The 144,179-nt window shown below is 33.6% G+C and overlaps 2 protein-coding genes, 1 long non-coding RNA gene and 3 pseudogenes across 4 annotated transcripts; 2 read left to right on the top strand and 4 right to left on the bottom strand.

Moving 5' to 3' along the window:
- Window positions 1-9,261: 9,261 nt before the first annotated feature.
- On the bottom strand, window positions 9,262-14,923 carry LOC120216333. Its single transcript, XR_005525039.1, has 3 exons — window positions 14,641-14,923; window positions 10,139-10,274; window positions 9,262-9,416 (listed from the first exon to the last, which is right to left on the bottom strand). It is a non-coding gene; the product is annotated as an uncharacterized LOC120216333 (long non-coding RNA).
- Window positions 14,924-49,914: 34,991 nt separating this feature from the next.
- On the top strand, window positions 49,915-54,167 carry LOC120216418 (ubiquitin carboxyl-terminal hydrolase 3-like). Of its 2 annotated transcripts, XM_039213850.1 has the most exons (6): window positions 49,915-50,238; window positions 51,342-51,458; window positions 52,222-52,320; window positions 52,502-52,690; window positions 53,261-53,442; window positions 53,517-54,167. In XM_039213850.1, exons 1-6 carry the CDS (start codon window positions 50,122-50,124, stop codon window positions 53,920-53,922), a joined length of 1,110 nt encoding a protein of 369 aa, XP_039069781.1. In that variant the 5' UTR covers window positions 49,915-50,121; the 3' UTR covers window positions 53,923-54,167. The 2 variants fall into 2 exon arrangements, with proteins under 2 accessions (XP_039069781.1, XP_039069780.1); XM_039213849.1 differs by lacking the exon at window positions 52,502-52,690 and having other exon boundaries at window positions 49,929-50,238.
- Window positions 54,168-54,441: 274 nt separating this feature from the next.
- LOC120216284 lies at window positions 54,442-86,174 on the bottom strand (annotated as a pseudogene).
- A 7,442-nt stretch (window positions 86,175-93,616) lies between these two features.
- LOC120216351 lies at window positions 93,617-102,362 on the bottom strand (annotated as a pseudogene).
- Window positions 102,363-104,523: 2,161 nt separating this feature from the next.
- LOC120216283 lies at window positions 104,524-122,395 on the top strand (annotated as a pseudogene).
- A 13,850-nt stretch (window positions 122,396-136,245) lies between these two features.
- Window positions 136,246-137,733, bottom strand: LOC120216417. Its single transcript, XM_039213848.1, has one exon. It carries the CDS (start codon window positions 137,697-137,699, stop codon window positions 136,335-136,337), a length of 1,365 nt encoding a protein of 454 aa, XP_039069779.1. The 5' UTR covers window positions 137,700-137,733; the 3' UTR covers window positions 136,246-136,334.
- Between the last annotated feature and the right edge of the window lie 6,446 nt (window positions 137,734-144,179).

Here is a 144,179-nt window from a genome sequence, read left to right as displayed (position 1 = left end):
TTCTTCGCAGCAATTAACATATAATCAACATACAGTAACAGAAAAATAAAAGAACCATCATCAAGGCTCTTAACATAGACACAACAATCATACTCACATCGATTGCAGCCAATTTTGATCATATAGGAGTCAAACCATTTGTACCATTTTCTCAGAGATTGTTTCAACCCGTACAAAGATTTCTTCAATCTGCAAACTAAATGCTCATTTCCAGGTTGAGTGAAACCTTCAGGATGTTGCACGTAGATCTGCTCCTCTAAATCACCATACAAAAAAGTAGTTTTAACATCCATCTGCTCTAAATACAAGTACTGCTCGGATTAAAGTGTGTCTGACCACAGGAGAAAAAATTTCATCATAATCAACTCTTTTCTACTGTGAAAAACCCTTTGCTACCAAAAGAGCCTTGAACTTCTCCCCCTCTTTTTTTGTTACTATTGGTTTCTTCTTATACACCCATTTGCAACCAATAGGCTTCTTACCCTTAGGAAGGCGAACTAACTCTCATGTACGATTTTGATTCAAAGACTTCATCTCCTCAACCATGATAATCATCCACTTGTCGTTTTCCTGACTAGTAACAGTATCATGAAAAGTAACTGGATCATCACTGCTAACAGTAAGTGCAAAATATACCAAGTCTTCAAAAGCTAATATGTTCGGAGGCTTTATATTCGTCTGTCTCACCTTGTCTCTAGCGAGACTATAATCATACAAATCATCCATAGTGGAACCACCAGAAGTTGGTTGAGAAGTTTCTATTTTCTCAACTGGAAACTGCTCAAAATTCACCACTGGCATGTCTTTCTTTTGATGCAATATGGGTTGTTCATCAAAAACAACATCTCTAATGATCATAATTTTCTTCACAACTGGATCCCAGAACTTGAATACTTTGAAACCTTTCTTATAACCCATAAAAATGCACTCCTTCGATTTTGCATCAAGTTTGGATCTCTCATCAGCAGGTACATGTACATAAGCATGATAACCAAAAATCTGTAAGTGCTCAAAAGTAACATCATGACCAGCTGTAACTTTCCCATCCAATGATGCCCTTGGCGATCTATTGATAAGATAACACGCTATGTTAACAGCCTCAGCCAAGAAGTGTTTGGGAAGCCCCGCATTCAACCGCAAACATCTGGCTCTTTCATTCAACGACCTGTTCATTCGTTTCGCAACACCATTCTGTTGTGGTTTCTTGCTATTGAAGTAAATGTTCTAGAATGCTGAAGCAATCTGTTGTGTGTGTGTGTGTGTGTAGAGTATAGTGCAATTAGTTTGTTAGTATTTTATTACACCAGCTTACCAGCTTAGGGAGTTGGTTATTATGTGTATATAAACCATCCTTTTATTAATGAAGAATTGAGAAGCTTTCTTTAAGATTTCAGTCTTCTTTACATATTCTAATATGGTATCTTCCGCCTCTTGATCCTGGAGATTGATGTTTTCATGGGTGATTGTAGCAACATTGCTTTCGAATTCGGGGAAGCTGCTCGCAGTAGCAAGATCTTCACACATAAGAAGATCAACATCCTATTGGATGAAGCGAACTTCTTGCTGTGGAAACAGCAAGTACTGCTCACGGTTCGCAGCCACAGGTTAGAGAGGCTGCTCAATGAAGAATTACTACCACCACCGGCTCGAATTGCTGATCAATCAGGTTCTAGTATTGTGCATGAAGACTATGAAAGCTTTGTTGCACATGACAGTGCTCTTGCGTTCTGGTTGTTGTCTACGATCAGCGATCCCTTGTTGTCCTAATTTGTAGGAGCCGAAACAGCAGCTGATGTATGGCGAACGGTTCAGAAGTTCTTTACTAATCGGTCTACTATGAGTGTGATGAGTCTGTATTGCAAACTCATATCCATCAAGAAATATGATGATAACATGAGATTTTATCTTACAAAGATTAAAGAAGCATGTGGAAGTGCGATCTCGGACCTTGAACAAATTGCTACCATTCTCGATGGTTTCTCGGTTGAATATCAACCATTTTTTGCTGTGATTACTGCAAGCAAAGATATGTTTTCAGTTGACACTGTAAAAATAGTCTTGATGGATGTTGAGTCACAATTAGTGGTTTTTAAGTACAATAATCTCTTCCTATGAGTACGAATGTGGCTACTGTACGAACAAGCACTCGTAAAAATGGCAGGCCTACAGCTCAGGTCTACAATGGAAATGGAGCTGGCAATTATAATAGGAGTAGGAAACCTGCAGGGCATGGTCGTGGACGTCATCGGTTACAGTGTCAGTTACGTGGAAAGAATGGACACTCATTTGATCACTGTTAGCATCGCTTCGAACAGACGTTTTTAGGCATGTTGGCTGATAAAATGAAATTACTGAAGCACATCATATTGTTCTAGATGAATACAAGTCATGCAGCAGTGGTGTGCATGCTCAAGCACATACTACATCTACAAATTATGGTCGATGGATTGTGGAATCAGGGGCTACCCACCACATCACTTTTGATGTCTCGAATCTTACTACTAGCTCAGATTATATTGGACCAGGTAAGGTAGTTATTGGTAATGGGCATAGCCTGAGTATAGCTCGAGCTGGTTCTTCAGGTATGGCTACTAACTCTCGTGTGCCAGTTCTTAATGATTTATTGCATATGCCCTCAGTAACCAAAAACCTTCTTTGCGTGTCAAAGTTTGCTAAAGATAACAAGGTATTCTTTGAGTTTCATACGGAGTCGTGCTTGGTTAAGTATGAGATGACTAAAGCGGTGTTACTTAAGGGATAAGAGCATGCAAGCCTCTATCAGTTCATAACAAATGCAGAATGCTTGGAAGCTTGTCAAGCCACAATGATAGAAGATTACAATAGTAGTAATAAAAATTATGATCTATGGAACAAGAGGCTTAGGAACCCTGCTCATCATGTTCTTGTGCAAGCATGTAAACAAGTTGGTGTAATATTTCCTTCTAGAAATAATATGGTTGGCAATTCATTTTGTGTTACATGTAAATTGGGTAAGAGCCATAAACTGCCATTTAATCGATCTAAAAAACTATATAATACGTCGTTTTACCTAGTTTTCAGTGATGTATGGGGTCCAGCACACATAGCCTCCAATGGATATAGGTATTATGTCTCCTTTGTTGATGCATGCATAAGGCATAGTTGGGTCTACCTGCTCAAAACCAAGGATCAAGTTCTTCCAACTTTCCAGTTGTTATTCAGTATCATACAAACTCAATTTAACACCACAGTAAAAGAAGTTCAAAGCGATTAGGGAGGTGAGTATCGATCAGTCTCGATTTGGCTTAAGTCATTAGACGTAGTGCATCATCTAATATGTCCACTTATGTCTGAGCAAAATGGTGTGGTTGAACAAAACCATAGACACATAATTGAATCAGCCTTGGTTCTCATGGCTCAAGCTTCAATTCCATTTAGGTTCTGGTCTTATGCAGTATGCACTGCTGTACATCTCATCAATCGTTTGCCTACAAGCGTTCTTCAAGATAAATTCCCATACGAGGTGATGTATTCCAAGAAACCAGATTATAGCTATCTTAGAATCTTTGGGTTCCGTTGCTTTCCCCATTTACGGTCGTACAATGTTCACAAACTTAGCTATCGATCCTCTCAGTACGTGTTCTTAGGATATAACACTCAGCACAAAGGTTACCAATGCATGGAATCGGATGGTCGAGTGTTTATTTTACGTCATATTATTTTTTATGAAGAGTTCTTTCCTTTTGCAGTTTCAAGCAGCAAGACTAGATGCAAGTGTGCATTGCGTAGGAATTATATAAAAATTCATATAGTAGGTGGTGCTCAACGTGTCTTCATGGGAAGAGAACCACGCGTTATTAACCCTATGACCAGTGCTGATGAATCAGGGTCCAATTCCTTTAATAATATGAGCCTACCTGGAGATGCTGATCATGAATCGAATATACAGCCAGTGGTGTCAGAAAACAATATAGTAGATGAGGTCGAGCAGCAAGATGAGAATATGGTTTTACAACAAAATTTAAGGGAGTCAGGTATTTTCTCATCGACTCGGGCTGATGAAGGATCGAGCAACAATAACCAAAGCAATCATGGTCAGCACTATACATCATTACCAGTGACAGGTCACCACATGATAACACACAGTAAAAATGGAGTGTTCAAACCCAAGTTGTACTCCTCAACTCTCAATGGTGGATCTGTTTGTCAGAATAACAACAATCTAGATGAGGTAGAACCTCAAAATGTTCATGAAGCCTTCAAGGATCCGTTGTGGAAGGTTGTTGTTCTTGCTGAATATGAAGCACTTTAAAAGAATAATATGTGGTCGCTTGTCCCTCTTCTAGAAGAAAGATATATTATAGGTTGTAGGTGGCTGTTTCGGGTCAAACGTAATGCTGATGGTTCTGTACAAAAATATAAATCCAGACTTGTAGCCAAAGGATTCTCACAGGTGCCTGGCTAGGATTTTCAAGAAACGTTTAGTCCTATTGTAAAAATGTCAACAGTAAATGTTGTGTTGACAATTGTTGCTCGCAATGGTTGGAGTCTAAGGCAAGTAGACGTTAATAATGCATTTTTAAATGGTGAATTACATGAAGAGGTGTTCATGGAACAACCTCAAGGCTTTGAATAACAGGCTGTATATTGAACAAGGTTGGTGTGCATATTACAAAAAGCCTTGTATGGGTTAAGGTAAGCACTAAGAAATTGGTACTCCAAGTTGAAAAACTTTCTAGTGGACTTGGGGTTTCAAAGCTCTCGTACAGATAACTCCTTGTTCATCAAACATAGAAAATATACTAGCAAGTATGTCTTAGCCTATTTTGATGATATCATTTTTACAGGAGGCAAAAATGAGGATGTTGAGTAAGTTGTGAAGTTGCAAGGAGAGAGGTTCTTACTCAAAGATTTGGGCACGCTTAATTTTTTTCTTGGAATTGAAGTTAAGTGTGTTGATGGTGCAGTGTTTCTCATCCAGAAGAAGTACATAATGGAGCTACTAGATAAGTCATGAATGAGTAAGGCCACATCAACTCCAACTCCTATGGTTACATCGATTAAACTATCAAGTAATGATGCAGACAGTCTAATAGAAAATGCAAGGGAATATCGCAGTTTGGTCGAGTCCTTGCTGTATGCTTGTCATACAAGGCCAAACATAGCCTATTGTGTGAATAAGCTAGCACATTTCATGCATGCACCATGCGAACAACACTTAGTCTCTGTCAAACATGTGCTAAGATACCTTAGGGGGACACTCGATTATGGCTTGTTGTTTTTGCCAAGGACAGAACCACTTCAGCTTGTAGCCTTTGCTGATGTCGATTGGGGAAGTAATGTTGACGATAAAATGTCCATATCAGGCACTTGTGTCTTCCTTGGTGGTAGTATGGTTCAGTGGAGTTCAAAGAAACAGAAGATAGTTTCGAGGTCCACCACAGAGGCTGAGTACAAGAGCCTAGTTGATACCACCTCTGATACTATTTGGCTTGAAGCATTGCTGAGTGATATGAAGGTTCGAGTTCAAGCTGTTTCAGTGGTGTGGAATGACAACACCAGTGCAATTGCAATGAGTGTTAATCCAGTTTACCACTCTATGACAAAGCACGTAGAGTTAGACAAACACTTCGTGAAGGAACGAGTTACTGCAGGAAAACTTCGAGTGAACTTTGTACCCTCTGAACATCAAGTGGCAGACGTGCTTACTAAGGCACTAACAAAATATAGCTTTGCTCAGTTTAAGCAAAGGCTTGGTGTGCTTTCATTTCCTGAAGTCAAGAAGAGAAAAAGTAGGGGGAATATTGAAGTAAATGTTCTAGAATACTGAAGCAATCTGCTGTGTGTGTGTGTAGAGTGTAGTGCAGTTAGTTTGTTAGTATTATGTTACACCAGCTTACCAGCTTAGGGAGTTGGTTATTATGTGTATATAAACCATGCTTTCATTAATGAAGAATTGAGAAGCTTTCTTTAAGATTTCAGTCTTCTTTACATATTATAATACTTGCACACTGTAAAATGTCTCTTAATTCCATGCTCTTTACAGAAGTTTAGAAACTGTGAATCTGTGTACTCTGTACCATTGTCAGACCGTAAACACTTGATTTTTCGTCCTGTTTGGTTTTATACCTCAGTTTTCCACTGCTTGAACTTCTAAAAAATGTCAGACTTTTGTTTCAAAAAATACACCCAAACCTTCCGTGAAAAATCGTCAATAAAAGTAACATAATACCTAGATCCACCTAAAGACGATGTCGTGGAAGGCCCCCATACATCATAATGCACATAATCAAGAATCCCTTCAGTTGTGTGCTTCCCAGTCTTGAAACTAACTTTAGTCTGTTTACCAAGAACACAATACTTGCAAAAATGGAGCTTACAGCTTTTAACACCATGCAACAAATTTCTTTTATGTAATTCAGCCATACCACGTTCACTAAGATGAGCAAGACGCATATGCCACAGTTTGGTAGTATCATCACAGGACTCAACAATCATGATGGATTCATGTTATATTAAGATAGATATCCACCTTAAAATCTATATTTATGCTATTTATTTATTGATTATATTCGTATTAAGATTTTATTTATGTTCACTTATATATAAAATTCTTCGTGTTATTATTTATATGTTTACTTATTTTTTTTAAAAATTCTGAAATCTAACTCCAACTTAATCTATCAGGAAATGGCATGTAATTTTTTTTATGATCAATAGTATATGATTTACTAATCAATAATATATGATTTACTAATCAACTAATTTGAATTAATCATTGCAAAAGTTTTTTTTATGAGTTTGATTCTCATAACTCAATTTACTTAAGTTATAATATTAAGATATGAACGTAGAAGTTATTTAATGATCTAATTTATAAGTATATTTCATTTGTGATTATTCATTTTTTTCAATAAACATAATTTTTTAAATAAAATATAATAGCTTACGAATGCATTTAATTAGTAATGTAAATTATTAATTTACCCACTAAACAATATAATAATATGTGGTGGTAAGAATTCCGAAAATGCCATTAACTTGATTGAAGGGGTAGCTAGTAGGAATGGAAACGGGGTGGGTTCGGGGCGGGTTTTGCTCGCCCCGTCCCCGAACCCGAAATAAATCCCCATCTCCGACCCGATCCCCGTTGGGTTTTTTATCGGGGCGCCCCGTCGGAAATTTTTTTATCCCGAACCCGACCCGAAATATTATACTCAAACCCGAACCCGAACCCAAACCCGAAAATATTATATATATAATTAATATAAAAAATATAAAATATTATATATATAATTAATATAAAAAATATAAAATATTATATATATAATTAATATGAAAAATATAAAATATTATATATATATATATATAATCGGGGCAGGGATACCTTGCCCCGTCCCCGAACCCGACTCGAAAAAATTCTCGATACCCGACCTAATATCATTCAAACCCGACCCGAACTTGACCGGGTTTCGAGTTTCCCCGTCGGGTTCAGGTCATTCTGCCATCCTAGTAGCTAGGTTAAGATTCAACATGGTGATGTAAGTAAAGCGGTTAGGGCATCCGAATATCATTGTCGTAATTGTTCATTTGTATTGCATTATGATGTTGATCTCTCTTAAGGCTCACTTTCCACGTTGCACTATCAATATATATTTTACCCGAATTACCAAAATTGATTTAGAATTAGCCATGAAAAACCTCTGGTGGTTTAACTTTAAGAAGAAGAAAATTAAAACAGAAGCGATGGTGACCTGTTTGACCCAACAGATTGATGCTTAGAGCTGGGGGTTGCACCGTTGCAACAAACTCTTTTAAATTTCGCTCTAAACCAACATGGTGATGTAAGTAAAGCGGTTAGGGCATCCGAATATCATGTCGTAATTGTTCATTTGTATTGCATTATGATGTTGATCTCTCTTAAGGCTCACTTTCCACGTTGCACTATCAATATATATTTTACCCGAATTACCAAAATTGATTTAGAATTAGCCATGAAAAACCTCTGGTGGTTTAACTTTAAGAAGAAGAAAATTAAAACAGAAGCGATGGTGACCTGTTTGACCCAACAGATTGATGCTTAGAGCTGGGGGTTGCACCGTTGCAACAAACTCTTTTAAATTTCGCTCTAAACCCTTAAAACTTTCTCCTAAATAGATAAATAAATCTATATATTTTAAACTCTATTTTTTATTAAGCTAAGATGATTACAAAGTAATATTGATTTTAAATACTCTCAATCATTTGATAATAAAAGCTCAATCACCCTGCTATAGTTATTGGTGCTCAAACCCCTTGACGTCTAAGAATAATAACAATTCTTTTAACTACTGATATAAGTTGGTTCGTGCTTTAAAGTCTAATTCTTTTATATAAAAATTATCTCATACTCAAGCCACAATATATATTATAACCTACAATATTTTTTAATAAAAATATCAACTAGAAAAAATATTCCCTCAGTCCCACTAAATGTGTTTCTTTTTATTTTTAAAATTATCCTACTCAAAGTGTTCTATTAGATAAATCAACAAACAACGACACTTATATTTTCTTTTTTACCCTTACATCCCACTATTTTATACCTATCAAAACAAATCTGTCAAATCTATCAATCACCTTTTAGAGATAATTTTATCATTTATCTTGATCGAATATATCTCCTAAAACTATGTGCATAGTCAATATCAAACACAAAAAATAGGACCGAGGGAGTACATCATATAATTAAAGCAATTGTAATTTGGGTGTATAATTTTATTTTCAGTAAAGTAAATGATAATGTATCGTGTCAGAAATTTAAAATTAAATTAATCTTTGATGATATATTATTATCTAATTTATTAGCGATGAATAAAATTATTGTGTATTAAAGATTCACCTATAGATTAATAACATCGTAGGTTTCTAGGCTACTAATCAAATTCTAATTTAATTTTTAAAAATTTTAAAATATATTAATTGAATTTAAAACTGAATTATCACTTGAATCATGCCAATAATAAAAAATGGAAGGTCAAAGTAACCTAAGTCAGGATCAGAGGGGGAGGGAAAGGAGAATGTGAATGTATTTTCGAGCTTATTTATACGTTTCAGCTTGACACTATAGTATGTATACGTATTTATAATGTACTTAGTTGCATGCAATTTTGATCAGTACATTATAATAATAAGAGGAAAGAAAGAAAGAAAGCTCAGTAAATTACTTAATTATATATATGAATATATACAGACACACAGATATACACAACCAAAACTGTTGAATTATAGATACTCTTGCAGATGCTATTAACATCAATGCCTGCTCCGCATATACAGACAATAATTCAGGGGGTGTTGTTTGTCAAAAATCTCTACTTTCTTACCTGATAAGTTACCATTTTTTTCTAACCTAAGCTCGTTATACAGCATCACATCAATGGCCCCCAAGTCAAACCCTAACAACAAAGAGAATTAAGCACACCCTATGTGTCCTCTTTATCTCACTCTTTTTCTTTCTTCTTCACTTACCTCATTCTTCTGTCAGCAAAAACTTTTACCAATTAACTAGACAAACAAAGATTTTGTTCATGGAAACGGGAAAACATATAATTAACAGATTCATCAAGAAAGATTGCAGAAGATTTTTTATTTTTTTAAGAGGAAAAAACACAGAGATTACTTCTTCAACTAGGGTTCCTTGTCCGGTGGACTATCTACTCAAATAAAATAGAACAAGGGTTTAAAATAAATAATTTGGAGAGTTAACTGATGTCACCTAGACAGCTTTTTAATTCTTTTATCATTGTTAAAAAAAACTATGGTTGAAGTGCCAACTAAACAACTGATTTGCTAACCCAGTTAAGTTTCTACCTATTACATCTAAACTCAAGACTTTCTAGTTTCGACACTTCATCTGCCACATTTACAGCTCTCTGGGTCCTAATTTCCATCTCCAATGAAGAAATGAAACAATCCCTTAAAATACATTAAACAGTTATCAGTAAGGTTTATGTGTAAAGGTAAACGTTTAACTTCTAAAAAGGAGTCTCTAATCTTAGATATGGTATTGTTGGAAGGGAAAGTCACTTTAGTTTAATTTATCTTAATTTACATTCAAATGAAATGATGTTATTGAGTGTGAAGTATGAACACATGAAGATTGACTTAGAAAACGCACCCCAAGCTTTCAAAAAGCTTCCATCGACCTAATTCATGAAACCTTCCATGGATATCCGTCCAGCAGCTTCCATCAGCAGCGCATTTTCTCTTCAACTTCCCAGCACGAACGGATCTATTGGTCAAAGCTTTCGTATCTTCAGTAAAGGCTAAAAGCATCATATTGTTTACTCCACATTGTTAATTCTGAGGTGTATTAAACAATTAAAAGAATAGCAGTATAGAGTGGTCACCATAAAGAGTTAATAAGAATACAGTACAGTGAATTGCATTTGCGAGCGTTCATGACTCACCAACTGCACCCTTTTCAACCATTCATAACCCAACACACCTAATAGAAATCAGAAAAAAATTAGGTAGTGGGGTCTGAAAATCTATGCTAATTCCATCATATCTTTCCAATTTGAATGATAATTACTTGTTTGGGGATAGGGTTCACTTTCCCTAAGACATTTATGCATTCTATCCTATCATGGCCTTGTATCCAAGTGTACTCACAGTTATTGCTAATATATAAGGATTTTGTGTTGATCTATGACAAAGACCATTTTAGGCTTTGATCTCTTCTGGAATGACACTAACTAAGGATCATATTTCAACCAAAGTTTTTAAAGGTTCTTGATTACATGCTCCTTGCTGCCATTGTTACTGTTGGATATAGTTTTCTCAACTTTTATGCTCAATGATGGGAAAATTAAAGTAATTGTAAAATGGTGAAGTGAAATATATCACTGTTAGCTCAAATATTTATGATAATGTATTATTGATAGATTTTTGTAACATTAGGGATCGTAATCTCAGTGTTAGCTGTCAACTACTATGTAGTGTTTGTTGGCTCAACTCTCATCGGAAATGACATCAGATTAACAGCTAAGGACGGCGAAAGAAAGTGGGACTGAAAATGGCATATTATAAAAACACAATAAAACATACCAACTTTGTAAGAATAATCTAAATTTTTTGCTTATTCAAATTAATCAACTTCTACTTGGCATTTAGGGTTTAGGGAACGCGTTAGCTAGCATGATGCTGTAAAAGGAAGCATGCAAGCTTAATTAATCTACCTTGCAGTGCTAGGGTTACAAAAACAAGGACAAAGAACTCTATATTCAAGCATCTAAAATTGAGGTTATATTATTTACTTACATACATATGATACGCAATGAAAATTACTGCAAAATAAGGTTAATTAGCATAATATAGCAAAACAAGCAACATGATTTCATTTTGTTTGTTCTATCTAAATCCTGATTATTTGTGCCTGTATGTAACTTGAGAAATATGGTTTAAGTTCTAAAAAGTTAGTGGAAAATATAGGGCTTAGATTGTTAATTAAAGAATTGAAAGAATGTATCAGAAATTTTACAATTCCTTTTTGTGAGGCAAAGACTTCATTGAAATATCAGTATTCTGCAAGATGGTGTTGGGAAGTGTTTGCTCGTTTCTCTATCCCGCTAAAACTATCTGATCCTGTTCTTGATGAGTTGCTGGCTGTAAAAGAAGCAACCACTTTTTTCTGAATTCCAAGTGGATCGGATTGCCATATTGGTTCAAGCCTGATGCCTCTGTGTCATGGAGATTTTGGGTGTGTTTGCTCTATTTCTGCATGTTTTCAGTATCTTATCCTAGGGAGGGTAATGAGTGTTCAGGCAAGTTACCTCTGCTGCTTCTAGGAAGAATAGCTTAACTGTCAACAATGGCTAGCTTTCTGTTATGGACAGTAGTCTAACACAAAGATTTTAAGTTTTAGGAAGTTAATTGAAAAAGAAGGATTTAGGGTTTGAGGTAACGCTAATCCACATTCAAATTTAAATAACATATAAACACCGAGTATAAAGCAAAACGATCGTCTTTAAGAAGTTAAGTTTTAAGAATACTAAAAAGTAGTAGTAAGTGACTAAGTGTAATGGTTGGACATTTTTTGAAGTTTACATAACTGCATACATATTCAGCCAAAGGATAACTGTTGCCATCTTCCTCGACTGTGCTGCACTTATTAACAAAAGTCCATCCCGGAACGGCTATTTTAGAAACCATTATGTGGGGAATCACGTAGGTTTGATTACCAAAAATGGGTACATATAAGAATTAAAAGGTGTTGTAGGGAGCAAAAACCACAACTCACACAACATTAGACACCTTAAGACCAAAACCAAATAGTACGATGGCAACAACAACACAAAAAACACCTTGACTCAAAACCAAACCAGAAGAGAATGGGGGAAAAACACTTTAAACATGCTTATTGTGCAATATCAAGTTATCAACTCCTGAGAGTTTACATTGCTTTTAGGGTGTCTGTTTACATAAGCTCCTAGTCTTAGTTTTTTGGTGTTTATATGTGAGGAGCTTATTTAAGACTGGTGTTTAGGTGTGTTAAGCTTTTCTCATTGCCTCACCAGCTTTATGCTAGTACTGTAGTCTTTTGGTTTTTAGTTAAAAAAAAACGTTATTAGCAAAAAAGTTTCTCTTGCATTTTTAGTACTCTTTCAACAAATTCTGAAAGAAGGCCAAGTAAAACGGGTGAAACAATCTATTGTAGCATCTAAAGAGGCAGTTGCAAGTCGCAATGGTAGTCAGGCAATAAATGTATTTCAATGTATTATGAATTATAAGATGGCACCCAGCGAAAACTAAGCTTTGGAATATCTAGGAGAATGAAATTTCTTTTCCTATAAATATGAAAAGACCGAGTACACCTGCTTTTTAAAAAGAAGTAACAAAAAAATCCACTTTAAAAGATATGATCTTGGAGGTAATTCCAAAGCCTTTATTTCCTTAATTTTTGTTTCTAGTAATTTCCCCTCTTTATTTCTGTAATTTAGTATAACTGATGCTTAAGGAAGAAATCTGAGTTTAACTATCAACTCATTTCATTTTGGGCCCATAGCTCTTATAAATAAATAGAAGAAGCTTGATATGATTAAACCATTTAAACTTCATTATCCCCACATTGAGCCCTTTCAATGAAATAGCAAGGTTGGTTCATGGCCCGCACCCAAATTTATATCGGATTAACACTAGCCCATGCCCTAAGTGTGTCCCATTCACAAATTTATATCATAGAAGTACCAATAAAAATAACATTTAAAATAAGATCAATATATTTATCTATTTGTTTGAAATGTTAATCTATTTATTTTTAATCAAATAAAAATTGGAAAAAATTAAAAAATGATTTTTTAAATCAAGTAACAAATTAATGAAAAAATTAGAAACATAACTTTAATTTTTAAGTAATTAGAATTCCCTTTCTGTGAGTGTTCAATGTCAAATGGTTGAGGGTTATCTTTGAACATATATTACTTTATACTTACACCATGTTAATAAAAAAAATAGAATCCCTTTTTGAGTTTCTTTATGAAGTTTGATTGATCAATCGTTTCTATTGATTTTTCTCTCCAATTCAACAGATAATCGTTGAGATTGTTTTTATAGATTATCTATCATAATAACGTAAGATTATAGATTTGTTTTTTTTATAAAGCTTTGAAAGCAAAAGAAAAAAAAATTTGTTATTAGTCTTTATATCATATATAAATGATAGATTTGATAATCGTACTTTTATATGATAATTTTTATTCCATAATCTCCTTGAATTCTGAAATTTCAACCATGGCTCATATGATAATTATTGAATTCATTTAAGGTAAATTATGCTATCTCCAAAATCTTATATAGTAAACATATTATCACATGTAATGCTAACTTCAAATTTTCACATAATACATCCAAAAATAACATTAATTTAGTTGACTTATTTGACAAGTCAGAATTTGAATTTCAAAATTAAAAAAATATAAGGACTAAAAATATTACAATTGGAGAACATGGACTAATCTATAATTTACACATAGCATGCGACTAATAGAAGAATTTAACATAATAAAATTAACTACTATTGTTTGGTTCATAATTGATATTTTAAAACTCAAACAGTATAGGGATTAAATCCACAATTTTTATACATTAGAGGGGCTAATATCATAATTTGACAGAAAAAAATCAAATAAAGAAAGCCAGTGCGCCTAAGTGCAACCCCTTAAATTATAATTACTTCTATTAAATACTATTACCACGTAAACTAGGTAGTAATTTTCTTAAACTTGAAATGAGAAGAATAAGAAGAAAACTCCCACAGGAAACCCCTTAGGGATTCCTTTGATATATAGGTATAAATATTAAGCAATTATTGCAATACTAAAATACATATACAGTCAAAGGTCGGTGACAACATTATCCGTTAATTTATTAATATAAACCCCTATCGTTTTCATGCTAGTGATCTCAGAAGCAGAAAGTGAGCTTGGATTTTATATCTTCTTTTTTCTACTTCAATTTTATAGAATATTTAAAACACTTTGATCACAAGATGCATACATGCAACCAACAATCCATATACAGCCATTAAGCTGAAACAATATACCCTGTGCATTAAGCTTACTTTCAAAAATAATTCAATGCTTTCAACTACAAATGAAGGAAAAGTCCCAACATACATACCTCAGAGAATTGTAGTCTGCAAAACAGTCTCCAAAACACCATGAATTTGGGAAAGCATAAGACCGGCAGTGAGATGGAAGAAAATGGAACTGATTGAATGAGAAACCTGCAAATGTGGCATATAAATAACCAGATATGAAATCTGCAAGAGTCAGAGAGGTTGGTTCATGAAATCTGAGTAGCTAAGATAAAGTAAAAGAGAATCTAAGGAAAAGTTAACATAATACGTTGCATGGAAAAACAGGTCATCACATGGTTTGAGCAGGAAATGTAAATAAAGCTTTATCGAATATCCAACAGATAAGTATCGATTTACATGTCAAAGCTGCGGGGAAAAAAGGTGCATGGAGATCACATGGTGGGAGTTGGTAAGGAAGCATATGATTTTTCTATTCATTGAATATGACTCTTCAGGTTTTATTAAAGGGTCTATCCGTCTATGTATAGCACATAAATATGAAAATATGACTTTCAAAGATTCTTTAGATATATGAAAGAACTTAAAAAATTTAACCAAACTCATGCTGAATGCATACTCATCGGACATTTACATTAGAATCCGAATAATATAGGCAAAGCATAAAGCTCGAACTTTAAGTTAAAAGAAGAAATATTGGTTTCATAAAGACAGCCAAAGGAACTTTATTCCTATTAAAAATAAGAACCGATCACTAACTGCTAAGTACTAGTGCTCTGCTGACAATCATATAATATTTAACGAAAGACTTTGAAAAAGGTGTCAGATCAAAAGGGAATTCTTTTTAGAGTTTGAAACTCTAATTGCATACAATATATGCCAGTGGCCAAGTGCCAACCGAGCTTGACGATGATCAAACAAAACATAACTGTAATCTTTGACAAAAACCCAAACCTTAATATATTAGTATCTATGACTTTACTATACCTTAGAATAATCTTTGATATAGTCTTTCAGAAAAGGGAACTGTATTTCCAAATACCAAATTCTTTAATTTGAACTGACTGCAGGGGAGATGGTAAAGCACCTTTTATCTTTAATTATGTGAACCAACCCTGAAGACAAAAGTATCAACAATCTTTTGGTTGTATGAAATCACATGGTGCTTGTAGAATCAACAAGTTAGCAACAAGAAACAACTCACGTAGAAGAGAGTGCTGATACAGGGGACAGCGAAAAAGTGCCCAAATCTTTAGAATGAATCTCAAAGGGAACAATAGACAAACAGTTGATGCGCAAAATGCCAATGTCCCAGTCGAAATTTAAGTGTCGTTTCCATTTATGTACCTTAAACCAAACACACGCGATAAAAAGGTTCATTACCTGCATCTATCAATGGGCAATATCGGTACTGGAAGCAAAGATTGGATCCAAGTTTGGGATATTTTGATTCCAAACTCAATTTCTTAATAAGGGATATGTTTTGCTGTTAAAAAGACTTTCTCTGGAGCATTCAAAGATGAAACGGGCCAAATTTTAGCAACTGGCATGCCCCTTTAAGTTTAGAGTTCTTGAACATCCAAATTACTATGAACGTTTATATCATAAAAGGCAATAAAGAAAGAAGTTGCTCACATATTTATAGCTGGGAATAAACTTGTTCCATCGCTTCTAATGGTCAAATAAAAGTTCAAGCTCCTCGACGTGGACTATTCTAATGATCAAATTTCTCAGCTTCTTCAGCTACCACTTGATCCTCTCAACTTGTTGAAAGAAGTGGGTGGTTTCACAGCAATGCTTTTCTTCCACTGCCAATCAAGTTTTCTTCACAATCGCCTGCTGATGCAGTTTTCAATCTCTCTTTCCAGTACTAGTCAAGTATGCGAGTAATCTATCAAGGAGACTTCCTTCTTTAAAAAAAACAAACAAACAAACAAAAAACACTCGAATGGTCCTAATAACATGTAAAAGGAGCTGAGACATTAGCCAGAGATTGGAGAAAATAAAACTATGTAGCAGAGTCAGCTGGCAATATACAATGTCTCCTCCATTAAGACCGTAGCCTCTGCAAATTCAGTAAAATTAAGGTCCTTTTATGGTTCATCTACATAATATTTGGCCGACATCATACTCTGTTGACATTAGATAGAAAACAAATATTGAGAAAAAGTGGAATACCAACTAGAGATGAAAATGGTCGGGAATATAGATTGCTGCAAATCAAATGTTATCATTTACATGAATGATAGGAGCAACGGAAATAAATCAGGTTTAACTCTGCGGTGGCATAACCGTCTTAGCAATAAATTTGTCTTAATTTGTGTAATTATTGAAATCGATATATTTGAGGTTCACACAGTTCTTCAATATTCGTACACATTTTAAATTCACTCAATTGTTAAAGAAAAATACTCATTTTATTTTAGATACATTAATTAGTAATTCAACAGTTAATTTAGTTATTACTCTTTTCGTGTTTTACTTCATTACATCTTTTATCGTGTTTAGAAAAAAAAATTGTGCATTAGTTAAGAAGTGTGACAATATAAAGAATCCCACACTGTGTCAGAAAAAGCTTTAAATAAAGTTTAAATTTATCTTTTTATAATTTTACCCTCAATTCTGCCCTTATAAATTAATTTTTAGTAAAACTTGACTCGACTCAAAAAATAGAAAATCAATTTTGAGTTATTTGAGTCAACTCAAATTACCGATTCGGATTTTAAGTTGAAGCTTCGAAATTTCGAATAACTCAAAAAATCAAAAAAGTGGAATGAATATTTTGATAGATTTGTGATTTGGTACTTGATTTCTTATTCCTTCCATTCATCCTTAATTTTAAGTTAATTTTTTACCAAATTTGAACAATATGCTCCTAAACCATCATAGAATATCTATGGACTTTCAATTTCTATTTTTAATAACAAATTTTTTATTTTTTAATTTAATCCCCAATTTTACATGATTTCCTTATTTATTCAATTCATCCTTCATTTTAAGTACACTTTTTTTTTATCAAATTAAAACCACATTCTCCTATACCACTATCAAATATCTATGTAACTTCATTTCTTTTTTTACTAAAAATGTTGATAGGGTTGTTGAATTCCTGCAAAATAAAAACTGATTTCACTAAACAAACTTGTAGTAATAGGGAGATTAGGTTGAATCTTAAGAGATCTGAAATTAGAATCTCAATGTTTAAGCAATAAAAGTAAAATTAAGGGTTTTGGTTTATAAAACTAAAATCAAGAAATAAAGCTAAAAATAAAAATAACAAAAATCAATTCTTACCTAACTTCCGATTCAAAGGTGTATTATTCATTCAACTGTAATTTTGATCATAGGCTTAAAAGACCGGTTTTCAATATCCAAGTAATTAATCACTTGCTGGGAACTGTAACAAGCATGGTTCCCCTTTTATAATTGATTAGCCTACTCTTTTGCAACAAGCATTCAAATCAAATCTTACCATTAATGATAATCGTGGGAACGACTAAAACATAATTAATTAATTTCGTACATTTGTTTCCCCGAAGACTATCATGTGTGATGCAAAGTTCGAATAATAATCCATAACAAACATAAATCATGAGATTTACCCTTGTTACTTATGATTAGAGACAGAAAACTCAATATAGTGAAGTCGTCATTTAATCAATATCAAGAGTTCATAAAATAAAAATAATAAATAAAGATTACTTGAATTAAAGGACAAATACTAGTTTAGAACAAGCTTCACAAAATTACAGTGGGATTGTTTCACCCTTGAATTGGAAATAAAAACTTAGCTACTTATGGAGGAATAGAAATACAAGACCATTGAGCCAACTATTGAATCGGAAATAAAATATGGGTCACTTTGAAAACTAAGTATGTACCCAACAATTGAGCCAAGACCATTGTTTGATTTAAAATAGACAACATGATGTATATATTTTGTATCTTAGTGTATAAATACGTAACTTAAATTCATAATATTTTTATTGAATTTTATTTTAAAAATATATATTTTATGTTAAAATATTTTGAAAGTAAGATAAGAATAAAATATATTTAATAATTTAAAATAATAATATTATATATTTAATAAATTAAGATAAAATATATACTTTTGAAAAGCTAAAATAATAATAAAATATACTTTTAAAAGTTTTGATAAGAATAAAATGTATATTTTAAATTAAGTTAATAATAATTATATTTAATAAGTTAATATAAAAAATATTTCTTAAATTTAAAATATAAAAAATATTATAAATTTAAGTTAAGTATTTATACACTAAGATACAAAATATATATATCATGTTGTCTAGATCAAGCATTGGTCTTGGTGCATTGGTTGGGTATATGCTTGATTTCTTAAGAGACCAAAGTTAAAATCTTTTTATCTCAATTTGTTTTGCTTTGTTTTCTTTCAACAAGAGGGTGACACATGTCATCCTTTGATTGCTAAAAATAAATATATTAAATTAAAGTAAAGTTAATCATCCAATCGAATGATGTCATGTGTTACTGGTGGAAAATAATAGAGAACAAATGTGTGATTATACCAAGATACCACATAACCAAATATGTTAACTATTAATGACAGTTAACTCATAGTGACCACTTCTTAATAAAATAAAAATAAAAGTGATCATATCTTAATTAAATAAAAACACATATATCATGTTTTTTAAATCAGTGGGGAAAAATAAACAAAACATGAACATAAGTGATCAATCATGTAGTTAACCCATAAAACAAATATGTAATCAAAATGGGCTTAATACGGAAGATTGTCCTATGTGCTCAACTTCGGTTGTCGGTGCTATTGGTAGGAGTACATTATGGCAGGATCAGTCACCTAGACAAACAAACCCTCCTTAAAAAACAAGGAATTGTGTTATGCCCCTAATCCCTAAAGAGCAAAAGAGCTGCCTGGTGGACCCTAGGTTGCAGCACGTTCGGTCGTTAACTCCTTCTGTCATTGTCGTCGTTTCTAGGACCGAACGACGCCTCACATGCACAGGTACCTACGTAGTGTAGTGTTGGTCGCATATTCAACATAGCATTCAGACTCATGTGCCTTCCAGAACCAGAGGTCTGAGTTTTTAGTGCCTAAACTATACCTCAAAATACGATTTCATGCCTAAAAGAATTTTTTACTAACAATAGGTGAATAATATTTTCAACGTTAAACTTTTAGTTTTTTAATTAAAACCCACTTTTTAATTATTTATTAGAAAAATGTTCCCAATAGGAATTATTTGGAAAAAAAGACCCCCAAACTATACACGTAAAACTACCTCATGTTCTGCAAAACCCGTATAAGAACCTCGCATTATATAGGGCACGCGACTTGTCCATCGTGGAAAAAATTTTCAGATAAACCAATTTCATATTTGGATAAAAGATCTTGTGTTATGCATAACGCTAAGTCCCCGAGAAATTAAACTAGCTTAAGTTTTTATCGCAGTATTTATTTCAACATCCTCGCATTGTACTGAAAGTAGGATCTTTTTGGGACAGTTGAAATGCATTGGAACTGAACAAAATTTAAAAATATATATATAATTTAAAAAATCATAAATTAATATAAAAAATCCTTAATAATAAAATCATAATTTAAAAATATATTCTAATTAAAAAATTATAATTAAAAAACATCCTTATTTAAAAATCTATTTTTTTTATAAAAATATATTTATTAAAAAATACCTACTTTAAAAATTAGTATAAAAAGTACTACATTTTAATTTAATTTAAATAAAATCTAAAAATAAAAATTAAATTTCCCAAGACCTCACGTTCTATAAGACAACTGAGGCTTTATCAAAGACGTGTTCAATTATTGGCGGATAAATTCGTAGGTAAATTTATTTTTTATTTAGTTAATTTATATCAAACGTTTCACACCACCTCATGCGAATATTGTTTCGTATTTGCACAAAGTCAGTTTTGGCTACGTTAGTAGTATAATTGGTAGTACTAAGTTACATCCTTCACTGATAAATGCGTTGCCATAAATGTGGAGGTTTGAGACACACACGTTTCATTTTTTGTGTGGGGAGGTGACTATTACCCTTCAAGATGTTGCATTTCATCTTGAGCTACCTATTGATGGAACAAATATTATCGGTGTTACCAAAGACAACTGGTACGACTTGTGTTTAGAACTTCTTGGAATTCCTCCCGAAGAGTTGGATAGTAGTAAGGTCAAGATTAAATTTTTGGACGATAATTTTACGCAACTATCCTCTGATGCTACTATAGAAATTAAAGAGGTTAATGTAATTTTTAAAATTTACGATTATTTATTTTGGTTGTTTTATTTATAATTTTGAAACTTTATTTTATTTTATGTTATTGTAGTTTTCTTAAATAATTTTTTATTTATGATGATTTATTTATTTTATTATTTTTGTAGCAATTTACTTCTACTCATATTTTACGAGTTATCAGGGGATCTTGATGCAAGACAAATCTCGTAACAAAGTGCATTTGATGTGGTTGAATCATCTTCACATTTTTTTGGGATTCCAAAAAAATGAGTTGGGGATCGACACCTATTTCGGAAGCTTTGTAAAGCCATCGATGTAACACCCTAATCCGGTCCTACGCGAAGATCAAATGGATAAAAGGTTAAACGGACCACCGAGGTGGCTAACCCAAAATTTTCTTTCAAAATTTTTGTAAGACTTCGAATAAAACCATCCCTAATAACATGAAATAAAAACATCATGATTCATAGTTTACCAAATATGGGAATCTCCCAATGCGTGCAAAATACAATTGACAAGTTTGAAATCAAAATAGAGTTATAACTTGAATTAATACAAGCTCCACATAAATATATGCCTTCTAAAAGACTCAAGACATACTTTGAGAGATAACTGATCTGGAATGTATCCGCACGATAGGCTCCTCGTCAATCTTCTACTAACCTGCGCACGGAAACAAATTCTTAAAAATAAGCTCACAAGCTCAGTGCTACGCTAATAAATATGCAATACTACATGCATTCATTACATGAACATGTCGGTGCGTAAAGTCATGGGTATGCAAAAGTATAGCAACAATATGAGATAGGTCTAGTGGTGTGGTTAGAGGAATTTTCTGTATATCGGGACAACACAATAGCCTACCTTGAATACTCGAGGGTCTAGGGGTTAGAATTAAAATTTTACCTGCATCGAATGCTTACATCCCTATCCCATATGCGAGCTCTCGAGCATTAGACACGATCCATAATTTTATGTGCATCAAATATTACCAACTTACTCCGTTGAGTCTTGAGACGTCCACGCCTAGCTGGCAACTGAAGTACCTAACGCACTAGAAGACTATATCCAGATATTAATTACATCATGAAAGAATCAACATACTGCTAAAGGATCTCAAGTGTCCTAATTGTTTCCCAAGTGTCTTACAAGGCCAATATTATGTCATCCTAACTTGTTCAGTTTCTAGTATTGTTTATAGTTACTTTAGTTGTTCTCACTTATAATCGTGTGCACAAGGTTTCTATGAACCCAAAACCTCCAAATCCAAACACTTAAATCAATTGGGTTAATTACCCAATTCATGACAATGGTACCAATATTGTACCAACAATATCAGTACTGACCCTTGGGTATCGATACCCACATTGAGTATTGATGTCGAAAATAGATTCGATGTTTAGGAAAGATAATCGTCATCGATACTCTTATAGGAGTATCAACACTTCCATGGGAGGGTATCGATACTACCTCGGGTATCGATACTACCTCGAGTATCGACACCAAAAATGGATTTAATGTTTTGAAAAATACATCAATATTGATACCCCTACTGGGAGTATCGATACTCTACCCCCCCAGTATCGATACTCCCATGAGTACCAATACTAAAAATGTATACTGAAATCTGCTAAGTGTAACGGTATCAATATCATCCTGCGAGTATTGAAACCAGACCAAAAATATCGATATTCCATGAATAAGCATCGATACTCAATTCCTAAAACTCGCTCGTTTTACACTAGATGAATAACAATATCGGTATTGTTATTCTAGTATCGATACTCATGCCTAGAAATGTCATATTTTGGGTATGAAAATATTATCTAACCATCCTCATTTGTCTTACCAAGGTCATTAAGTGTTATTAAAGTTTTATTTGAGGTTTTAGGGGTTAAAAGGAGTCACATTTTATGCTGAGAAACGTTATACATTTCACGCACTTGTGGGAAGAATGAAGATAAAGAAGTGGAGATGATGAGACAAAAGTGGGATGAAAAAGAGAAGAAGAGTTCAAACGTGATATCATCCTAATTAATGGGATTTCAACTTTACTTTGAAAAAATGGGTTATTTACTCATTTAGTCATTCATCCTCTGGTTCATGATCAAAGATATTGTTTTTATCTTCTATTGGCTCCCACTAAGCCCAAACCAAAATTCACTTGGGTTAAGTCTCTCATGAGCTAAGGAAAGTTTGTTTTATAACCCGTTATAAAACATGAAACTCATAACCCAGAATTTGGGGTGTTACAACTCTCTCCTCCTAAGAAGAAATTTTGTCCTCAAAAGTTTTGCTTGAATAGAAAATATGTGGATATTGAAGTTGTATATCATCCTCGACCTCTCATATATCTTCTTTTGTACCATGGTTCCTCCACAGAACTTTTACCAATGGAATCCTCTTATTTCTCATTTCTTTAATGTCCCTGACTAAGATCCTGATTAGTTATTCTTCGTAAGTCATGTCCTGACTCACCTCAATCTGCTCCAAGGTTATAACTTGGGATAAATATGATCAGTATCTCCTAAGCATGGACACGTGAAACACGTTGTGGATGCATTCTAGATCTATAGGTAAGGCCAATCGACAAACCACTTGTCCAATTTTCTTTAAAACCTCGTAGGGTCCTATGAAACGTGAAGTCAATTTTCCCTTACATCCAAATCGAAACACCTTTTTTTCATGGGGAAACCTTGAGGAACACTTTTTCCCCCACTACAAATTATACACCCTTGTGCCTCAGGTCAACATACGACGTCTGTCAGTCAAAAGCCTTCTTCAACCAACTTTGAATCAACTGAACCTTTTCCTCGATTTTCCAGATCAAGTCGGGACCTATAATCTTACCCTCCTTGAGCTCTATCCAACACAATAGAGTCATATAGATGCTAACTTGATAACTATTGTTTTATGTGAATTCTACCAATGGAAAGTGATCCACCCAACTGCCTTCAAGATCTATGACGTTGCACCTAAGCATGTCTTGCAAGATTTGAATAACGCATTTGGACTGTTCATAAATCTATTGGTGAAAGGCAATGATATAGTGTAACTTAGTACCAAAAGCTTCATGCGGCGTTTTCAAGAATCGAGAGAAGAAATATGGATCTTTGTTGGATATAATCGAGGTTGAAACCCTATACAACCTCACTATCTCGTAGATGTATAACTGCGTCAATCTCTCTAATGTATAATCCATCCGAACTGGGAGAAAATGACCTGATTTGGTCAATCGATCCACTACAACCCAAATAACATTATGCCATAATCTAGTTACCGATAAATTGATCATGAAGTCCGTAGTCACTCTCTCACTTCCACTGCAGTATCTGAATCAGCTGATGTAATCCTGAGGGAACCTGGTGTTATGCCATGACTTGTTGATACATTAAGCATTTAGCAAAAAATTCAGATACTTCACTCTTCATGTCAGGCCACCAATACAACGGTCGGAGCTCTTGATACATTTTATTACTACCCGGATAGACTACAAGGGGACTACAATGCGCCTTGTGTAGAGTTTTATCACGCACTTGTTTGTTTGGAGGCACACAAAATCGACCTCTAAAATAAAACACGTTATGGTCATGCAATTCATAATCGGGAACCTGGCCTCAGAGGACTTGCTCTACTCGAGCCTTTAAATAGTCGTCCGAACTCTGGAACATTTTGACTTCACCAGCTAGCTCGGGTTCAACCTGCAACTCAGCTAACAAACTACTCGAATTAGTCAAGCTCAAGCGTACTAGTAAAGCTTGTAACTCCAACACTAATTTACTGCATAACACATCTGTAATAACGTTCGCTTTACCCGGGTGTTAGTCGATCACATAATCATAGTCCTTCAATAGTTCTACCTATCTATGTTGCCTCAAGTTTAATTATTTCTGAGTGAGTAGGTATTTAAGGCTCTTGTGCTCTGTTAATATGTGAAACTTCTTCTCCCAAAAAAATAATGCCTCCAAATATTCAACACGAATACCATCACTGTAAGTTCTAAATCACGAGCGTGATAGTTTCGTTCATGGGGTTTGAGCTGAAGAGACACATAGGCCACTACCTTCCTTTCTTGCATTAAGACACATCCTAGCTCATTTAGTGACATATCACAAAACATAGTAAACTCTTTACCTTATTCAGGTTGAGTTAAAATGGGAGATTGGGTGAGGATTTCTTTTAACCAGTTAAAACTCTTTTAGGGACTCTCATTCATTATGAAAAGAAATCTTTTCAGCAGTAACTTAGTCAACGGTGTAGCTATCATTGAAAAACCTTTGACGAAGCAACGATAGTACCTTGTGAGACCTAAGAATATGCATACCTCAGATACATTCTTAGGTGGTTCCCACTCGAATACCGTTTACAGCTACCACATGACCAAAACATAAAACTTTTGTCAACCAAAATTCACACTTCCCGAACTTGGTATATAATTGGCGTTCATGCAGAGTGTGCAGTACGATACAAAGGTATTGATCGTGTTCTTCATCTGAACAAGAGTAAACAGGTATTTCATCTATAAAAACTACAACGAATTGATCCAAGTAGGGTGGAAAACTCGGTTAATAAAATCCATGAATGCCTTCTGGGCATTGGTAAGTCCAAATGACATTATGAGAAACTCATAATAGTCGTACCTCCTCTTGAAAGTTGTATTGGTTATGTCAGCAACCTTGACCTTCAACTGGTAACACCCTAACCTTAAGTTTATCTTGAAAGATACAATGCTCCCTTAATCTGGTTAAAGAGATCATCAATTTGAGGAAGACAATAACGGTTCTTGATAGTCAACTTATTCAATTGTGATAATCAATATACAACCTCATCAACCCATTTTTCTTGACGAATAGGATCGATGCTCCCCAAGGTGAAACACTTAATCGAATTGAATTATTCTCTAGTAGCTATTGGATATGATTATTTAGTTCCTTTAGCTCTATCGTGTCACCAAATAGGAAGCAATGGACACCAGAGCTGAACCTGGCAATACCTCAAGACTAAACTTGACTTCTTAATCAGGTGGCAATCCCGGTAATTCCTCTGGGAATATATTGGAGAACTCTCACACCATACGCATATCTTTAAGTGTCATAACTAAAACTTGAGTATCCATATTGTGAGACAAGAAGGCTCTGTACCCCTGACTCAATAATCTCTGAGCTACAACCTTAGACACGACTTTGTTATTACAAATCGACCTCTCACTAGTCATCACTACCTTGGTCCCACCATCATTCTACAATTTAATTTATCTCACTTTGCACTTCAAACTAGCATCGTGCTCTGAAAGTTAATCCATACCTAAGATTTTTTTTCAAATTCTCAAAATGGTAGCTTCATTAGGTTGGCTAGAAATATTTGAACTTGAATCTCTATGGGCCATCGACGATGAACCTTATCAACCAAGATATCTAACCCTAAGGAACTAGACCCTCCTACCCCTATCTCTAAATCTTCGATTAGAATGTTCCTCTCCCTGACTAGATCATAAAATATGTAGGAATGGGTGGAACCCGAATCTATTAATGTAGTGACTGGAATGAAAAACACTGTAAATATACCTGAGATCATATCTGCAGCATCACACTCCTCTTGATCTCATATAAAATACTGGCGTAAGGCTACTCTAGGCTTTGGATCGGTCATTGATCTAGTCGTACTCCAACTGAACTTCCATGAAACAACTCTGCCACCCCTTGAGGACCCTCGACCTCGCTAAATAGATGGTGCTAACCTCTGCGTCGATGTGGGGCTGTGTCTGAACTCTGGGATAGTCCCTAACAAAGTGTCCAACGATTCAAAATTGAAGTAATCTCTGGACACCCGATATCACTCCCCGGGGTGTCTCATACTACAAGTCGAGCACGCTGGGTGAGATGGAGTCTACTCTATCCTACTGGTGTTTGATTCGAAATCGATTGTAAAGGTCTCATATGAGGGTAGACCTACCTTCGTGGTCTGAACTCTAAGTTGCTCCCATAGATAAACCTAACGATGATCTCCGTGAACCCTGAGGATCTTTGGTATGCTTTATCGATGATTGAGATGGTCTAGCTATCTTTGGATCTCTCTGACTCTGATCCATCGAATCATTTGTTGCCTAAGCCTTCTTACTTAAAACTCTTTTTATTGACTTTGCCTGACGGGTCAACTCCGCAAAGATACAGGGAGGGTCAATTGCCATATGGGTAAGGATGTCCAGGTGGAGGCCATCCCTAAACCCCCTACAACGATGAGCCTTGGTCACTACTAACTCTGGTATATATATACTCAATCTATGAAACTTTCTCTCATACTCAAGTATGATTATGTTACCCTGAGTTAGATATAGAAGCTGGTCTTTTAACTCATCCATATGGGCCTCTCTGATGTATTTCTATTGGAATTTTGATAGAAAGTACTCCCAAGTGGGACTCTCTAGCTCCATCTCCATCGTTTCCCACCAATTAATCGCATTACCCTTCAGAATAGCGGTGATGCAGTGTAGCTGGCAAGGGTATTGCAGTGTAGCTGGCACAACAAATGAAGAGTCTCCCTAAGCCATTGATTTGCTGTGATGGGGTTATCATCCCTAAAATCATAGAAATTGATGGTTTTATACCTATGAAGCCTCTCTACTAGGGACTCTTGAAGTGCTACTACAGGTCTGAACTAGAAGTAAATGCATGAGAGGTGGCATAGTTGGTGTCTCAATATGGCTCGAGCTATCTAGTGAAAGACTGAGGTCAGGTCTCGGGAAAATGTCGTTTCATCTACTCATGCGTCTGTCAGTATCTCATACTTAAAATCCAAGATAAACTCATCACCAATATCACCAACAAGGAAGGTTCAACTCTCCTCCCTGCCCTTATGATTAGAAGCGGTGCTATCTGCCATAACTAAGTCTGTAATTATACAAGAAACAGTGGTCATTATCGTTATTCCAAATACTTAAGTATTCTTGACACTCAAAGGGATGTACTCATACAGATGCTTACTGACTCTAGCATGAACTTGACGCTCTGATACCACTATATGTAATACTCTAATCTGATCTGACCCAAAGATTAAAAGGTTAAAGCTTTACACAGACCACCGATGTGGCTAACCCAACATTTTCTTTCGAATTGTTTGTAATACTTCAAATAAAACCATCCATAATAACATGGAATAAAAACATCATGGATCAGAGCTTACAAAATATGGGGAGCTCCCAATGCGTACAAAATACAATTACGAAGTTTGAAATTAAAATAGATTTATGACTTGAATTTATACAAGGTCCACATAAATGCATGCCCTCTAAAATACTTAAGACATACTCTGAGAGACAACTGATCTAAAATGTATATGCACGATAGGCTCCTTGTCGATCCTCTACTGACCAGTAAAAAAAAAATTCCGAACGTTGAGCTCATAAGCTCAGTGTCAAGCTAAAAACTATGCAATACTACATGTATTTATTACATGAACATGTCGGTGCATAAAGTCATGGGTATGCAAAAGTATAGCAACAACATGGGATATTCTAGTGGTGTGATTGGAGGAATTTTTTGTATATCAGGAGAACACACTATCCTACCTTGAATATTTGAGGGTCTCAGGGTAAGAACCAAAATTTTACATGCATTGAAAGCTTACATCCCTAGCCCACATGTCGGCTTTCAAGCGTTGGACACGATCCAAAATTTTATGCGCATCAGATACGTACCCGGCCAACTTATTATGTCAGGTCATGATGCATCCACGCTTAACTAGCAACTGTGCCTAATGAACTTACAGAATATATTCAGATATTACATCTAAAAGAATCGTCATACTACCAAGTGATCTCATGTGTCCTAACTGTTTCCCTAGTGTCACACAAGGTCAGTTTTATGTCATCCTAACTTGTTTGGTTTCCAATTGTGTTTTTAGTTACTTTAGTTGTTCTCACTTGTAGTCATGTACACAATGCTTTTATGACCTCAAAACCCCTAAATCCAAACACTTGAATCAATTGAGTTAATTACCCAATTTATGACAATGGCATAATATCAGTATTGACCCTTGGGTATCGATACCCACCTTGAGTATCGATACTAAAAAATAGGTTCAATGTTTTAGAAAGACACTCGATATCCATACTCTTATTAGAGTATCAATACTTCCATGAAAAGGTATCGATAATACCCGAGTATCGACACTAAAAATAGATTCGATGTTTTGAAAAATGCCTCAGTATCGATACCCCTACTAGGAGTATCGATACTCTACCTATAGTATCGATACTCCCATGAGTATCAATACTAAAAATATATATTAAAATCTACTAAGTGCACCCGGTATCGATACCTCCCTATGAGTATCGAAACCAAGCTAACAATATTGATACTTCGTGAATGAGTATCGATACTCCCTTCTCAAAACTCACTTGTTTTACACTAGCTGAAGAATAATATTGATATTATTCTTACAATAATGATACTCGTGCCAAGAAAGGCCATGTTTTGGGTACAAAAATATGATCTAACAACCCTTATTTGTCTTACCAAGTCCATTAATTGTTATTAAAGTCTTATTTGAGGTTTTAAGGGTTAAAAAGAGTAATATTTCATGCAAAAAAATATCATACGTGAAATCTACCATGAGCTACTCATGCATGCTTCATGAACTAGACCAACCATTTATGCACATCCAATGATCTACATGTGATATAGACAAGTTAAAAAATGTGTTACTTTGGTGCTAAGCTACTGGAAAACGTCCATAAATCACCCAAGGACTAACTTTTCCTTGCCCCTTGCCTTAGATCTTTCTCCTTTCTCTTTCATTGATCAAGACGAAGGAAAATGAGTTGTTAACTCATTTTGAAACTTAGCAAAATGCTAGAACAATTTTTTCAACTCAAATCTCTCAAAAATGAGATGGAAATTCTAAGGTTCCATAAACCCCCACTAAACCCATATTTGGCGACCACAACCAAAACTTGTAAATGAGGGCTTGAATTGAAGCTTGGAGGGAGTAGATTAATGTTCCTACATTGGAAACTTTATAGAGTTCTTGAAATTCTAAAAGTTTCCAACTTTGCCTTGCTATTGAGGGAAGAAGAAAAATGAAGAAGTGAAGAGGATGAGACAAAAGTAGGATGAAAAAGAGAAGAAGAATTCAGACGTGATACCATCCAAATTAATAGGATTTTAGCCTTGTTTTAAAAAAAAAGGTTATTTACTCGTTTCATCCTCAATCCTTTGGTCCATGATCGAAGACATCCTTTTTATCTCCTATTGGGCTCTCATTAAGACCAAACCAAAATTCACTTGGGTTAAGTCTCTCATGAGCTAAGGAAAGTTTTTTATATGGCCTGTTAGAAAACCCAATCTCCAAACCTAGAATTTGGGACATTACAATCAATCCGAAAAAAATATATCATTGAAGGGTGTCTGATGTTGTTGTAGTCGTGCGCTTGGTTACAGATACCATTTTTACGCCCGATTCTTAAAGAACCAACCTTATTCCAATTTTCACTATTTCAAATGTAATTAAAAATAAATCAATTTTATATTTATATTATTAAAAAAATTTATAATATGAAAAATAATAATATTTTTTTGTATGAATGATAGGTGGCCTGATGCATTATCTCACGCCCACCTACCCAAAACTCTGTGTGATTTTAGACTCTTGATCTCTTAGATAATAGATGTGGTAATATTTTTAATCAATTTTATTTTTTTTAATTCGAGTTTATGTAACTTAGTTTAAAAAAATTGTAGTTCCTATGGACGTTGTACAATGATCATGCTATTAGCTCATGTACTCCAAAAAAATATATCTTGGTTCGGGCATTTGGATGTCGATAACCCTGTTGATACTTTATGAGATAGTCGAGTGGCATCCTACCGGTTGCGTGTTGTGATAATTTAACCATGTCTAAGGGATTTCGCCGCCACCACTAAACTTGGACGCAATATATTGCTTAACGCGGCAAGGGAAGACAGATTTTAATTGGGCGGATCATCATTGGATGTGGTTTATCCAATGGGTGATGATATTTAGAAGGTAATCATTTTATAAACTTATCTTCAACCACAGTGTTTCATATAATTGCAAGCCTTGGTACGAAAAAAATGAGAAGACGCATATACTGACCGAAGAAAAGTGAACATGAGAAATATATGTGCCTTCTCGAAATCACTCGTCGACGTAACGTCCACTACAATATGGTGGTAGAGGCATATGAGAATCAAGTTAGAGAAGAAAACACACTCTAGCCTCATCATCTGGCACATCACAGGCACATGTACAGTCAAAGTAGAGCCTTAGGTATCGATTCCATCACTGCCATTCACCCACTCAACTCATTCATCGTTTTACCATATGGTGAGTCAATCATCATTTTAGTATATGGGCTTCCGTTAGGAGCTTTTCATTGTTTCATTTCATCCCTTTACAACACTTCCTAGCATGTTGACACTTCATATACCTATACAAGCATATTAGCCTTTATTTCCTTCTGCATTAGTTCGACAATTGGCAATGGACTTCAGATGTGGTATTGTTGAGTATACGCTATCGCAAAGCCTATTCTACATCGGTATCAATCCCAATGCTAGTGGTGGTATTCCGAATGCATATGGAGATGATGATGATGAGGAAGCGAGATTGGTTCGAAGGAATCTGTGTCAAGTTCGTCATCCACCACCATGTAATACAAGTGGACATAGGAATCATTAAATGTTTTTATGTATTAATGAAATATATGTAATGTTTAAAAATATTAATGAAAAAATATGTATAGTTAATCGAATCAACGAAAAAATATATTGAGTTAATCGAGCAAATAAAATATAAAAAAATAGTAAAAGTAAAAAAATTGTTTATGGTTTCGAAATCCTCATTAGGTGGTTTAGAAACCACAGAGGCAGTAGCAAAAAAATCACTTATAGTATCAAACAAATGAAAAAAAAATAGTAAAAGTCAAAAATTTGTTTCTAGTTTTGAAAACTTCATTAGGTGTTTTAAAACTACAAATGCAATAGCAAAAAATCACTTATGGTTTTGAAACCCCACTTAGGTGGTTTCAGAATCCATGAGGCAGTACCCAAAATAGAGATAAGATTTTGAAACTCTCTTAGGGTTTTAAAATCCCCTAGTGTTTCCACATCACATCAAAGATATCTGAAGACCTCGTGTTCTATATATATATTTACTATAATATATATATATATATATATATATATATATATATATATATATATATCTTAAAGTTGAATATAATCTTAAAAATTGAATATAGTTCAACTATATGGTAATTGTTTATTTGGTTCGATGCCATATCTCAAAATATTTATTTAACAATACATTATTAATATTTCAATAATAATTTATTATGCTTAATAAAAAAATACAGGAAGTTACATTACACTTAGCTAAAATGAATAGAAGAAGAGTTTGTTTTCGTGTCTCCGTAGTTTGTAGAAATGTTTGATGTTAAGCTCAGCTCCTCAATTATTTGCTCTTTCTCCTATCGTTTACTGGGTAACGTAGCAGAACTGTCCATTCACCATCTTCATCTTGTGACAATCAAGTTGTGTCTGTTTTGTTGATGAAGATGTTTCTTCATCAAATATTACATACAACTCGATGTTCGCGGGATCGACATGTGTCGTGTTGTAGATTTTCTAAGTTACGTTGAAATCAAATCATATAACTTGCCTTTCTTGATCTTGCTTTTAAAAGAAGTATGGAAATAAGTTCCAGAATGGAACACTATTGTAGAAAATCTTGTCATATTTTGCTATTGAAAGAAAGGTCAAAAGGTTTTTTTATGAATCTATCCAACATGATTATTGTATTTATAGACAATTTTTTTTACTAACCACATGCAATGCAAAATGCGAAGCCCGTTTCCATGTCACATCAATGGCATACACATGTGTTGTCACATCAAGAATCTTGAGGACCTCACTTTATATAGAATGAGAGGTCCATGCCACATCAGAAATCTTTGAGGACCTCATCTTATTCAGAACGCAAGGTCCCTACCACGTTTGGAATCTCTGAGGACCTTGCTTTACTCAGAATATGAGGTCCATACCTATATAAGTGGCTGATGGCACGAAACTTGAGCCTAAGGCATTCAATGGGTGAGGTTAAAATCGATCCTAATGTTTGAGTTTCTTTTGCAAATAGATCATCTTCTGGTGGCACGAAACTTGGCTCAAAACTTAGAGATCATTATACTAATATCATTGCTAGAAGTCATACCACCTGAAAAGGATGCCTTACTATTATTTTTTTTGCGCTTATTTTTGGCAGGGCTTTCCCTGCTCATGTGTTATTTTCTTTGAGTCTTTATGCCAACATCAGTGCTAGAATTTATGCTCCTTTTAAAAGGGAAAATGAAAGTTGGTCTTCTAGAACTGATATTAGCATAAGGTTTTAAAACTTGACTCCTCAACATTCATTATTATATTAATAAACTTTTTAAAATGTAAATGTATTGAACATCAGAGCATAAAATCGATATTTTAACTGTCGATTACCTTCATTAACTTTTTCAAATTTAAATGAATTGAACATTAGAGCATAAGTATTGATATTTTAACTTTCTAATAACTAAATATGTTTGTATCGATTAATTGTGCTTTTTTATTGTATTACTACTTCTCTAATTAACAAAATATATCCATTAGTTTTCAATTTCTTTTGGTTTTGAACCATTTTCAATGCGATTTTTACCCCTGTAATGCCTCGAAATACGGGTTAGGAGTTTTGGGTATTTTCAATTTGGACTTTAGGATAAATTCCCTTAACCAATGAAGCTTTTTGACCCAAGTGTCTTTTGATTTAGGCTTGAGATGAGCCCAATATGTATTAAAAAAGGGGGTTTTAAACTAAACCAAGATTTGGAGGGACTAGGTGAGCAATTATCCCATTTCTTCAAAACTAAGGCTAATTCTCGTTAATTAGGATGATATCACCGTCTGTTTTATATATTTTTCCTCACCATAACTTTGTCTTCTTACTCTCTTGCCATCTTCTTTCCCTCCTTAAAATCAAGCAAATATTAGACCTTTAAGAAATTTAGGCATCCATTGTGATTTTTAAGGTAAAAACTACATTCAACACATTCTAAGCTTTCATTCAAATCCACTTTTGTAAGATTTGCCTTAGTTAGCCAAAAACGGGTTTTAGTGGGGTTTTGTATAATCCTAAGTTCTAGTTCGTTTTATGGGATTTGGGTGGTAAGAAAAATTTGTTAGCTTCTTCCTTAGGTTTAAAATGAGCTAACAACTCATTAAACTTGTTTTGATTAGTGCAAGAGCAAGTGTAGAGCTCAAAGGCTAGAGGCAAGAAAAAGTTAGTCATTGGGTGAATTGAGAACGTTTCTCAGTCACCTAGCTTCAAGGTAACATGGTTATAACTTGTCCATATTGCATGTAGGTCATGGTATGAGCATTTTAGTATGTTTTGTTCATGTAAGCATGCTAGAGTAATTTCATGGCAAGATTCGTTTTTGTTGTGTGTAAGCATAAAAGTTAGTACCTTTTTTACCTTTAATACACTAAATAAGACTTTAAAAATATTCGTTAGTCTTAGGGGAGTGAATGGGTGAGTTTTGGGTGTGATTTTGTGCTCAAAATAGAGCACACAGGTTCGTCGGAATCGGTACTGGCAGAACAGTACCGATACTATTCTTCGTGAAAGACAAAAAACAAGTAATTTATAAGGTAATTATTGATACCTTTTTAAGGAGTATCGATACTCGGGGTCCAGTATTGATACTAATATGGTTAGTATTGATACTAGGGTATTTTTAAAATAAAGAAGTTGATTTTTGTATCGATCTCCCCATAGGGGTATCGATACCAAGGTATTTTTCAAAACATCGAAGTATCCAATATTGATATTGTTGGCACAGTATTGATACCCACAGTGATTTTGTGCAATTTTGGTGTTTTGAGTCCGTATAAGCCTCAAGTATTCAATACAAGTGAAAACAAACAAATTAACTCAATTCTCACCTAGAACTCAAACAAGATAAGATGACATAAGATTTAACTTTGTATGATGCTCGGGAAACGGCTAGGACACCCGAGTTACTCTAGCATTATGACAATTATCCCTTGTTGTGAATATCTGGATATTGTTTGTTTGGTACACATCCTATGCACGTAAATTTTGGGTCATACCGGTATGAATCTCAATGCACAAATTATGGAATCGTTCCCCCTATGATCAACTAGGTACATGATGTGAGCTTCTGATGCACATAAATTTCGAACCTCACCCCGACCTCTCGAGGATCCAAGGTAGACTAAAGGCTATAAGTTTTGATACAGGTAAATTTCGGTTCTTACCCCGAAGCTATCACGTTCTAGATAGGCTAATGTGTTGTCTAAGATGTACGTAAATTCCTCCGACCACACCCCTTGGCTTATCTCATGTTTATTATGTACTTTTGCATGTCATGACTTTGCACACCAATATGTCCATGTAATGAATGCATGTAGTATTGCATAGTTATTCCAGTGGCACTAAGCTTGTGAGCTCAACATATGGAATGTGTTTATGTGCACAAGTTAGTAGGGGATCGTTGAGGAGCCTATCGCATCCTTCTATTCCAGACTAGACATTTTACAGAGTATGTCTTGAGTATAATTAGAGGGCATATATTTTATATGGACCTTGTAATATTCGAGTCATAACTCTATTTTTTATTTAAACTCAATGATGTATTTTGTATGTATTATCCCATATGTTTGTAAACTTGAATTATGATTTCAATTATGTTATGATGAATGTTTTGATATTATGAACGTTTTGAAAAGAAATTTTTTTGGGTTGACCATTTCGTGGTCCTGTGTGGCATCGTAATCCACAGATTTTTGGGTCTGACTGAATTAGGGTGTTACAACCACTTATAATGTCTTATATGTGCTGATATTACCTTCAAATGAAATATAAGTTGCAATACTACAACTCTATACTTAAAATTACGAAAAATTTGATTAACTTCCCAGGAATACCCCTTAAACATGCATATCAAGCCATTTTAGTTTGTTCTTCATGCACAAAACCAAGCTTTGAAACCATTTTCAACGCGATTTTTATACAGCTTACAATGTCTCATTTATACTGATATTACTCTTAAATAAAAGATAAGTTGTAATACTACGCCTCTAAGCTTAAAAATTACAAAACATTTTCGATTAAATTCTCAGAAATAACCATCGAAAATGCCTATTAAGCCATTTTAGCTTGTTCTTCATGCACAAGACCAAGCTATAGAACCATTTTCAACGTGATTTTTACTCCACTTATATTATCTCGTATGTGCTGATATTACCCTCAAATGAAAGATAATTTGCAATACTACGCCTCTAAGCTTAAAAATTACAAAAAAATCGATTAAGTTTCGTAAAATACCATTCGAACATGCCTATCAAGCCATTTTAGATTGTTCTTCATGCACAAAACCAAGCTTTGAAACCATTTTCAATGTTATTTTTTCCCGCTTACAATTTATCATATGTGCTGATATTAACATCAAATGAAATATAAGTTGCAATACTACGCCTCTAGCTTAAAAATTACAAATTTTTTTTGATTGACTTCATAGAAATACCCCTCGAACAGGCCTATCAAGCCATTTTAGCTTGTTCTTCATGCATAAAACTAAGCTTTGGAACCATTTTCAACGCGAATTTTACCCCGCTTACAATGTCTTGTATGTGTTGATATTATCCTCAAATGAAAGATAAGTTGCAATACTACACCTCTAAGCTTAAAACTTACAAAAAAATTGATTGACTTCCCATAAATACCCCTCGAACATAACTATCAAGCCATTTTAGCTTGTTCTTCATGCACAAAACCAAGCTTTGGAATCATTTTCAACGAGATTTTTACCTCGCTTACAATGTCTTGTATGTGATGATATTATCCTCAAATGAAAGATTAGTTGCAATACTGCCCCTCTAATCTTATAAATTACAATAATTTTCCAATTTACACCTCGAAACAACACCTCAAACATGCAAAGAATTTAACTTATATTTATAAGGACCTCACTATATGAAGAATACGAGGTCCTAGTAATAAAACCCGTGATAAATTTTTGAACCGGTCGCAAGGTCTTTTCTCCAAATATGAAATTAGATTATCTGAAAAGTTTTTCCATGTCGAACGGGTCTAGTGCCTTAATGCTAGGTTCTTATACGCATTTTGATATTTCGATATAACAAATTAAGATAAATGAATTTTAAGATTTTCCAATAAGGTTTTCTAAGTATATTCGATACAATTATTCGAATAACAAAATATTACTCCAAATCTTTTAAAAGTCATTTTTAATCCTTACTCAAGTGTAAAATTAAGTTTTAATCTTAAAATAATTTCAAAACAATTTTACAAAGTATTTCAAACCGTTTCAAAGCCAAAAATTCCAGAATGTCCAGAGGGAACCAATTCCCCCCCAAGGGGGTACCGATTCCCCCCTGAATGGTTTGGCTCCGAGAATTCCAGTATGCTCGGAGGGAACCGATTCCCCATGAGGGGTACCGATTCCCCCCACGCTCCAAGTTGTTGTATTAATGGTTTTCACACTTAAACGGCTCCATTGACTCCACTAATCATCCCCAACGTTCAGAATCAATTAAGGGAGTATTTAAACAAGTTCTGAAGCCTTTGATCAACAAGAAATTATAGAGAAACAAGACAGAAAGCATCAAACACCAAGTTTGTGCAAATCAAGCCAATTTTCCTTTCAATATTCATTTTGCTTTCAAGAACACCATTTGTGCTCATTTGTAATTATTTTGGAGTGTTCTTTTCTTGTTCTAGAATTGTGCAAACAATCTACCTTGTGAGGATTTCCTTGTAAGTTTGCAAATTTGTAATCTTCTCTTTGGGAAAGAGTGTTCTCAAGAATTGGGGTATATTCTTGAGGGTGTTGTAAGGTTATCTCTTTGGCCTCAAAAGAAAGAACAAATTAGTGAATTTGTTGGAAAATCCTTAGTGTGGATAGCTAAGGTAGTGGACGTAGACTTTGATTGAGAAATTCGAACCACTCTAAATCGCTGTGCAATTACTTTCAATTTTCTGCAAAAGCTTCCACCAAATTTTTAATTGCCAATTCACCCCCTCTTGGCCAATTCCATCAATCGATTAACTCAATAATTGGTATCAGAGCCTAACTCATTTGAAGGTTTAATCGCCTCTTGAGTCGATCCAAGAAGATTTAAATCGATAAAGATGGCGTCTACTTCTGGTTCATTCTCCATGGAAGAATCCAGACCTATTGACATGCCCCCACACTTCAATGGAACAAATTATCATCATTGGAAGAGGTGTATGATGATATTCATCAAAGCATTTGATATGGAAGCTTGGATGATAATCAAGAAAGGATATTCCTCTCCTACTAAGAAGGCAAAGAAGTGGAGTGTTCAAGAACGGAAGGAAGCTCAACAAAACTTAAAGGCTATGCACATATTGTGTTGTGCAATTGATCCTAATGTATATAAAGGAGTTTCTTCTTGTTCAAGTGCCAAGGAAATGTGGGATAAGCTTGAGGAGATCCATAGAGACAAGGAAGAAGAAGAACCAATAAAAGTGATGTCTCTATTAGCTCTCACAGAGCCAAAGGTATCTTCTAACTCAAATATATCAAATTCAAAATCTTTTAATGAGTTACAAGATGCTTATGATAAATTATTTTCGGAGTTTGAGACCATGAACTCCAAATACAATAAATTGATTTCTAAATTTATTGCTAAAAATGATATTCTTTTGAAAGCTAAAATAGACTTGGAAAATCAAAATGAAATGTTGAGAAAGGAGTTAGAGCTTTCAAAAATAAAATCTGAAAACTTTGAAAAAGAAATTTTCAAATTAAACAAACTTCTTCTAGAAATGAAAATAGATTTTGAAAATCAAAATGAAATCTTGAAGAAGGATTTAGAACTCTCAAAAATGAAATTTGAAAGTATTGAAAAAGAAAATTTCAATTTGAAAGATAAGCTTGAATGTTTAACAAGAGAAAAAGAGATCATTCTAAATAATTCATCTAGTTCAATAATGACAATATGTTCACATTGTCATTATCATGGTCATAAGGAACATACTTGTCCTTTAAAGAAAGGAAAACGATTTAAAATTAGACAAGTATGGGTTCCAAAAGGAACAAGAGGCATTGAAACTAATTTTCAAGGATCCAAAGCAATTTGGATACCAAAATCTACTTAAATGTCTCTTGTAGGTGTGTGAGAGAAATGGTGATAAAGATGATGATATTCAAGATGCTCTAGCCACACATAAAAAGGGAATGGGTAACCTCTAAACTTAATGTTTTTATTATTTGGTTACTCATTTAGTTTATGCATGCATGAGGTTTTAAAATGTTGAATTATGTTTTATCTCATGTATGTTGAAAAATATTGTATGATGAACATGGTAATTTTTGGTAATATTTTATAAACTCTAGTTCATCATATTAATTTTTGGTCAAAATTGTTTTTAAAATGTAATTGATATATCTTTAACAATTGATATTGATATTTTTTTCAAGAACTTTGGTTTTGCAAAATTTTGACCTGAAATTTTTCTTAATGTTTATGCATAGATTTTTTTTAAAATATTATAAAGTTTTAATGCATAAAATTTTCAAAAACTTTATGCGTGTGCTCTTAATCTCTATAATCAACATTACATAATGTTTTATATGTGAATGGGTTAAAAGCATAATCTTTTGAAAATAAATAAAAGATACAATGTTTTATTTCAAATGATTGCAAAATTGATTGACATTGCATCCATTTTTGATTATGCTTGTTGGTCATAAAATAGTGATATATGCATGATGCATTTAGATTTTATTAATATGACTATTTTTTGCCTAGTTGCTAAGGATGAACATGATAGTTGGTTATGGCATAGGAGAGTAGGACATGCTAGTATGAGTGTTTTGCAACGGCTAATTCAAGGTGATTTAGTTCGAGGGTTGCCTAAGATTAAATTTGATAATGATAAAATCTGTGATGCTTGTGATAAAGGAAAACAAAAGAGAGTTTCTTTTAAATCCATTAATGACGTATCAACTAGTAGAGTATTACAATTGATCCATATAGATCTTTTTGGGCCAACTAGGACTACTAGCTTGGGTGGAAAATAATATGCATTTGTCTTGGTAGATGAATATTCTAGATATACTTGGGTTCTATTCTTAAGTACTAAAGATGAAGCATTAGAAAAATTCATCACATTTTCAAAAGTAATCCAAAACGATAAAGGTTACTCTATAACTAGTGTTAGTAGTGATCATGGCACTGAATTTGAAAATCTTGGATTTACTGAATTTTGTAATTCTAATGGTATTAGTCACAATTTTTCAGCACCTAGAACCCCTCAACAAAATGGAGTTGTTGAGAGGAAAAATCGAACTTTAGAAGAATTGGCTAGAATAATGCTTTGTGAAAATAATTTGCCAAAATATTTTTGGGCGGAAGCCACAAATACCGCTTGTTATGTTGTAAATCGAGTAATGATTAGGCCTAATTTAAAGAAAACTCCATATGAAATTTTCAAAAATAAAAAGCCTAACATTAGCTATTTTCATCCTTTTGGATGTAAATGTTTTGTTTTAAACAACGGTAAAGAAAACTTTGGCAAATTTGATGCTAAAAGTGATGAAGGAATTTTTATGGGTTATTTATTAAATTCTAAAGCTTATCGATTATTTAATAAAATAACTTTAGTTGTAGAAGAGTCTATACATGTTGTTTTCGATGATAATCCCCTTCCGAGGAAGGATTATTGTGTGAATGATGATGTAGATACAAATGAAGTTAGACATGACGTTGAAGAACCATCATCAAAGGAAGAAACAAAAAATGAGGTAACTCATGATCCTCTTGAGAATCCAACCATTGAAGAAAGGGAAATATCTTATCCAAGAGAGTACAACTATGTCAAGGATGGTGAGATTATAGGTGATCCATCCAAAGGGGTAACAACTCGATCTTCTCTTAGAAATATTTGTAATTATGTTGCATTTATTTCATGAATAGAGCCTAAGAATATTAAAGAAGCATTAAAAGATGAGAATTGAATTATGGCTATGCAAGAAGAATTAAATCAATTTGAGAGAAGTAAAATATGGACATTAGTTGAAAGGCCTAGTAATAAATCTACTTTAGGCACTAGATGGGTATTTAGGAATAAGCTTTATGAGAGTGGTAATATAGTGAGAAACAAGGCTAGACTTGTTGCTCAAGGGTATACTCAAGAAGAGGGCATAGACTATGATGAAACATACGCTCCTGTAGCTAGGATGGAAGCAATTAGAATGTTATTAGCATTTGCATGTTTTCATGAATTTAAATTATATCAAATGGATGTTAAAAGTGCATTTTTAAATGGTTTTATAAAAGAAGAAGTGTATGTGGAACAACCTCCAGGTTTTGAAGATTCAAAATTTCCAGATCATGTTCTTAAATTGACAAAAACACTTTATGGTTTAAAACAAGCTCCAAGAGCTTGGTATGAAAGATTGTCAAACTTTTTAATTGAAAAAGGTTTTTCAAAAGGGAAGGTTGACACTACATTGTTTTTAAAGCATAAATGTAAAGATTTATTAGTAGTTCAAATTTATGTTGATGATATAATATTTGGTTCTACTAATGATGTTCTTTGCAAAGAATTTTCTAAGCTAATGCAAAGTGAGTTTGAGATGAGCATGATGGGGGAGCTCTCATTTTTCTTGGGACTCCAAATCAAGCAAAGAAAATATGTCATCTTCATCAATCAAGCTAAGTACATCAAAGATATGCTCAAAAAGTTTGGACTGGAAAATGGCAAACCTCATGACACTCCAATGAGCTCTTCAACAAAGCTTGACTTAGATGAAGGAGGTAAATGTGTAGATGTTAAATTATATAGGTCAATGATTGGCTCTTTGCTTTATCTAACTGCAAGTAGACCGGACATTATGTTTAGTGTTTTCTTATGTGTTAGATTTCAATCATGTCCTAAGGAATCACATTTACTAGCTGTTAAGAGAATCTTTAGATACCTTAAGGACACTCCTAGTTTAGGACTTTAGTATCCTAGAGACTCTAGCTTTAGCTTGCATGCCTTTTCTGATGCGGATTATGGAGGATGCAAATTAGATAGGAAAAGCACCTCCGGTACTTGCCAATTCCTTAGAAATATGCTTATTTCTTGGTTTTCAAAGAAACAAAATTGTATTGCATTATCTACCACTGAAGCCGAATACATTTCAGCTGGTAGTTGTTGTGCATAGGTTTTATGGATGAAACAACAACTTTTTGATTATGGAATTGAAGTTAGTACCATTCCTATCAAGTGTGACAATACTAGTGCTATTTGTCTCACTAAAAATCCCATCCAACACTCTAGAACTAAGCACATTGAAATTAGACATCACTTCATTAGAGACCATGTCACTAAGGAAGATGTAGTTCTAGAATTTGTTGATACTTTGCATCAATTAGCGGATATCTTTACAAAATCTTTAGATAAGGAACATTTTTGGACACTTAGGAGAGAATTAGGTTTAACTGACCTATCTTCACTCAGTGTTTAAAATAATTTTAGCACTTTTAAGACTAAATGAAAAATGCTTATAATAGTAATTTCTGATTACATTCATTGCTATTAGTTAGGGGGAGTTTACGATTTTTTGATGAAAAATTAACTTTATGTTCAAATGTAGTTTAAGGATTAATTTGATTGATTGAACATAATTAATTTTTTATATATGAGTTACCAATACCACTAGAGAAGATTAATTTAGCATTTTGAGTGTTTAAAATACAAATTTTTAAATTATAGGGCAGAGGGAATCGATACCCTTGAAGGGGAACCCATTCCCCCTTTGAATGGGAATCGATTCCCTCCTTGAGGGAATCGATACCCCCAATGGGTTCTGGATACATCACGACCAGAAAACTCATTCTCTCAAAACCTCTCTTCTTTCTTAAACGTCGTTCATCCTCTCTTTAATCTCCATTTTTGCCAAAATCATCAAATACAAGTCGGAATTAGATCGTTCTTCCACTTCTAATCCTTGCAAACAACATCACATTCTCATAAAATCTATATTTTCAAGGTAATATTTCAAAATCCTCTATTTTATTGATTTTTGAACTTAGGACTAGTTTTGATTAGTTCTAAGATGAACATTACATCGGGCATTGGTTATATGATGATCTTACAACCAATTTCGTCAAAAACACTCAATTTTTTAAAATTATATTTTAATTTTGAAATAAAAAAAAATCGAGAATTGTTGTTTTAATTGATGTTTTTGATTCAATTATGTTGTTTTCATAAAAAACTATGCGTATTATGATTTTCAAATATTATTTTCCAAATAGTTTTTCAAAACATTGCCCTTTAGGATTCGGTTTAGAGAACCTTGAAATATTGAGGACTCATTTGAGTTTTGGGTTTTGATTATATTGCATACATGTGTTTAAATTTGTAGGTTACATATTCTATTTCGATTCTTAAACCATGTCAAATCCTAAACGACCTAGGACATTGTCTAGTCGCTCAACTCAAAACTGACCTCTTATTCCTCCACCCAATCCAAATAACCCAAATATGACCATTCTGAACTCTTGTTTCACGTACCTGGTCGTAGACAAAATCTATATCATAGGTACCATACTTGTTTTGAGTCATACAAAATCCGGGAAGAACGTATCCCTTCGATTCAAGCTATAGAAGATATGAACTTTCAATATCTTCCTACTCTTAAATCCTAGAAGTTTTATAAACTCTTTAAACTCAAACCTTTGGTTTATCATCAATTAGTCTGCATTTTTCTATTCCAATGTCGTATGTGTCCAAAATGAGCACCGATATGAAATTATAGGAATTCAATCCTATCTTTTAGGACAATTCATTTTTATAGACTCCAGCACAATCGCTACCCATTTTGGACTAGATAACTTAGGTTTAATGAAAAAGAGACTGTGGATTCACCCTATAAGTCTAAGGATAGTGAGAGTACCCTAAGAACTCATCATGATAGATTCCTTCATTATTTGATCTCTTGGTGGTTTAGACCATCCAGAGGTAGGTACTCCTCCCTTAGGAACATAGATATATGGTGGATATACTGTATCTAACATAAAAAGAAGATTAATCTACCACAGATCATCTTTAGTGAGTTTCCATAAACACTATTTCTTCCAAGAATATAGAAACCTTGGTTTATGGTTGTCTCCTTAGTAATTTGTTTATCAAACGTGGTCTTAGGGTCTCTTCTGATATTCCTATCCCTCTTCAAAACCAAATCAATCTTACTTCCTTGAAGAAAGCAAGATGGAAAAAGGATAAGGAAACGGGCCAATGGATTTATCATCCCGAACTCAAAACTTTGAATTGTGAAACATTTTGATGTTCATGGATTGTTTTATTTTGGATGTTTGAATTTGATGGATAATTGGATATTTGAACTTTCGTGCTTATATATTTGGTTTGGTTTTAACTTTCATTTTGAGCTTAATGTTTATTTTTTGCATCATTTACATATTAGTTGCATTATGACCAATTTTGACATGTCACATTGTTTATGAATATTGATTATGAAACTAATGGCTAATGTTTCTCTTGATTGTGATCTTAGCAGCTTAAACTATATATAATCAATTGGCTAAATGATTTGAAAACCTTGTTTAAATTCTTTTAAAATGTCTTTTTGATTTAACAAAAAGGGGGAGAAGTGTTAAATGTTTTAAAGAGGAGAATTGTTAAAGTAAGGGGGAGTAATTTTTCAAAACTTCGTTTTTTGATTTCAAAATCTTAAAATTGCTAAAATGTTTTGTTATATCAAAAAGGGGGAGATTGTTGAAAACATTTTGATATTTCGATATAACAAATTAAGATAAATGAATTTTAAGATTTTCCAATAAGGTTTTCTAAGTATATTCGATACAATTATTTGAATAACAAAATATTACTCCAAATCTTTTAAAAGTCATTTTTAATCCTTACTCAAGTGTAAAATTAAGTTTTAATCTTAAAATAATTTCAAAACAATTTTACAAAGTATTTCGAACCGTTTCAAAGCCAAAAATTCCAGAATGTCCAGAGGGAACCGATTCCCCCCAAGGGGGTACCGATTCCCTCTTAATGGTTTGGCTCCGAGAATTCCAGTATGCTCGGAGGGAACCGATTCCCCCCAGGGGGTACCGATTCCCCCCACTGTTCAACGGTCGAAATATTTAAATTTTATACTTAGGGAACCGATTCCCCATGAGGGGTACCGATTCCCCATGAGGGGTACCGATTCCCCCCACGCTCCAAGCTGTTGTATTAATGGTTTTCACACTTAAACGGCTCCATTGACTCCACTAATCATCCCCAACATTCAGAATCAATTAAGGGAGTATTTAAACAAGTTCTGAAGCCTTTGATCAACAAGAAATTATAGAGAAACAAGAGAGAAAGCATCAAACACCAAGTTTGTGCAAATCAAGCCAATTTTCCTTTCAATATTCATTTTGCTTTCAAGAACACCATTTGTTCTCATTTGTAATTATTTTGGAGTGTTCTTTTCTTGTTCTAGAATTGTGCAAACAATCTACCTTGTGAGGATTTCCTTGTAAGTTTGCAAATTTGTAATCTTCTCTTTGGGAAAGAGTGTTCTCCAGAATTGGGGTATATTCTTGAGGGTGTTGTAAGGTTATCTCTTTGGCCTCAAAAGAAATAACAAATTAGTGAATTTGTTGGAAAATCCTTAGTGTGGATAGCTAAGGTAGTGGACGTAGACTTTGATTGAGAAAGTCGAACCACTCTAAATCGCTGTGCAATTACTTTCAATTTTCTGCAAAAGCTTCCACCAAATTTTTAATTGCCAATTCACCCCCCTCTTGGCCAATTCCGTCAATTGATTAACTCAACAATTTACCTACTATTTTAAGTCCCTTAATTTTATTAATCTTTATTTACTTATTTACAAGGAAGAAGTCAAGATTTTATTTCAGGGGACAAAATATAATTAACAATAGAAAATGGGAGGAAAATCAAAATAAATCAAAATTTAAAAGTTTAAATTGATAATTATCCCTATTTTTTAATGGAAATTTTTTTTGGGCGTGTTGTGGCCCCGGGGTCTACATGGCTCTGTCACTGCTTATTTATATATTATTTTTCAATTGGACTAATACATACAATTGATCAAATATTAATTTAATTAATAAATTATTATTTTAAATGGTCATTAATGATTGAGTATATTTTTGTTTTTCTACTAAAATTTCAAAAATAATAAATTAGTCACTAACATTATAGTTTGTAACAAATTGATCACGCATTGTTATTAACTGTTATTGCAGTAACAGAATATTAATATGACACGTTAAATTAATTTATTAAACATGTTTGATGGTTTGACCACGTTTGACTATTTGATTAACTCTACTTCTTTTTCCTCCTTTATGCTCACCACTAACTATCGCATTCTCTGTCAGTTTGTCATCCATGCCTTGATCACAGGTTAGTAAACCCTTCGAAATAATCTTCTCTGTTTAATACCATGATTAAAAGGTCATTTTAGTAGTTAACAGATTGGATACTTGGTTGTGAATAAAAATCTCGAAGAAGATGCTTCACTCTCCAAGCTCTCGTTCAGCGACATCGTTTAAAATCGTGATATCCACAATCGTTGTGTTCATAATAACATATGTTATTAAAAATTCACAACCACGATACTTGTCATGACTGTAATATCATCAATTATGTCTATAAAAACGGTAAACACAACACGACCGACTATACAAATGCAAATTGTAATTTAAATTCATGATTAAGGGGCCACCTAAATTTCAGAAACATACCTGTCTTTTTTGTTGATCAATTAGTGTATTTTTCTAGGGGTGAACCTAGCGGTTGTTAGGTTCGACGAGCTGAGAAAGAAGATTATTTCCCACGAAAATGCATCAATTAATGGTGATATCATAGAGTTGATTCATGGTCATCACTTGTTCAAATACGTATTATAGTCTTCATCAAGTGGAAAGAAGAGAAGTTATGGTGAAGCTAAAAGTGATAGAGAAAGTCTGAAACTTGCTGCAAAAAAAAAAAAGTGAAATCAAGGCTCCAAAAATGAAGTAAACTATGTTAATAAGCTGAGCATTAAATTTGAAGGTCTTTTCTTTATTTTCTCTTTAAAAAGTTTATTTTTGAAGGTTTGCTCTAATTTTGATAGGAAGGGAAGAAGGATAGTAGTTACAAAGAGCATAATTGTGTTGGGGCTATTGGTGATTTTCGAGTTTTGAATGATAAGTTATCGCACACATTCCCTCTCCAAGCAAGACCTTTCTATTTTCAAGCTTGTTGATGGAAAATGCCTATCAATGTCCTAACATCGTCTTTGGTATGAATGATATATATTGTTTATAAAGAAGAAGAGGAGTCAAACATGGCCAAATGGTCAAGCATGTTAAGTTAGTTAATTTAACGTGTCACACTAACATTTCATTATTACATAAACGGTTGTTAACGATTTGACCGATTTATTATAAACTTAGTTTTAAAAAGCACATTCAGTAGCGCCTAAGGTGCCGGGCACAACTGAGCTCCCGAGAAATCATCTCCGAAGATACAGGCGTAACGCAGAACGGCAGGTACGTGCTTCTTCCGCTTTTGGAGCTTTTTGACACAGGCGTAGACACATCACCTTTTGCACCTTTGGGGGGTGGGGGAGGGATGGCGGGATGAACTGAAAAAAATAATTTAAAAATACTTTATTTGTTAAAAGACTTGCCAAAAATTTACCCCCTACTCCTCGATCCCATTCATAGAAAAAACCCTAATCGAGTGCAACCACCTTCACCAGCGTCGTATCATGTCGTCTTCTACTTCGTCAACCACCGTCGACTCTGCCAGCAGTTGTTGACTCCGCCACCGTTCAATATTTCAGTCTTCTCTAGCAAAATTATATAACCTTTAAATTATATTGTTTTGTTTTGTTTCCTTCAATTTTGTGAGTTGATGGATGCAATTAAATAGCACTAGCTGAAAGGTTAGGATGTAGGTTTTGAAAAAAAACTACTAGAGCGAGACTTTCTTTCCACTATCATACGCCTCTTGCATCCCTCTTTTGATAATTATACTGAACCAAAGGCTATATATTATATTAGACATCTAATAAAATACCTCTAACATTTAATAATATTGTCAACTCTATTCATTAAACACGTTTGAATTTGAATATTCAAATTTCAATGTTTATTTTGGAGAAAAAAATCTTTTCTATAGATGAAAATCATTAGTCAATTCACACTCAATAAGATGACGTGAAAATCTTATATGACACTATAAATGACGTGACACAAATGACATGCCATCAATTTTTAAATTAGTTTTATATATTTTTATTTAATATTTTTTGTATACACTCAATAAGATGACGTGAAAATCTTATATGACACTATAAATGACGTGACACAAATGACATGTCATCAATTTTTAAATTAGTTTTATATATTTTTATTTAATATTTTTTGTCCAATACAATTATAACACATGTCATTATCTCATTGATTTAAATTTTAAACAAGAAAAATATATTTTCGAGGATACTTGAACTTAAGACACTATACATGGAATCCCATTACCAAACCACCGAACTAACTCTTGCATTTGTGATATTTTTGTAAAAAAAAGTATTTAACATATATCTTTTTTCTCACATATTTTATCAATCACATTCTTCATCCTCCCTTCACCTGTAATTTCTTTTTCTTTGATTATAAAGAACCAAGTTCAGAAAATAACCATCGCTTGTAATAACCAATATCACCATTATTGAAATAACCAATATCATCACCAATATCACCAAAATCATCAACAAGCTTATGGAAATAACCAAACCAAAAAGAAAACTTTACAGCAAATGCAACAACTCACGACCAATGAAAACTTGATTTGGCTTAATAGCAGATTCAAGCAACCTTACAAAAAGCTTCAAACCATGAAAACTTGATCCGTTTTTCACCAACCCAGTAATCCCAGCTGTCCGCGAAACCACACTTTTAAATGGGTTCCTTTCAAAATACAACATGGATTCTTCCACTTTTCCACATTTCATTAATCCCGAAATCATCAATGTCAACGTAATCTCGTTCCTTTCAGGCATTTCGTTGAACAGGTTCCGTGCTTCACTCAAAACTCAAATTCCCCCAGCAAATATGAATGAATATTAATCAAACAGTTTTGAACAACTAAATCATTATGCCATTACATTAAAATAGATTGATTTAGATACATTATCTTTGTTAAACTATGCAATAACAGATAACATCATTTTTTCCCCAATCGACTATTCTTTTGAAACGATTTATTTTTGTTTATGTTATTAGAATTTTATTTATATTATTTTAAATTTCAGTTTGTTAAAACAGTAGATTCGATTTATGTTTCTATTGGATCATCGAACTCTTTAGATTCGATAAGAAATTATGAAAAAACAGAACAAACTAACAACAATAATTTGTGTTGTTAGTGTAATGATATTGAATATTTTGATCTTTAAATATTTATAAAATGATTATCATGTTGAATATGCTCTAGAATTGATTTATAGGTTTTTTTAGTATAAAAACGTTTCTCGTCCTCCACCTGGCGTCTAAGCTCCAGTGGTCTTTTGCGGCTCGATGCGTCCTGCGCCTTTTAAAAACTAAAGTTATAAATCGGTAATTTTAATGATTAATTTATTATTTTTGAAATTAAGTGAAAAAAACGTACATGTATTAAACAATTAATGACCATTTATGTAGTTTACTCTTTATTTTTATATATGTTTTATTTTATATACTTACCTACTTTTTTAGGTCCCTTAATTTTATTAATCTTTATTTATTTATGTATTATTGTTTAATTGAACTAATACATACAAATGGTCAAATATTAATTTAATTAATAAATTATTATTTTAAATTAACTTATAAATTAAACACGATATAAATTAACATATATAATGTCTCCTTATATAAAGCTTTATAAATATGGAGTGCCATCATTGTTTTCCCTTTATTTTCTTCCTCAATGATCTATCGTCTTTAATAAATTCTCTCGAAAGAGGAGAGGAATTGATTTTCTTTGGCTCATTTTCACTGCCTCAAACGGGAAACGAGAAAAAATCATCTTCCAGCCGCCCAAACCCTAAAACGATTCCATTGTTCTAATCAAACGCAACAGAGATTGAGCCACTCGTTAAGGGAGAGAGAATCTTTGAGTTGAATCGGTCGGAGCAAGACCAGAGTTCGAGGTTGTAAACAGACGTAATTTTATTAAATGGGTGCGGCGGGTTCAAAACTCGAGAAAGCTTTGGGAGACCAGTTTCCTGAAGGCGAAAGATATTTTGGCCTAGAAAACTTTGGCAACACTTGTTATTGCAACAGCGTGTTGCAGGTTTTTTATATATATCTTTTCATTTACAATTCAATTTTGAATCTAGTTCGATTTGTCTTTCTCTTATTCTGAAAATCATGCTGAATTCATTCGTTTATGTTAGTTCCAATAATTTGAACTTGATTGGCTTTTAATTTTGAGCTTTGAACCATTTTTTAATATTCGTACATTATGCAAATATATTGTGCTACATGTTTCTTATTATCTTCTTTGCAAGTATGAAGGTTTCCACATTTTGATTGCTGCAGCATTTATCTATTCGTGTACCTTTTTTATTTTTTTTATTGCGTTTGACTCTGTGATAGCTGTTGGAAGCAAGTAAATTTGTTAAGAAACCCTGACGTGAATTGCCTGTATCTGATTCTCTCTTTTTCACGTTTAGCTCTTAATTTATCGGGTAATTGCATATTGTATATGCATTCAGGTGGCATACAACAATGTAGATTGAAATTACAAGGTTTACGTTTTAGATATGCTTGCGATGACCTAATGTTGGTTATGACAGCCATCAACTAATACTTCAAAAGGAAAGCAGCCTGTGTTTGGAATTAGGATGTTGATGCTAAACTAAATGATTATGTTATTCATCATAACTGCTTCTGTAATTCAGATTACAGTATACATGCTCATGTTTAATATTTTTAATATTGCTTTTATCTCTCTATTCGTTTAAGCTGGTTGATTTTTGTAAAGGCAAGTGTTGTGAAATTTATTGATTAGGTTAGCTTATGTTGGTATGATAGCTATTAGATATTGAAGTTTTATGCAGGGTTGATAGGTTTACTTGGATCGCCCAACATTGAATTGTCTGAACAATTATTTCTGAATGAATGCAACTGCAACATTTCATTACCAGATTCTTTAGTCCCTGTGAACATTTCTTTTGTCATTTGTGCTATGGTAATCTGAGATCCTTGGAAACACTTCATTCTAATTAATTTTGCTCAATTAGAACATTTATGGTTATTTTGGAAGTAGTATTTGGTAATTCCGAACGTTTTATGATATCTTGTTGAGTGTTGGATGTTTGTATTTTAAATTTATGGGCAACAATGCCTGCTCAGCTTCAACCAATGTCTTATTTCATTTTATCATTTTTTCAGGCACTTTACTTTTGTGTCCCATTTCGTGAACAGCTGCTCGAATATTATTCAAATTATAAAAATGGTGCCGATACTGAAGACAATCTACTGATATGCTTGGCTGATCTGTTTACACAGGTAAAACTCTGCCAAAAATGTAATGTTATTGATGAGCAATTGTTCTTTAGGGTCAGTAGGTTGCTTTTTCCTGCCAAGGTGGTATTTTGTCTTAGCCAGTGGTGTTGCCATGTGTTTTTTCAAAAATTGAAAGCATTTTTTTAATGATGACCAGATCAAATATCAGCATTAGTTTCTTTTTTATGGAAATATTGGACATAAATTGCAATGTCAAGTTTTGATCTTGGCTTCCTAGAATGGTCCACTGTTTGATTTTTTTAATAATTATTTATTTTCTTATTAGAAACACTATGAGCCCAATGGTTAGAATTATGAAAACTCAATATATCATCTTCATGATGACTTAGGATGTGATTGGAAATGAAGATTAATATTGTTGTTAACTAGCGTATTACTGGAAGTTCCTATCAAAATTTGCATGAGTTCCTGGTTTCATACAAGGAAGAATAATGTATGACATGTGTTTGTTCCTATGCAAGATATCACTCATATCACTTTTCTATTTCTTGTCTTTCCTTTTTTAAGGGTATCGTTTGATACTCCTATAATTGCATTTAGGAAACCGCTTAGATCCCAGGAAAATGTTTTGCTTGAATATTTTTGGGGTCTAATTTTGTTGGGAAGATGATGCTTTTTCTATTTCTAGCAAATGTTGTAGTTGGACTAGTGAATCTTTCCCCTTCTCCTATAGGTACTTGTGTCACATATGTAGTCTTTGCTTGATTTCTACTGTGACTAACTATTGGTTGTTCGTTATGTTTAGATAAGTTCACAGAAGAAGAAAACAGGAGCCATTGCTCCAAAGCGCTTTGTACAGAGATTGAAGAAACAAAATGAGCTTTTCCGCAGTTATATGCACCAGGTATTAGATATTAATTACCTTATTTCTTCCTCTAAATTCACTATCTCCTTTGCTTATTCAAGGTTTCAATTACTGTAATGTAGTATCCTTTTCCTATTATGTCAACCAAATATTGATTTTATTTTCTTCAATGGAAAATGCGGAAGAGAATAATTCTCTCTCTCTCTCTCTCTCTCGGTAGGATGCTCATGAGTTCTTGAATTTTTTGCTGAATGAACTTGTCGACATATTGGAGAAAGAGGCTCAAACAGCAAAAAATGAGGCTGAAACTTCATCACCGCCTGAAAAGACTGCAAATGGTCTAAAGAATCCTCAGGCAAAAGGTGTTCAAAAAGAGCCTCTGGTTACATTGGTACACAAGAACTTTCAGGTGAGTTTGCTAGTTGTGTTCTGTATTTTAATATTCTTAACCATTCTTGTTTTTTGCTTTATTTACTTTGCTTGACATGAAATATAGATGAAATCTAGTATTTCTTTGCTTAGGTTATATTTAAGCTACAATGTAAATGGAAATCTTGGACAAGTGACATAACTAAAATTGTAAGAAAGATACTAGGTCTACAAAGCATCTGTATGTTGTAGAAAAATTAAACTTATTTGTGCAGTGATAGACAGAAAATTCAATACAAGCATCACTAATGCTATCTAGAAATGCTGCAGGAAATTGCATCATTGGTAAACCTCTTTTGCGTATCCTTTTTTCTACACTGCATCTTCTATTGATACTTTACTGCTTTTCTTTTCATTCAATTATGATCTAACATCTGTTAACTGTAAAGTGCAAACCATAAGATAACAAGGAAATGGTGGCTACCATTAGGGTTTTCACTTTAATTGTGTATTTGTTGACTATGCTTTGCAGAGCATGAATGATGTTTAATTGTCAATTTATTCACTGACAAGGAAGAACCTCATTTTCTCATGGGCCAACTTGAATCAGGGAATACTTACCAATGAGACCAGATGCTTGCGATGTGAGACAGTGACAGCTAGAGACGAAACTTTCTTTGACTTGAGCCTTGACATTGAACAAAACAGCTCAATAACTAGCTGCTTGAAAAATTTTAGTTCTACTGAGACATTGAACGCCGAGGACAAATTTTTCTGTGACAAGTGCTGCGGGTAATTTTACTTTATATCCTTTTTTTTGCATCAGTTGATGTGTTTTTCACATCAGATTTAATTTTTGCTTGCAGTTTGCAAGAAGCACAGAAGAGAATGAAGATAAAGAAGCCTCCTCACATCCTGGTCATCCATTTAAAGCGATTCAAGTACATCGAGCAGCTTGGCCGGTACAAGAAGCTCTCTTACCGTGTGGTTTTTCCGCTTGAGCTGAAGCTGAGCAATACTGCGGAAGATGCAGATTCAGAGTATTCTCTGTTTGCTGTGGTTGTTCATGTGGGAAGTGGACCTAACCACGGGCACTATGTTAGCCTGGTGAAAAGCCATAACCACTGGTTATTTTTTGACGATGAAAATGTCGAGATGATCGATGAGTCAGCAGTTCAGACATTTTTTGGGTCTGCCCAGGAGTATTCAAACAATACAGATCATGGGTATATCTTATTCTACGAAAGTCTTGGTGCAAACAAGAATAGCTGAGAAGAGGGTTTGGTTTTCTTTTTACCATGAGTTGCCGTTTAGAAACAGTTGAAAAGGAATCAAATAGACAAGCTGTGCAGATATGTTAGAATCATTAAACGTGAAATAAGAAGGCTATTTTGCAAATGAGGAGATAGATAAGTTGTGCTTTGCAGCTTTGTATGTCCTGTAATTACAATGTAAGTCTTAGGAGAGTTTTACTTTAATAGCCTTAGTTTTTTTACCTATACATTTTCGTACATTCATTGGAGACTCACATATTTTGATATGGTAGTAGAGCTGAATGCTCTTTTGGAAACCCTGTAATGTAATTTTGTGGGCTTACGTTTCCACATTCAGAATATGTATCTGAAAAAATCCTTCCTTTTGTCCTCTGAATAATGGTTTGTTCAATTATCCATTTACAATCCTTGATTAAATAAAAACATATAGCCGCAACAACACAATGTTCACCATAACCATAACAAAAGTTGATTTCATAATTAATACAAAAATGGTTAGTTTGAACAAAATCATGTTCAATTGACTTTCAGAAACAGGATCAGCTATCGTCCATCTATTGTTTCTGTAGGATGGAATAGGTAAATCTGAAGTTGCCTTAGGCATTCATTTTACCCCAAAAAAGAAAGAGAAAACATCCCCAGCCTTAATCGATAACAAAGTCGCACCCAATCCGAAAAAGGTCGAGCCGATCAAAGGTCTATGCAGGCTCCACCTTTAGAACTATCTTCATGAACTCGTAAACCAAGTAACTTATGGCAGCTGATGGTAATACCTGAAATGAATTGGTGCGATCAGGGTGACTTAATATACACACAAAATATTTGAACCAATATATATATACACACACAGTTGATTCATGAAATAGAGGCAGTAGTCCATTTACTGGTCAGAATATTTTAGTACCTGCAGTAAGCTGGGGATTAATCCGGCGTAAAGAGCGGAAACACCACCTTCTTGATGCAAGTTGCCAATGCACTTAGCTTGGTCGCACGGACTTGCATTTGAAGATGCCTCCTCACTACTTCAAATGGATATGTATCAGCTTCGGAACATGCACCAGCAATCGCCCCGTACAGTAGTGTTCTAACAGGTCCCAATTCTAATTGTTCAAATGCATTCAGTTCTTGACCACCTTGTTTCACGTTGAATTCTTTTTCTCCCTTCAGGTGAGCGAAGATAGGCCGACTTCAATAAATCATAGACACCATAGAAGACTGCACCTGAAGGTGACATGCTTATTATTGAGGGGACTAGTCCCTTATAAAGAGAAAAGAACCCTTCAGTCTGAATCATATGCCAAAAAGCACCGATCAGCCCACCCAAAGCTTCCCCACCTGGAGCTATCATTATTGTCCTTATCTGTAATTAGAACATACAGAGTCGCTTAGCAATATTTTTAACAGAACAACAGTTCCACATACCATAATCAAGAAGAAAAAAAATTCTTACAGCACAACCTAGATTGACAAATGAAAATTACTCCAGACGAGCCCCTACTTGAATAGCATCTCAATCGTAGCCAAGTCTATTGGAAAGGGAGTTACAACGGTACACGTAGAAGATTTATTTTTCCGAAACACGAGGGATAGTAGAAGAAAGAAAATCTCAATAAGGCATACAACGTTGAAGTGGAAAGAATCTAACACAACTGAAATCAGTTGAAGAAATGGGACATGATCGTAACAACTTCATCATAAGTGTTGTGCGCAGACAGTATTCACAAAACTAAACCTGCTGCCAACTTGCATCTACAATAACTTTTGTGCAGGAGTTGGCAGTAAAATTAAAATCAGCAAAGCCATACTGAATACGTGCCTAAAACAAGTGAGAGTTACTATGCAAAACAAAGTATGGACTTCTTTAAAAGTGCACCTATGCATGAAAGAAGAGATAGATGGCTTAATCATGGAGTCATATGAAATCTCAGAAAAGGATATCTCAGTAAAATGTAACGAAAATTAAGCCGTAATGAATCTGTGGGACCTATCGAGAGGAGGACTTGTTGGTAAAATAGACTACTGCAAAACGAGGCGATAGCACTGACTGGAAAATATTAAATAAAATAATCAATCAGAATGATAACCGTGTCGTGGTAATCCACTGCCTTAGAAGCAAATTCGTCCCGATGTGTGTAATCGCTACAATGAACGAACAGCCCACTGAGGTTAACACGGCTCTCCAAGATTTCGTACACCCGAAAACTGGAGTGAACTTGGTGGTATTGCTCTTCTCTCAACTCAAACAACACTCAAAAGAGAGAGTGTTTCAAAGCAAATGATTGCTTGGGATATATCAAAGTGAATGAAATTGTCCTCTATTTATAGGCTAAATAGTGAGGGCAAAATAGTCACTTCCAAATCATAATTTAATTATATTAAACATAGAATTAAAATCCTTTAAAAGACTGTTACAAATTGAGCATTACCAACATTCCCTCACTAATGCGAAAGAATTCTTTCGTAAAGATGAGAGCAATGAAGTTAAAACATGAGAAGAGCAATAGCGAGATTAGTTGCTCAAGCACTAGTGAACGTATCTGGAACTAGTACATAGTGATGATGAGCAATCATTCTCTTAGATAAGTGGAACTAGTCTGGAACTTTCTAAGATTGGGGTAAACTCATAACACACAACTAACCCCTTCATCCACCAAAGTTCTCGATGTGTCTACAAAGAATATATACAAAAGCGTATATATGTTTAGCCCTCTTTCCTCAGGATTCTAATAAGTGTACTAGAAAAACGGCCCAACGTTTTTCATAGAAGGTGGCTAATCCTTCTCACTTACGTAGGTTATTTCATCAAGTTTATATCAACATAAACCACTCAAACTGAGCTATGAAATAATTAAGAGCTTTTATAATAGCTCAACCTCACAAAGGGTATGGTGAATTTCTTCAAGTTCATTATTAATGAACCGCCCAAACTCTGGGATAAGAAGTCATTCAGCCTCATAATTCGGTGAATTCAATATGTCCTTCTCACTAGGAACTCCCATTCAATATGTCCTTCTCATTAGGAACTCCCAAACTCTTGGGTTTGAATTCATTAAGAGTTTAATAAAACTCATCCTCTCAAGCGGTAAGTTCATCTAGTCCTTCGCGATTAGAACTACTCACTCAACTCTGGGTTATGAACTTATTAAGAGCAATTAAGCTCATCCTGGGCATGCACATTATTCATCATAGGGATAGGTAGTAGGAATGTGCACTATGAGTCTTTTCATGGTTTCGTTTGACCACATGGAACTTAGATAACTAAGTTGGGTATCCACCATGAATTCCTCAACCAATGGGCTTTAGACCCATCCCCCTCGACGAATCTAGGACCAAGGATCTGCTAGGTTCCTTTCCGACTTCACATACTCTAAAGAGAGCACTCTATTCTTTATTAAATGTCTAACTGATTCATTTCTTATACGAATGTGTCTTTTCTTACCATTGTAAATTTGGTTCTTAGCTACACATATCGCAGCTTGTGAATCACACAACAATGAAACTGGAGGAGTCGGTCTTCCCCACAACGGAATATCTGCTAACAAGCTTCTGAGCCACTCGGCTTCTTGCCCAGCTAGGTCAAGAGCTATAAACTCTGACTCCATGGTAGAACGAGCAATACAAGTCTACTTTGATGATTTCTACGAGATTGATGCTCCACCCAAAGTAAAAACATACCCGCTCGTAGAGCTTACCTCATCATTATCAGAAACCCAGTTGGCATCTCAATATCCTTCCAGTACCGCAGGAAAGCCAACGAACTCAAGTTTCCAATCCAAATTACCCTTAAGATACTTCAGTAAGCGTTTAAGAGCAATCCAGTGTTCACCACTCAGATTATGAGTATATCTACTCAGTCTACTCACAGCATAAGCAATATCAGGCCGAGTATAGTTCATTAAGAACATTAAGCTTCCGATTAATTTAGCATATTAAGTTTGGGAAACGCTGCTTCCTTTATTCTTAAAGAGATATATGCTAGGGTCACAAGGGTTCGAACAGGGACGACATCAAAACTGTCAAATTTCTTTAACACTTTCTCAAGATAGTGTGCTTGACTTAAAGAAAATCCCTTTTCCATTTTGGTAATTTTGACTCCGAAGATTACATTTACTTCTCCCAAATTCGTTATCTCAAATTTAGTGGACAAGAAACTTTTGTTTTGTTAATGGACTCAATGTTAGAACTGAAAATCAACATGTCATCAACATACAAAACTTATGATGACGCAATCAGTACCAAACATCCTCGAAAACACACAAGCATCCGAACCATTCACAACAAAACCAAAACTAAGTATAGTTTTATGAAATTTCTTGTACTATTATTCCCATATAGATCTCCTCATCTAGATCTCCATTCAAAAATGCAATCTTAACATCTATTTGATGTACTTGCAACTTATGAATAGAGGCTAGTGCAAATAATGCACGGATCTTTGAGATGTTCATAACGGGGAAGTAAGAATCAAAGTAGTCTAAAACAAACTTGTGAGTGAACCCTTTGACAACTAGCCTTGCCTTGTACCACTAGATCAAACCATCTGGTCTCATTTTCTTCCGGAAGATTCATTTGCTACATATTGGTTTAAATCCTCTAGGCAAGTCAACTAATTCCCAAGTATGATTAGACATTATCGATTCTAGTTCATCATTAAAAGCATTTTTCTAGAAACTAGCATCGATAGATCTTATAGCTTTTTTAAGATCCTCATATAACATTTAAGCTATATGATCAGAAAGAGAGTCTAAATCATTTATCTCATAAATAAAGGAAGTGATAAAATTTGGTCCAAATAGCCTTTTACTTCTTCTAGGCTCGAAATCAATTTCTTGAGAAGACCTAGCAGGAATACTAGAAGAAGTAGATATAATATTTTCTATTTGAGTTTATGCATTTAATCTACATTTTAAGACACCCCACATTTCTAACATTTTAGGATATCCATAAGTGTCTTGTAAAACGTGTAAACAAATACTCAATCATACTAGAGTAAAGTTTGTTATGAGTTTTAGCCATAAACTATATTTTAACAAACTCGAGTTTTGTTTACACATAATTATATTCTCAAAGTTTTGAGAAGTTACAAATCATTAAGATTAAAATGCATAAACCAATATGAAATTCTTTATGACTTTTCCTCATTCAAAATGAATTTCGATTTTTTCCTAATATCAGGAAAAAATGATCTCAAGTTTAAAACAAGAGATTTTAGCACAACTAAAATAGATAATCTCTTTTCTTTTTTTCCTCTACTTAGGAAAATCACTTAAAGAGATTTAATAGCTACAACACACTTTTAGTAGCAATAGTGTCTATCATATTCTCATTCATGGTATTCAACATATTAGCCTTAAAGAGATCATCATATATTTTATTTACTATGACTAAATTTGGTATTCCACTAAACCAAATTAATCTCTACTCTTTTAACTTCTGCACTAAGTTTTAAGAGTTTTTATCTTGTCATAGTATTGGAATAGTGAGCATAGTAATGAACAATGCACCAGGTAGGTTTCTATGAAAGAGAGGTGGTGCACTAGGCACGCTTAAGTATCAAGTCTTCATAGAACCAATCCTAGACATGCACTTTCATACTCATCACACTACTTTCCAATAAATCTTTTGTGAATTTTCTCTTTCTTTAAATAAGATCTCTTTAAATAATTATGCTTGATACTTTTACTCACAATAGTATCTTATTAAGCATATAAATTTTGGGCTCAAACTACTGCCTTAGCCTTAGTAGTACTACCTTAGTCTTTAATAGAAGTTTTATCTCATTTTATAGTATCTACTGAGTTTTAAAGACTATCTTAAAGGCTCATGCAATCTAATTCATGTATTTAAAAGGCATGAATTAACAGGCAACAAGCCTAAACAATCTGACCTCACAGGTAGAATCACAATTCCAAATAGACTTGTTCATTCTCACCATGCATGCAACTTCATTCTTTGCATCATCATCTTCATGATTCTATAAAATTACAACCATCCTGTTGTCTTTATAAATTTCTCAAAAGAAATTATTAGTATGATAAAATTTATTTTCAACTTAATATTCAGAAATTGAATAATCTTACCCCCACATGAAAATAAATAGTTAATCTTTTCCACATTTTAACCAATCATACATGCATTATCTCACAAAAATGTTAATCAACATTATAATCATGTCACTTCTTGATTATAGCATATAAGTTTCAAAATTGAACATTTACTAAACACCAACATTTATATAGCTATTAACAAACATATATATAGCTATTTAATAAACTGTTCAACCTCCTATTGAAACTTAAAAACCATTTAAATATAATGATTATAATTAACATTCATGCTTAAGATTAAAAAATATCATGAAACTGCAACACTAAAGGTGTAAACATGAGTTTCATGTAAAAATTAATGCAAAGCTTTATTGCATTTAAATTGATTAACCTTAATGCACATTAAAGGTTTCTTTCACCATGCATATAACAAATGGGCATTTCAATAACAATTCAAAATTTATTATAAAAATAATAATAAATTAACCAATTTCAACATTCTCGTGAACCAAGACCCAAACGAGAACGAGTGAAACCACCATCGGCTAATACTTCAATATGTATATTACTTTGTAAATAAACACCATTAAAGCTATAATTTGCACAAATAATGGCCAATTAAAATTATTCAATGTTTCAATTCAAATTTATTTACAAAGTAATATAAATCTGTTGACGAAAACGGGTAAAGAAAACGAAAGAACACGAGAATTTTACGAGGTTCGGCAATGTGCTTACGTCCTCGGTGCCTAGGCGGCGCTAGAAGTTTTATTCAATGATATTTTAGGTCTAGGTTACATCTCTATTTATAATAGAAAACCCTGGTACATAATTACAAAATCAACCCTGTACCGTACCTAACAAATCTCCACCTTGGCGAATATCCTGCCTCTTGAAAATTCAATGTGAGTTGGGTTACCTTGATTCTTTAACAACTCGAAACATTCAACAAGTCCAAGCAATGCTTGAACTTGTCTGTCGTAACTGGCTTAGTGAACATATCAGCGGCATTTTCATCAGTATGTACCTTCTGAAACAAAACCTCTCCAGATGCAACCAACTCTCTGATCTTGTGGAACCTTACATCAATATGTTTAGTTCTAGCACGATACACCTGATTCTTAGCCAAGTGAATAGCACTTTGATTATCACAAAGCAACTGAACTCCACCTTGTTGAACACCCAACTCCTTCACTAAACCAGTAAGCCATAAAGCTTCTTTTGCAGCTTCAGCCGCTGCCATGTATTCAGCTTCAGTTGTAGATAGTGCCACGACAGATTAAACAGTAGACTTCCAGCAAATAGGCCCTCCACCAAGAGTAAACACATACCCTGTCGTAGATCTTCTATTATCCAAGTCACCTGCATAATCTGAATCCACATATCCTACAACCAAAGGATTATCCCGCTGACTCCCAAAAACAATTCCATGTCCCACAGTACCCTTTAAGTACCGAAAGATCCACTTGACTGCATCCCAATGTTGCTTACCAGGTTTAGACATGTACTTACAAACTTGACTAACAACATGAGCTAAATCAGGACGAGTACATACCATCGCATACATCAAGCAGCCAACAGCATTAGAATACGGAACCTTTGTCATATTTTCAGCTTCCTTATCTGTCTTAGGGCACTGTTCTGATGAGAGCTTAAAGTGATTCGCCAATGGAGTGCTAACTGGTTTCGCGCTGCTCATCGCAAACCTTTCTAGCATTTTCTCAACATAACCCCGTTGAGATAGCCGCAGTTTCCTTGAGTCTCTGTCCCTGCAAATTTCCATTCCAAGAATTTTCTTTGCAGCACCTAAATCTTTCATATCAAATTCCTGACTCAATAAAGTTTTCAAACCGATAACATCATCCATGTTCTTCGCAGCAATCAACATATCATCGACATACAGTAATAGAAAAATAAAAGAACCATCATCAAGGCTCTTAACATAGACACAACAATCATACTCACATCGGTTGTAGCCAATCTTGATCATATAGGAGTCAAACCGTTTATACCACTGTCTCGGAGACTGTTTTAACCCGTACAAAGATTTCTTCAATCTGCAAACTAAATGCTCGTTTCCAGGTTGAGTGAAACCTTCAGGTTGCCGCATGTAGATCTGCTCCTCTAAATCACCATGCAAAAAAGCAGTTTTAACATCCATCTGCTCTAAATGCAAATCCCAACTAGCCACCAATGCAAGTACTGCTCGGATTGAAGTGTGCCTGACCACAGGAGAAAAGATTTCATCATAATCAACTCCTTTCTGCTGTGAAAAACCCTTCGCTACCAAACGAGCCTTGAACTTCTCCCCCTCTTTTTCTGTTATTGCTGGTTTCTTCTTATACACCAATTTGCAACCAATCGGCTTCTTACCCTCAGGAAGGGGAACTAACTCCCATGTGCGATTGTGATTCAAAGACTCCATCTCCTCAACCATGGCTGCCATCCACTTGTCGTTTTCCTGACTAGTAACGGCATCATGAAAAGTAACTGGATCATCACTGCTAACAGTAAGTGCAAAAGATACCAAGTCTTCAAAACCCAATCTGTTCGGAGGCTTTATATTCGTCCGTCTCACCCTGTCTCTGGCGAGACTATAATCCTGCAAATCATCCGTAGTGGAACCACCAGAAGTCGGTTGAGAAGTTTCTGGTTTCTCAACTGGAAACTGCTCGAAATCTACCACTGTCGTGTCTTGCTTCTGCTGTAACATAGACTGTTCATAAAAAATGACATCTCTACTAATCACAACTTTCTTCGCAACTGGATCCCAGAACTTGAATCCTTTGACACCTTTCTTGTAACCCAGAAAAATGCACTCCTTCGATTTTGCATCAAGTTTGGATCTCTCATCAGCAGGTACATGCACATAAGCAGGACAACCAAAAATCCGTAAGTTATCAAAACTAACATCATGACCAGTCCATACCTCTTCTGCAACTTTCCCAGCCAGCGATGCCCTTGGCGATCTGTTGATAAGGTAACACGCCATGTTAACAGCCTCAGCCCAGAAGTGTTTGGGAAGCCCCGCATTCAATCGCAAACATCTGGCTCTTTCATTCAACGACCTGTTCATTCGTTCCGCAACACCATTCTGTTGTGGTGTCTTGCGCACTGTAAAATGCCTCTGAATCCCATGCTCCTTACAGAATTATAGGAACTGTGAATCTGTGTACTCCGTACCATTGTCAGACCGCAAACACTTGATTTTTCGTCCTGTTTGGTTTTCTACCTCAGCTTTCCACAGCTTGAACTTCTCAAAAACTTCAGATTTCTGTTTCAAAAAATACACCCAAACTTTCCGTGAAAAATCATCAATAAAAGTAACATAGTACCTAGATCCACCCAAAGACGATGTCGTGGAAGGCCCCATACATCAGAATGCACATAATCAAGAATCCCTTGAGTTGTGTGCTTCGCAGTCTTGAAACGGACTTTAGTCTGTTTACCAAGAACACAATACTTGCAAAAATCGAGCTTACAGCTTTTGACACCATGCAACAAGTTTCTCTTGTGTAATTCTGCCATACCACGTTCACTAAGATGAGCAAGGCGCATATGCCACAATTTTGTCGTATCATCACAGGACTCAACAGAGTGAACTCCACCTGCAACGGTACTCCCTAACAATCTGTAGATATTCCCTGCAGTCATCTTGCCTTTCATCACAGTCAATGCTCCTTTAACAATCCGAATGGTTTCCCTATCCTCGTCAGCCTTAGGGATAAAACCATTCTTGTGCAAAGTGCCCAAGGAAATCAAATTCTTCTTCAAGTCTGGGATATGTCGAACACCACTCAACGTCCGAACGGAGCCATCGTGCATCTTAATTCTGACATCACCAATACCAACAATATTGCAACATCGATCATCACCCAAATAAACCGAACCAGAATTAACCGGCCTGTATGTCGAAAACCATTCCCTATTTGGCGTGATGTGATAAGAACATCCAGAATCAAGAATCCAAGCATCCGTCAATTGTGTCGTTGAAATAGAAAGCATATCACCCTCACTGCAATCAGAAGTATCATCCTCGACCACGTTCACAGACTTGGATGAGCCATCACGCTTCTCATCAGTCTACTTTTTCAACTTCGGACAGTCTCGCTTCATATGTCCCGCCTCCTTGCACTTGTAACAGTGAATCGTATTCTTATCCCTGGATTTGGATCTGGAATTCCGCTTCCCGGACCCTGCCTTCTCTGGCTTCCGTCCACGATCTCGATTACCCTTGACATATAAGATATCGGCTTGAGAGCTTTCCCCTGCATTCTGCTTCCGCTGGTTGTGAGCCAACAAGGCTGCAGTAATCTCCTCAACGTTGATAGTCTCTTTCCCATATGTAAGAGTAGTCACCATGTGTTCGTAAGAGGAAGGCAACGAACACAACAGAATCATCGCTCTGTCTTCATCCTCAATTTTCACATCAAGCCGAGCCAGATCAGAAACGATTTGATTGAAGACATTCACGTGTTGCGCCAAATCGTGATCGTCCTGCATCTTCAGCCCATACAGCCGCTGCTTCAGATACAGTTTTATCGTTAAGGATTTGGACATAAACTGACTTTCCAACTTCCTCCAAATTTCGTCTGGAGACGATAGATGCATGACGTGATACATGACCTCGTCCACCAAGCATAATCGTATGGTTCCTGCAGCTCGCTGCTGCAATTCTTCCCAATCTTCCTCATCCATCGACGCCGGCTTTATAGGTCGCAAAGCCTTCAAGATCCCTTGCTGCGCCAATAGATCCTTCACCCTCGTTTGCCATAATCCGAAGTTACCCTGACCATCGAATTTCGCGACTTCGAATTTTGCTCCTGGCTCTGATACCAATTGTTGACGAAAACGGGTAAAGAAAATGAAAGAACACGAGAATTTTACGAGGTTCGGCAATGTGCTTACGTCCTCGGTGCCTAGGCGGCGCTAGAAGTTTTATTCAATGATATTTTAGGTCTAGGTTACATCTCTATTTATAATAGAAAACCCTGGTACATAATTACAAAATCAACATACCTTTCTACTGTCCTCTTTACTGGTATATTTATGAGCCATACCTAACAAAATCCAATATTTAAATCTATAATAAATGCATAGAATTGTTTCAACCCAAATGTATTAGTAAATAAAGATGTTACTCACCTTTAACTCATGTAACAACACCTTTCTACATGCTCCTTTTAATATAACAACATAATGAGTTACAAAAATCACATTAGTGAAACCGTTATAGCATATTAATAAATATATAGATTCTCATTATGCTAACGGTAGTTATAACTCATATAATTATAGCATCTAAAGCATCTTAGCATTGAAAGCATTTTTTCCCCAAATACTTATTTTACTATATTCTAAACTATAGCAATAAAATATAGATATATATTCAAAAACGTTTTAAACGTTTAAACAACCATGAATTCTAAAAATCATTTCTCCTTGATTATGATGTTACAAAAATTAATCAAACATCTTTAAAGGATTTTCATTTAAGAGAAATTTAAAGTCATTTATAACTTTAATCTCCAACACATTCAAAGGTAAAACGTTTGACATTTAAACGCTAATTATTACCTCTTTTTTATTACAAACCTTTCTAATCAAATGTGATAATATAAATTAAAACCATTTAATATACCACCCAATGGCTTTATCACATAGCTTTATCACAAATGCCTTTTTATTCACCTTTGAAACCAATGTTAAAATTTTTTAATAGATAACGTTCACCTGATTTTAGACCTCATGCCTAAAGGCATTTAACAAAACATTAAAAACAGTTGTTAAAATGATGTGTCTAACGTGCAGAATTTGATTTAAGCTAAAATATTCTGCTTTTAAACATTTCTAACGTATGATCATCTTATAAACAAGAACCGTTCCGAAAAATATTTTAGATTAACACACTTATTCAAAAGTGTGTTTTAATATTACCTCAATATTAGTAACAGGAACAATTTGAGTTTCTTACCGATAATTTTCCAGTTATCATAGAATCTGTAACCCCCTAGACCCGGCCTATGCGTTTCGACTAAGTCTAGTGGATCACATACATGATTCTTAAAGACATTTTCTGAAACCATTATTCAATCATTGTAAAATCACATTATAAATGACATGATATTATACTATCAAAACCCAACTTGTGAATATAATACCAATAAGTAATAAACTAATTTAAAAAAGGTCTTCAAAATCAAAATCACAATAAACCGAATAGTAATAGTAAAAGTGTCATCATCTTAAAATACGATACTTTAAAATAAGGTCCATGTCACCAAAATAATGTCAACTAGCAAGATAAAACATTACAATCAGATATACTTCAAGAGATATGTTGATCCTCCAAGTGCTCGAACCGATGTATCTAACCAACAGTATCTGAAAGGGGGAAAAACATTTTCGAAAGGTGAGCTAGGCTCAGTGTGTCCCAACATTACCATAAAATCACCATATGTACCTTAAACAAATCATAGTCCAGTAAATCTCACAAATTCGTAAAAGAGTTTAACTTTTGAAAATCATAGTTTAAACCTTTTTTCTGGTACACCATCAGTAGTTCCCAAAATTATTTTTCATATAGCTTACTTTATGCACATAGCAAAAAGAAAGCCGACTTAAGGATAGGCTATGAAGCTTGTATCCTTAAGCCCAAGTCAATAAGTCCATATAGCTTACCCTAAGCACACAACAAAGGAAAGACGACCTAATGAAACATCTTGGGGCCCTCAAGAGTCACATTAGGCCCGTTTATTAGCTTGATCAGAGCTATACAATTGTAGTTCAATCCATCCCAAAATCAATATCCATATACCAGTCATCAAAGTCCATAAATCATCAACAATAAATCGGTGTATCTACAATAATAAACCATAGATTTCAATGTACCATATTTCAAAACATATAAAACCATTATGTAGTAAACAAGAACACACCTCTATAATGGGTTCAGATAGTAGATCTACTGATTGTTGGTTTCACCACGCTCTGTTACAGTTTTTGAACGGGTGAATACTGGTATACGTGGTTTAACAGATCTAGAAGAGTTGGGTCGAGCTGTCGAACGATCCGGAGAGTCTCTTGTACCTTCAAACAATAATAATCTATCAGTCCCAAATCTTACTTAATTGTTCAAAGCTAGACTTCTTAAGTATATAAGCATTTTCTGGGTTCGACTATCAATTTGGGGTATTTCGAGTCTGAATTTGGCCAAACAGATTGCGGAATCGGAATCAGGACGTCGATAAACATAAAGTATGACTTTTCGAAAATTCAAATTCTTTGTCAAAGTCAAAGTCAACCACTTTGACCGTCGATTAAGAGACTTTCAAGTTCGAATTTGGTGAAACGGACCCAAAAAACGGATTCGGGACGTCGAAAACTGTCAGGATAGGTATTTTTGGAAAAGATTAACGATCGTTTAATAGCCGGTCAAATCCGGTCAAAGTTCTGGTCAAAGGAGGTCAACAAACTGTCAAACATTTGAAAATTCCCAAAATGTCACATTTTTTAAAATAATTCCTAGAGTGTCACCTTTTACGAAATAATTCCCAATATGTTACCTTTTTCGAAATATTTCCCATAATGTCACTTTTCAAAATAATTCCCAAAATATCACCTTTATCACAAAATTTCCCAGAATATCACCTAACAACAATTATTTTCCAATCTAGCCATCTTCTTAAAATATTTACTAAACTAACACCCAAACCGGTCAACCACTGTTTTGAAGCTCCCCAGTGTCCTAAAAATTCCCGAAAAATTTCAAAAATTTATTTTAAGCAATTTGAGATACTTACAAAGCTCGGTTCAAAATTTTGAACGGTGGAGAGCTTGATTTCGACAAATCTGAAACTTTGACCACTTCACCCCTCCACTCACCGCCGACGACGGAGAAACGGTGAACACCGGTGGACTCGGAACGATGCAAGGAACACGATGGTGCGGGAGGTGTCGAAAACGGATCAACGATCGGAGATGAATTTATGATTTTCTCGACGGTGGTGCTAAAAACGTCGAGACTTTGACTCGAAATTCATGGCGTTTGGCAGCGTTATGTTATAATTGGTTTACTGGGCTTTGTTCACGAGTCGAAGATGAACACGATGGTGGTTTCAATTTGACGGTCGGAGGTCGGACGGTGTCGGAATCGGGCTTCAAAGCAGAGGTGCGGGAGGAGAATTTTATGAGTTGATTTCTGTGTTTTCACGCAGAAACCAATTCGTTTCATTTAATAGAAAAGGTTGCCGACATTTTTTTGGGGGTAAATTCAGGGCTTGGTCCCTGAATTTTCTTCAACTCTAAAATAGGATACAAGTTTTGAAAACTTTCAATTTAGTCCTAAAATTTCACCAATTTACAAAATTATAATTTTTTTCTTTTTATTTTTTTTTCAGGGTTGTTACAATTCTCCCCCTCTACAAGAAATTTCGTCCTCGAAATTTACCTTATGAGAATAGTTGAGGAAACTGAGCCTCCATTGACTCTAACGTCTCCCAAGTAGCTTCTAAGGGACCTCGATTACTCCATTGAACTTTGACCATTGGAATACGTCTATTCTGAAGAACTCGCTCATCTCTTTCTAAGATTTGAATGGACTCCTCCTCATATGACAAATCAGGTCTCAGCTCTACTTCCTCAACCTAACTGATGTGACCTGGATCTGGACGGTATCGCCTCAATATTGATATATGAAAGACATCATGAATACGACTGAGCTCAGGAGGCAACTCAAGCTGATATGCAACGGGTCCTACCCTCTTCAAGATACAAAATGGTCCAATAAATCTTGGACTCAATTTACCCTTACGCCTGAATCTCAATACTTTCTTCCAAGGTGAAACTTTTAAAAAGACCTGATCTCCAACCTCAAACTGTATATCTTTCCTTCTCTGATCTGCATAAGACTTCTACCTATCAAATGTCTCTTTCAGACGGTCATGGATCAATCTGACTGTATCCTCCGTCTCTCGCACTAACTCAGGTCCCAAAGTCTTCCTATCATGCAACTCAGTCCAACAAATCGGGGTGCGACATCTACGCCCATAGAGTGTTTCATAGGGTGCCATACGAATATTGGTCTGGTAACTGTTATTGTAAGCAAATTCAGCCAAAGGCAAAAAGTTCTCCCAGTTACCATGAAAATCCATTACATAACTCCGTAACATATCCTCCAGAATGTAAATCACTCTCTCAGATTGACCATCAGTTTGTGGATGAAAGGATGTGCTATAATCCAATCTTGTTCCCAAAGCCGTATGTAGCGCCTTCCAAAATCTCGAAGTAAATCTCGGATCTCGATCAGAAATAATAGACACTGGAACACCATGTAATCGGACAATCTCTGAAATATACAATCTCTCCAACTTGTCTAAAGTATATTTTACCCGCACAGGAATGAAGTGAGCTGACTTTGTAAGTCTATCAACAATCACCCAAACTGAATCCTTTTTCGAAGGAGTCATAGGTAAACCAGTAACAAAATCCATAGTAATATGCTCTCATTTCTATTCAGAAATCTTGATAGGTTGTAACAAACCTGATGGATGTTGATGTTCTGCCTTAACTTGCTGACAAGTCAAACACCTAGCCACAAAATTTGAGATGTCCTTCTTCATGCCGACCCAATGATACCTCTCTCTCAAATTCCGATACATCTTATCTCCACTGGGGTGCATAGCATATGGACTACTATGAACCTCCGTAAGGATAGTATGCCTCAACTCAGCATCATCCGGCACTCAATACCGACCTTTGAAGCATAAAACTTCATCCTGATCAAGGGCGTAATCTGAGCTTGTCCCTTGCTCTACTTGCTCAAAGATGGAAAGCAAGGAGCTATCAAGAGGCTGCTTAGCTTTGATCTCATCAACCAATGTTGGCTTAACTTGCAAATTTGCTAACAGAGTGCTATCGTCATATAAATTCATCCTGGCCATTAAAGACCTCAACTCCGATACCGTCTATAATGTTACCTTTACCAGGGTGATAATCAATCACGCAATCATAATCCTTTAGAAGCTCTAGCCAGCGTCGATGTCTCAAATTAAGCTCATTCTGGGTCAAAAGATACTTTAAAATCTTATGATCCGTGAAAATGTAACACTTCACTCCATAAAGATAGTGTCTCCAAATCTTCAAGGAAAAAATCACTACTGCTAACTCCAAATCGTGAGTAGGATAATTACACTCATGCGGTCGTAGCTGACGGGATGCATAAGCCACCACCTTACCTTCCTGCATTAGAACACAACCAAGTACTGAATGTGACGCATCACTATACATTGTAAAATCCTTCCCGGACTCTGGTTGAATCAATACCGGTGCTTGAATCAATACCGGTGCTTGAGTCAAAACCGCCTTTAATTTTTCAAAGCTCTTCTGTTGTGCCTCGCCCCAGTCAAACGACACATTCTTCCTTAACAATTTTGTCAAAGGAGAAGCAATGATCGAGAATTCCTCAACAAAACGTCGATAATAACCAGCCAAGCCCAAGAAACTGCGGATCTCAGATACGTTCTTAGGTCGTTTCCAATTCATAATAGCCTCTATCTTGTTGGGATCGACCTGAACACCTCGCGCAAAAATAATATGCCCTACAAACGACACTTCTTGAAGCCAAAACTCACACTTGCTTAGTTTGGCATAAAGACGATGCTCTCTCAAAGTCCGCAGAACGATCTTCAAATGCTCGTCATGCTCAGCCTCTGTACAAGAATAGATCAGAATATCATCAATGAAGACCACCACAAATTGATCCAAATATGGTCGGAACACCCGATTAATCAAATCCATGAAAGTTGCAGAAGCATTCGTCAAACAAAAGGCATCACTAAGAATTCATAATGACTATATCTAGTGCGAATGGCCATTTTTGCAACATCAGATCCTTTAACTTTCAATTGATAATACCCCGAACGAAGATCAATCTTAGAGAATACAGTAGCTTCTCGCAGTTGATCAAATAAGTCATCAATCCTGGGTAGTGGGTATTTATTCTTGACCGTCATCTTGTTCAATTTCCGATAGTCAATACATAATCTTAGTGACCCATCCTTCTTTTTCACAAACAGAACTGGAGCTCCCCATGGTGAAGTACTATGTCGGATAAATCCTCGATCGAATAATTCTTGCAATTGGACCTTCAACTCCTTAAGTTCCTTTGGAGCCATACGATAAGGTGCCATCGAAATAAGTGAAGATCCTGGATAAGTCTCAATCTCGAACTCTACCTCTCTATCAAGAGGTAACCCAAGCAACTTCTCCGGAAAAACATCCGAAAACTTGCTAACTGTACGAATCTCCTCGATCGTGGACAATGCACCTTTGGTGTTCAAAATACATGCAATGAAAGTCTCATATCCCTTCCGGATCATACTATCAATTTCTATCGCTGAAACTATATTGGAGAGATAGCCGCGACGTTCACCAATTAACACAACGGTCCGGCCATCAGAAGTTTTCAGAGTAGCTCTCTTGTACTCGCAATCCAGATTTACTTTGTATTTAGTCAACCAATCCATCCCAAGAATTAGATCAAACTCCTCTAAAGAAAGCTCCATAAGATCAACGAGAAAAAATTTCTCCCTGAACCTCAAGAGGACAACGCCGAAATACTTTATTCACTAATACCGCTTGTCCTACTGGACTCGTAACTGTAATAGTATTTTTAGTGTTCTCAATCAGAATCTGAAGGTTTTGAGATACCGAGCTCGATACATATGAGTGAGTGGAGCCATTGTCCAGTAATGCAAAGTATGAGATATAATAAATAGTAAATGTACATTCAATAACCTCAGGTTCATCTCTGTCATCCAGACGTCTAGTGGCATAAACCAAAGCTGGCTGTCTAGCCTCAGAAGCTGTTGGCCCTCAATTTTGCTGAGGTCAGGCTCTACTGTCTGTCCTGGACGCTGATCCTCGAGTCTTTCCTTGACTACGATCTCTAATTGTGGTCTGTACTGTAATCTGAGAATGCACAGGAATTTGAGTAGCGGTCTACTCAAACGAAGCTAGCTGAGGACAATCCCTCCGATAATGACCACTAGATCCACACTGATAGCAAAGACTCATCTTCTTACGACACTCTCCTGTGTGCTGTTTACCACAATACTCACAAAAGAGTCCATGATAATACGACGAGGAACCGTCTCGACTGCCAACTAACGGTGAGGATGCTGCAGGCCTAAAACGTGTATTGCTTCTCTGAGGGGCCAAAATATGAGTCCTCTTCCCGGACTGTGCTGATGACTCAATATTAGTCGCTCCTATGATCGATGTAGTCATGCCGATACCTGCGGCAGAAGGCAGATTCGTTGGGGTCGTAGGAGCAGGATCACCTAACGGAGGTGGGGTATCTACTCGTATCCCATCGATCGGGTCTGTAAATCTAGCCACTCGACCTCATCCATGGCTAGTTTGACGACCACGTCTAGCACTAATTTTGATGGATCTCAAGTTTACTCTAGAAGATGAAACTTAGGGTTAGATAAGCAGTTGGAGTCTCGAACACAGTTAAAATTCTTAATAATTTTATGACATGGCCTTAGTAACTTGTTTTGTAAAATATTTCAAAACCGTATTTTCAATGTGGACTCATACACAGTCTGAGGGTTAAAAACCAAAAGCTCTGATACCAATAAATGTAACCCCCTAGACCCGGCCTATGCGTTTCGACTAAGTCTAGTGGATCACATACATGATTCTTAAAGACATTTTCTGAAACCGTTATTCAATCATTGTAAAATCACATTATAAATGACATGATATTATACTATCAAAACCCAACTTGTAAATATAATACCAATAAGTAATAAATTAATTTAAAACAGGTATTCAAAATCAAAATCACAATAAACCGAATAGTAATAGTAAAAGTGTCATTATCTTAAAATACGATACTTTAAAATAAGGTCCATGTCACCAAAATAATGTTAACTAGCAAGATAAAACATTACAATCATATATACTTCAAGAGATATGTTGATCCTCCAAGTGCTCGAACCGATGTATCTAACCAACAGTATCTGAAAGAGGGAAAAACATTTTCGAAAGGTGAGCTAGGCTCAGTGTGTCCCAACATTACCATAAAATCACCATATATACCTTAAACAAATCATAGTACAGTAAATCTAACAAATTCGCAAAAGAGTTTAACTTTTGAAAATCATAGTTTAAACCCTTTTCTGGTACACCATCAGTAGTTCCCAAAATTATTTTCCATATAGCTTACTTTATGCACATAGCAAAAAGAAAGCCGACTTAAGGATAGGCTATGAAGCTTGTATCCTTAAGCCCAAGTCAATAAGTCCATATAGCTTACCCTAAGCACACATCAAAGGAAAGCCGACCTAATGAAACATCTTGGGGCCCTCAAGAGTCACATTAGGCCCGTTTATTAGCTTGATTAGAGCTATACAATTGTAGTTCAATCCATCCCAAAATCAATATCCATATACCAGTCATCAAAGTCCATAAATCATCAACAATAAATCGGTGTACCAACAATAATAAACCATAGATTTCAATGTACCATATTTCAAAACATATCAAACCATTATGTAGTAAACAAGAACACACCTCGATAATGGGTTCAGATAGTAGATCTACTGATTGCTGGTTTCACCACGCTCTGTTACAGTTTTCGAACGGGTGAATACTGGTATACATGGTTTAACAGATCTAGAAGAGTTGGGTCGAGCTGTCGAACGATCCGGAGAGTCTCTTGTACCTTCAAACAATAATAATCTATCAGTCCCAAATCTTACTTAATTGTTCAAAGCTAGACTTCTCAAGTATATAAGCATTTTTTGGGTTCGACTATCAATTTGGGGTATTTCGAGTCTGAATTTGGCCAAACGGATTGCGGAATCGGAATCAGGACGTCGATAAACATAAAGTATGACTTTTCGAAAATTCAAATTCTATGTCAAAGTCAAAGTCAACCACTTTGACCGTCGATTTAGAGACTTTCGAGTTCGAATTTGGTGAAACGGACCCAAAAAAACGGATTCGGGACGTCGAAAACTGTCAGGATAGGTATTTTCAGAAAAGATTAACGATCGTTTAATAGCCGGTCAAAGCCGGTCAAAGTTCTGGTTAAAGGAGGTCAACAAATTGTCAAACATTTGAAAATTCCCAAAATGTCACTTTTTTTAAAATAATTTCCAGAGTGTCACCTTTTACGAAATAATTCCCAATATGTTACTTTTTCGAAATATTTCCCATAATGTAACCTTTTCAAAATAATTTCCAAAATGTCACCTTTATCGCAATATTTCCCAGAATATCACCTAACAACAATTATTTACCAATCTAGCCATCTTCTTAAAATATTTACTAAACTAACACCCAAACCGGTCAACCACTGTTTTGAAGCTCCCCAGTGTCCTAAAAATTCTCGAAAAATTTCAAAAAATTATTTTAAGCGATTTTGAGATACTTACAAAGCTCGGTTCAAAATGTTGAACGGTGGAGAGCTCGATTTCAAAAAATCCGAAACTTTGACCGCTTCACCCCTCCACTAGCCAGCGACGACGGAGAAACGGTGAACACCGGTGGACTCGGAACGATGCAAGGAACACGATGGTGCGGGAGGTGTCGAAAACGGATCAACGATCGGAGATGAATTTATGATTTTCTCGGCGGTGGTGCTAAAAAAACGTCGAGACTTTGACTCAAAATTCACGGCGTTTGGCAGCGTTTCGCTATAATTGGTTTACTGGGCTTTGTTCACGAGTCGAAGATGAACACGATGGTGGTTTCAATTTAACGGTCGGAGGTCGGACGGTGTCGAAATCGGGCTTCAAAGCAGAGGTGCGGGAGGAGAATTTTATGAGTTGGTTTCTGTGTTTTCACGCAGAAACCAATTCGTCTCATTTATAGAAAAGGTTGCCGACATTTTTTTGGGGGTAAATTCAGGGCTTGGTGCCTGAATTTTCTTCAACTCTAAAACAGGATACAAGTTTTGAAAACTTTCAATTTAGTCCCAAAATTTCACCAATTTACAAAATTATAATTTTTTTCAGGGTTTTACAGAATCTATCTTTCTTCACAACACAAACGATAGTAATTATTGTCGTATTTAGCAGCAGTAAGAATTTGCTTCTAAATTGTTGGTAAAATAGACTGCTGCAAAACGAGGCGTTAGCTGAAAAATATTAAATAAAATAATCAATCAGAATGATAACCGTGTCGTGGTAATCCACTGCCTTAGAAGCAAATTCGCCCCGATGTGTGTAATCGCTACAATGAACGAACAGTCCCCTGAGGTTAACACGGCTCTCCAAGAATTCGTACACCCGAAAACTGGAGTGAACTTGGTGGTATTGCTCTTCTCTCAACTCAAACAACACTCAAAAGAGAGAGTGTTTCAAAGCAAATTATTGCTTGGGATATATCAAAGTGAATGAAATTGTCCTCTATTTATATGCTAAATAATGAGGGCAAAATAGTCACTTCCAAATCACAATTTAATTCTATTAAACATAGAATTAAAATCCTTTAAAAGATTGTTACAAATTGAGCATTACCAACACCATCTCCTGTACAAACGATACTTATAAGGGCAAATAGAGTTTGAAATCAAATTCCACAAAATTCCCCAAACCAAATCAAACACATACACTATACAAAAAAGGGGAGGATAATATGTAAGCAGATAACAAAGTCTGAAGTTGTCACATACAATATCCATTGGTAAGCAGAGCAAAGTTGCAGAATCCCAACTGCCGCACCGACAAGAAACCTCTCGGAATTTGTGGCTTCCTTCTTTCTAGAAAATTTCAATAGTTGACTTCTGTAAATATCATAAGCATAGAAATTGATAGCCTTAAAAGGGGCGGTGAGAAGAATATTGAGAAAATTCCCTTTCCAAAAACCTTTCAACCCTTATGTGGATGCAAGCCATTTAATAAGCTCGAAAAGATTTTTCTTATCACCACGAACTATGTATTCCAATTTCAATCCCTCCAAGGGAGCAATGAAAGTCCTGTTACAAAAGCAAGCAACTTTTTGAGCTACTAACTGTGTTTCGATGGATGATAATTCAGCAATCAGAACCACATAGCAAGCAGTTAAGGTACAATCTTTGAAACATAGGAGATGCAAAAATACAATATATAAGTAAAACCATCAATCAATTTCTCCACCGTCATGTACCAGTTGTGCTTGGTAATGCTTTGGATTCTACATTAAAATTGAAAATGAATATGATCTTTGAAACAATATCAGATTATCAACTCATTTTCTTCTAAATAATTTTCCCAGAAATAAGAACTTGTATTCCTTACTTCCAGTTATAATACTTGTCAATCTGTTGTATGATTTCAGCACTTAAATTCAGGGTTCTGAATTCACAGTAATCAGGTAACTTTACTTATTTTCTTTGTTCCTTTGCTATGTTCTTTAGGGCTGTAAAATCAGGTAATCGTACAGATTTCAGTCAGATCTTGGCAGGTCGGGTAAAATCGGGTATAGGTCAACTTAGGTCAATTTGATGGTTTGACTAGGAATAGGTCAAATCAATTCTGGTTATTTTCTGGTTGATTTAACACCAGATCCTGATTGGGTTTAGGTCAGGTCATTTTCAGTTCGGATCGATGTCAGTTCAGGTAAAACAGTTCAGGTCCGAAGCAGATAAAGACCAGGTTAATTTAGGTTCAGGTGGACTTCAGTCGGATCTCGTTCAGATCAGGTCACATCATTGACAGATAAAAATCAGGTCGGATGTTTATCGGATACAAATTGAGTTCAGTTCGGGTCGTTTTTATTTTTGGATTAATTATTTTGTCATCTTTCGTGATTGTTGAATTGCAAGTTGTAATTGTATATGATTTCGAGTAAATTAAGAGAAAAATAAATATTCATGGATCAATTTTGTAAAAAATATAAATTTAATGACAAAATTGAAGAAATGTAAAATTACAAATAAAATTTTAAAATATAAATTAAACAACACACATAGGTAAGGGACTAAATCGAAATAAATTTAAAATGTGAGGTTTAAATTAATATAAAAAGGACAAAATTAAACACATTTAAAAAATTATGGGCCAATTACAAAAATATAAATAAATAACTAACAATGGGCCAAATGAAGATGCAAATATAAATTTAAGGACTAAATTGAATACATATAAAAGTGAAAGACTTAAAATTGAAATAATTTAAAAAAATATAAAAGGATTAAATCGAAATAAATGCAAAATATGAAGAAATAATGAAAAATATAGTAAATTGAATTAATTTAAAAAATTGAAAAAATATAATATATATATATATATAATATAAGTTTATATATAAAATATATTTATATTATAAACTATATAATTATTATAAGCTATATATATAAATTATGTTTATGTGAACTATATATATAAACTGTAACATCCCAAATTATGGGTAGTGACCAAATTGTAAAGTTTCAGAATTTGATGACTAAAGTAGAAGAATGAAGTAGTTCAATGATTATTGGATATATATGATGAAGGTTATTTAGTAATTATTAAAGGAAATAAAGGGTAAAATGGTCATTTGATCATTTAAGGAAAAAAATGGAATTATATACACGTGGAAAGGGAGAGAATTCTCCAGAATTCTCTTCTTCTTTCTTCTTCTTCTTCACGTGGAAGCCAAGAGCAAAGGTAAGTTTGATTTAGCTTTTGATTTCTTGAAAGTTTTAAGTTGGATTTGAGTCTTTGAGGGTTATATAAGCTTAAGGAAAGCTTATATAAGTTTAAAACATCAAAGAGATAGAATTAGAAAGGAATTTCTATTAAGGGTTTACAAATGAACTTTTGTTATAGAAAGGTTTTTGAAGTTCTAAAGTTGGATTTGACTTGCCATCAGCTTAATTAAGAAGTATTAAGTGTTAGAATTGGATTTGAAACATGTGGAAATAGGGTATGATTCTTGAAATTCCTAAAGAGGAGAGGATATTAAGGTTAAAGATGAGATAAATGAATATTAATGAGTTTAATTATGTATATGAAAGTTAGGAATATGAAAGGGGTTGAAATATGAAGGATTTAATCCAAAAAGAAGGATTTTCCAGGTTCAAAAAGAGGTTCTGGGCAGAGTGCATCGATGCATATTCATAGTGCACCGATACATCAATGTTAAAACCCAGAAATTATTTGAAGGTGTATCGATGCATTGGTAGTGCATCGATGCACTCTTTTAAAATAAATACATCGAATGCAATTTGTGCATCGATGCATAAGTAGTGCATCGATGCATCCCATTAATAAGGAAACATCGAATGCAATTAGTGCATCGATGCATAAGACATGCATCGATGCATCCCAGTAATAATACAACATCGAATACATTTTATGCACCGATGCATCAGTAGTGCATCGATGCATACCTTCATTAAAAGATGAAATTGACTTTTCTCTTGGTCTAAAGAGTGAACCATTAGACTATATTAGTTATAATACTAATATAGATCTATGTATGATGATGTAGATATAGAACGTGATCCCATTCCGGATCAAATGAAGGATTATAATCGAATCAAAGCAAAGCTAAGGTGAGTGCACATTCTCTAGTATATGAGGTTCAAGGGAAAATAAGACTTGTGATAAGTCTATTTCCAATAGTGAAAAACATGAATTCATAGAAGTATGTATTTGTTATGATTTATATGTGTGCATGGGTATATGTGTTATTGATATGAATATGGTAAGTAAAAGGGATTAATGGTGATGATAAGAATAATAATTCGATGATAATGATAGAGATAATGATAATAATATATATGATAATGCTAAGAAAGTAGATGATGATATATGTACATGAGTATCTTTGTTATATAAAAAGGTATATGATTTTGTATGATAAGTTAGTATTAAATGTTCATGTGTTTTGTTATATGGAATGTTTTTATGATTTCTATTATATGTTTTATTTGCCTCACTAAGTCATCGACTTAGCGTGTGATTGTTTCACACGTAGGTTCGAGAAGAATATAGAGAGCAATGTGGAGCAAGACAGGTCAGTTACTTCTTACCGAAGATCAGATCAGAAAAGATGTTTTGAATTAAATGTATATTGTACATTGGAAATGGTTGGCATGTAAATAAATGTCTGAATTGTATATGCACTGAACGGTTTTGCAAAAACATTTAAGCTCTGAATAGTTCTGGAAATCTTTTGAATAAGCTACATGTATAAAAGTTTTAAATTACTCACTATTTTATACAAGTAAATATTTTGAAAAGTCAATGTGACACCTCGGACTCGAATCCAGGTCAGGTACGGGTTGGGGGTGTTACATTTAATGGTATCAGAGCTACGGTTTAGCCGATTCTAGGCTTAAATCGAAGTCAGAAGTGTTTTAAAAAGAGTACATGCTTACTCAAAGTGAAAAAAATTCTGATCTGATAGTGTAAGGAGTATGCTGTCTTGCTAATAAAAAAAATATATTATTATGTGATAATAGAAGTATGATAATAAGAGCTTCGAAAGAAGTGAAAGGTAATAAACCTGAAGGTAATAGTATTCACCTGCCCTGGCCAGGCAGGGAGAAGAGCGAACACCTCAGGAAATGCCTGTATAAAATTTGGAAAATTATTCTTCATGTTGAAGAATGTTCTAATGTGTTTTCAATTTATACTTCTTTAACTCATAGATTGAATGTATCAAATTAGTTGATAAAGTTACGAGCACCCAAGTTCAAGGGTGGATTTGAGGAAGGTTCTATTGTTATAGACCTTTGGTTGAATGATATGATAGAAGGTTTTCATTTCTTCAAAGTGGAGATGTTGAATTGAGTAGTTTTGTTACTACTTTGGTAAGTTAGAGTATGGTGGACAATTGTCACCATAAGAATGTTAAAAGATTAAATGATGTGATTAGAATTGTATAAGAGTTCAAGAATAAGTGCATTGATGACCAGTTTATAAGACAGATGAAACTGGAATACACGAGCTTGAAACAAGGGAATTACACCTTGTATGAGTATGATTATAAGTTTATTAAGCTAAGCAGAATTGCTGCTGAGTTAATTCCGACTGAAAAATGATACATGTGATATTTTGTTAGGACTTGCGCATTAAATTAAAAGAGTGTTACTGGTTTTGAATTTGTTATCGTTTCAAGAAATGTTTAATTGTGTTAAAGCTTTAAAGAGAAAAAGCTCAGAACGAAAAGTTTGGAGAAATAAAATCTTAGATGATTAAGAGAATTAGTGCTTCATAGAATTTTAGCACCATCAAAGAAAGGTAGAGATTCTGGTTCAACTTTAAACCAGACATGAATTAGTTGTATTCTCCGTCAGAGAATCAAATCAGATGAGAGTTCGACAGACTCCAACAGTATGGTTGATCTTGAAAGATTAAACAAAGAGTTAATTGAGGATAAGTCAGGGTTAAAGACAACCCTTGTGAATTGGGTTAAAAGCTCTTTTAGAAGTTATGTAAATCGAAGCAGAAAAAGTATTGAAATCTGGTGATTTTTTTTAAACAAGTGGAGAAAACATAAGTATAAGAATAGTAAAGAATAAGGTTTTGTGCGAGTAAAGTTGAATATCAAAGTAATGAAAATGTGATAAGGAGTGATAGTTATGGATAAATATATGTGATATAAAAGAACATGGGATTATGAAGAACATGATATGGTTTAGTTATGTATAAGAAAATGCGGATTATAAAAGGATAAATGGATAAAGATCAAGGAATGGATTAAGTGTTTTGCTAGAAATTAAATAATGTGAAGGATAAGAAGTATCTTAAATGTATCAAGTGAGGTAGATATTGTTTTTGTATTTAAGATGGAAAGAGTTAGCGTGGGCTAACAAGATTATGGGACGGAATATATTGAAATTACAAGATTTCAAGATATGGTAGGTTATGATAACCAAATATGAAGTGAATCTGGATACAGTTGTATACTGTGATTATAGTAAAGTGATAGAGTGAAGGAAGTGAGGATTCAAATGTTTGAGTAAAACTAAGGATTGATAAGAAGAGTTTAAGTATGGGTACATCAATGATCAGTTTATAAATAAAGGGAGTTAGAATGTTAAGCTTGAATAATGGAAGTGAAATGGTGTATGAGATTGAATGTTTATTTGATTAGTTGAGTAAATATTGTTGAAATAATTCCGACTGCAAAGAATGTATATGAATGGTTCGATGAAGGTAATAAAGGAGACAAGGCATAATACTGTATATGAATGAGAGTATGGGTTCAATAAGTAAATTACACTGGGTTGATTTTAACTGAAATGATGTGTAAGATTAATTTAATCAGGGCTTAAGCCCTAGATTGAAAAGTTGTTATTAATTAGCTGTAATGGCATGGATGTTAGAATTATCAGATTTGAAGGAAACATAAAGTAAGTTAATCAAATGAGATACGAATCTGGATGTGGTTGTATATTTTGATCATATAGATATGATATAGGCAAGGAGATAAATATTTATGTGTTTTAAAGAAAATTTTGAAGGAAGAAAATACAAGAAAGATACGATAAGAATGAGGTTTTGTATAAGTGAAGTTGATTAGTAAAATTATAAAGATATAATAAAGACTGGTAATCAGAGATAAGTTTAAGTGATAGGAAAAGAGTATGTGAACATGAAAGAAAGATATGATTGGCATATAAGAATATTTTGAGTTATGAAGAAAATAAAAGGATGAAGTTTAAAGAATTAGATGTGATAAAGATTATGTTGAGATATATGTTATAAGTTTAACCAGAAGTAAGAAAGGTATGTCAGGTAATATGAGAAATTGTTTAGTTATGCAAAGTGTATGTTTAATCAGTTATGATGAAGATTTAAGGTTATGTTTCTTGGTCAAGTGGATGTAGTCAGAGAAATGAATAAAGATTTATATGTATTAAGGAAGTTTTGGAGTCAGTCAAGTAAGGATGAAATAAAAGTTTAGTGATTCTTGAAAGACAATTGAAGATTGACAAGGAATTTGATTGATTTATGAGTTTAAGTAATAAGAATTAATGTTATTGTCTATCTGATAAGTGACATGATAGGAGATATAAAGTAAAAAGGTAGTCGAATAATTGAAAAGATAAGAACCAAGTTATTAAAGATGATACAAAAGATTAAGTTCAGAAAGTAGCATGAGAACGTTAGAAGATATGTCATTTTCAGGATGTGCAGTGAAAATTCGAGGATGAATTTTTTTAAAAGGAGGGGAGATTTGTAACATCCCAAATTATGGGTTAGTGACCAAATTGTAAAGTTTCAGAATTTGATGACTAAAGTATAAGAATGAAGTAGTTCAATGATTATTGGATATATATGATGAAGGTTATTTAGTAATTATTAAAGGAAATAAAGGGTAAAATGGTCATTTGATCATTTAAGGAAAAAAAATGGAATTATATACACGTGGAAAGGGAGAGAATTCTCCAGAATTCTCTTCTCCTTTCTTCTTCTTCTTCACGTGGAAGCCAAGAGCAAAGGTAAGTTTGATTTAGCTTTTGATTTATTGAAAGTTTTAAGTTGGATTTGAGTCTTTGAGGGTTATATAAGCTTAAGGAAAGCTTATATAAGTTTAAAACACCAAAGAGATAGAATTAGAAAGGAATTTCTATTAAGGGTGTATAAATGAACTTTTGTTATAGAAAGGTTTTTGAAGTTCTAAAGTTGGATTTGACTTGCCATCAGCTTAATTAAGAAGTATTAAGTGTTAGAATTGGATTTGAAATATGTGGAAAATAGGGTATGATTCTTGAAATTCCTAAAGAGGAGAGGATATTAAGGTTAAAGATGAGATAAATGAATATTAATGAGTTTAATTATGTATATGAAAGTTAGGAATATGAAAGGGGTTGAAATATGAAGGATTTAATCCAAAAAGAAGGATTTTCCAGGTTCAAAAAGAGGTTCTGGGCAGAGTGCATCGATGCATATTCATAGTGCACCGATGCATCAATGTTAAAACCCAGAAATTGTTTGAAGGTGTATCGATGCATTGGTAGTGCATCGATGCACTCTTTTAAAATAAATACATCGAATGCAATCTGTGCATCGATGCATAAGTAGTGCATCGATGCATCCCATTAATAAGGAAACATCGAATGCAATTAGTGCATCGATGCATAAGACATGCATCGATGCATTCCAGTAATAATACAACATCGAATACATTTTATGCACCGATGCATCAGTAGTGCATCGATGCATACCTTCATTAAAAGATGAAATTGACTTTTCTCTTGGTCTAAAGAGTGAACCATTAGACTATATTAGTTATAATACTAATATAGATCTATGTATGATGATGTAGATATAGAACGTGATCCCGTTCCGGATCAAATGAAGGATTATAATCGAATCAAAACAAAGCTAAGGTGAGTGCACATTCTCTAGTATATGAGGTTCAAGGGAAAATAAGACTTGTGATAAGTCTATTTCCAATAGTGAAAAACATGAATTCATAGAAGTATGTATTTGTTATGATTTATATGTGTGCATGGGTATATGTGTTATTGATATGAATATGGTAAGTAAAAGGGATTAATGGTGATGATAAGAATAATAATTCGATGATAATGATAGAGATAATGATAATAATATATATGATAATGCTAAGAAAGTAGATGATGATATATGTACATGAGTATCTTTGTTATATAAAAAGGTATATGATTTTGTATGATAAGTTAGTATTAAATGTTCATGTGTTTTGTTATATGGGATGTTTTTATGATTTCTATTATATGTTTTATTTGCCTCACTAAGTCATCGACTTAGCGTGTGATTGTTTCACACGTAGGTTCGAGAAGAATATAGAGAGCAATGTGGAGCAAGACAGGTCAGTTACTTCTTACCGAAGATCAGATCAAAAAAGATGTTTTGAATTAGATGTATATTGTACATTGGAAATGGTTGGCATGTAAATAAATGTTTGAATTGTATATGCACTGAACGGTTTTGCAAAAACATTTAAGCTCTGAATAGTTCTGGAAATCTTTTGAATAAGCTACATGTATAAAAGTTTTAAATTACTCACTATTTTATACAAGTAAATGTTTTGAAAAGTCAATGTGACACCTCGGACTCGAATCCAGGTCGGGTACGGGTTGGGGGTGTTACATAAACTATGTATATAAAATATATATGTATAAACTATAAAAAGTATATAGTTTATATATTATAATTTATATTAATATAGTATTTATATGTATGTATAACTAATATATATATATATATATATTAAAGAAACACTATGCATAAACTATATAAAGTAATAAATTATATAGTTTATAAAAACCCTAAACCCTAAAACATAAACCCTAAATCCTAAACTTTATAAACTATACATGTATAGACACATTTGATAATTCATATATAGTTTATATAAACAATAGTTTATATAAATTATATATGTAACATTAACCTATAATCTATAAACAATAGTTAATATATGTAACTTATAGTATATGTATACATATAAACTATATATGTAACTTATAGTACATGCAAGGCCGGTCCAATGAGTTTTAATGTCTTGGGCGAGATAATAATTTTATGCCCTTATACTTGCACCGTATAATAGACAAAACATAAATAATTTTTTTAAACAATTATAATCCGAAACAGGGCAAGGTCAAGCTACCATGATAATTCCAATTATATGGTGCAACAAGTCTACAGGACGGATAATGAGCTAGCTGAAGATAAGATCAATAGAAGAACATCCTCTATAACAAATTAACAAATGGAAAAACTTTTTGAGATAGTCTATAGTTGCTGAGAAAAGGATCAACTACATACCGAACAGCAGAAAGTGAAGCAACAACAACAACAAGTGCAGATAGGGCTTTCTCCAAGACAATTTGATCATCATGATCAACAAGTACCTGAAAGGAATGAGCATTGTCAATTGAAAGTTGTAAACAATCTTCAATTACAAGCTACTATCTTGAATCAAGAACAAATCTTGAAGCATGGTCCATGTGAGATATTCTTTTTGTTTTTACTTCTAAGATTAATCCGCACGCTACAATCCCTAAGACCCTCATAGGATGTCAGCAGAGTCCAACAGCATTCTGCATGAGATAGTTATTCTTCTAAATATCTCATGCATCTATGGTATAGTTATTCTTCAAAATATCTCACGAATCTAGGGTATAGTTATTCTTCAAAATATCTCATGCATCTGAGGCGTTTCCCAGACCTTATAAAGAATGCCACCACAACTTAATGTGCATTTATTAATAGATAATAGATTTCTTTGTTATGTGGGGTTTGCGTCTTTTAACCAATACCTATGGGATTTATTCAAGCTTAGAACTTTATTTTCCTCCAACCTCGAGGAAATGTTCCCTTCTGGCCTTCTCCCCTTTTAGTTTTTAATTTTAGAATTTATTGTTCAACTGATCAAATTTGAGGGTTTTGATTTCAATGAAAAGCAAGAGTACTCCATATGCTATGCCTTAACTACAAGTGATTCTTACATCTATAAACATCAAATCAAGTACAACTAATTAATTGACATACAAGTTGATGGATAGTATTCCAGCACCACCACCAAGCTAATATAGGAAAAATATCTCAGATTGTGAAGCAACTATAGACTTCCATATATTCTCTAAACTAAAAATGATACAAACTCGTGCACCTAGATGTTGCATTAGTAAGAAGTAGAACAACCAATAGTTTCAGAGGAAATTTCCAATTTTTCAACCATTCAAGGTCATAAATCTCACCTTCCTACAGCTAAATAAGTGTCATTGGATCCACAAAACAAAGTTCAGATTACTGAGTACACCTAGATAGATATACATAGTGTATTTGAATTAAAAATCGTTTGTGAAAAAAGTTCAATTTTTTTAATCTCGATTAAAATTTATCAACGTTCATATTGGAAGGGGAAATCTTATTTCAAGAAATCACTTTTTCCCCTTTTAATATCATTATTCATATAAATTAGGATAACCGAGGGAAAAATTCCTATGGATTTTTATTCCAAAATCCATAATCCAGTGAATGATTTTCAATATATGGTAAAAAATTAACTATTTTTCTTTCAAGTTCCAAATAAAAAGTGATAAAAGCGAAACTCTAAGGAACTTAATAAAATCATCAGAAACATTTAAAAAGGGGAAATCAAAGAATAAAGTGAAAGTATAAACCAGAGCATTAATGAGCTTGCTGTTTTTGCCTCGTTCTCTGGTGACGACGAGACGACGAGTCGACGACTTTCGGATTTGAAGAAGCAACATGTTGAATCACTTGCGAAGTCAACTTAGACGAAGTTGAAGAAGCTCCCATTCTCGTACGAGAGAAACATATTCGCATTTGAAGTTACAGAGAGGCAGAAGAAAGCGGCCATGGCCGAGGAAGAGGAGAGAGAGAGATAAGAGAAAATAACACCATTGAAACGTGTTACCCCATAAAACTGATGCGCCTTAAACATTGTTGCCCTGTGCGATCGCCCATCTGGCATATGTATTGAGTCGGAACTGAGTACATGTATGTATAAACTATATATATATATATATATATATATATATATATAATAAATTATTTGTATAGTTTATAGAAACAATATGCATAAACTATATAAATTAATAAAGTATATAATTTATAAAGCCCTAAACACTAAATGTTAAATCTTAAACTCTAAATTTTAAACCCTAAAACCTAAGCCCTAAACACTTTACATAAACAATAGTTAATATATGTAGCTTATAGTATATGTATACATATAAATTATATATATAACTTATAGTACATGTATGTATAAACTATGTATAGTATATATAATATATATATATATATATATATATATATAACCTATAGTATATGTATATATACAATCTATTTATATGTTATATAAACTATATATGTAACCTATAGTTTATAATCAATAGTTTATATTAGTGTACTATATAGTTTATATTTTATAACCTATAGTATATAATTTACAAACTATAGTTTATATTAATGTACTATTGTTTATATTAATGTTAATTATCTTAACTATAATTTATATTAATATAGTATATAGTTTATAAACTATACTATATTAATATTAATTATATTAACTATAGTTTATAAACTATACTATATAATTTATAACATATAGTTTATATTAATATTAATGTTATAGACTATATTTTATATTAATATTAATTATAATATATAATTATTATAATATTAATTATAAATAGTTAATTAATAAAAATTATATAGGGATGAAATTATAATAATTTAAAATATAACAATTAAATTAAATCATTAAAGTTGAACTAAATTGAATAAAATCAAAAAGAGGGGACAACGGTACAATGCGAAAGGAAATTAAAAAACACGTGGATCCTTAACCTGACCCGAACGGATCGCTATATAAGGTCAATTTTTTTCTCATTTTCAATTTCCTAGTCATTCTCTCATTTTGCTCTCTCTTTCTAACTCCCTGTTTCTCTCAAATTTTATGCCTTCTCTCTAGAAGTTCATTCGTGTTCTTCATTTTTATTTGAAAAAACCTTGTTTTGATCTTCAAAAACAGTTTGATCCAAAAACAAATTCTGTTTTTTATCAAACACTCGAAATTTCATCCTTGTTCGTCATTGTTCATACCAAAACCTGAATTTGATCTTCATAAACACCGAAACCCAAACGTTTTCTTTTTTTTTTCGATCAAATACCCAAACTTTTCTCCCTTGTTCATCCGTATTCATCCCTGTTCATATTTGTTCTTCACAAAAACCATCTGTTGATCTTCACAAACACAAAAACACATATCACTTCATATTTTTTTAGATCAAACCTCTCGTTGATCCTTATAAACACCTAAACCCTTAAATCATTTTATTTTCTTCGATCAAACCCAAACATGTTCATCTTCTGTAACCTAACCTTAACTTGAACCTAAACCCTAAACTAAAAACCGAACCTAAACCTAAACCTTAACTAAACCCAAACCTAAACATAAACCCTAACCCTAACCCTAACCCTAACCCTAACCTAAACCAAACCTAAACCTTAACCCGAACCCGAACCTAAACCCAAACCTGGACCCAAACATAAATCTAAAACCCAAACCTGAATCTAAAACCCAAACACTAACCCGAATTCAAACCCGAACCTAAAAAACCCTAACCGAGCATCTTCACTTTTTATCTCTGTTGATATTCGAATCCTTTTTTCAAGGGTTTCATGGATAACCTTTCGTACGAGTTGAATTATCCAGGTATGTTTACTATTTTATTATTTTGCTTTTGATTTTAATATTGTTTATTAATATATTATTTATTTCTTTTGTAGGAGAAAACCCAACAAATCAGAATGAAGGGCATTCTAAAAGAGGTAAATAAACTGTTTAATTTGTAGCTACTGTTGATTTGTTTCCTCTATAGTCCTTGTTTGTGTTGTTGGTTGTTCATTCAGATTACTTTTATAAGGTTGTTAGCTGCCTTTATTTACAGTTTAAATAAATTGTTTAATTTGTAGCTACTATTGATTTGTTTCCTCTGTAGTCCTTGTTTGTGTTGTTGGTTGTTCATTCGGATTGCTTGTATGAGGTTGTTAGCTGCCTTTATTTAGGATTTAAATAAACTTTTTAATTTTTAGCTATTGTTTAATTTTTACCATACTAACCCTATTTTTTTACAAGGGGATGTAAATGATGTACTGTCCGAAGCAGTTGATTTAAATAAATCCTCTAAGAGGAAGTCTGTTGGTTCATTCGAATTTGGGAGAAGAACCTCTGCTGTTTGGGACCACTAAACATTCGCCAAATCTGATGATGGCTGTGTTTATGCCGAGTGTAGGTATTGCAAATTGAAAAGGTATAAAGCTGATTCTTATATTGGTATATCTAACCCTAGAAGGCATTCTGAGAAATGCCAAGCATATAAGGATTTGTATGCTGAAAATCCAGATAGTGTAGTTTTTTTATCAAAACAAATATTGTGAATTGTTTGTTGAGGCTATTCTATGTCATGGTTATGCATATAGTATAGTTGAGCATGGCAAACTTAGGGATTTACATCATTACCTTAATTCTTATGTTAAGGATATATCTAGGTATACTGTTATTAAGTATTACATGTTGGAGCATGAAAAGCATAAAAATTACTGCTTGATTCAATGTATTCTGTCTCAAGTCGTGTTTGTTTTACATGTGATGCTTGGACTACCTGCACTTCACGTTCTTATTTTGCCCTTACCGCTCATTATGTTGATAATAACTGGAAACTTCAGTCTAAAATACTTAATTTTCGTCGTTTTCCTCCTCCTTATGATGTTGAGTCTATCTTTAAGTTTGTGAAAAGATGATAAGTGAATGGGGTCTTGAAAAAAAAAGCATTTACCATTACACTTGATAATTCTTCTGCAATTGATAGAATGGTTAAGAGACTGAAAGATGATTTGAATGTCATTTCTCCTCTTCCATGCAATGGTAAGTACTTCCATATAAGGTGTGCTGCCCACATTTTGAACTTGATAGTTCAAAAAGGTTTGAAGGTAATTGATTCTTCTGTTAATAAATTACGTCATATTGTTAAGTTTATTGATTCTTCTGACTCTCGACTTTGTACCTTTGAATTAGTTGTTAAATAATGTGATTCTTCTTTCTCTGGTAAGTTAGTATTGGATATTCCTACTCGTTGAAATTCGACTTACTTGATGATTCATAGGGCACTTGAGGCTAGATTAGGAATTAACTTGTTTGTTAATAGGGAAAATGAATTAGATATCATTGCTAATTATAAATGGGAAACAATTCAAACAATCTGTGATTTTCTTGAGCCTTTTTATGAAATTACTACTCTGTTCTCTGGTTCTAAGTATCTCACTTCTAACTTGTATTTGGCTAACGTTGTTGCAATTGAGAAATTGTTGTGTGATGCTCATAATGATCCTTGTGAAGGTATTTTTGCAATGACAAGACCCATGCTTGAACTTTATGAGAAATATTGGTCTAATCACTCTATGATTCTGTCTTTTGTTGTTTTACTTGATCCTCGATATAAATTACAACTTCTTAAGGAGTTGTACAATGTTCTTTATGTTGAGGATGAGGTTCAACAGAGGGTAAGTCTCGTTTATGATGAGTTTCTTGAGTTATATGTATTTTATTCAAAAAAAATGCACCTTGTGTTTCTTCTTCTTCTTCTTTCTCTTTTTCTTCTATCCAAAGTAGTACATCATTGGACAGAAGTGGCTCAAGTTCCAATCGGCCTCGAACATTTAGAAAATCATATTTATTTCAGGTTAGTTAATATAATTTCTAGTTGAATTTTAACTTATTTATTTACTATTTTTATTTACTAATTTCTTGTTTTTTGTTTTTTAGAATTTTGATGCAAATTTAGCTGCTTCAAGGAGTGGACGATCTGATGTTGACTCGTACATCAGTTTTCCCCTTATCCCTCATACTGGAGAATCGGACTTTGATATTTTGGAATATTGGAAAAATCAATGTGTTTCATATCTTGTACTTTCTCGCATGGCGAGAGATATATTGGCTATTCCAATTATTTCAGTTGCATCTGAATCGTCCTTTAGTATGGGGTAGAATTTTGAACAAATTAAGAGTTTCACTCTTACCAAAAAATGTTGAGATTTTTGTTACAACCCGTAATTGGTTGTATGGTTTTGAGCCGGAGGATAAGGATGAAGACTACCTTAATGTGGTTAATGACTCTGCTATATAAAGGTATGTTATAATTGTTTTATTTTTATTTTAATCTCAATATTTCAAACTGTTTATTAATTATTTTAATTTTAATTTTTTAGGGTGTTAACGTTAAGTGAAGCCATTGGAATTTACGATTCAGTCTTGTTTCTTCCGTTTCCAAGTAACTTTTACTTATTAATTACTTATTGTATTTATTATGTTTAACAGTAACTGAAATAAATTTTTATTGATGCTTTTGTTTTTTTGTAGGATGCTTCTGTCCAAAGTAACACAATCTGATTTTGCTTGATATTAATTTTATTTTCATAAACAATGTTGAATGTTTGATTATGTAAGGGTTTGGTAAAGTCAGAAATGTTTGGCATTGGTGGCCATCGTATTCCCTTTGGCTTTACCGCTGATTAAATGTTTGTTTAATGCAGAAATTCTGCATGATGTTTCTGTTGCTGCTTGTTGCTGCCTGTTGTTGCCTTGTATTTTATTTTGTTGGTCTGACTTAAATAGATTGTTGAAACTGTCATTTTTTAAATAGCTACTCATGTTAAATTATCTTGGTAGCTTTAAAAGTTACTCATGATTTAAAAATGTTGGCAGCTATTTCGATATAAAAGCTCGATGAAGAAATTTCTGGTAGCAAAGTTAGGCTTTTAGTCTTATAACATTTTTGTTATAAGATCTCAGAGCTTAATTTTTTTTTTCATTTTATTGTATTCAACTTGAATTGACTCAAATGTTATTCAAATTTTATATTAAATGTTATTTAAATTATCATTATCAATTAAATTTATATTTTATATTATTTTTTATTTATGTTATAATTGTTAGATAATTTTTTGTACAAAAATTAAACGATATAGTTTATATTTATATTTTAGAGAATTAATCACGTTCAATATTAATATTTATTTATTATTAAATTAATTATCATTTTTTTGTCAAAATTATTTATATTAATAATGTAAAACATTAATATATATTACATAATAAATACTTTCATTATTAATATTATTTTTATTTATATAAATTAAACTATATTAATTTTTCTTTGCATTATTAATCATGTTATCTAATTTACATTTAAATAATTTTATATAATAGATCTATTTATTAATTTAATTATCATAATAAATATTTTATTATAACATTTAAAAAGTAATCATATTAAATTTTTAATTATAGATTAGGTAAATATATAAGTCATGTAAATATCAGATCAGGTCATTAACAAGTCGGATCATTTACAGGTCAGGTTAAAAAACAGGTCATGTTAAAAACATGTCAAGTTCATAACAGGTCAGGTTGAAAACAGGTCGAGTAATACCAGTTATTTACCAGGTCAATCTCAGGTTCGGTATCATATTATCGGTTCAATTCGGATTCAGGTCGTTCTCAGGTCGGATGCATGTCGGGTTCGGACCCACAATTTCCAAGTCCAACTCAGGTTCAGGTCAACACCAGTTCCGAATCGAGTCGGTTTCAGTCAGTTTTACAGGTCAGGTCAGATTTTTACAGCGGTAATGTTCTTTGGGTTTAGAACAAGTGATCAACCCACCCACGAGGTTAATTGTTTTTCTGGGCTTGGTGAAATGATACTACAAGTGCTTTCTTTAATTTCCCACATTTTTTTAAAAAAATTAAAATTTGTCAAAAACGGAAGGATTAAGATAACTCTTAATCCTGACCAAAATACTAATAACATGTGAATGTATAAGCAATAGAATTTATCTCATAATTATAAAGTTATAACTTATTAAGATGCTTTTCAAATGTATCTCATGAATCAATTATGTCATGATAAATCTTTGAACTCAAATCACATGAGCAAACTATTTTTCATTTATTTCTTAGTTGTGTGTTGTTAGATTTCTTATTTGCATAATATATATAGTTTATAAATTACATTTTGAGATATATGTGCTACTTAAAATGATGACATTTGACATAGAAATAACCGTGCTCTATATCATCTTGGTATATATTTTCTTGCATTAATTATTTGTTATTGAAATATAAATCTCTCCTTCTATATTTTGTTCCTTTATCTATTTGTTTAATAAAAGTAGAGGAAAATACTTATTTTAGATCAAGATAGGACGGATTTTAGTTCTAAAATTCAAGTCGAGTTTGAATTTATTGAGAAATCATATAATATTTAATTCAAATAAAAATTTTAAATTTTTAAAGTCAAGTATAGATCAATAGAAAAAAAAAACTTGACTCATATTCATCTCTATATCATAACCAACTATAAAAAAAAATTTATAAGAATAACACAATATTGGGCTGGAAACCAAATTGAATGACATCAAAACTTGATGTTTTAGCAAGTTGATTGAAATTTATACTCTCTCTGTCTCATTAGATTATTGTTGATTTTTTTAGTCAATTTTTAAACTTTGACTCTTTATTATTTAAAATTTATTATTGATAAAAATATAAAAAATATATTTTAAATCTATTAAACAAATATATATCTTATAAAAAGTAATTGTTTAAAATGTTTAAAATAATCATGATAAAAATTTAAAATTTTTGACTTTTTAAAAGTCAATAACGAACACATTTAGCGGGATAGAGGGAGTAACAATTACCAAAAAATAGAGATTTAGAACATGGAATGTGTTGCAATTTGTAACTTCCATACCTTTATGCTGACCTTACTCTGTTTTAGATATTTTTTGCGTCTAAATATGTGTAGCGTAGAAAAATGGAACATGGGAGCAACATAGCCCAACATCAACAATCTTATAACACCATCCATAACTCCTGCTTTCATTTGTTTCCTCTTCAAACACCAAAATTAGTGTACCCCATGTTTCTCTAATAAACAAAAAAATAAAAAAAAGAGACTTTTTTCTGAGACAAACTCTGGGAACTTACTTATAATGCATGGAAGCATAAATTGAAGTGCCAAAATTTGATTTTGCTATGGAACATATCTTTAACGTATTCTGCTAAATTGGAATGCTTGGTATTGTTGTCCCTTAAGCTCTTAGTAAATGTTACATTTGTCCTTCAACAAGGACAACCCCCTCCCTGTTGCTCTGTTTGGGATGAATTGGTGGTCGACTTCAAGTTCACATTGTTGAAAAATAAGCAAATCCACCGAAAGGTGAATTAAAATAATCCACTGGCATATTTTAGTCAAAAAGGGATGGAAATTTTTGTTTAAATATTAAATGGGATAATTCAATTTAGTCACTAAACTTTAGGGTATTTATAAATTAGTCTTTATGTTTCAACTATAAATACCCTAGCTCATTTAGCTTCAAAATTATTCCAAAGCATTCTAGCTTTCTTCCAATACTAGAGAGAATTTAGAGAGTTTCTTGAGAGTTGTTTTCTCCTTTTTATCAAGAGAGAATTATCATTGTTTTATCCTTGGTAGATCGAGAGAGGTTGTAATTCCTATTTTCTCATAGTGAAATTCTTCTACCGTTACCCGTGGTTTTTACCCTAAATTTTTAGGGGTTTTCCACGTAAATTTTGTGACTCTTTTATCTTCATTTTAATTTTCTCAAATTATCAGTTGCGATTTTGCTCTATCCGATAGTCGTCTCTCGCAACAATTGGTATCCGAGCCAGATTTGAGTGTGTAATATATGCTTATTGTCTTTGTGGTTGCCACCAAAAGGTGGATCCTCCAACATAAGAAAATAAGAAGGTATTACCCATTCTTTGAGGTTCTAGAAAACTATTCACGATAGTGAAATAGTGGGAGCTATCAATAATAGAAGCTATGACAACCAAATTTGATATTGAAAAGTTAAATGGGAGAAATTTCTCATTGTGCAAATTGAAGATGAAGGTCATCCTAAGGAAAGACGGGTGTCTAGCGGCTATCAATGAAAGGCCGGTGGATTTCGCAGATGACATCAAATGGAATGAGATGGACGGGAATGCTATGGCAAACTTTCATCTAGCATTAGCAGATGAAGTATTGTCAAGCATCGAGGAGAAAAAGACAGCTAAGGAGATATGGGATCATCTCACCAAATTGTACGAGGCCACATCGTTGCACAATAAAATTTTCCTTAAGAGGAAATTGTACACTCTCCGTATGCCAAAATCTACTTCAGTGACGTAGTACTTAAATACACTGAACACCTTATTTTCTCAGCTTACATCCTTAAGCTGTTAAATAGGAGAACAAGAACGTGCTGAACTTCTACTTCAAAGTCTACCGGATTCGTATGATCAACTCATCATCAACTTGACAAACAGTAATGTCACCAGTCTAGTCTTCGATGACGTTGCAGCTGCTGTCCTACAAGAAGAAAATCGATGCAAGAACAAGGAAGACAGACAAGTAAATCTGCAACAAGCAGAAGCATTGACAACGATGAGAGGGAGATCAATAGAACGTGGCCAAAGCAGCAGTCATAAACATGGTAGATCGAAGTCGAGGAGCAAGAAGAATTTAAAGTGCTACCACTGTGGAAAGAAGGGTCACTTGAAGAAGGATTGTTGGAGTCTAAATAAAAACTCCAATCCACAAGGTAATACCGCAAACACTTTAGATGATGGAGATGCTCTATGCTGTGAAGCGTCAACCACCGTGGAAGGAAGAAAAAGATATGCAGATATATGGCTCATTGATTCAGGAGCAACATATCACATGACCTCAAGAAGAGAATGATTCCATCAATATAAACCTGTCTTAGGAGGATCTGTGTATAGTTGCAATGATCATGCCTTAGAGATCATTGGCGTGGAAACCATCAAATTGAAGATGTATGATGGAACAATTAAAGTTGTTCGAGATGTGCGGCACGTGAAAGGCCTAAAGAAAAATTTATTATCCTACGGATTGTTGGATAATAATGCAAGCAAGATTGAAACACGGAAAGGAATCATGAAGGTGTTTCGTGGAGCGCTTGTGGTGCTGAAAGGTGAAAAGATAGCTGCAAACTTGTACATACTGAAGGGAGAGACATTGCTAGAAGCAGAAGCCTCTGTTGCCTCATGTAGTTCAGATTCTGTAATGTTATGGCATCTGAAACTTGGACACATGTCAGAACAAGGAATGAAAGTCCTTGTGGAACAAAACCTACTTTCAGGCTTAACAAAGGTAACACTTCCTTTGTGTGACCATTGCATAACAAGTAAGCAGCACCGATTGAAATTCAACAAATCAAATTCTAGAGGCAAAAGTGTTCTAGAATTGGTTCACTCTAATGTATGGCAAGCACCAGTTACATCCTTAGGCGGAGCAAAGTACTTTGTCTCATTTATTGATGACTACTCCAGGAGATGTTGGGTGTACCCTATTAAGAAGAAGTCAGACGTGTTTTCAACTTTCAAAAACTTCAAAGTGCGGGTAGAACTTGATTCTGGGAATAAGATCAAGTGTTTCAGAACAGATAATGGAGGAGAATACACAAGCGAAGAATTTGATGACTTTTGCAGGAAAGAAGGCATCAAAAGACAGTTCACAGTGGCAAACACTCCTCAACAAAATGGAGTGGCAGATCGGATGAACAGAACCTTGTTAGAAAGAACAAGAGAAATGTTGAGGGATGCAGGCCTAGAAAAATCATTCTGGGCATAAGCAGTCAATACCGCCTGTTATTTGGTGAATCGAGCTCCATCAACTGCAATAGAGCTGAAGACACCAATGGAGATGTGGACTGGTAAACCAGCTGATTATTCAAACCTCCATATATTTGGAAGTATTGTGTACGTGATGTACAACTCCCAAGAAATCTCAAAGCTGGATCCAAAATCCAGGAAATGCAAATTCTTGGGGTATGTTGATGGAGTCAAGGGGTATCGCTTGTGGGATCCCACTGCCCGCAAAGTGATCATTGGCAGGGATGTTATCTTTGTAGAAGATAAACTACAGAGAAAAGAAGACGATGATAGCACTGAAAAGTTAGAGACTACACAGATACATGTGGAAAAGAAGGTTGAGGAAGGAGATTCTTCTGAAGCAGAAACAGCACATGATGACCAAGAACTAGAGAGTTATGAAGCGCCAACAACTCGTCAATCAGATCGTGTGAGAAGACGTCCCAATTGGCACTCAGATTATGTTATAGAAGGAAATATTGCATACTGCCTTTTAACAGAGGACGGTGAGCCATCAACATACGAGGAGGTAATAAACAACTTAAATGCTTCACTATAGATGATGGCGATGCAAGAAGAAATTGAAGCCCTTCATAAAAATAATACATGGGACCTTGTGCTACTACCACAAGGAAGGAAGCCAATTGGTAACAAATGGGTCTTCAAAATCAAGCGAAATGGTGACGATCAAGTTGAGAGGTATCGTGCAAGACTGGTGGTCAAATGATATGCTCAAAAAGAAGGTATTGATTTCAATGAAATATTTTCTCCTGTGGTTCGACTAACAACAGTTCGAGTAGTTTTGGCAATGTGTGCTACATTGAACTTACATCTAGAGCAGCTAGATGTTAAAATAGCTTTTCTTCATGGAAATCTTGAAGAAGAGATTTACATGCTCCAGCCTGAAGGTTTTGAAGAAAAAGAAAAGAAGAACTTGGTTTGCAGGTTGAACAAATCTCTATACGGTCTAAAGCAGGCGCCGAGGTATTGGTATAAGAGATTTGATTCTTTCATTATGTGCCTTGGATACAACAGACTTAACGCAGACCCTTGTGCTTATTTCAAGAGGTCTGGTGATAACGATTTTGTTATATTGATGTTGTATGTAGATGACATGTTGGTTGCAGGACCCAACAAAGATCATATTGAAGAATTGAAGGCACATCTGGCTAGGGAATTTGAAATGAAGGACTTGGGATCAACAAACAAGATTATAGGGATGCAAATTCACCGAGATAGAAGTAATAAGAATATTTGGCTTTCACAAAAGAATTACTTGAAGAAGATCTTGCCACGATTCAATATGCAAGATTGTAAGCCAAATTCTACCCCTCTTCCTATTAACTTCAAATTATCCTCCAGTATGAGTCCTAGCAGTGAAGAAGAGAGGATGGAGATGTCTCGAGTACCGTATGCATTAGCAGTGGGAAGTTTAATGTTCGCTATGATATGCACAAGACCAGACATTGCACAAGCAGTGGGAGTGGTTAGTCGGTACATGGCGAATCCAGGCAAAGAGCATTGGAATATTGTAAAGAGGATCCTAAGATACATCAAAGGGACCTCAAATGTTGCATTATGTTACAGAAGATCAAACTTACTTATAAATGGGTATGTCGATTCTGACTATGCAGGGGATTTGGATAAAAGCAAATCTACTACAGGATATGTGTTAAAAGTTGCTGGTGGACCTGTAAGCTGGGTTTCAAAATTGCAGTCAGTTGTGGCTACATCCACAACAGAGGCAGAATATGTAGCAGCTACACAAGCCAGTAAAGAAGCAATTTGGTTGAAGATGCTATTGGAGGAGCTTGGGCACAATCAAGAGTTTGTCTCTCTGTTTTGTGACAGTCAAAGCGCCTTGCATCTAGCAAGGAATCCAGCATTTCATTCAAGGACAAAACACATACGAGTTCAATACCATTTCATTCGTGAAAAGGTGGAAGAAGGGACAGTAGATATGCAGAAGATCTATACCAAAGACAACATAGCAGATTTCATGACGAAGGCGATCAAAACTGATAAAATTACTTGATGTCGATCCTCCTGTGGTCTGTCAGAGACATAAGCAACATGAAGGTACAAGGTAGAAAGAATGGTATGAAGATATGATTGTTCCAATCAAATCTTCAAGTGGGAGATTGTTGAAAAATAAGCAAATCCACCGAAAGGTGAATTAAAATAATCCACCGGCATATTTTAGTCAAAAAGGGATGGAAATTTTTGTTTAATTATTAAATGAGATAATTCAATTTAGTCACTAAACTTTAGGGTGTTTATAAATTAGTCCTTATGTTTCAACTATAAATACTCTAGCTCATTTAGCTTCAAAATTATCCCAAAGCATTCTAGCTTTCTTCCAATACTAGAGAGAATTTAGAGAGTTTCTTGAGAGTTGTTTTCTCCTTTTTATCAAGAGAGAATTATCATTGTTTTTTCCTTGGTAGATCGAGAAAGGTTGTAATTCCTATTTTCTCATAGTGAAATTCTTCTACCGTTGCCCGTAGTTTTTACCCTAAATTTTTTAGGGGTTTTTCACGTAAATTTTGTGTCTCTTTTATCTTCATTTTTATTTTCTCAAATTATCAGTTACAATTTTTCTCTATCCGATAGCCGTCTTCCGCAACACACATCCACAATGTCTTCTTTTTTGTTGAAGAAAGACTTTCCATCCCTGGCAAGGCCGCCGCTATTTTGCGGAATAGAGGCTGCAATGTTACTTTCATAATATAAACGACCAAAAAGATGTTTCTCCGAATTGCATTAAAGAGAAGCGTATGGAAGACTTGAAAAGTGCTTTGTCATAACCAACAGAAAATGTTGCTCTTTCACCTTGATGTTGAATCCTGCTTTTGCACTGGTTTCTATAAACATGATCCCAGATTCACGAGCCTTGTTATCTCCTTCCTCTATGGAAACCTGCCTGTTTAATGATCATTAGAAATTATAAATGAAAACATAAAGAGTTATCGTACGATATCGCTACGACTGCCTAAAAGATATTCCTTAGAAGTTTCAGACTGACCCAAATGGTATTCATGAAATATACTATGTAATAATCATGGTTTTCAGAACCAGACTGGTTAGCGAACCGGTCATGTTATCGGTTCACTGGTTCAACCGATCGAATTGGTCCGACTGGTCGGAAGAACCGGACGACGTTATAATTATTTAAAAAATTAAATAAAAATACCAAAAATATTTAATAAAAAATAATTTTTGTATATCACAAGTCATAACATATATGAGTTAAAAACCATAAAATTAAGTGAAACAAAATGATTCAGATTAATTACAACATAATATTTAAGGTAAAACATACTAAATAATAAATATAATTATATAACTATAATTAAAAAATAAATTTGGGGCTAAAAAATCATAACAAAATGATATTGTTTGGTTTAATTTTTTTTTTAAAAACAATCTCACATGGCTAAGAAACATAGAAGAACATCCCAAAAGTCTAAAGAGTAAAAATATGATAACAAAACAATCCCACATGGCTAAGAAACATAGAAGAGCATCCCAACTAACTTCTATAAATAATAGAGGTAATTTGACATTCAAAATCATGGAGACTTTTGGTGAGCTATTCTTTCACTTCAATCAAGCTCGAATTTTAGGCTTCAATCGAGCTTCTAAATTTTTTTTGAGTTCAAGCCTTTTTGAGTTCAAGTTTCAATATTATATTTCGAGTTCGAGTTGAACTTGATAATTTTTAGTTCGTGAGTTTGAGTCGAGCTCAGCAATACTCGAGTTCGACTTGGCTTGTTTAACAAACGACGCCGTTTGGTTTATTTTTTTTAAAAAAAAACAAAATTGGCGGTTTTTCCTGGTTTTTTCCGGTTTTCAGTCGGTCCGGTTCAAACGGTTCTGGCCGGTTCACTACTAACGGTTCAATCGGTTTAGTTTGAATTGGACTAGGCAACGGTTCCCGGTTGAACCGGCTGGTTCGGTCCGGTCCGATTTTCAAAACAATAGTAATAATCAGATTCTTACTGTAAAAATTTGAATAAACACAAGTAAAGAAACTTAGTAATATGAAAAATAACTCATCACTAACCTTTTGTCAACCAGATCAGTTTTGTTCCCAACAAGTACAATAATATCACTCCCTTGTTCTGTACGTACCTCCTCCATCCACTTGGCATGGCATTATCTAGACATCCTGTAACACCCAAAATCCCAGGTCAATAGTTCGAGTTATCCCGAAACCCGATAGTTGAGCCCATTAGACTTCCTAAGATAGTTTGGATCAATTAGAAACAATATTAGGTTTAGGTTGGCCCAATAACTTCAGGAAAGTGGTGTTTTTAAAAGTAAGTTAATAGAAAAATGACATAAAGTGTAGTTTACCATTTTTGCTAATGCTGGTATCTTTCCCTCTCTTTTTATATCAATTCACATAGACCAAACCCCTAATATCCCACCCACTCTTCTTCCTCTTAGATTTGTTTAGTCAAGGTAAGAATGTTTCTCTCCATCCTTTAAGCTTTGTTTTAAGCTCCATTTTGTAAGTTTTAGAATTAATTTTCAAAATGGGTTTATGGAGGCTTGAGGAGGATCCATGAATCCAAGTTTGGTTGTAGTGTATTTGAGTTATCTAGGTTACCTCAAGCTTTAATCCAAGAGCTTAGTTGGTTTAGTAACCTCTTTTCTTACCTTTATTTAGCTAAAGAGGTGGGAGAAAGTTCAAGGGCTAAAGGTAAGAAGAAGGTGAATCCTAGTTGATTCAAGATGTGTTTTAGTAGGCAAGGCAATAAGAACTTAAGGATTGCCTTATTGGCCGGAAAGTGCCTAAAAATACTAGGACAAATCTCTAAATTTATAAAGGGAACAGGAAGGAAGAGAATAGTACTAGTTGTGAGCGTCTTTCCGAATGCTGGTTGGAAAGACTTTACGCTTGACTTGAACTCACTGAAATCTCCCAAAATATTCATGTAGGCGTTGTACTGGAACAAATGATACATGAGGTCCCTAGTGCCATCATATATCTCCTTCAGTGACTTAAAGTTGGCAAGATATGTTGCTATAAGTTAAAGGTTTCTTTCTTCCGATATCAAATTGGAGGTAGTATCTCGAGCCATTTTGAACTCATTCAACTCTTCAATTAAAATTTCAAATTTCTACTGTCACAACTCACATACATGTACAGTAATTCTGTGTATAATTGAAGTCGTTATCCCGTGGTTCTTCATATTATGCATGTTGGTTTTGGGTTTGAGCCTCAGGCTGGAAAAAGGTGTCGGTGGCTTTACACTGTACGTCATTGCTACACCGTTGTAAGATTTCTAGCATTTGTAATCTCCTTGTTCCCTGGCCACGTATCTATTAATGGCTAGGAGTTCATTCAAGGCCCTTTGCATGGTCTTCTATTACTCAAGTGCTTTTTGAGATTTCGAGATTTCTAATACTCGGTGAAATTATATAACAAATTTTTAGTTTAAACAAATATGCAATGAGTTCAAAACAAGTACTATGTTTTAATTGCATGTGTCGTTCAACATATGAAAGCAATAGTTCTAGAGATCTACATTGTTAAAAGAGAGATAGAAAAGTGAGAAATTATATCACCAAAGTTGCAAACGAACTGTTCGATCTTCTAGATACATTGTTTTTGACAAAAAATCAATTCCAATGGTGGCCTGCAATTAATTTAGATCAGCAAATCATGAGCAAAATCTTCTTCAATCCACCATTCTACGATCCGATAGAAGTAAAATTTAAATTCAATGTAGGTTAACACAGCAGGGAAATATATATATACACAAACGATAAAATAAATAAACATCAGTTCTAGCGTATTAACGCGAACTGATAATAATTCCTTTTGCGTTACAGATCAAGCCTGGTAAAACTACCATCGTTCTCAAAAGGCTCGAGAATAACAACATAAGCAGAGAGGATATTCAGGCCGGGATTAAGAGTCCAGATCAATAAGCAACAACGAAATCAATGATTCGAATGCGGAAACCAGACAAATTCAAACAACTTAAAGATACGCTGAAAACATCGTGGAATCGGCATGAATCAAGTAAGAATCGCGTCGGATTGTTGAATAAAAAGTTACCTGGTAAGTGGTGTCGAATTTATCGTACATAAAGCGAGTGATGATGCTGATTTTCCCAGCGGACTGATCTCCTAAGAACACCAGCTTGTATTTCGTCAGGGGGGACACCGTCGCCATTTTTCCAAATTCTCTCTATTTTTTTTTTTTTTGCCAATTAAATCCGAATATTGGCGGACAAATTCGTTATGATTGTTGTTTCGGTGGAAATGGAAATTTTTACGATAGAATAAAATGAAGGAAGCTTTTTGAGTTTTAATATCCTTTTTTATATGAACACTACGAGAAACCTCCAACTATGACCCGTTAGTTACATGATGATTAATGGATGTCTTGAAGAGTTAAAGATAAATTTAAAGGAGCAATTTTGATTATTTGGTGTATTTATTATGAGTTAATTGCATCACATGCCCTCAAAGTATGATCTTAATTTTAAATTAGTCTCTAAACTTTTACATATTCTAATTTCATCCCTAAACTACGACTATCATTTTAAATTACCCTTAAATTTTTTAATATTTCAATTTCATTCCCAAATTATGACATTCATTCTATATTGGTCCCTAAACTTTTAAACATTCCAATTTCATCCCAAACTATATGTATATACTAATCACAACCTTTGTTAGTAAAATCGTTAGGCCAAGATGTATCATTATATGTTTGAAAAAAAAACAAAATTCAGTTTAAATTATGGTTGAAATTAATTACATATTTGGATGAATTTGGGATGAAATTAGAATATTCAAAAGTCTGAGGATCAATTTATAAAGAGGGTCATAGTTTAGGGATGATATTAGAATGGTAAAAAGTTTAACTATTACTTTGGAATAAGAGTTATATTTGAGGATAAAATTAAAATATTAAAAAAATTTAAGAACCAATTTAAAATACATATTATAGTTTATGGACATATTATGCATTTAACTCATTTAATATTGATATTATATGATATGAATTCTAAATCAATGGGAGGTATTTGTATTATTATAGGAGGCATTTGTATCATAAACATATCTCAGAAGATAATGTGTCAACTTGGAAACGGTATTGGTATTTAAGTATCAAATACTACTTTAGCACTATCAATACAGTTAAACTACTTCAACACTATCAATACAGTTAAACTACTTTAGCACTATCAATACTGATAACTGAGTATTGATACCAATAAGTTAAATTGAGGACACAATATATTAATTTGGTATCGGTATTATTTAGAATCGACAATGTTTAGAATCGATACTACTCACACAATATGTATTCCAATTGCCTAAATTGATTAAAAATGATGCTTCAATTTTGTTTGATTTGTATTATAACTTTGATCTTTGTATAGTTTACCTTTAAGTCCTTGATTATGCCTAAATAGATGTGAATCTTAGACTTTATTTGTTTTTTAGTTAGATTTTATTTCGATCGATCAATGTAATATCATTGGTTCGATTCCTGATTAGATTGGGTTGGAAGTGTTACAATATCAATGATAATGCCAATTAAATAAGTTTAATTAGCATTTATATGAGAAATTTTAAATAAAAATATAATTTGGATTATATATATGCCAATCAAAAGCAAAGACAAAGTCATATGCAATAATAATATGGTTTAGAGGTAATGATAAAACTTAGGGCAAATATTGTTTAGTACCTAAATTATCAGTTTTTGGCCTGTTTTAGTATCTAAATTTTTATTTTTTTAAATCATAGTTAAAGTTTATTTTTTGTTCCATTTTAGCACCCTCGTTCAAAATTTAACGCTTAATTTTTGATTTTTTTTGAAAATTTAGGTACTAAAACGTACCAAAATTGATAGTTTATGTACTAAACACATTTTCAAAGACGGGTACTAAATGAAACAAAACCTAAATGTTGGGTATGATTTTGAAAAATTAAAAGTTTGGGTACAAAAAGTGACCAAAACTAATAGTTTAGATACTAAGTGCATAGTTTACCCTAAAACTTATTTGTACAAGCCAAGTTTTTCTGTCCCAAACCCATTTATTCCTCTACCAGACCCAAGTTATCCATCTAATCTGGCCTTTTGTTTAATTCAATTTGAAACTAATACAAATTTGAATGTCAATAAAATTGTCTTTTAACCTTTTAGTTGAAATATCTTTTACCCTTCAAAATTCAATCCCAGCTCCAGTCTTGCATATTCACCAAGATAATAAAGCGAAACTGAGTGCGTGGTAAATTTGACAATATACATTATTCGTTGCTATTCTTAAATGATCAAAGAGATGGAGTTTAGAGCATCGTGAAGAGTGAAGAAATGGTGCGTCTGCCACACGGTCACCATTAAATAATATTGATCCAAAGGCAAAAGTGGTTCAAAAGTTGACAAATCATACCCAACATTCCCTTCAATTATAACACATCAAACCTTGATCCATCCATCTTTTTCCCAACAGTTCCTCTTATTATTATGATTCATATATAAAATAAAACAGTGAAATGAGAAGCCCACCACCCGCCAACTTGACCATATCTGTCTTCCAGCCACAGACCTGCTTCTCACATTAATTCAAACTGCACCCGGCTTTTGTTTCAAATACTCTTCAACCAATCTCAAATTCCTACTTTTACAGGATGATCATTAGCATGAAGAAATCTCTTCAAATGCATCAGCCTCAAAGTCCTGCAAGAAGTGACACCGATGGCACCGGCCATCAAACTTATTATCAAAGCATCGAAGTCCCAAACAAACTCATCATCGCAGCGGATAGCTTCGAGAGGAAAGAACTCTCATGGTAAAAGCATGCATTCCTGGCTATCCAAGCTCTCCAGCTTCAATCCAAAAAACCTAGAATTCACAACATAATTTTGTTTTGTAATCAACATGAGCTATTTACAATTTGTTTCGAGATATATCATCTCTGAAGCTCTTGGTTAATTTCTGTTTTGGGTGAATGCAGGTTTGCCTCGACTCAAACCCTACAGATTTAGCAATTCAAGTTCAAGATGTAATATTTAATGTTCACAAGGTAACCTGCAAACATAAGAAGATCCTGTGTAGCATTTCATAGGACATGTATAACTATCAAGACCCTTTTTATTTCTTGCTTAACCCTTCTTTTGCTAAACTAAACTGCAGGAGGCTTCAATAATTAAACAAATTAAACAAGAAAACAAATAAGATAGAGCATAGAGTAAGGCAACTGTAGAACATTCAAAGCCCCTAGTGGAATGATATGGGTATACACTCACACACATACACACTATAGATGATTAGCAAATAAAGAATTTTGCTTTAAACCCTGATTTAGCTCAGATTTCTAGGATTCAAACTTTTCACACTGAATAAAAATCTGAATAATCTCTGATCAAGGTTGACGATGAAAGAAACCATCTACTCTTTCAATATACATAGTATTAATTAACACAAGAAACTTGTCAACTTAAGGTTAATGAATAAAAGGATAAAGAACTAACCTAGGTATCTAGCAGCTAGCTATCATGTTTTTATCCTGAAACAGTATCCCTTGGTATCAAAATGTGGCTACATTGGACAGATGGAACTTCAGCCTTCAATCTCAAAATTTGGGCGTGATATCAAGCTTGAGAAATTTCCTGCTGGACCAGATACATTCGAGATTATTCTAAAATTTTGTTACGGCTGTCTGATAAGCAAGACAGAATCTTTTCTAACGTTTGTTGTCATGGCTTCCCGGAAAGACACTATTACTGTCCTCAGATCTTGTGAAACTCTATCTCCACGGGCAGAAAACCTTCAGATTGTCAGAAGATGCTGTTGACTCAATAGCTTATAAGGCTTAGAGAGAGAGTTCATCAACCGGAGAAATAGTTACTGAAGATAGTTGGTGGTCTGACGATGTGGCTTCCCTTCGCATTGATCATTTCATGAGGATTATGACAGCAATTAGAGCAAAAGGAACAGAAGAAGAGATCATTGGTAAATGCATAATGAATTATGCAGATAAGTGGCTGCCGGATATGGATGAGGGGCTGGAAGGACTGAGAGGATGAGTGAGTTGCAGTTTAGTATTTTGAGAAGGAAGGAAGAAGAGAGTGCAGGACAAAACAAGGAACAAAGAACGATTATTGAAAGCCTAGTAAGCATGCTTCCTTCTAAAAATGGAGTAGTTGCATGTAAGTTCTTGTTGCAGATGTTGAAAACAGCCAAGGTGAACTCTGCATCTCCGGTTCTGATATCAGATCTTGAAAAGAGAATTGGATTGATGCTGGAAGATGCCAATGTAAACGATCTACTGATTCCTAATTACAAGGATGAAGATCAAGGAATAATGATAAAGTGAGTATTCTACCATTCTACCTCATTAATAGATTCTATAATTCAGCAAGCTAATCCACAAAGAAACTTTCCAAAGGAGAATCTCTTTCATAATATTCAATTGAACTGCTTTATATTCCATCTTATGTATACCTAATTCAACAGTTCACTTGAGCAGCGAACAATGCACAACATAGACGTGGTGCAAAGGATTCTGGACTATTTCCTGATGCATTAACAACAACAGCAACAAAAGATAGGGAAAATAAATGTTAGTAAGCTATTAGACAACTACCTGACCGAAATAGCAAGGGATCCGAATCTTTCCAACACAAAATTTCAAGCCCTTGCTGAATCCCTGCCAGAAAATGCTCGATCATGTGATGACAGTCTCTATAGAGCCATTGACATTGACGTTCCTTTTATACCATTTGTTGACTTTGACGTTAATATCTAATTATTGATATCCTTTTCAGACTCATCCTTCATTATCTGAGCATGACCACAGAAGATTGTGCAAAATAATGAACTGTGAGAAACTATCGTTTGATGCATGCATGCATGCTGCACAAAATGATCGACTACCCCTAAGAATTGTTGTCCAGGTAACTTAATTCAGAACTTAATATTCAAAAATATTAAATTGCATCGGTATCTCTCAGGAGAATTTATAGTGTATTAGCTATCAAGCTCAATGAGCCGATTCTCAAAGAACTACACAAAACTACCATTTCCTAATTATATAGCAAACCATTATTACCGCGAAATACCTATGTTGCTCAGACTCTTCATTTTCCTTGAATTACCATGTCCGATACTTGTGGCTGACACATGAATATGGGAATATAACCTCCAAGCAACCCCCAAATACATGGAAAACTTTATAAAATTCTAAGCATACTCGTTCCAGGTACATACCAATATTTGACACTCACTCCCAAGTCAGAATAACATAGAGTAAGGCTGCAACTTTAGGGACCCAATCTGCAGTTAGATTAGACAAGCTAACAATAGAAATATACCTGACATAACTGTGAAAGCATTCCTTAAAGCTTTAAATAAATAGGAAACCACAAGTAAACAAGTGGAAGTGTGGTCGTCAATCTGATAGTAGATCTTCATGTTACAATGGTAATGACTAATGACCAATCATGATTGTGGCATTCAGCAGAATAAGTATAATAAAGAGATAGGTCATCTGCATCAGGCACACATTTATACCAACCACTCTTCATTTGAGAAGTGTATCATATAGTGAAAATGCCAAAAGACAACCCGATACAAGTGCACGTCCTTAGCATGAAAAAGCTCAAGTAAATTATATGAGCAAAACTAATAGATAAATCAATCATAGATCACTTAAAACCAGAAAAATATCAGATACATACACATATATGGCCGTGTGTATCATTCACTGGAGAATTAATATTATATATGGCCGACCCGAAATATTATACTCAAATCCGAACCCGAAAATATTATATATATAATTAATATAAAAAATATAAAATATTATATATATATATATAATCGGGGCGGGGATACCTTGCCCCGTCCCCTAACCCAACCCAAAAAAATCCTCAAAAAAATCCCCGATACCTGGCCCAATATCATTCAAACCCGACCCGACCCGAACTTGACCGGGTTTCGAGTTTCTCCGTCGAGTTCGGATCATTCTGCCATCCCTAGTTTTAGGTTGACCCGAATGAGTTTTTGATGAAAATAATAATCAATTAGAAGCAGTGGGCTAAATTTGGGCTAGGATTGAGCCCAGAAGATTATAAAATGGATATTTTTGGTTTGAGATTAAAGTATAATAGACCAAAAGTGTAACTATCTTATTTTTAAAGACAAGGATGATATTTTTGGGTTTTAAGATGCTTACGGCATGGATTTTGGGGGAAATATGAGAACTTTCAACATTTTTCATCTTCTTTTTCAACCTTCACGTATCAAGAATAGCGATGGTAAGAACTTCTTCCATGTTTCATCTAACTTTGAACCAGTCTTTAAGTATTCCAACAATATCGTTTAAGGATTAAGAGCCTTGCTTTTCTTGTTGCTAGAGAAAATGGGTATAGAGTGCTCAAGTTCAAATGGACTTAAGAAAACAAGTGTAGTTAAAGGAATGAGCTTCATTTCAGATTCTTTAACTAAGGTAGTATACTTCTAATCCTTTGTGGTGTTATGACTTTTATAAATGCTTTGTTGAGATTTAGGTGATTAAGAATGTTAGGGTTTTTACTTGATTTATGCCATAAGTGATGTTATTGTTGCAAAAATTGTGTCTTTATGGTGTTAGATGACCCTATAAGACTCCATTAAGCTTTATTTGTTGATTGGAATTAAATTAGAATGTTTGAGAGGGGTTTGGGTGATTCTATAGCCTTATTTAGGTTTTTTTGGGTTGTAATATTGATATTTGTTAGGCTCGAATCAATCAACCGAAAACGCCAAGAGGGAGTGAATTGACTTTGATAGAGTTTGGTGGAAACTTAAACAAAAAATAAAAGTTTTGGCACAAATCAATTTATAGTGTTTCGACTTTCTCAACCAAAGTCTACATCCACTACCTTAGTTTTACACTAACGATTTTCTAACAAATTCACTAATTTGTTCTTTCTTTTTCTAGGTTCAAGAGTAACCTTTACAATTCCCTAGCTTTTCAAAGGCTAAGCTAGAACCACTCCCCTTTTACAAAGGATAAGAAATGTAAACAAGAAAGTCTCACAAAGGTAGTGTTAGCAAGAATTGAGCTCACAAGAATGGATTTAATTCACTTGAATTTGAAGATACCTTAGGCTCTTCAAGAGCCATTGAGCACACCACCTTTGAATTTGGGAGGACTGAACTTGATGGTTCTTCTTTCTTGTCACCATGAAGTTCTTCATGCTTATTCCAAAGCTCCTTGACATTAGAACATGAAAAAACTCCTTCATATACATCGGGACCAAATGCACAAAATAAAATATGCATAGCCATGACATTTTGTTGAGATTTCTTTCGTTCTTGGTCACTTCACTCATTCTTCGTTGGAGAAGAATAGCCATTCATGATTATCTTCCATGCTCCAAGATCAATGGATTGAATGAATAGTTTTATTAAAGGAATGATGGAAGCATCTTGCAAAAAAAAAATGGAAAACTTGACACAAATAATTTTAGAGTGGTTAAGTCTACATCCACTACCTTTGCTTCCACACTAAGGATTTCAACAAACTTACTAATGTGTTCAAACCTTTTAGGATAAAGTGTAACCTTACAACACACTTAGACTTATACCCAAAGTCTCAAGTGTACAACCTTTCCAAGAAGAAATTACAAATAAGCAAACTTTGAAAATCCTTACAATGATAGATTGTTTGCAACTTGAAGCTCTCACACACCCAAGAACACTAGAATGAAAAATACAATGAATTGAATAGTGTTATATGAAAAAAGACACAATGGAATACAAATTTGGCTATCCATGCTCTTTGATTGTTAGAACAACTTTCTTGTCTTTACTAGGCTGTTTGAAGACACCTTTTATATGCTCACATTAATTTCTAGCCATTTGTGGTTGTTTGAGTCATTTAAAGCATTAAATTCACACATTTAAGGGTACATGCACACAAAGTTTCGAAAATCTTCCAAATAGGAATTAAAAAATATGACCATTGGACCCAAAGTATTGAAAATACAAGGAAAGTTTCGAAACTCTTGTAAAGTTTCGAAACTTTAAAGCTTATTGTCCTAGAAAGTTTTGAAACACATGTAGAAGTTTCGAACTTCTACTCAAAGCTTGTTTAAAAAGATAGTTTTTGACATTTTGAGAAATATAAGACTAAAAATTATTCTATAGTATTTGAATGATATTTTTAATATAATTTGAACTTAAAAGACTTATTTTAAGGTTTTGAAAAATTTTAGGGACTTAAATTAATTTTACAAAAAATAATATATATTATGTTATATAAAAATCATTTATGTTTATCAGTATTGTTTTATAGTATCGATATTAGTATCAATATTATTCTTGTAGTATCGATACTAATATCAGTATTATTATTAATATTGTTGTAGTACCTATACTATTTATTGGATTATTAATATTGTCCAATACTAAAAGATTCAAAACATCGCTCGTTGCATCTGAATGTCTAAAAATTACTGTAAAATGTACAACTAAGCTTAGAAAAAGGGTCTAACATTTTGAAATGACCCAAACACACCCCTAGGTGGCATAAATTACCAAAATACTCTTAGTGATCAAGAAACACTAAAAGTACCTTTAAAGAGGTGGTGTATTATACAAATAAGGGTAAACTATACGAATGATCACTTAACTATTTAACCATTTTACTTTTATCACCAATCTTTTAATTTTATCAATCAGACCACTTAACTATTTCATTGTATTTAATTAAGTCACTTGTAGTTAATATTTGATAGGAGTGGTGATGTGCCAGTTACTAAAACTGGTATAATTATACATTTAGTCCTCAATAGTTATATATTCTATCAATTTAACCTAATTTTAAATTAATTCATTAAATTTAATATGTTAAAAAGATGATGAAACTTTCACTACTTAATTAAGTTTTATTTTTCATTTATTTAATTTAATATATTTCATGTTCAATCAAAGGGTGACACATGTCCCCTTAAACTGGTGTCAAAATGGGTTCTGAAGGTCGCTACTTGTAACAACCCCAACCCGTACCCGACCCGGATACGAGTCCGAGGTGTCACATTGACCAATCAAAGCATATACTTTATAAAAGAAATCATAGAAAAATTTAAAACTTCTATTCTATAAGAAATTCTTTTACATAAACGTGTCAAAAACCTTAACAAACTCCATCCGAGCGTACATATTTAGTGACTTAGTTACATGCCAACATACTAAATTATATGACACAACGTACTTTACAAAAATATTTATGATCTGAACTTTGCACAGAGATATGCTACTTTACGGATCCCAAGCTTGATCTTCTGATAGATCCACACCTACGTGTAAGACACTTACACGCTACGTCATAGACTTAGTGAGACATGTAAATATATAAGCTAAATTAACAATTGCATGAACATCTTATGTAATACATATTATACTTGTACACCTATTGAACTCATCACTAACATGTTTATCCTTACTTATTTCCTTGTCATTAATTCCATTCCATTATATGAGCATATATTGAACATAAACATATAATATAACTTCAATGCACAACAATACATGAGTAATTAATATGATCATATCATACATAACCATATAACATCTAATATCACCATTACACATATGCACTTGTTACCATTATTATCATATGATCCTAACTTATTACTTATACATATCACATATCACATATCACATATCACATATCACATATCACGAGAAACACACATATCATTATATCAAATTATGTTTCTTTTCAAAGCCCATGCACACTATTGAGAACTTAAGGTATGTGAGTACATAGAGGTTGTGCACTATGCTGTCACCACAGCTCGTATAAATCCCACTAGGGGCGTGTAGAATTTGTCCCGAAGGACCACGTAGATGTCTCGAAGGACCACATATAACACATATGTCCCAAAGGACCACTATGTCCCGAAGGACCGCGTGGACCCTCGACTCTTGGCATGCCAACTATATATCTATAGCTCTCATAACACATGACATGGGCATTATCTTTTATCTCATTACACATTCACATATTCATATAACATAGTTCTTTCACATAGCTCTTTATCACATTTCATATGATCACATAGTCACATAGTTTACTTTCACGTAGTATTTTCCATGAAATTCACATTATTCATCCTTTTCACACATGGTCACATCACATATACCTTTTTCTCATATGCATATAACATATTATTTATTATCTTTTAACTTATATTACATATGCATGTAATCTTTTGTCTTATTATCAATATCTCATAGATCACTATTATACAACACATGTTCGCATATACATGTTCTCATACAATCCCTTCATTCAATTATAACATCTAATATATCTTATTATACTAACATGTATTTATGTTATTCAACAATTAAACATATGCATTTACTCATATTCCATACATCTAACACCATATCACTACATGTTTATGCTTTAGTACTTATATCATATAATATCATAATTGGACTCATCGCAAGTCTTAATTCCTTAACATAACGTACACTTATTATCATGTACTCACCTGGTCTTAATGAACACTCTTAAGCTCTTGTTTTTTTGTGTGTATCTTACTCTGCAGACCTATCCGAACTTTGCTTTCGATCGATGTCTACACAATCATATATTTATACTATCAGTATTCCATTGATATACTATAAATCTATAATTTCTTAGACTGAAAGAAAGATTTATTTCATTTCCTATTGAAGTGCATCGGTACATTATACCATACATCGATGCATCCCTTAACATGTGCATCGATGCACTACCCATGCATCGGTACACCAATCACCTTCGATGTTTCTTTGTTAAGGGGATGCATCGATGCACTCCTTATGCATCGATGCACTAATGGCATTCGATATTTATTTATTTGAGAGTGCATCGGTACACATTGAATGTGCATCGATGCTCACAACCCAGAAATTACATCTTGAGCACTAAAATGTCTTGTTTTGACCCCAAATTCTACTTATTAATCCCTCCTTGTACCTTAAAACTTATCTATACATATATAAACCTTCTTATAATACTATAACATTTTACCATCTCCCATAATCCACCATAATTCTTGAATCAAAGAATTTCATTAAAATTTTCATGTGTTCTAAATTCAATTCTATCACCTCTAACTTCTTAATTAACCCTTTGCCAAGTCAAATTCATTCTTGGAACTTCAAAAACCTTTCTATAACAAAAGTTCATTTCTAAACTCTTAATAGAAATTCCTTTCTAATTCTTTCCTCTTGGTGTTTTAAGCTTATATAAGCTTTCTTTAAGCTTATATAACACTTAAAGAATAAAACACAACTCAAATATTCAAGAATTAACCATCAAAATTAAAACGCACCTTTGAGGCTTAAGCATGAACACACGAGAAGAGGAAAGAAATAAGAAAAAGAAGAGTTCCAGATAACTCTACAAACACGCAAACACACGTGTTTCGTTCTTATAAAAGGAAAAAAATATCTTTTAAGCTAACATTACCATAATGCCCTTAAAATCCTTTCATATTTACCCTTTCATCCAATAAATAAATATCCCCATTAAAATTCTTGAACTTTCAATTTTTCCTAAATTAATCCCCAAATTTAAAAAATTCCCATTTTTGTCACTAACCCTGATTTCAGGATGTTACACTACTGCTGAGAACCTAACCAGGCACCTGAAGGCGGAAGGAGGGGTTCCACACAGCCTTACCGTCACGCCAACTTCCTTATTTGGTAAGGCTTTACAACATATTTTAATAAACTTTATACCAAAAAATACAAAATAAAATTTTATAAACTATTTTTATATTAATTTTAAAATATGATAAGAATAAAATATAAATATTTAAGTTAAGAAAATGATAAAATATATTTTTTTAATAATTTTAACCAAGATGAAAATAAAATATTTTTAAAAAAATTAAGATAAAAGTAACATATATTTTTATATTAAAATTATAATAACATATATTTAATAATTTAAGATGAAAATAAAATACATTTTTTAAAGTTGAGTCCCATTATGATAAAAAAATTATAAAATAAAAATAAAATATATTATTTAAATTAAGATAAGATTAAAATATATATTTTTAAGTTAAATATATATTTTTAAAGTTAAAATGTGAATTTAATTTAATGTTCGAGTTTAAGTTAAGATATAGGAGTTTACGAATTTAAATTCAAGATATATACTTTAAGTTGGAAACTATAAACTAATTTATAACCTGGTTCAACGGTTGGCCGTTATTGTTATTGATCCTTGGTTCCTGGTTCGAACCCCCCTCTTTTCCCATTTCACGCCTGACCCTTTGATTGGTAAAACTTAGACAATTTAATTTAAAATAATTGGATTAATTGGTAAAACATATACAAATTAATTTAAAATAAATTTAATAATCTAATTGATGACACGTGTTGTAATACCCAAAAATTTAAATAATGGCCAAAATGTAATTTTTGAAAGTTTTAAGGTCAAAGTAGAAAATTAGGAAAATTTTAAGGAATTAAGTGGTAATTTTCCCCCAAAAAATTTTATTCCATAAATGGATTTAGTGAGTGACCAAATTATAAAATTTTAAAGTTAAATGACCAAAGTATAAACTTTGAAAAATTTAGGGATTTTGAAAAGTTACAATTAGTCTCAAAAATAAGGAAATAAATATATTATTTTCATATTTTTAAATATTAGAAAATAATATTTAAGGGTTTAATTCCATGTTTAGTTTGAACTGTTGGATTAAAGTGACAAAATTGTAAGTTTTAAAAATTACAAGGGCAAAATGATAAAGTGAGAAAATATTTTGTTCATCTTTGATTTTGGAAGATGATAAGGTTGTCGTGGCTTGATATTAATGTAGATATCAAGTTCATTTTGGGTAAGTTAGTATAGATATTTTGATTTCAAGGGTAAAGTGGTAATTTAACATTTAATAAATTTTTTATTCATTACTAATAAAGAAAGATGAAGAATTATCATATGAATTTCTTCATCTTCTCCAGCAAAGACGTGGGCTATACCAAGGTAAGAGAAAAATATTTGTTTTCAATTTTTGAGCCAATTCTTTTGGAATTCGAGTTATGTCGTGAAAAAAGAAAGTGATCTACGCGAAAAACGCTATCATTTGGTACAAATATTTCTTTCTAATCTTGCTGGAATTCAAAGATCCCAAATCTAAGGGTTTATGTTCATGATAGGATTCAAGAAATTGATGATAAATCTTGATGATTTAGAGGTTGTAGATTCATTTTCAAGCTTGATTAATAGTTAAAACATGTTCAATCTTCCTAGAAATAATTCTTTAAAATTCGGCCAATAGAAGAACTTTGTAGAACTTTGTGTTCTGATAAGAGTTGATTAGGGATTTGATTGTAGATATGTTATAAGGTTGATTGAAAGTTGATTTCATACTTAAATCGAATCAAAATCGAGCAAAATCATGAAAATATAGTTTTAAAGGTTAAAGAATTCGGCTATGATGTATTTGAGTGAGAAAAATTATGGAAAAATTATATAAGGTCTGGAAATGATGTAGGAAGTATTCTACAATCCTTAGAAAATTTCGGGGACCATTTTTAATTTTTGAAAAGTTAGGGGAGTAATTCGACAATTTTGGAAAAGTTGTGAATAGTTGTATAATTATTTAATAGTTGATGTACTACAATGGAAAATATTAATTTGGAATTGAAATAAGTGTTTAGATATGAAATATGACTTTTGGAAGTTTGAAAAAATTGGTGATTTAAGTACAACATTCGTATAGTTGGGGTAGTTAAATGTAATTATGCCTTTGTAAAAACATTTGAATAGTAATAATTTCAAAGCTGAAATTTTTTGTATTAAAAATCTAAGTGATAAAATGGTGAAGGACAATTTTCTGTAAATTGGAAAAGTTGGTGCCAATGTTAAAAGGAATCATCGAGTGTTAAATATTTGGTAGAAAATGAGTTTCAAGTATATTATGGAGTTGTTATGGAATATGTTTATGTTAGTACAATACTAACATATGTATTGATATGAATTTGTGATTTATACAGATCGTGATTGATTTGTGATCGAAGCAAGTAAAGTATAAGAAAGGTTTATTGTGGATCATAGTGAGACATATATTTTAGAATATATAAAACATGTCATTGTACAATAATGTTTTATACATCATGTACACAGATGTTTTATACATCATTAGGAAGACTTGTGATAAGTTGATAGTGTTTATATCATCATGATATTATGTCATTTTATAACTTTGATATGACATTGATATGTCACAATATGAAATTATAATGCATTGATCATGGATAATGTGATATTTTACCATGAATGTAATTTCATGTATGAACTGCCCAATGTTAAATAAATGGTTATATGATACCATGGATGTTATTTTGGGTATGAATTGCCCTAATGTTAAATATATGGTTATATGATACCATGGATGAATGAAATAGACTATATGCCCAGGTAAGTCATTGAGGGACAGGGTATAGTTGGCATGCCATAGAGTCTAGCAACATGCTGCATATTCGGGATTACACTAAAGTATAATTAGTGTATATGGAGGGCACAACCTTATGTGTCATATTCGAGACTATACTTAAGGATTCCTAGTACAGATGGTGGACATGACCTTATGTGTCATAATCGGGTTAGCAATACGGTGCATATATATATTTGACTCGTGTACCCAGGGTCCTCAGGGTTTTATACTGGGTATTGTCTATGGTTTATAGTATATTGGTAAAATAAGATTACAAGCTTATGGGATAAATGGTAAGTATATTGGTAAATTAATCTTACGAGCTTATGGGATAAATGGTAAATATATTGATAAGAAATTTTATATTATTTTGATCATGGTAAAATATTGGATATGCTGGTAAAATGATCTTATGACATTTGTTTATGACATTAAATTCCATGCATGAGTTGTATTGCACTGTTTATTATTTCTAATTGCCTCACTAAGTATATACTTAGCGTGTAATGATTTTCACGTGTAGGTAAAAAGCCAATGATAGAGTAAAGAGTACAGGGCACTTCGAGCATCCAAGAATACACTACAATATCAGTAAGAGATCCTATGATGTAATTTTGACTTTGTTAGTGCAATATAATTATTAATGTCCTAGTTGCTCTGTTGAAATATTTAAAAAAATGGTTTGTAATGATTAAACTAAACTGTTTTACTCTGTTTCAATATGGATAGCATAAATCCATATTGATATATGTTTTTAAATAGTATATGATAATTTGATATGATATGATATTTTTATAATATCATTTACCATTTTAAGAAAAGAAATTTTAAATCACTTTGAATGGGAAAATATTTTACGAAATTTCAGGTGACATCTATAATCTGTATAGGTATAATTATACAGGTTATGGGTGTGACATTTTTTGACATCATAGCTATAGGTTTAGCCGATTCTAGGACTAAACTGAGTTTGTTTTGAGTTAAAAAGTGTATACATGCCACTAGGATGTCAAAAGTAACTGATAGTTGTATATATAATGTGATGATGCTTATTGGGAGTAAAGTTACTCTTTACTAATGTAAGATGATTTTGACTATGTTCATATGTCGGAAACTAAAGACAAAGGTAAGAAATTTGAAAATGGTTGAAAAGAAGGTCGAGATTGAAATCGACCAAAAAGAATCTGACATGACTTCAGTATCACGCCTTAGAAGGGTGAGTGATATTAGGGATTTTCCTCCATTTTGTGGAAGAAATGCCCCAGCTTTCAACAAAGTTTCTGAATTGGAAGGATCGATTAAAAATTTTGAACGGCTTACAAGAAAAGACGAATCGGATGAGGATCCTGACGAGATTTCTGAATCTAGTGATGATTCTGAGGTTCCTCCAGGTAAGATTAAATAAGTGAGAAATATTTAAGCTAAGCATTAAATTGTTTAAAGCATTGTTGATTTAAGTAAGAGGAAATAAATAAGCGGTAATAAGTTATCCGTTAAAAGTTTACAGAAAGCCGAGTTATTAGTGAATCAAATTATTATGAGTTGGATTGAGAATAGATATCAAGTCCATAAAATTGGATAGAGTTACCTTGTGAAGGTAAATTTGTAAAATGAATTGTCTAACCTTCTATGCTGTAATGAATTATTGTTTAGATCGAGATTGATTCTCAAGAACTTGAAAAGTTTCAAGTTCGTAGTGAGAAGAAAGATAATAAATTTGCTTGATAGTGTGATTTTAGCATTAACTGCTATGAAGTTATTGCTAAAAATTTATCAAGTTTTCTTATTGAACGATGTGAACATTTAGACTTTCATTTGAGTTGGAAAATGTTTCAATTGTTCGAGAATATTTTCTATGGATCTAGATAAGTTATACAGATTTCCTTAATAATGAAATAAGGAATTCCAAAGTAGAAATATTCAATTCTACTTGATATCAAGTGATATTATAGTGGGAAAAACTATGGGTCATGATGCAAGTGTTAATCGGATAAATAGTAAATATTCGATAAAGATTCAGGAGCTTATGTTACCAGTGAATCTTATGGGATTATCAATAACGAGTTTTAGATCATTTTGATCATGAGTTGGTTATCTCTGCATTAAGTTTGGGTTACTGGCCGCAAGAAGCGATTAATTTAGAAAAATGCAGAGAAATTAAAAATTTTAAATGATTGATGAAAAAGTGAAATCATCACTAACGTGATATCGACAGTGGTTATGATTAAGATGATGTATGAAGGATACATAGCTTTTGTAGCTAAGGTGATAGATACTCAAGTATCTGACGTAAGATCATATAATATTTCCATAACTCGGGAATTTCCATATGTCTTTTTAGATTTATTATTTGGGTTACCTCCAGATTGAGAGGTGGAATTCAATATTTATGGTTATCAAGGCATTGATCCTGTATCTATGGGTTTGTATCGAATGGTTACGATTGAGTTAAGAGAATAAAGAACCAATTGCAAAAGCTGTTAAATCGAGGATTCTTTAGACCGAGTATTTTACCTTGGGGTGAATCAGTGTTGTTTATAAAAAGAAAGATGGATCTATGCGATTATGCATAGATTATCGACAATTAAACAAAGTAACTATCATGAACAAATATCATATTTTGAGGATTGATGACTTGTTAGATTAGCTTAAAGGGAACAATTTTTTTAAAATTGATATTCGAATAGGATATTACCATTTACAAATTAAAGAAGAAGATGTTCCAAAGATAGTTTTCAAAACATGATATAGACCCTACAAGTTCATAGTAATGACGTTTGGTTTGAAAAATGCTATGGCAGCATTCATGGATTGATGAATCGAGTATTTTAATTTTACTTGGATTAATTTGAGGTGGTTTGTATTGATGACATTCTGGTATACTCGAATACAAAGATAGAGCATGATGTTTATATTCGTAATGTGCTCGAAATACTTAAGGATAAAAAGTTATATTCCAAACTATCAAAGTGTGAGTTTTGACTGTCATAAGTTATTTTTCTTAGTCATGTTGTCTCGACAGATGGCATAAGAGCTAAAATAATATTAAAAAGATAAAAAAAAAGAAATAAAACAAGAAAAAAATAGAAAAAGAAAATAAGAAAACAAAAAGAAGAAGAAAAAAAGAAGAAGAAAAAACAGAAAAAGAAAAGAATGAAAAAAAGATGAGAAATGATAAAAAAATTCACTTATGGAAAAAGGTGAGACTAAAGACTTTGAAGTCAAGTCTGATGAATGTTTGTATTACCGAGAAATAATTTGTATTCCTCATGATGATGAGTTGAAGAAAGATATTCTTTCTAAGGCACATTATAGTCCACTGACTATGCATCCAGGTGGGAACAAAATGTATCAGGATGTAAAAAGTCATTTTGGTGGCAGGGTATGAAAAGAAACATTACTGAGTTTGTTGATACATGTTTGACATGTCAAAAAGTAAAAACTGAGTATCAAGTGCTTTCGGAATTGTTGCAACTGATTTCTATTCCAGAGTGGAAGTGGTAAAGAGTCACTATAAATTTTGTTATTGGACTACCTTTGACATCAAATAAAAAGGATTACATTTGGGTGATAGTGACCATTTAACTAAATCGACCCATTTCATTTCGATGCGAATGGACTATGCATTGGATAAATATACATAGTTGTATATCAAGGAGATAGTTCGACTACAGGAAGTACCAACATCCATTATATCCGACAGGGATCCAAGGTTCACTTTAAGAATTTTGGAATGCTTTACATAAAACTTTGAGTACTCGATTGAATTTCAATATAACCTTTCATCCACAAACAGAGGGTAAGTCATAAAGTACTATTCAAATATTAGAAGATATGCTAAGAGTATGTGTGATTGATTTCAAGGAATCATAGAATTTTTTTTATTTGCCTCTATAAGAATTTATCTACAATAGCAGTTATTAATTGAGCATCAAGATGGCTCTGTATGAAGTTTTATATGGGAGAAAATGTTGAACACCATTAAATTGTTTCGAGTTAAAAGATCAAAACCTTGTTGGCTTAGATTTATTGAAATAGATTGAGGATAAAGTAAATATAATTCAAGATAATCTCAAGATGACATTTGATCGGCGTAAATCTTATGCAGACTTGCGAAAAGAGATTGAATTTCATGAAGGAGATAAAGTTTTCTTAAAGTATCGCCTTGGAAAAAGATTTTGCGTTTTGGGCGCAAAGGGAAACTAAGTCCAAGATTAATTGGATTTTATGAGATCTTAAAACGTGTTGGACTTGTGGCTTACCAGTTAGCATTACCTCTAGAGTTGGACAAAGTACACAATGTTTTTCATGTGTCAATGCTTAGAAAGTATCGATCAGATCTTTCACATATCATTTCATCAGAGGAAATTGATATCCGACCAGATTTGACTTATGAAGAAGAACTAGTTCGGATCTTAGTTCGAGAAATCAAAGAACTATGTAACAAGACGATTCCTCTAATCAAAGTACTTTGGAAAAATCATAAAGTCAAGGACGCTACTTGGGAAAGAGAAGAGGACATGAGAAAGCAGTTTCCACACCTCTTCATATCAGGTTAAAGATTTGGATTAAACAGGTTCAAAATCTAATGATTAGCATGATCTTCACAAAATCCTGAAATTAAGGAGGAAAAATCAGAATTCAAGAAGTTGGCAAGACCAGAAGAGGGTTTTGCATAAGGCGTGGGCACACCTTATAAGTTTGTACAACCCTAAATTAGGATTATAAATTTACAAGGGAAAAGGAATTTAATGACGGCTAAAAGACTCTATTAAATTATTCTTATCTTTAGAGAATGATGAAAATATTTAAAAATCCCTATTTTGGTGGGATTCACTTTTGATAAACTTCCTTATCTAGAAGAGGGCAATCCTTATAAAAAGGGAAGTGAGGGTTTTTATAGAGTCTTAAAATTCGAGGACGAATTTTATTTAAAGAGGGGAGAATTGTAATACCCCAAAAATTTAAATAATGGCCAAAATGTAAATTTTGAAAGTTTGATTGTCAAAGTATAAAATTGGGAAAAGTTTAAGGAATTAAGTGGTAATTTTACCAAAAATAATGTTATTCCATAAATGGATTTTGTGAATGACCAAATTATAAATTTTTAAAGTTAAGTGACCAAAGTATAAACTTTGAAAAGTTAAGATGGGAAATGTAGTGAGCAAGAAGTTGCTATTTTGGTACCGGGAGATATCATCAGCATCAAGTTGGGAGATATTATCCCGGCAAATGCTCGTCTCCTCGAAGGAGATTCGCTCAAGGTCGATCAATCTGCCTTAACTGGTGAGTCTTTGCCGGTAAACAAGAACCCGTGTGATGGGGTATTCTCGGGTTCTACTGTCAAGCAAGGTTAGCTTGAGGCTGTTGTTATCGCTACCGGCGTTCATACCTTCTTTGGTAAAGCTGCGCACCTGGTAGATAGCACAAGCAATGTAGGGCACTTCCAGAAGGTAATCTCACAAGCTTATAAGTTCACACAAGCTTATAATTTTGCAGCTATATTCTTCATTTGTATCTGATGTGTGCTCTGCATGGTAATTTATTGATCAGGTGCTGACAGCAATCGGGAACTTCTGCATATGCTCAATTGCATTGGGCATGTTTATTGAGATTATAGTAATGTATTCGATCCAGCGTCAAAAATATAGGGATGGAATTGATAATCTCTTGGTGCTTCTCATCGGAGGGATTCCTATCGCCATGCCAACAGTTTTATCAGTCACAATGGCCATTGGAATTAAGTGGTAATTTTGAAGTCAAGTCTGATGAATGTTTGAATTACCGAGAAATAATTTGTATTCCTCATGATGATGAGTTGAAGAAAGATATTCTTTCTAAGGCACATTATAGTCCACTGACTATACATGCAGGTGGGAACAAAATGTATCAGGATGTAAAAAGTCATTTTGGTGGCAGGGTATGAAAAGAAAAATTACTGAGTTTGTTCATACATGTTTGACATGTCAAAAAGTAAAAACTGAGTATCAAGTGCTTTCGAAATTGTTGCAACTGATTTCTATTCCAGAGTGGAAGTGGTAAAGAGTCACTATAAATTTTGTTACTGGACTACCTTTGACATCAAATAAAAAGGATTACATTTGGGTGATAATGACCATTTAACTAAATCGACACATTTCATTTCGATGCGAATGGACTATGCATTGGATAAATATATATAGTTGTATATCAAGGAGATAGTTCGACTACAGGAAGTACCAGCATCCATTATATCCGACAGGGATCCAAGGTTCACTTTAAGATTTTGGAATTCTTTACATAAAGCTTTGGGTACTCGATTGAATTTCAGTATAACCTTTCATCCACAAACAGAGGGTAAGTCATAAAGTACTATTCAGATATTAGAAGATATGCTAAGAGTATGTGTGATTGATTTCAAGGAATCATAGATTTTTTTATTTGCCTCTATAAGAATTTATCTACAATAGCAGTTATTAATTGAGCATCAAGATGGATATGTATGAAGTTTTATATGGGAGAAAATGTTGAACACCATTAAATTGTTTCGAGTTAAAAGATCAAAACCTTGTTGGCTTAGATTTATTGAAAGAGATTGAGGATAAAGTAAATATAATTCAAGATAATCTCAAGATGGCATTTGATTGGCGTAAATCTTATGCAGACTTGCGAAAAGAGATTGAATTTCATGAAGGAGATAAAGTTTTTCTTAAAGTATCGCCTTGGAAAAAGATTTTGCGTTTTGGGCGCAAAGGGAAACTAAGTCCAAGATTAATTGGATCTTATGAGATCTTAAAATGTGTTGGACTTGTGGCTTACCAGTTAGCATTACCTCTAGAGTTGGACAAAGTACACAATGTTTTTCATGTGTCAATGCTTAGAAAGTATCAATCAGATCTTTCACATATCATTTCATTAGAGGAAATTAATATCCGACCATATTTGACTTATGAAGAAGAACTAGTTCGGATCTTAGTTCGAGAAATCAAAGAACTATGTAACAAGACGATTCCTCTAATCAAAGTACTTTGGAAAAATCATAAAGTCAAGGACGCTACTTGGGAAAGAGAAGAGGACATGAGAAAGTAGTTTCCACACCTCTTCATATCAGGTTAAAGATTTGGATTAAACAGGTTCAAAATCTAATGATTAGCATGATCTTCACAAAATCCTGAAATTAAGGAGGAAAAATCAGAATTCAAGAAGTTGGCAAGACCAGAAGAGGGTTTTACATAAGGCGTGGGCACACCTTATAAGTTTGTACAACCCTAAATTAGGATTATAAATTTACAAGGGAAAAGGAATTTAATGACGGCTAAAAGACTCTATTAAATTATTCTTATCTTTAGAGAATGATGAAAATATTTAAAAATCCCTATTTTGGTGGGATTCACTTTTGATAAACTTCCTTATCAAGAAGAGGGCAATCCTTATAAAAAGGGAAGTGAGGGTTTTCATAGAGTCTTAAAAATCGAGGACGAATTTTATTTAAGGAGGGGAGAATTGTAATACCCCAAAAATTTAAATAATGGCCAAAAAGTAAATTTTGAAAGTTTGATTGTCAATGTATAAAATTGGGAAAAGTTTAAGGAATTAAGTGGTAATTTTACAAAAAATAATGTTATTCCATAAATGGATTTAGTGAATGACCAAATTATAAATTTTTAAAGTTAAGTGATCAAAGTATAAACTTTGAAAAGTTTAGGGACCAAAATAATAATTTTGAAAAATTACAATTGGTCTAAAAAATAAGGAAATAAATATATTATTTTCACATTTTTAAATGTTAGAAAATAATATTTAATTACATGATTAGTTTGGACTATTGGATTAAAGTGACAAAATTCTAAGTTTTGGACATTACAAGGGCAAAATGGTAAAGTGGGAAAATATTTTGTTCATCTTTGACTTTGGAAGATGACAAGGTTTCTGTGGCTTGGTATTAATGTAAATATCAAGTTCATTTTGGGTAAGTTAGTATATATATTTTGATTTTAAGGGTAAAGTGGTAATTTAACATTTAATGAATTTTTTATTCATTACTAATAAAGAAAGATGAAGAATTATCATATGAATTTCTTCATCTTCTCTAGCAAAGACGTGAGATATACCAAGGTAAGGGGAATATATTTGTTTTCAATTTTTGAGCCAATTCTTTTTTGAATTTGAGTTATGTCGTGAAATAGGAAAGTGATCTACGTGAAAAACGCTATCATTTGGTACCAATATTTCTTTCTAATCTTGCTGGAATTAAAAGATCCCAAATCTAAGGGTTTATGTTCATGATAGAATTCATGAAATTGATGATAAATCTTTATGATTTAGAAGTTGTTGATTTATTTTCAAGCTTGATTGATAGTTAAAACATGTTCAATCTTCCTAGAAATAATTCTTTAAAATTCGGCCAAAAGATAACTTTGTAGAACTTTGTGTTCTGATAAAAGTTGATTAGAGATTTAATTGTAGAGATGTTATAAGGTTGATTGAAAGTTGATTTCATGCTTAAATCGAATCAAAATCAAGCAAAATCATGAAAACATAGTTTTAAAGGTTAAAGAATTCGGCTATGATGTATTTGAGTGAGAAAAATTATGGAAAATTATATAAGTTCTGGAAATGATGTAAGAAGTATTCTACAAGCCTTAGAAAAATTTGGGGACCATTTTGTATTTTTTGAAAAGTTAGGGGACTAATTTAGCAATTTTAGAAAAGTTATGAATGGTTGAATAAGTGTTTAATAGTTGATGTACTACACTGGAAAATATTGTTTTGGAATTGAAATGAGTGTTTAGATGTGAAATATGACTATTTTGGAAGTTTGAAAAGATTGGTGATTTAAGTACAACATTCGCATAGTTGGGGTACTTAAATGTAATTATGCCTTTGTAAAAGCATTTGAATAGTAATAATTTCAAAGCTGGAATTTTTTATATTAAGAATCTAAGTGATAAAATGGTGAAGGACCATTTTGTGTAAATTGGAAAAGTTGGTGCCAATGTTAAAAGGAATTATCAAGTGTTAAAAATTTGGCAGAAAATGAGTTTCAAGTATATTATGGAGTTGTTATGGAATGTGTTTATGTTAGTACAATACTAACATATGTATCGTTATTAATTTGTGATTTATACAGATCATGATTAATTTGTGATCGAAGCAAGTCAAGTATAAAAAGGGTTTATCGTGGATCATAGTGAGACACGTATTTTGGAATATATAAAGTGTCAAGGTGAGTGCAGTACATGCATGACATTGTACATAGATATTTTATACATCATGTACATAGATGTTTTATACATCATCAGGAAGACTTGTGATAAATCAACCTTGTTTATATCAACATGATATTATGTCATTTTATAACTTTGATATGACATTGATATGTCACAGTATGAAATTATAATGCATTGATCATGGATAATGTGATATTTTACCATTAATGTTATTTCGGGTATGAACTGCCTAATGTTAAATAAATGGTTATATGATACCATGGATGTTATTTTGGGTATGAATTGCCCTAATGTTAAATATATGGTTATATGATACCATGGATGAATGAAATAGACTATATACCCAAGTAAGTCATTGAGGGACAGGGTATAGTTGGCATGCCATAGAGTCCAGCAGTAGGCTGCATATTCGGGATTACACTAAAGTATAATTGGTGTATATGGTGGGCACGACCTTATGTGTCATATTCGGGACTGTACTTAAGGATACCTAGTACATATGGTTGACACGACCTTATGTGTCATACTCGTGTTAGCACTACGGTGCATATATATATTTGACTCGTATACCTAGGGTCCTCAGGGTTTTATACTGGCTATTGTCTATGGTTTATAGTATATTGGTAAAATAAGCTTACGAGATTATATGATAAATGGTAAGTATATTGGTAAATTAATCTTACGAGCTTATGGGATAAATGGTAAGTATATTGAAAAATTAAGCTTATGAGCTTATGGGATAAATGGTAAGTATATTGATAAGAAATTTTATATTATTTAGATCATGGTAAAATATTAGATATGCTGGTAAAATGATCTTATGGCATTTGTTTATGACATTAAATTTCATGCATGAGTTGTATTGCACTGTTTATTATTTTTAATTGTCTCACTAAGTATATACTTAACGTGTGATGATTTCATGCGTAGGTAAAAAGCCAAGGATAGAGTAAAGAGTACAGGGCACTCCGAGCATCCAAGAATACACTACAATATTAGTAAGACATCCTATGATGTAATTTTGACTTTGTTAGTGGCATGTAATTATTAATGTCCTAGTTGCTCTGTTGAAATATTTTAAAAAATGATTTGTAATTATTAAACTAAATTGTTTTACTCTGTTTCAATATGGGTAGCATAAATCCATATTGATATATGTTTTTAAATAGTATATTATAATTTGATAGGATATGATATTTTTATAATATCATTTACCATTTTAAGAAAGAAATTTTAAATCACTTTGAATGGGAAAATATTTTACGAAATTTCAGGTGACATCTATAATCTGTATAGGTATAATTATATGGGTTGTTGGTGTTACACGTGTTGTGACACTTGGCCTAGTGACACATGGCACCATTTGATTTGATGATAAAATTTATTTTAATTTATTAAAATTAGGACCAAATTGATAGAATGTGTTAGTAAGAGTGACTAAATGTATAAACATACCAATTTTAGTAAATGATACGTCATCATTTCCATTAAATATATTAACGACAAGTTGATTGATGAAATACAATTAAATAGTTAAATTGTATGATTGACAAAATTAAAAGATCGGCAATAAAAGTAAAAGGGTTAAATAGTTAAGTGGTCATTTGTATAGTTTACTCTACAAATAATGTGATAGAGAAACTATGTATTATGTGAATATCAATAAAGCGACGTGGTGTATTATACAAATAATGTGCTAAAGAAACTATGTATCATGTGAATATCGATAAAGCGATGTCGTTGAAGTATTCTATGTAGTTTCAAGTGTGAATTGAGGGAAAATGTGATGAGAGCAACTAGAGAGTCGCTAATGAATAATTAACCCCAAGTTGAATATCAAGCTAAAAAATAATATACCAAACAGGTAGCGATAAAAAAATAATGTTCTAATGAACTAATATATGTAAAAGACTAATAAATCATTGCATAATGTTCTAGATAAGAGAATTAACGAGATAATGGAAAGTGAGAGGATGATCTCACCTATTTGCGATAAGTTACTATAGTGAGTAGCTGAGCTACCTTGTTTTCCTTTGTGTGGCTTTGGTTGATGTGTGTCGAGACATTTAGCTCTATAGAAGAGCTTGATAATAAAAAATGAGATAGCAATGTAATGGTAATGTTATATGGGTGAAAATCATAAAAACCTTATGCGGTAAGATTCCATAAAACTTATGCTTTTGTTTAACGCTCGAGAAACAATGAGGACACCCGAGCTACTTGTGTGTGTGATCGTTCAATTGTTTGAGAAATATATATAGATATACCCAAATCAGTACGAGAGCACTTTAAATTCTAGTTGGATGTATCTTTGATGCTTTACGACCCAAACATGTCCCGAGTACTCTAGAGGAGTAGACTAGCCATGTGTTAGATGTTGACGTTTAGTGACCCAGATCTCACCCTAGGCACTTAGCAATGAGGGCAATTTGGATATAAGATGATAAGCTTTGTGACCCAAATCTTATCCAGAGTACCTATGTTGTAAGCTAAATGGGCGTGAGTTTCGTGATTAATATTATGGTTAAATACCCAATACATTTATACTCATGGTGAGGCTCTTAACAGTAGACTTAGGGAAGCATGAGGCTCATACTATAACTTTTTTTTAATGTGAGCCTCATTAAAATCCCCTTCTACAAATAAGGCTGGGGTCCTATAAGGGGAAAAGAGTACCATAAATCTATTAACCATAGAAACCCATATCATTTGTTATATCTGTAGCAATAAAATCTGAATAAATCGAATCAAAAGCGTGAACACATAGTAATCACAAGCGTGAAAAGTATTGCAAAATTGTTTCATCCCTACCTTTGCATGTATTTTCGATTCCAGCAAGTATAATGATTTGGACCTCTGGCATGTTTTCTTCACTAGATGGTCTCCTTGGAAAGATCGTGTGGGAAGGCATGGACAAGCAATGACACACCCGATTGTCAGAGGTGAAAATAAATATAAAAATCCTTAATAGTTACGACATAAAAGATATAACTCAATTGATTTGTACTTCTTTATGCCTTCATTTCTCAGGAAAGCTACAATTTTTAATGATTTTTAGGCATGTAAATGAACCGAACGTTCAACGAATCATTCGTGAATCGTTTGGCAGGAAGTTCATTTATGTTTATTTATTTATTAAACGAACAGACATAAATAAGATTTTGTGTTCATTTAATTAAATGAACAAACACAAACAGAGGATCCGTTTGTTCTTTTACATTTATGAACGTTCAGTAATATGTTTGTTCAATTATGTTTGTTCGTTTATGTTCGTTTACTTTTGTTCGTTTATGTTTGTTCATTTATGTTTAGGTCGATCGCTCTAGACTCATTTAAAATATTAAGGCCCAATAAATTTAATATGATACCCATTAATATTTTTAAAATTCAATTAATTTAAATAAAAATAAAAAAAGCCCAAAACAATTAAATAAGATATTATTATACTATTTTGTATTCTGGTATTTTGTATTCTAGTATCCTATTCAGCATGTGCACGTGATATGGTTGAGTTAGTTGCCAGGTTGTTAGCTAGGTTGTTAGGCTAACAAACTACAAGTTGTATTCATGTGCAAAATAATAAGAACATTTCTGCAGTATTCTTTGTTGTTCATTGTTACTGTAATTTCTTAAGATGGTATCTTTCGCTGTTGATCTTGGGTTTCTTGCCTGAGCTTTCGTTGCTGCTCGCCTGTCATGGAGTTCTCCAAGGGTTTCTCGCATAAGAATGTTAATGTAGTCCTCGACGAGATGAATTTTCTGCTCTGGAAGCAACAAATTCTGCTTATTGTCCGTAGCCATCGTCTGGAGCGATTATTGACTGGTGTCTTGATGCCGCCACCGGAAACGATTCTTGATGCTAACGGCGAAGTAAGTGTCAATGAGCTCTTTGAGGAGTTTGTGGCATAAGACAGTGCGTTGGCATCGTGGCTCCTCTCTACCATCAGTCATCATCTCCTTCCTCAGTTCGTTGGTGCTGAATCGGCTGCGACGATCTAGAATATGGTGTTGCAGCTCTTTTCCAATAGATCTACGACTGCTGCAATGAGCTTGCACTACGAGCTACAGTCATTGAAGAAAGGGAACGACAATATGCGTGTTTACCTTACACGCGTGAAAGAGATATGCGATGTGCTTGCTTCATGTGGTTATGTCATTTCTCTTGTTGGTCATGTTGCCAGTATTCTGAAAGGCTTACCCTGAGAATACCAACCGTTTATGGCGGTTATCACGACCATGAAGGATACACTATCGTTGGACGATCTTTATACGGTGCTCCTCGATGCTGAGGCGTAACTTGTCGGCTTTGATGATCAACTGGAATCTCTTCCTATGAGCGCATATCTTGCTCATCGTGAATCTTCTGATCGAGATCAGCATGAGTCAAGGTCAGTTCGATCGTCATCTGCGTTCAGAGCTGGGGGTCGTGGTCGAGGCAAACCTCGGATTCAATGCCAGCTGTGTGGCAAACTTGGCCACTTGGTCGATCGATGCTGGCATCGATATGATGAAGATTTCACATGTTTTAAATCCGATTCTCGATCCAAAAAAAGTCAGTATGTTACTGTGCATTATACTGCTGAATCCTCTAATCTGAGCTATATGTTTTGTAAAGGGTTCTCTCAGGCATTTAGTCAACCATAAGCTAATGTGGTTTCTAACTCTGGCGAGCAACATTGGGTTGTAGACTCCGGTGCAACACATTATCTTACGCCTGATGCTACCAAAGTCTCGAGCCCGACAGAGTTTAGAGGTCCAGGTAAACTCACTGTCGATAATGGCGTCTCACTTGATATTCGTTCTATTGGTAGTTCGGTTCTACCTTCTACTTCTTCTTGAGCCTTGTTACTGAACAATTTATTGCATGTGCCTAGCATAACAAAAAAATTTCTTTCGGTCTCTAAGCTTGCTAGGAACAATGATGTTTACATTGAGTTTCACGATGCGACATGTTATGTTCGAGATGAGTTAACTAAAGATGTTCTTTTACGTGGAAGAATGGATGGTGGCTTATATACGTTTGCTCTTGATGGTCAAAGTAAAGATGTTCCTGGTGCTTTAGTTAATTTAGTTGCAGCTGATACGTCATTGTCTGAGCTATGGCATCGCCGTTTAGGACATCTTGTTAGTTTTGCTTTAAATAAAGTTGCAAGCTTGATTCAAAAATTAATAAAAATTGTGTGGCATGCTTTATAGGCAAGAGCCACAAATTGTCGTTTACTCAATCTAATACTCAATATTATGCTCCCTTGGAACTCATCTTTTTATTTGTGGGGACCTCCACATGTTGTGTCAAATGGCTTTCATTATTATATATCTTTTGTTGATGCGTTTGCTCGACATTCATGGCTCTATCTACTTAAAGATAAGTCGCAAGATCTGTTAGCTTTTCAATTGTTTCAGTAGTTAGTAACAAATCAGTTTAGAGTTACGATTAAGGATGTTCAGTCAAATTGGAGTGGTGAGTATCGTTTCTTCTCATCCATGCTTGCCAAGTTCGGGATAGTTCATCGAGTGATCTGCCCGTACACATCAGAGCAGAATGGCGTTGCAGAACGCAAGCATCGCCATATTATTGAGCTTGGCCTTGTGTTACTAGCTTAAGCATCATTACCTATGAAATATTGATCCTATGCTATAGTCACTGCAGCTCACATAATTAATAGACTTACTACAAAGGTCCTCGATGAGATAACTCCGTTTGAGAAACTCTACAAAAAAGGCCTGATTACTCTTCTCTGAAGATTTTCGGGTATTAATGTTTCCCGCATTTGAGACTGTTTCATAATCATAAGTTATCATTTCGATTGAGTCGTGTACAAATTTGGGTTTTAGCCCACAGCACAAGGGCTTTCAGTATCTTGCTGATGATGATCATGTTTATATATCCCGTCATATGGTGTTTAATGAGGAGGTTTTTCCGTTTGCAGGAAAAGATTCAGACATCTCAATCACCCCAAGCAGTGTGTTTCGGTCGCATACAATTCCTATTATTGGTGATCCTCGGAAATGGCAACATGGGATTGTTTCAACTACTGGAGAGGGAATTGTACATGAAGGAGTTATTGATGAGGTTACATGTCAACCCAACTATACTGCTCCTTCTCCTACTGACACTGGTTTACCTTATGAGCCTCCAGACGCTACTGAAGCTTCAGATGAATATGATATCGAATCAGTTTCTATGCCTGCTGACTTGCGTGTGAATACGAGGCAGCCTGATCATGTAAGTACGTCATCGGTGCAGCTGACACAGAATCAACATTCTATATTGACGTGCAACAAATGTGGAGTGTTTAAGCCCAAGACATATTCAAGCTACTTTGAAGCTGAATTCCCTTTCACTGTGCAAGAAGCCATGCAATCGGCTCATTGAAAAGAAACTGTGCAATCAAAGTTTGATGCTCTCCTTAAGAATAACACATGGTCGTTGGTTAAACTTCCAGTCGGTCGTATTCCTGTCAGTTGCAAGTGGTTGTTCAAACTTAAACGTAATCCGGATGGTTCTGTCAACCGGTACAAAGCACACCTTATCGCGAAAGGTTACTTACAGGTTCCGGGTTATGATTTCACATATACGTTCAGCCTCGTTGTGAAGTTCTCAACTTTTAATGTTGTGTTAGCCTTAGTTGTGTCAAACGGTTGGGAGTTAAGGTATGTACATATTAATAACGCGTTTCTTAACGGAGATTTGGATAAGGTTATGTTCATGCAACAACCACCAGGCTTTGAGCAGGTTGTTGACGATGGAACGCCTCTTGTGCAAACTTCAGCGGGCTCTTTACGGTCTTAGCCAGGCTCCATGTAATTTGAATGCAAAGCTTCGAGCTAATCTAGTTCAGATAGGCTTTACTGCTTCGCGAGCTGATCCATTGTTGTTTATTTCTAAACGAGATTATGGTGACATTTATGTGCTCGTATATGTTGACAACATAGTCATTACTGGACAATCTTTTGATTCAATTCAAGATGTAGTGCAACTCCTTAATGTCCGGTTCTCTCTTAAAGATCTTGGTTCCCTTAAGTTTTTCTTGGGAATTGAGGTACTTCGCTCTCGTGGTTCAAATGTGCTGTGTCAGAAGAAGTTTGTATTGGAGCTTCTCACAAAAACAGGAATGAAAGGCGCGACTGCTTGTTCCACGCCAATGATTCTAGCTTCCAAGCTCTCGACAGATGAGGGGAAGTTGCTAACCGATGCTACTGAATACCGCGGCATTGTTGGTTCTTTACTTTATATGTGTCACACACATCCTGACGTAATCTATAGTGTTGGGAGGGTTGCACAGTTTATGCATGCTCCACATGAAGCGCATATGGTTGTTGTTAAGCGAATACTTAGGTACTTGGTTGGTACTGTTAACTATGGTTTGTTGTTCACATTGGGTGATGTTGGGTTGAAAGTTTCTGCATTTTTTGATGCTGACTAGGGTACTAATATAGACGATCGTCAATCAATTTCTGGATATGGTATCTTCGTTGGTTCTTGTATTGTTGCATGGAGCTCCAAGAAGTAAAAAATTGTGTCATGTTCAACAATGGAAGCAGAATACAAATGTATTGCTGACACTGCAGCAGAAGTTACATGGGTAAGTGCCTTACTTGCTGATCTTAGAGTAATCCCACGACAGGAACCAGTTATATAGTGCGATAATACGGGTGATGTGGCGTTGAGTGCCAACCCGGTTTATCATACTCAATCGAAGCATATTGACTTGGACGTTCACTTTGTTCGGGAGAAGGTTGTGTCTGGACAGTTGCGCGTTAACTATGTTCCTGCACCGCATCAGCTTGCAGATGGTTTCACTAAGCCTCTGTCGAAGGTTGCATTTGAATATTTTCGAAGCAAAGTTGGTGTGGTGTCTAGATCATTTGTTTGAAGAAGATGGCAAAGAAGAGTATGGGGAATATTAGACTATTTTGTATTCTGGTATTTTGTATTCTGGTATCCTATCAGCATGTGCACGTGATATGGTTGAGTTAGTTGCCAGGTTGTTAGCTAGGTTGTTAGGCTAACAGACTACACAGTTATATAAATAGTGTAAAGGTTCATGTGCAAAATAAGAAGAATATTTCTACAGTATTCTTTGTTGTTCATTGTTACTATAATTTCTTAAGAGATATAATCCTATAGTTGTTAGGAAAGAAGAAGAAATTATTTCAAATCTCAATCTTATCGCTCATGCTATTTGGTCTTTGTCCACTGTTGTCTAGCGCTCTTAATTGAATCATCGAAGACGACTCGGTTGGAGCCTCGAAATATATCTTTTTCAAGACTACGATATGTTGTTGTAAAATAAATTCATTTATGTTCGTTTGTTTTGTTCATTTATGTTCATTTACGGTGATTATAGGTGTTGTGTTTTATGTTCGTTTATTGTGTTCGTTTAGTTTGTTTATTGTGTTCGTTTACATCCGTTCGTTTATGTTTGTTCATTTGTGTTCATTTATCATTTAAATAAATGAACATGAACAAACTACATTCTTTAAAGAACGAATACAAACAAGATTTTTTTTGTTTATTTATCTTCGTGTTCGTTCATTTATTCAGTTAAAGTTAAACGAATGAACATGAGCATACACTCGATCGTGTTCGTTCGATTTGTTTACATACGTATTTTCTCGCAAATGAAAACCTCAAAAAAAGACGACACAACATATTTTGTCCTAAAGACGTACTTTACATTACTTCAACAACAACAAAATGGCCGACTGAAGTTTGCTAGTTTATTATATATATATAAACATTTGCTGGTTAAGTGTAGAAAACCATTGATGAATATAATTCATTGTAATTAGGAGTGAACACTTCTTAGTTTTAATTGAATTAACTTGATGAACTGAATTAGTTCAATTAAACAATTGGTCATTGAAATTAGTTTGATAACAGAATGATTATTATTTTTTTAACATTTAGTTAACAATTGATTCGATTAAAAGTTAATTAGTTACTTGAATTAATCGAAAATTTTAACTATTAAATGTATATTTTATGACAAAAATATCTTGATCATCCTAACAACGAAAGTTGAAAGAAATTTGGTCATCTGATGCAATGAAACGTTAAGATTACATCATGAAGTGGTTATTGTTAAAAATTTATTTTTATTTTTAAATGTCATAAATTTAAACATCAATAATCATAATAGAATGATTGAACTGATTTTTAAATATTAATTAATAATATTTAAAATAAATATTATTTTATAATTACTTTTAATTTAATAAAAAAAATTAAATTTGAAATCACATGGGTTTTTAGCTTCACTGCAAAACGACTTGTAATTAACAACCCACCATAGGATGATTGTGAGGTACTTACTGTCGGTTGTACAAAACAAAAGTTATTGCAGTCACCGACACACATCAATCAAATCCCGTCGGTCCCTACCACAATTACCAATATCTCCCTCCCCCCTTCAGCTATTAAGCACGCGGCAATACAGTATATAAATTTTAGAGTTTGTATTACTCAAATTTAAAATGATTCAGCAAACCTAACAGCAGATCACATTGTTGTTCTGTTTCTATCAGAGTTTCCATATATCTCATCTGATTATTTGTTGTTTTTGTTTCTTTTTCCCCTTACCTTGTTTTGTTTATTTTTCCCTTATATTATGGAATTGTTTTTGTTTTGTAGTAAAATCAGAACAAACTACGCCAATAATCATTAATATTTAGATAAATGTTCATTTTCACTACTGTTTTTATTATAAACTGTTATTTAAAGCCACTGAAAGAGAAACAAAAGCCTACTACGTTGGAGTTGGAGAAGCCACTTGTCGATCGGGATCCAAAAATGTTGTAAGAAAAAAATATTTTATCAAAAACCATCCAATACTTATTATAAGCAAAACAATAAAATAATATAGAAATACATGTTCAGTTTTTAAATAAATAGTTTTAAATTATTTTGTTTAAAGATCATATAAAATTTCAAATGATAAAGTTCCTGTTAGGCTATATTAACAAATAAACATTTTAATAATTTGTAACTTAATTATTATCTAATCAACCATTAACATAAATTTTAAAATTTGTACTATATACTCAACTATTTATAAGCAAAACCTAAGATTTCTTATTTAACATAAAAAAGCCATAAAAGTTAAAACAAGGGGAAAACAATAAAAGAGTTAGAAATTACAATAAACAAAAATACTATTATTTCTGAAACGAGTAATTATAAATTCTTTGCAAAAGTATTGTCTACATTCGAAGGTAATTAAAAGGAAATTACATGGGCAATTTCAGTTGTTGATCAAAATATAAATAATAAGTAAAAATAACAAAAGGAAGATGAAGATGATAATAAATATAAGATAGATACCTTTCGGAATTTTTCAGGGCATCTTTATGACAGCAATTTTTCTTTATTATTGCTATAAACATTAAGTGGCTGAGATTATGACATTTTTGGACCGACTAAAAACAATAGTAATTATTATTATAACAATAATGTACTCCAAAAAAAATTGTAGTACTTAATTCATCTTTCCCTCTTCACCACCTTCTTCCAAGTAAGCCTTCTTTCTCTTATCAGCTCTTGCAAACAGACAAATGGCAAGGAAACATGTGGCGTACATACCATGGACCTTCCAATTGGTCTTCGGCCGTTGATGCAAAACCACCCTATGAAACACCGCCACGTAGTAATGCAAACCGACAGCGAACCCCACGATAATTTGACCCAAGCCCAACATCTTGGATCCGAGACCCGAGTTGGTTGAGAATACAAGGATCAGATTCATCAAAAGCAGCAGCAAGTAGAGCACGTAGCCCAGTGTTTGAAGAACCTGTAAACACACGTAGGTCGACCGCGAAGTGGCGTAGAAAAACTTCAATGGCTCGAGCCCAGTGACGAGGGAAGTGAGGCAGAGGATTGAGAAGTAAATCGAAAGATAAATTTGGATAAAAATGAGCATCTTTTGGAGTGAAAAGTAGGCTTTGATGCGGTTAAAAATGAGGGAAACCAACAGTAAAGGGATTAAAAGGAAAGCACATGAGATTACGGTGGCAATGGTGGGGGCGTGTTTGTTGCCGACATATGGCTTGAACTGTTTCGTGAACTCTTTGTTGTATTTGGTGATGTAAACTTTTGAGGTCCTCGAGATTCTCTCAAGGTCTGGGATCAGGGTTTCCTGGAACTTGGTCGGCAGATCTCGGAACTCCGTTACTAAATCAGTATCATCTTCCTCGTCCATCCAACTGGGCTGCTTCTTCTGTTGTTTCTGAATCTGGGTTGTCGGTTTTTTCCCTTGGATTGACTTGTTTTGAGTTTTTGAAGATTGAGCACCACTGTCGGCCAGTTTCTTGTCTGCCAGTGTTTTGTTGTTGGAAGGGTTAGGTTTGAGCAGATCCGAGGTTTGTATGGTCTTGGTGGCTTTTGATGTTGTGGAACTGAGCTTCTTGATTATGGAAGTTGATGAATTGAGCTGCTTATTAGTAAGTTCAGTCTTGGGCATCGAAAGGCTACCGGACACTGTTGTTTTTGCTGCTTTTGTTGAATTGGTAGGTTTCGAAAGCTTGGTTTGGTTCTTAGTGGACAAATTCGATGATTTCACGAGTTTGGTTTGGGTTTTGGTTGATATATTCGATGATTTGATAAGTTTGGTTTGGTTTTTGGTTGATAAGTTGACTGATTTCTTGGTACTCAAATCGAAGCTTTTCTTCTTCAACAACACCTGCTCGTCTTCTTCTTCAAGCTCCAACAATCTCCTCCTTGTAGCACCAAACCGATTGGTTTGAAGCTCGTGGCTATCAATGGAGGCACAAAATATCAGAGAAACCAACGCGAAGAAAGCAAGATAAAATACCTTACGGGGACTGAAGTACATTAGTTGAGCCATTGTTGAAACTCTCTCGGCCTTGAAAGATCCAATGATTTAAGGGGCTTGGATCGGATCTGAAGTATTCCGCCAAGAAGAAAAGGAGATAAAAGAGAAAAGAGGGTTTATATAGTTGTAGATTTACATGAAAGGTATTGATTATAAAGTGGGAAGAAGATGAGGTCAGTCACATGCTGCTAAAACAGAAGCAAAGAAATACTACTAAACTGCATTATTCAATTACTATTCACGCCGTTCATTACCTCACTTGTAAGCAAAAGGGAGTGCTTTAAAATAACTAAAAGTCGTCCATTTTATTAGTGACGATACTATTTTGATGTCACTAATACTTCAAGTTTGGAATAAATCAATTTAGCAACGCTGTTAAAGACTTTGGGTTAATGTATTTTTTTATATGCGACTTGGCTTCTTAATTTTGACTTTGAGCTGCAATTTAGCTCCTGAATTCAGTTTTAAGCTGCAATTTGATCCTGAATATTTTTAGTTCTATTTGGTCCACAACTTTGGCTTTGATCTACAATTTGCCCATGATTATTTTGTTATATAATTTTAAAGTAATAATTGAATTTTTATTTATAAATTAAAAATTATTTAAAGTGTTAATATTTATATTTTAAACTTTAATATATAAAAATTTAAATAAATATAAATTTATATTAAAAAAAAGTTGAGGACCAAATTATATATAAAGCCAAAATTAATGGTCAAAATATACATCAACCCAAATACTTTAGGAGATGACATTTACAATACAAATCATACTTATTATCTTTTATATTTCATATTTTTAATAGTTTTATAATTCATAATTAAAGTTTAAAATCATTCCTTTTCAAAATAACATTGCTATAATTTTATATCCTTATTAAAAAACACAATATACGTTCCTACTACATCTAATATTCAAAGAGCATACTTTATTAACCAACAACCAGTTCATCTAGTTGGATAAAGTAATAGGTTCCTTAAACAAGGTCAGGGGTTCCTCCTTTTTACCCACCCTACAGTACTACGCCCTCATCAATACTACGACTTTTAGACCTAAATACCACCTTATTTTTTTAATATTGAAGTAACACCCATTCAACTAATATGGAGTTAAGACACGTTTTCGGGAGCGCTCTTTCACGGGATTTTTATTGACAAGATAAAAGACGTGTTTCAGGAGACGCTCCTTATATGGGTTTCTATTGGCTGATATGTCACGCAAGATAAGGTGCTTTGTAGGGGCGCACTTTCGCAGGATTTTGTGCCACGTCGGAAAGATTGTTTCCGGAGACACTCCTTCCATTAATACGCAATTAATTCACACCCGTTTTCCCACCTAAACCCCCTCCTCCTCCCCTATATAAACCCTTTAACTCTCCTTATTTTTCACATCAAATCATTCTTTCTCTCTAATATAACTCAAATCACTCTCTTATTTGAGTTAAAAATTTCTTAATAGTTGGTAAGAATTTTTTTTAAAAAATTAGTATATTTTCTTTAAAAAATTTGTTATATTTTTTATAAATAATTATTTAAAAATAATGTTATATTTTTTATTAAAATAATATTTATATAATTATTATATATTTAAATTTATTAATTAATTATTTGTGCTAAGTATATTTGTTTGCCTACAACTATAATGGAAAGTGAGATGCTGCTTCGATTAGATGCAAATCATATCTTAAGATATTTTAGTGATATGATAATATTTTTTAAAATTTTATGTAAATGTTTAATATTTTTAAATTTAAAGTTTTCATGAATTTATATTAATTTAAAATTTTTGGAATGTTTATTAATTAAGAAAATGATCGTATTTTTGAGACATTTATTCGAAACACGAAGATACCTACACCAACACGTATTTGGCATTATCAGTCTACAGCCGGGTTCGGGTATATTGCGAAAGTTGTTGACGGTTGCAAAATCGAACCTACCCTAATTTTCGCATTAATTAAAAGGTGAAGACCGGAGACACATATTACATCTTCCATGTGGAGAGTGCACAATTATACTGGAGCATGTCTCAATGCATTTGGGGCTCCCCGTTGATGGAAATGTTATGTGTGGTGTGGCCGATGGTGATTTCAAAATACTATGCATGGAGTATCTTGGAGCTTCTCCGCCAGATTTCAATAGAGGTCGGATATCTTTATCATGACTAAAAGCCAATTTTAAAGATTTGAATGAAAATGCTTCTGAGGATGAAGCAAATGCATGTGCTCGGGCATATATACTACGAATCATTGGAGGAATATTAATGCCCGACAAATCTCGCAACCAGGTGCATTGTATGTGGTTGCGTCATCTTATTGATTTTGATGAAGCAGGAAAATACTGTTGGGGCGTCGTAGTTTTGGCATTTCTCTTTAGAGAAATGTGTCGTGCAACGAATTATAGTAAAACTACTATTGATGGATGTCTCTTGTTTCTTCAATCATGGGCATGGTTCCGCATGCCTTTCTTATGCCCGATCGTTAACGAGTCATATGTATTCCCGTTATTAATAAGGTAATTTCAAAACTAAATTTTGATTAAAATATTTTTAATTAAATAATGACATAATATTTATATTATATTAAATTGGTGGTCGATGAGAAGATAGAATCATAGAGATATCCCTAGTGAACTAGAGGATATCCGTTTAATTATTGATTAAAAACCTGGGTCTGAGGTATGTCTTTAAATATGAATAATTTAATTTAAAATGCTTGAAATAATTAGAATATTATATTGATAATAATTATATATTTATGTTTCAGTTTTAGTGGATATCTTATGCGAGCGATGAAATAAAAACTTGCATCTCACCCCACTTGAGTTGGCCATTAGATGTTTGGATGTCAGTTGTGCCTCTGATATGTTATGCTATTGTTGAGTGGCATCCGATTGATCGTGTGCTCTATCAGTTTTGTTGTATGCAATATATTCCTGAAGCACCTATCAATTTAGAAAATATGCATAACATAGACAGACGATGAAAAAAAAGGTCAACTAGGTGGTGAAGCATAGAGACTGGATTGTGATTTGGGAGAACCGATATCAACGCTTGCCCCCTGAAACTGGTCAGATGGTTACGGATGACTATCTGTAGTGGTTCAATTAAAACATGAAGTCATTCCAACTTGTAGAGGAAGAACGAGGGGTGAGAATTCATAGGCGTCAAGATAGACGTCAAGATAGACGTCCACCGTCACAATATCATCATCCCACGACTCGTGGACGGAGAGCAACCGCTACTAGTTTGACATCAGTCGCACCACCAGAACCATCACTACATCCATCATCTCCACCGATTATGAGCCCACAGGGGTACATGCCCAGCCCACCAGTTCAAATGCCACCTCTGCAAGGTTACATTCGTAGCCCGCATGGTTTTATGACACCCCATGGAGGTGCGTATAAGGCTATGCTTAATGATCCATCATATGGTTCATATACATCTTATTTGGCTAGTGGCGTTACTCCTCCACAAACACCTCCACCCCCATATGGATCACATACATCGATGTTAATATTTTCACAATTTTCTCAATTTTCTTTTAACGGTGGGATAATTAGTAATACTCCTACAGGGTCGTTATTTTATACAGGCCCTTCATTGTCATCCATGCCAAATGAAAAAAACGTCGATGATGATGATGATAGTGAAGATAAGGAGAATGAAGAGGAAGTTATACGAAGAAATCCTCAACGAAATAGACAACCACCGCCCTGTGGAACTCATTCGAGAAGACGACATCGTTGATCCATTGAAAGATAATATTAATAGTTGTATTTCAATATTTTATGTAATTTTGTAATGTTTTTTAAATTCAACTTGAAATGTTTAGATTATGTAATGTTTTTTAAATGTTTAATGTTTGTTAAATGTTTTTAAAATGCAAATTCAAATTCAACTTAATATTCTAATTAAAATTTAAAATTATATTCGAAATTCAAAGTCAACTTCATATTCCAATTAAAGTTCACAATGAAAGTGACATTAAAATTGAAACTTAAATTTCAAAAATATTTCCACAATAAGACTCAATTTTGTAGTAGAATGAGGAGAAAATTTCACTTTTTAAATTTAAATAATAATTAATATATTCAAATGACTTATTCATATTTGAATGACTAAATCGAATATAATCTTAAAACTTGTACAAACTTTTCAAACAATTTTTGGTATATCAAAATATCAAAGTGTTTTCAACAACTTCTAATCCCATCAAACACAATAGGTGTTGGCATGAATAGTTATTTACCTGGGACATCACATAATTATACCAAATCCGTTGCTATTGAGGGACTTAGGTCGTCCAAAATCCACTCGAATTTATTGTGATATGGATATTCGGGAGAGGGAACAAAAAATATGTGGGCATTGCAGAAACATCGGTCACAATAGGAAAAAATGTCCAACTCTTTTATCATCACTTAACCGTTAACCCTTACTTATGTAATTTCATTTTCTATTTCAATGTATGTCTTTGTTTCTAATATTTCAATGTAATTACATTTTTTACAATTTCCCAATGTATGTGTATTTTCTACATAAATTTCCCACTTACCTCTTACTTCAAGTGATTAACATTTTTATTTTAATCGAACCTTACCCTAAACCACTTTAACCTACACAACCCTTGATCACTCTCACCTTAAAAAACCCCTAAACCACTTTAACATACAAAATCCTTCACCACTTTCACCTTAACAAACCATATACCACTTTAACCTAAAATCACTTTAACCTAAATAAAAAATTAAAAAAATACCTTTGACCATTCTTAAATCATAACCTAAACCATTTACCTAATAAATTATCAAATTCTAATAACTCTAAACCACTATCACCTTTAACCTTTAACCTTAATTCAAAACCCTAATTCAAAACCAAGTGAAAAATACGTTCCCCAAAAGAGCTTTCAAAAGACGCTCCCCCTGAAACGTTCTTTCCACCGTGGCGCCACACCTGTTGGAATGAGCTTCCCTTGAAACGCGTCTTACCTCCGCATCAGCAAATCCCACGAAGGCGCTCCCCTGGAAACGCGCCTTAGCTCCACATCAGCCAAATGGGTGTTACTTTGGGAAATATTGGAAAAACATTGTTACATTGGGAATATTAGAAAAATAGGGTGATATTTAGGTCGAAAAACCCAATACTACCATAATAATGTTATATTTAGAATTTATAAAAAAATAAAATAAATTATTCATATTTATTCTCGTCCATAAATTGTATAATATTATGCATCTAAATATATTTTAAATTATATTTTAACGTATGTAAAAAATAACGATAAAATCAATCAAATAAAAATTATTATTTTAATAAAAACGTGTCACTAATATTATACTTTAATGTATTACATTATTATTAAGATAAACTACATTTATTATCACTTAATAATGAATAATTTTAATTTGATTGTCGATCTTTTAATTTTATCATCAAATCACTTAATTATTTAAATGATTTCAATTAAATTATCTACTGTTAATATTTAAGTGAGAAGTTGAAACTACAGTTAATAAAATTAATATTATTACACATTTGATTGTTAATACATATACATTATATTAATCTAGTTTTAATTTTAGGGTAATTATGCATCTAGTACTTAAACTTTCATTTTTTTTCAAAATATAACGTTAAATTTTGAACATGGGTACTAAATGAAACAAAAACTAAACTTTATATATGATTTTGAAAAAATTAGAAGTTTAGATACTAAAACGAATAAAAATTGATAATTTAGATACTAAACGCATAATTTACCCTAATTATACACCCTCTGAGTTAGTTTTATCTCTGAAGTTCTTTCACTTACTACTTTGAATCTTTGAATTCATCTGGTGAAGAAAAACTCGCATCAGAATAAATTGCTTTAATGGCATTATAAAATCGAATTGGTAATTTTATTTTTAATTAATTTTGGAATCAATTAATTTTGTTATATCTCTTTTTAGATTTAAATCTAGATTCCCTTGTTAGAAGTACAATATGTCTTTTTTTAATTAATCACTAGTATCCGATCTATTGATCGACTAATTCAGATCGGATATTGCAGAGGTGAGGGTAACCCTCCCAACCCAGTTTGTCAAGATTCGAACCCTTGACATTGTTTAAGGGACCTAGTGCCTCATCCCACTAGATCAACTGATCCTTAATACAACTTGAAAAATATTCTAAGGATGAGAAGCCTCACACTTCTTCAACTACAAGATTGTCAAATTCAAATAGATATCTTCATATGATTTCCATACGGTCAACGAAGATAAAGAAACATCAAACCAACTACTTTGAATAACATGCACTGCCAACTCCTTTTCTCACACCTTTTTATTACTTAACTATCAACTAAGACATAAAACAATTCTTTAATTATAAAATTATACGAGAAAAAATAATAATAAAACAAGTAAAAGAGAGAGAGAAAATAAGGCCGACTTTCAATTTTGAGATTGCATGTTCCTCCATAGGTACATTTTGACTAAGAATTT

This window comes from Hibiscus syriacus, unplaced genomic scaffold (assembly GCF_006381635.1).
Source record: "Hibiscus syriacus cultivar Baekdansim isolate YM2019G1 unplaced genomic scaffold, ASM638163v2 tig00110160_pilon, whole genome shotgun sequence".
Taxonomy (NCBI): Eukaryota; Viridiplantae; Streptophyta; class Magnoliopsida; order Malvales; family Malvaceae; genus Hibiscus; species Hibiscus syriacus.
Note: the sequence above shows the minus strand (reverse complement) of the source record. Positions and strands in the feature narration are given on the sequence as shown.

Bases quoted from the DNA above. Each gene is read 5' to 3' on its own strand.
- LOC120216418 (XM_039213850.1), top strand. From the start codon at position 50,122: ATGGGTGCGGCGGGTTCAAAACTCGAGAAAGCTTTGGGAGACCAGTTT. The intron at 50,239-51,341 runs GTTTTTTATATA...TCATTTTTTCAG, and splicing joins ATTGCAACAGCGTGTTGCAG to GCACTTTACTTTTGTGTCCC. The intron at 52,691-53,260 runs GTGAGTTTGCTA...AACTTGAATCAG, and splicing joins TGGTACACAAGAACTTTCAG to GGAATACTTACCAATGAGAC.
- LOC120216417 (XM_039213848.1), bottom strand. From the start codon at position 137,699: ATGGCTCAACTAATGTACTTCAGTCCCCGTAAGGTATTTTATCTTGCT.